We start from the raw sequence: 110,221 nt of genomic DNA, 5'->3' as shown, positions 1-110,221 counted from the left end.
CAGAAAGAAGAAAGAAAGAAAGAAAAAGAAAGAAAGAGAAAGAAAGAAAAGAAAGAGAAAGAAAAGGAAAGAGAGAGAAAGGAGCTGGGCTTTGCTGGTGAAAAGGAGTAGCTGTATGAGGTTACTTCATCTTTCTTTATTCATCACCTCTACATGGGGAGTAATAGTCCCTCTTCATAAAGATTATGAAATGAAACCATGTGCTTATAGTGCCTGATACAGGCATTCAATAAATAGCAATACAAATCATAATAGCTAACCCTTATCTGGAATGTATAATGAGCCAGGTACTACATTATGGGCTTTCCATTTGCCAACTCCTGTAGTCCCCCCAGCAACCCTGGAGGGAGCCATTGTTATCACCCTGTTTTAAGATGATGGCAGGAGGTACAGAGAGTTGAAGTGGTTATTGTTCCAAGCCAGCTTCTACATTCCCCCTAAGGGCCAACTTTAAGTTCCTTGAGTCTCTTAAAGTCTGAAGACAGGAGTAAGGGTGTGAGGGGTATCTGGGATCCTCCTCCCAGGAAAGGGGCTCACCTTCACAATGACATCCATGGCATTCTGGTCTTCCTGCTTGCTTTCCCCAAACGACCTGACGTTGAAGGAGCAGATCCTCAGGGCCAGGGCGCTGTGGATGGAGAGGAGGAGAAGCAGCAGTGGGGCCAGCTCCCGTGACATCCTGGCGCTGCTCTGGCTTCAAGACTCCGTGAAAAGACAGCAGTGCTTGGAGTGCCGGATTCTGGCCACCTCCACAGGCTCCACTGACTTATAAAGCCTGCAGATAACAGGAATTACTGGATTTCTCGTTGCAACTTTCAGTTCTCTGAGGAACTGAAGATCATGGGTTTTAATCCCCAAGGAAATACAGATACATTGGACTAGCCTTTTAGGAGCCCCTATGTTCGTCACCCTGGTGCGGAAATTGGCATGCCTCATTTAGGCGCCGTCCTCCACAAAGTCACTCATATCCCAACCGGGAGCCAGCTCTGACATCTAGTCATCGGTCCTGTGGTTGCATGCCATGTGCCTTTTCCTGACAGTGGATGAACTCGGAAGTGGTCCACCCTAGAGGGCACCTGGGGTGACGGAACTTTCTGCTGGGGGACAATGAGGCAGGAGGCATGGGAAATTCTGCTCGGTTTTCTCTAAATCACTGGGATTTGGCGGCCTGCTGTCCTCAGACACACCCAGACTGTGACTCTAATTGCCCTGGTGGTGTAAAGTAAGGTCAAGAGCAGTTTGAATTACTTAATTTTTTTAGGCAGTTTTACTGTACAAATACTAGCAGTGTGTTGCCAGAGAAAGCAATTGGGGATCTGATGGAATGGATGAGGAAAATGTCCCTGGACTCTGCGAGCAAATAGCCGGTGAAACCCATGGAGGGACCCGTGATTGAAGCTGATATTAATTTAATATTGGTGAGAGTTGTGTGACCCTGGGAAAGAAAGGTCTTGTAAGAACTGTAGGATATCAATTCAAGCAAAATGACTTTTAGAGATATGGGCAGGAAACTATGAAGATCTGTAAAGCAAAAAAAAAAAAAAAAAGCAAAATCCAATCAAGGTATATTAATGGACTTTGGCAAAGACAATTCTGTGAAAAGGGTAGGGAATAAGAATAACTCCAAGCCAGCATCGGGATCTGCGGACCAACCCCTCTTATGGTGATGGGTCTGTGGCCACAGCCACAGGGAAAATTATACATATATGCCCAACATACATCCAGGCAGCATACTGGCCAAGCATGCCAGGAATTCTATAAAATAACCCCAAATAGTACATGGAAGGAAATGGTTTCCTAAGTTCGTGCTGCAATGAATCTCCCTGTTGTCTGCAACCTAAGACCTCAGGCCTGGTTGAATCTCTGGTAAAAGGTGGCTCTGGGCCGGACGCAGTGGCTCACTCCTGTAGCCCCAGCACTTTGGGAGGCTGAGGTGGGTGGATCACTTGAGGTCAGGAGTTCAAGGCCAGCCTGGCCAATATGGTGAAAGCCCGTCTCTATTAAAAATACAAAAATTAGCCGGGCATGGTGGCGGGCGCCTATAATCCCAGCTACTTGGGAGGCTGAGGCAGGAGAATAGCTTGAACTTGGGAGGCAGAGGCTGCAGTGAGCCAAGATTGCACCACTGCACTCTAGCCTGGGCGACAGAGTGAGATTCCATCTCAATAAAAAACAAAAACAAAAAAAAAGGAGCTCTAGGGAATGGTTAATTGTCTTTCTTGGTGAATGGGCATCTTCCAACCAGAAAAAAGATTTAGAATTAAAGTGTAGAAATGTTTAAGAGACTCAGAGCCATGGTATAATCTTTTTGTGTGTTTTAAGATGGAATATGCGGTATTTCATGGACTTAATGAGAGCTGCTTGGCCAACTATATAGAAAATCTTGTAACTCTCTTATAAAATGTGCACTTGGTAGGGTTTGATTCAGATTCATGACTTTACGTTGAAACCTTTGTCTGAATACAGTTCTGGAACATTTATAAACACTTTAGGTTATCATCAATGTTTTGTTTGTTTACTTTATTAGAATTCAAATGATTTAGTATTTTTTAAAAGTAGCTTTTTTGTTAGTTCAGACAATTGAAGAACTTTTAAAAGAAAATAGGGCATATTAAATAAAGTATGAAATGTTTATAAATCGGCCACAAACCCCTTATAAGTAATTATTTAGGTTTGTTGGGTTTAGGATTGGCAGATTTAACAAATAAAAATATAGAACAGTAGGTAGATTTGAATTTGGGGTAGTTCGTATTTAATTGGGCAACTTGTATTTTATCTGGAAATCCTAGCTGGATTTATAAAAAGAATGAGAACTTTTGTAAGCTGAACTTAACAGCATGGCATTTTCTTTTAACAAAGTTTTTATTTTTAATTTTTGCAGGTACATAGTAGGCACATATATTTATGGAGGCATGGCATTTTCTAAGATAGTAATCATTCCATCGAAGTCCTAGAAAAGTTCTTAGTTCCTAGCAATAAAAACAAGCTAATGTGTAGAATAAAAAAAGTCAAGTAATCTGCTTTTTTTTTTAATTTCCAGCTTTGACAATTTGAGTATGAACTTGAAAAAATAAAGTAAACCTCTAAATAGTGGTTGCTGCATAGAAACTGCCCTTGAGGACTTAAAAAAGAGTCACATGAACAGATTAAGAGATGGACCCCATTCTCGAATTAGCACATCCATTGAATGAAATTGGACCTTTTAAAAAATGCCTGGATTCTGGAAGGAAAATTCTAACAGCCAAATTTAACTGAATCCAACTAGGTGCAGGTGCTGCATTAGGGCTTTCTGTGTTTCATCTCACCCCATACCCCCCAAGCCCTTCCTATGGCTACTTTATCTTAGAGATGAGCAAACTGAGGCTTGTGCCCAAGGAAACAGAGCTAGCATGTGGCAAAGCTGAGATTCAATCTCAGAGTGCTGACTCCAGATTAACCTTCTCACCCACTGAACCAGGCATACCAAAACCTTAATATGGAACACTGCGGGGTGCAGGGAGGGATGCAGGGCAGGAGATGAAAGGAGGACTTCGCTTTTTACTCTATATACTTGTGTATTGTTTGATTTTTTTTTTTTTTTTGCAAAAACATGTACTTCTTTAGTAATTACAGAAAAAGAAGAAAGTGCTAAAAGCTTTTCATTCTTTTAAGCAGGTTAAACAATGCCCATGCAAACACGTTTTCTGTCTTTGTGTGCAACTGAGTCAAAGGAAGCTTTCCCCACCTCCAAGAGTCATTGACCCCACCTCCAGAAGGTTCACTCCAACCCCTCCATGTAGTACTGGAGGACCCAGGGAAGGCAGAAACCCTGTCTCATCCTTCAGTTGGCTTCTGTTGCTGGGAACTGGGAATTCTGAGGCACTTGCCTAACACCTGCTGACAGCCCCGGGGTCTCCATCTTCGGGATGAAGTTTCCTGCTCCATACACTTGCAAACACCAGTCTCTAAGATGCACCTGGAAGAAAAGATAAATATGCATCGTTCTTTCTTGGAGATTTAGAATGCACATTAGCATATTAAATGTTCTGAAAAGTCCTGTAATTATAAAAAGCCTCTTAACTGTGTTGAAACAGGGTGTCCAAAATTTATTGTCTGTGGAGTCCTTTTCTTCATAGAATTCCTTGGACTATCTTGAGCAACATCCACTCTTGGGAATACTGTCCTTGATTGTGCAGTGACAATCAGATCCCCTCAAAGTCTCAAGCTCTTGTCCTGGTCAGTAAGTCCCTGCTGAAGAGCTCCATGCATGTCACATGAATGGGCTGAAATGAGGATCAGGAGTTCAATCACATGGCCCCCATACAGCCATCCACTATGGGCCCTGATGAGACAGGAGTCAGTGGAGACTGATATGTTGCGCAAAGGCTACCTTGGAATTTGAGAAAGGCAAGATATGGAGATTTCAGGAGGAGCAAAAGTGTCATAGGCTGAGTCACCCAAAAGCAGCAAGAAGAAACAAGAAGCCTGTGGGAAAGTCCCCACTTCTGGCAGAAGACAAGCCTCGTGATCCAAACAGGTGTTTCCAGTGACTGATGCTGGTCTTTGTCCAAAAATGAATAAGCATTAACAATAATTTTGTAACATATGCAAAATGCTCCATCGTCATGTTTCACAACCAGCTTAGAGTTTGCGAGGAGGAAGGTGTGTTAGTTAAGGTTGTGTAACTGTGACAAACCTCTCACCTTTGCAGAGTTGTTTCCAGATGATGACACACTCTGGGTTTCAGCCTCACACACTATCTTCCACACGGGGCTGTGCCTGGACCTCAAGAGTCACTTTCTGAAGGGCAGGCCTGCTCTGATTAAAATCCTTTCAGGGCTTTTATTGGTCAAAGACCAAACTTCTTAATGTGGCCTCTACCTGCTCACATTTCCCAGGTCATAACACTCTACTCCCCTCTTCCTCCCACACTGGTCTGCCCTTGCACTGCCTGACTTTCGGTTCCTCGCTCAGGGCCTTGGCACAGCTGTTCTCTCTGCCTACAGTGCTCTTCCTTCCTCCGGCCTCAGGGCTCAGCTTAAATGTCACACCCTCACAGAAGCCCTCTTGGCCTCCTGAGCCCATCAGGGTCTTCTCTCTTCTTCTCTCTCATGGCGCCCAGGTTTTTCACTTCATGGCATGCATTATAACGTCTTATTATCTCTGAGCTTGTGTGTTTCCTTGTCTAAAGTTGTCTCTCCACCAGGCTGCCACACAGGGGAAGGGGGCACCTCCATGTGTCTGTGCTGCCTGGAACAGGATTGTCATGTAGCAGCAGATGCTCAATAAATCATTGCTGAATGCGATGTATGATGCTCTAATGGACTCCAGAGACCAAGTTGTTTTTTTTTTTTTTTTTGAGACAGGGTCTCGTTCTGTCACCCAGGCTGGAGTGCAGTGGCGCAATTTCAGCTCACTGCAGCCTCAATCTCCCAGGCTCAAGTAATCTAATCTTCCTACCTCCGCTTCCCAAGTAGCTGGGACCACAGGTGCATGTCACCATGCCTTGCTAATTTTTGTGTTTTTTTGTAGAGACAGGATTCCACCATGTTGCTCCAGCTGGTCTTGAATTCCAGGGCCCAAGCGATCCTCCCACCTTGGCCTCCCAAAGTGTTGGGATTACAGGTGTGAGCCACCATGTTTGACCTAGAGACGGGGTTCTTGATCACAGTGTGGGTGTGGTGCCAAGGGAACTCAGCTTCCCTGGAAGCCACGGGAACCCCCAGCCATAGAGACAAAAGGTAATAATAACAACCACCACAACAGTATGTACCTTTCATGGAGCACTAAGTGCTAAGTCCTCATGTAACTTTCTGACTCGGGAGCATAGCATAGAGCAGGCTTCTCAGCCTTGGCACTATTGACTTTTGGGGCCAGATAGTACTTTGTTGTGGGGACCGTCCTGTGCATTACTGGACACTTAGCAGCATCCCCTGCCTCTACCCACTAGATGCCAATCGCATCCCCCAGTTGTTCGACAAATGTTGCCAAATATCTCCGGGGGCGTGGGGATCATCTCATGTCGGGAATGCTGATGATGTTAAAGCATATATACTTTTACTTACTGGCTGTTCAGCCCTGGACAAATAACCAAACTTCTCTGTGCCCTTTTCCTCACCTTTAACATGGGGATAACAGTATCTCGTACATGGTAGGGCTGTGAAAATTTAGAGAGGTTATACCTAAAGGGCAGACTCAGCACGGTGCCTGGCCCTTAGGGGTACTCAGTTGGGATGATACTCTGTTTTCAGAATAAACTGCAAAGGAGCAATTGCTATCCTCATTTTACAGATGAAGAAATTGAGACTTGGAGATAAAGAAGTTGGTCTCCAGTTGCTGGCTGTGAAGTGGCATCAAAAGCAGGCGTTTGACTGGGTGCAGTGGCTCACATCTGTAACCCGAGCACCTTGGGAGGCCGAGGCAGGAGCCCAGGAGTTCAAGACCAGCCTGAGCAACATAGCGAGAACTTGTCTCTACTAAAAATAAAAAAGTTAGCCAGGCATGGTGGTGTATACCTCTGGCCCCAGCTACCCTGGAGGCTGAGGTGGGAGGATGGGAGGATCACTTAAGCCCAGGATTTAGAGGCTGCAGTGAGTTATGATTGCACCACTGCATTCCAGTCTTCTAGGCTGGGTGACAGAGTAAAACTCTGCCTCAAAAAAAAAAAAAAAAAAAGCAGGTATTTACGTTCTCAGGATTAATTCCTTTTGCCAGTCCTTTCTTTATAGGTACAAAAGGGTCTAATTGCAAACTCTGAGCTGGTGGTGATACGACTAATGGATTAGATCTGTCAAGACAGGACTAGGGCAAGGCGAATGAGACACTAGCCTTAGGCACAAAATTTAAAGAGCTGCCAAATAACTCAGTAATCAAGCTAAATAACATTCAATGCAATATTTTGAAAAATCAAAAATTAATGAAGAAAAATCCACGATGAACAAAGTAACAAAGTAAAGAAATGATCTGCCCCTTAACTTGTACTTGACCCTGTCTCATTAACCTCACCCTAATCTTGCCCTTGGAATTTGCAGATTTGTGAAACCACACTCAGTGGGCAGAGCTGGAGGCCAAAGCCTGTCGGTGCCAATTCAAAGGATGACACGGGCGAAAACAACTCCCTCTTCTGTCTGGCAATGAGCACTGCTCCTCTTCTGGGGAGCCAGGTTAATCTTTGCCCCTGAAGGCAGCATCTCAGTGCTAGAAGTCTTTTCCCAGACCACAGTGCTTTTCTCCTTGATCCCTTCATGAGACATGTGGGTAAAAAGGTTGCAGGCAGTTCAAACGATGCCATTGGAGACCCCGCCTCCTCCCTTGCCACTGGCCGCTGCACTGCCCTGGATCCATAGCCTTTTTCAGTACCACCCATGCCAACGTGCCAGGACTTGTCACCACGTGGGTGGCAGATCTGAAGCAGCCTGTAACTATCAAGTTGGCCTTTCCAGGCTGACCACAAGGGGGCATGGTGAGGGCACAGGACCGAGAGGCAAACGGCTTCTCGCAGCGCCTGACGTGGGAACCAGCAGGGAGCTGGCTGCTGGCTGAACTGCAGTTTCTTATTCTTCCTTTAACGGTTTTGTCACTTCCTAGCTTCCTCTTATTTATATATACTTTACTTTTTATTTTGAAATAATTTCAAATGTGCATAAAAGTTGCAGAAATAGCACAAAGAACTCTTAAATACCCTCAACCCACATTTACCAAAGGACGTTTTGCCACATTTGCTTTGTCACTACTTTTCAATATTTACATATTAATTTTTTTATAAGACAGAGTCTTTCTCTGTTGCCCAGGCTGGAGTGCAGTGGCGTGATCTCGGCTCACTGCAACCTCCACCTCCTGGGTTCAAGTGATTCTCCTGCCTCAGCCTCCTAAGTAGCTGGGATTACAGGTGCATGCCACCATGTCCAGCTAATTTGTGTATTTTTAGAAGAGATGGGGTTTCACCATGCTGGCCAGGTTGGTCTTGAACTCCTGACCTCAAGTGATCCACCTGCCTCGGCCTTCCAAACTACTGGGATTACAGGCGGGAGCCACTGTGCCCAGCCTACATATTATTTTTTTTCTGAAGTGTTCAAGAGTAAGTTTGAGATATTGTGACCTTGTACCCTTAAATACTTTGGGCTGTATATTTCAATGACACGTACATTTTCTTACATAACCATAGGACAGTTATCAAAACCAGAAGTTTTAGCGATCATACAATATTATTACCTAATCTAAAGACCTTATTTGAATTTTACCAAGTGTTCTAATAACATCCTTTATAGCATTTTTTTCTTTCTGGCCCAGAGTCCAATCCAAGATCGTGCATTGACTTCACAGTCTTGTCTCCTTTAATCTGAATATTTCTTCAGCCATCTCTTTGTCTTTCATGACTTTGACATTTTTGAAACATACAGACTAGTTATTTCATTTAAATCTCCCTCAATTTTGGTTTGTCTGAGGTTTCCTCATGACTAGATTCAGGTGATACATTTTGGGCAAGAATGGGACTTCTGAGATGTGCCTCATGGAATTTATTAAATGAGCTTCTGCTGGCATTCCCAGGAAAGCTAGTTGACTCTGAGACACAGGAAGCCCATTACAATTTAACAGCTTTTTTTTTTTTTTTTTTTTTTTTTTTTTGAGATGGAGTCTCACTCTGTTGCCCAGGCTGGAGTGCAGTGGTGTGATCTCAGCTGACTGCAACCTCCGCCTCCCAGGTTCAAGCAGTTCTCTTATGTCAGCCTCCTGAGTAGCTGGGATTATAGGCACACACCATCACGCCCAGATAATTTTTGTATTTTTAGTAGAGACAGGGTTTCGTTATGTTGGTCAGGCTGGCCTTGAATTCCTGACCTCAGGTGATTTGCCTCTCTTGGCCTCCCAAAGTGCTGGGATTAGAGGCATAAGCCACAATGCTTGGACTTAACAGCTCTTAATAACAGTAGCTAACATTTATTGAGAGCTTGCTATTTGACACTCCTTTCTGCATTTGATTTAGGGGGTATTTTCCCTTTGGAACATATTATGTAGGGTGCTTATGTTGGATTAAAATTGTAACGATACAGGCATGCCTCATTTTATTGTGGTTTGCTTTGTTGCACTTTGCAAATATTGCATTTTTTACAAATAGAAGGTTTGTAGCAACCCTGCATCGAGCAGGTCTACTGGCATCATTTTCTAACAGCATGGGCTTACTTCAAGTCCCTTTGTCATATTTTGGTAATTCTTGCAATATTTCAAGCTTTTTCATTATCATTATGTCTTCTGTGGTGATTAGTGATCTTTGTTGTTACTATTGTAGTCATTTGGGGGCACTGCGGAACCACGCCATATAAATAGATAAATGTGTGTTGTGATCACCAACCAGTCACTCCCCCATCTCTCTTCCTCTCCTCAGGCCTTCCTCTTCCTTGAGACATAACAATATTGAAATTAGGCCAATTAATAACCCTACAATGGCCTCTAAGTGTTTGAGTGAAAGAAAGAGTTGCACATCTCTCAATTTAAATCAAAAGCTAGAAATGACTAAGCTTAATGAGAAAGGCATTTAGAAAGCCAAGACAGGCCACAATCTAGGCCTTTTGGGCCCAACAGCCAAGTTGTGAATGCAAAGGAAAAGTTCTTGAAGGAAATTGAAAGTGCTACTCCAATGAACACATGAATGATAAGAAAGAAAAACAGTCTTATTGCTGATGTGGAGAAAGTTTGAATGGTGTGGATGGAAGATCAAACCAGCCACAACATTCCTTTAAGTCAAAGCCTATTCCAGAGCAAGATCCTCCCCAACCGTCTTCAAATCTGCAAAGGCTGAGGGAGGTGAGGAAGCTGCAGAAGAAAAGTTGGAATCAGCAGAGGTTGGTTCATGAAGTTTCAGGAAAGAAACCATCTCCATAACATAAAAGTGCAAAGTGAAGTAGCAAGTGCTGATAGAGAAGCTGCAGCAAGATATGCAGAAGATCTAGCTAAGGTAGGTAACTGATAAAGGTGGCTACACCAAACGACAGATATTCAGCGTAGACAAAAGAGCCTTCTATTGGAAGAAGATGACATCTAGGACTTTCTTAGCTAGAGAGGAGAAGTCAATGCCTGGCTTCAAAGCTTCAAAAGACAGCCTGGCTCTCTTGTTAGGGGCAAGTGCAGCTGGTGACCTTAAGTTGAAGCCAGTGCTCACTGACTTTTCTGAAAATCCTAGGGTTCTTTTTTATTTTATTATTATTTTTGAGACAGAGTCTCACTCTGTCACCCAGGCTGGAGTGCAGTGGTGCGATCTTGGCTCACTGCAATCTCTGCCTCCCAGGTTCAAGTGATTCTCGTGCCTCAGCCTCCCGAGTAGCTGGGACTACAGGCGCACGCCATCACCCTTAGCTAATTTTTGTATTTTTAGTAGAGACGGGGTTTTATCATGTTGGCCAGGCCAGGATGGTCTCGAACCCCTGACCTCAAGTGATCCATCTGCCTTGGCCTCACAAAGTGCCGAGATTACAGGCGTAAGTCACTGTACTCGGCCCAATCCTAGGGTTTTTGAGAATTATGCTAAATCTATGCTGTCTGTGCTCTACAAATGGAACAAAGCCTGGATGACAGTACATCTCTTTATAGTGCAGTTTACTGAATATTTCAAGCCCACTCTTGAGACCTGCTGCTCAGAAAAAAGGATTCCTTTCAAAATATTACTGCTCACTGGTAATGCACCTGGTCACCCAAGAGCTCTGATGGAGAGGTTCAAGGAGATGAATGTTGTTTTCATGCCTGCTAAGACAACATTCACTCTGTAGCCCACAGATCAAGAAATTATTTTGACTTTCAAGTCTTATTAAGAAATACATTTTGTAAGGCTAAAGCTGCCTTAGACAGTGGTTCCTCTGATGGATCTGAGCTGTCAATTGAAACTCTTCTAGAGAGGATTCAGCATTTCTAGATGCCATTAAGAACATATATGATTCATGGGAGGAAGTAAAACTATTTACATTAGTAGAAGTTTGGAAGGAGTTAATTCCAACCTTCATGGATTACTTTGAGGTATTCAAGACTTCAGTGGGAAAAGTCACTGCAGATGTGATGTAAATAGTAAAAGAACTAGAAGTGGAGTCTGAAGATGTGACTGAATTGCTGCAACCTCCTGATAAAATTTGAACAGATAAGGAGTTGCTTCTTGCAGATGAGCAAAGAAAGTGGTTTCTTTAGATGAAATCTACTCCTGGTAAAGACGCTGTAACATTTTTGAAATGACAACAAAGGATTTAGAATATCACATAAACTTAGTTGATAATGCAGGGTTGGAGAGGATTGACTCCAAGTTCAAAAGAAGTTCTACTGTGGGCAAGATGCCATCAAACAGCATTACATGCTGTAGAGAAATCTTTTTGAAAGAGTCAATCGATGTGGCAAACTTCGTTGTTGTCTTCTTTGAAGAAACTGCCACTGCCACTCCAACTACCATCCTGATCCATTAGCAACCATCAACGTCGAGGCAAGCCCCCTCCATCAGCAAAAAGATTATGACTCGTTGAAGCCTGAGACGATCATTAGCATTTTTTAGCAATAAAGTATTTTTAATCAAGATAGATACATTGTATTTTAGACATAATGCTCTTGCACACTTAATAAACTACAGTATAGTGTAGACATAACTTTTTTTTTTCAATATCATCTTGCTCTGTTGCCCAGGCTGGAGTGCAGTGGCATGCTCATAGCTCACTGCAGCCTTCACCCCCTGGGCTCAAGCGAGCCTCCCGCCTCAGCCTCTCTAGTAGCAGGGAGTACAAGCATGCATCACCATGCCTGACTAATTTTTGTATTTTTTGTAGAGGCGGTGTTTTGCCATGTTGCCTAGGCTGGTCTCAAACTCCTAGGCTCAAGCGATCCTCCCTCCTTGGCCTCCAAAAGGTGTGAGCCACTGTGTCTAGCCAACATAACTTTTATATGCACTCAGAAACCAAAAACCTTGTGATACTCACTTTATTGCAGTGGTATGGAGCTGAGGCTGCAATATCTCCAAGGTGTGTCTGTAATAGTGGCTGTGGGTTCTGACCTATAGTAGGCCCATATTACACATCTTTACATGGACTCGGTCCTTTAAACCTCACAACTACCTGACTACTATTATTCTCCTCATTTTACAGATGAGGAAACTGAGCCTCAGAGAGGGCAAGTCACCTCTCCAGGTCTCACATCACATCTGGTAAGAGGCACGGCCAGGACTGTTTGGCACCAGAGTGTGAGCACCTGGTCAGTCTCCTATAGCATTTCTTCTCTGGCACATAGCAGTGATAAGGCCCCACCACTATTCCAGCTCAGAACACTGAGAACAATCCATGTCCCTGACCCCAGATTTCCAGCAAATGGAAATGTTTTGTCTCCATATTCTGAAACCCTCTGTGTGTCCCATACATACGTAAGGAGGCTGAGGGCTTGGGGGACAACCTGGCTGTGAGCAGAGGGCCCCAGAAAATCATCTGGTGTTCTTTGGGAGAAGGCTTCCCTCCTGAATCATCATGCATTAGGCATGATCTATAAATTTATCTGTAAATCTATCTAAAACCACACCAGTTCTACAGACAAGGTTTGCAGTGCGGGTAGGAGCACATGTCAATCGTTAACCACACAGTGACTCATGAATGATTTTCCAGGCAGGAATTGTTGGGAGCCAAAAAGGCCAAAGGGATTGTGACCAACTCAGCATTCCGCTGGACGCTATATGATCAAACAGCAAACTGTTTATCATAAATGCAGGATGTGAGCAAACTCACACTGCACCTGCCACGGAAAGTTTTGCTGAGGGCAAACACTCCCTGGGGGCCGGGCTCCTTGAAGTTATCTACTGAGAAACCTAGTGCCTATTGTTCAAAGGATGCAGTCTTGCAAGCCTGCTATGAACCAAACAGCTGACTGACAATTACCCAACAACAACCCCCTTTTCTCATTATCTCTTTTACCAATAAATACGGAGGGCTGTGTAAAGCTCAGGGCCCTTGTCTACTAGAGGCAAGGTGCCCCCTGACTGCTTCTTCCAAATATACTCTTATGTCTTTGTCTTTTATTGCCACATTCCCCATCTTTGTTCAGTCCACCAGGTCCATGCAGGCTGTAAGGAATCCCATTCCCAGGAAGGGATCTCCCCCTCCAGCGGCAGCGCCTACTCCAATTTCATTCCAGAACCAGATTTAGATGCAGGCCAAGGTCATTCCTAGCATAAGACCTTAAAATCAGCCCTGGGCCAGGCATGGTGGCTCACGCCTGTAATCCCAGCACTTTGGGAAGCCAAGGCAGGTGGATCACTTGAGATCAGGAGTTCGAGACCAGCCTGGCCAACATAGTGAAACCCCATCTCTACTAAAAATACAAAAATCAGCCAAGCATGGTGGCACACGCCTGTAGTCCCAGCTACTTAGGAGGCTGAGGCAGGAGTATCACTTGAACCTGGGAGGCAGAGGTTGCAGTGAGCTAAGATCTCACCACTGCACTCCAGCCTGGGCAACAAGAGCGACACTTCATCTCAAAAAAAAAAATTCAGCCCAGGAGATGTTTTGAAACAGCTCTTGGCCTGGGACTTGAGATCATTCTGAGCTGTGGATGTTTTTGTTTTCATAGAGACGGTATCCCCCTATGTTACCCAGGCTGGTCTCAAATTTCTGGGCTCAAGTGATCCTTCTGCCTTGGCCTCCCAAAGTGCTCAGATTACAGGCATGAGCCATGGCACCTAACCTGCGCTGTGGGTTTTTGCATTTGTTGTTCACTCATTTAACAATTTACCCTTCTAAGTGTAGAGGGAGATACAAAGATGAACAAGACAGCTCCTGCCCTTGAGGGCCCAGAGTTGAATAATTAGTTGGACTTACCTTTGGTTTCACTGAGTTTTCTGTGCCTCTGAGCTATCATTCTATATCCAGTGGCCACAAAACTGTCATGATTTTGAATTATCAATGTAAATCTTGGACTCAAACCATCTTGAGCTCCATTGGCTGCCAGTTTATCTGGACTATTATGATGTCTCTGGCTGAAGTGTTGGGGAGGGCAACTGACCATCCTGGTTCCCTCAAACCTTAGTGCAGTTCCCAGGATGCTGAGCTTTCAATGCTAAATCAGAACAAGTCCTGAGCAAACCAGGATGAATTGGTCATCCCAGTGTTGGGAACAGGGGCAGCAGGAGGGGAACAGGTGGGTGGGGAGGAATTATAATAGCTAACACTTATTTTGCTTAATAATGTAATAATACTTAGAACAAATGTATGAGGTAAGTACTATCATAGCCCTATTTTATAGAGGAAACCGGGACCCGGAGAGAGGGAACAGCTTGTCACAAGTGTTCATTCTGTAAATGGCAGAGGCAGGCCTGACAGCCAATCCTGCGTTCCCATCCATTACTCTGCACTGCCTTAGAGGCCCATGTGTAAAAATGCAGTGCAGATCAAGTCTTGAAACTGTGTTTGATATTAATTCTCAGAGATTGGAAGCAGAAGTCTGTGGAAGCTTTGTTTCCATGGAGACCCAATCATACCCAACCACACTGTGTTCAAATGTAGTCACAACAGTGGGGAGCAGCCATCACTGAAGTGAGGTGCATTTCTCTTTTTTTTTTTTCTAGATGGAGTCTGGTGCTCTTGCCCAGGCTGGAGTGCAGAGGCACGATCTTGGCTCACTGGAACTTCCACCTCCCGGGGCTCAAGCCACCCTCCCACCTCAGCCTCCGGAGTAGATGGGATTACAGGCTCACGCCACCATGCCCGGCTAATTTTTTTTGTATTTTTAGTACAGACAGGGTTTTGCCATGCTGGCCAGGCTAGTCTCGAACTCCTGAACTCAAGTGATCTGCCCACCTCAGCCTCCCAAAGTGTTTGGATTACAGGCATAAGACACCACGCCCAGCCAAAGTGAGGCGCATTTTTTAAGGAAGAGACTTGCAGTAGAAATTTCCTAAGCTTCCCCAACATGCATTCTATCGTTCGTGACTTCAGTGGAGCCTCCATGGCCGACTGCAAAATCTAAGTCTTGGGCAAAGTCCTAGGAGATGCTCATCAAGTCCCATGTGATATACTGAATTTAGGAGATGATTCCCTACTTACCAGTTGCTAGCTATGTGACTTTGGGCAAGTTACCTAACCTCTAAACTGTTTCCTCATGGTTAAATGGTGTAAGTAATAACACACTCAGTGGCTGTGGTGAAGATGAAGACAAACAGGATAATGCAAAAAAAGCCAGGTCCAGAGCGGGGAATGAAGAAACGTATGCTAGCTGCTCACTGGCATCGGCCCAGCCTATGTCTTTAAATGAGAACAATCCCTTTGAGAACTAAGGAAGGTGTGGTCTGTTCTCCACTGTCACCTTCTCCTTCTAGCTTTGCCTGCCCCATCTCTCCCTACTCTGTTCCAACCTCCATCCCACTTCTGACTTTTGGGCCTGTTCCCAATCATTTTTGTGCCACTGGGAAGAGATAAGCAAACTTGGTTCCTCCTATCCCTGCCTCTACTGGGTACCCCATACTCCCAGTCCACAGAACCCCAACCTAGCCACTAGGACACTGCCTGACGGGTAACCAGACTTTGATCCATCCATACACATGGGTAACCCAGCTCCCCACTTGACCTCAGCAGCTCAGAGAAGAGAAGAGATGGGAACAGACGAGGATGCATTGTCCTTCTGATAGACTAGGTGAGTGAGAAAGCATCATGATTAAATGGCACAATGTGGCATGCATCTTTGAAAGTTTCATGCAGATGTTCAAGTTCAAGTGGCTAAACGATGGGGTACATAAAGGCCCCAGGAGAAACCAGGGAAAGTCAACAGGGAGAGGTCTTGGTCCAATGACATGGGTGACACAGATGCTGAAATGAAGCCTGTGAGACATTCAGCAAGAAGACTTGAAGAAATGTATGTTGTCTTAGCAAGAAAAACTTGGCCCTATGTTCCCACACATGTGCAAACACCCGCTGGCAACTGTCACCCATCGATTCCCCACCTGCTAATTTGGGGTCTTCATAATCTCTTTCACAAGTGACCTTCAATTATTCAAAGGTAGTTTTCAGGCCCTCTGAGGACTGCGTGAGCTCAAAAAATGCTTGGTGTATAAACAGCAATGATGCTGAGAGCTAGCACGATGCACAGTGCATCTGTGCCAGGTGTAGTGCTAACTTTTAAAGGCATTGTTCAGCTTGATCTTCTCTGAAGTCCTGTGAGGTTGGTATTATTATCAATTCCTCATCATCATCCTCTGTTTATAGATGAAGAAACTGAGGTTTATTTTATTTTATTTTATTTTTGAAACACAGTTTTGCTCTTGTTGCCCAGGCTGGAGTCCAATGGTACAATCTTGGCTCACTACAACCTCTGCCTCCTGGGTTCAAGTGATCCTCTTGCCTCAGCCTCCCAAGTAGCTGGGACTACAGGCACCTGCCACCACACCTGGCTAATTTTGTATTTTCAGTAGAGAAGGGGTTTCATCATGTTGGCCAGGCTGGTCTCAAATTCCTGACCTCAGGCGATCCACCTGCCTCGGCCTTCCAAAGTGCTGGGATTACAGGTGTGAGCCACCACTCCCAGCCAAAACTGAGGTTTAGGTAGTCAGATATCTAATAAGCAGCAGAACAGGACTTTACAATTTAGAGCCCACCATCTTCACCTGAGATATGTTCAAGTGACTGGAACGTGTGGAGCTAGTGTCTCTGCCTCTGTCCTTCCATTTGTTGTTTTATGGCCAGCCCAGCGGCCATTACTCCCAAGGTGGCGCTCAATCCCCATTTCCTTGGGGTGCTGTATCTCCCCTAATCTCAACCCATGTGGTTCATGTGAAGTAGGGAAGAATTTCTTAAGACATAAAAAACACCAAACATAGAGGATAATTTGACTAAGTTATCAACCTTTCCAAATTCCTATGTTTTAGGAGTGTCTCTTGAAACAGTGTCTCTTGCGTTTTTTAAATGCAATTTGACAATTACTGACTAACTGATGAGTTTAGTTAGTTTACATTCACTTTGATTATTGACATATTTGGACTTATTTTTACTATCTTTTGTCTTACTTTTTTGTACACTTCTTTGGGGTTGATTTGTATTTGTTTGTTTGTTTCTTATTGGCTTTTTTCATTTCCCCTTTCTACTGATTTGAAAGTTATATATCTTATTTATATTATTTTAGCAACTACCATTGCCTTTTTTTTTTTTTCTGAGATAGAGTCTTACTCCATTGTCCAGGCTGGAGTGCAGTGGCACAATCTCAGCTCAACTGCAACCTCTGCCTCCCGGGTTCAAGTGATTCTCCTGCCTCAGCCTCTGGAGTAACTGGGATTACAGACACGTGCCACCACACCTGGCTAATTTTGTATTTTTGGTAGAGACGGGGTTTCACCATGTAGACCAGACTGAGCTCAAGTGATCCACCCACCTCAGCTTCCCAAAGTGCTGGGATTATAAGTGTGAGCCACTGCGCCCGGCCCCCATAACGACCATTGACATTTTGCCACATATATTTGACAAAGACCAAAGTTAAATCTCCATCCCCTTCCCACACAAATGCAAAGTCGCTCAGAACACTTTAACTCCAGTCACTCTTTCCTAATTTACTTTTGCCCAGTGTTTTAATTCTGTTCTTTAATTCTGTCCTAAACTCACAAATTGTATATTACTGTTCTCATCTTTATTTTTTTGTACTGACAATTTTGTTCAGACTTATTATACTTACCAATTTTTTCACTCCTTCCATCTCTTCTTAATGGGATAATTTTTCTTTTTTCTGAAGTACATCTTAGAAGCGCAAGCCGGGTGTGGAGGTGCAGGGCTGTAGTACCAACTCCTGGAGAGGCTGAGGCAGGAGAATGGCTCCTTGAGCCCAGGAGTTCCAGGCTGCAGTGAGCTATGATGGCACCACTGCACTCTAGCTGGGAAACTATTATTGTAAGGGACCTGTCTCTTAGGAAAAAAAAAAGTTAGTCAAATTATCTTAGTTTTTATTTGTATTTCACCCTCATTATTAAAATGCTGGGTATCCAATTCTCAGGTCTTTGAAGATATTGTTTCACTATCTTTTGGTTTCTAGTGTTGCCATTGGGAAATCTGGTGACAACCTAATTTCTTCTTTCGTGAGTAATCTGCCAAAAAAAAAAAAAAAAACCTCTAGCTGCTTATAAGATTATTTCTTTGTTTTTAGTGTTCTGCAGTTTCACTACAATATTTCTTATTATTTACCCTGCTTTAGATATATTGTGCTTCCTGGCTGGGTGAAGCGGCTCACACCTGTAATTCTAGCACTTTGGGAGGCCAAGGCAGGCAGATCGCTTGAGCCCAGGAGGTGGAGACGAGCCTGGGCAACATGGCGAGACCCAGTCTTTACAAAAAAAAATAGCTGGGAGTGGTGGTGTATGCCTGTAGTCCCAGCTACTTGGGAGACTGAGATGGGAGGATTGCTTGAGCTTGGGAGGTCAAGGCTGCAGTTAGCCATGATTGCACCACTGCACTCCAGCCTGGGTGACAGAGAGAGAGACCCTGTCACAAATAAATAAATAAATAAATAAATAAATAAATAAATAAAGATATGTTGTCAGACAAAGTTCTGATATCCAGAATCTACAAGAAACTCAAACAAATTAGCAAGAAAAAACAAACAATCCCATCAAAAAGTGAGCTAAGGACATGAATACACAATTCTCAAAAGAAGATATACACATGGCCAACAAAAATGAAAAAATGCTCAACATCACTAATGATCAGGGAAATGCAAATCAAAACCACAATGTCATACCACCTTACTCCTGCAAGAATGACCATAATAAAAAAAATCAAAAAATAATAGATGTTGACGTGGATGCGGTGAAAAGGGAACACCTCTACATTGCTGGTGGGAATGTAAACTAGTACAACCACTATAGAAAACAGTGTGGAGATTCCTGAAAGAACTAAAAGTAGAACTACCATTTGACCCAGCAATCCCACTACTGGGTATCTACCCAGAGGAAAAGAAGTCATTATACAAAAAAGATACTTGCACACGCATGTTTATAGCAGCACGATTCGCAATTGCAAAAAATGTGTAACCAGCCCAAATGCCCATCAGTCAATAAGTGGATAAAGAAAATGTGATATATACACACACATACACCATGGGATACTACTCAGCCATAAAAAGGAACAAAATAATGGCATTTGCAGCAACCCGGATGGAATTGGAGACCATTATTCTAAGTGAAGTAACTCAGGAATGGAAAACCAAACATCGTATGTTCTCACTTATAAGTGGGAGCTAAGCTATGAGGATCCAAAGACATTTAAGAATGATACAATGGACTTTGGAGCCTCGGGGAAAGGGTGGGAAGGGGGTGAGGGATAAAAGACTCTACACATTGGGTGCAGTGTACACTGCTTGGGTGATGGGTGCACCAAAATCTCTGAAACCACCACTGAAGAACTTATTTATGTAACCAAACACCACCTTTTCCCCAAAAACCTATGGAAATGTAAAAAAAAAAGATATGTTGTACTTCCTAAATCTGTGGAGTCACGTTCTATTTCCTGCCCTAGAAATTCTCAGCCATTTCCACCTCAAATATGGCCTCGCCTTCCTTCTCTCCATCTTTCACACTAATTAAATAAATATTAAACCTTCTCAGTCTATCCTTCATATTCCATAACATCTTTTTCATATTTAGTCATGTCATCACTCTGTGCTGAATTCTGGAAAATGTCTTCAGATCTGGCTACCAAATCAATTGTCTCATTAGCTGTGTCTTACCTGTTGTTTCACCCATCCTTTGGGTAAGGATGGATCAAAGAAAGAATGGATATCTTTCACATTCTTTGATATCTATTCCTTCAACTTCAAAATAGATATTTTATTTTTAAAATTTCTATTTGTTCCTTTAAAAACATGTCTAATCATTTAAGAAATATACTGCTGTTTACTAATTTTTGTGATTCTACCTTTTATTTGTGCTAACATTACATACATAATTAGTTTATAATCTAATAATTCTATATGCAAATATAATTATAAAATTATATATTTACATTATAAAATTCTAAATATTTGCACGTATTTCTTTATGCAAATTAAAGAAATTAATGCAAATTAAATAAATACATAGAAATATATCTTTATATACAAAGAAACTTGGGGACTCTAAATTGGTTGTTTGCCCTTACTGCTGACCTTCTTCCTTTCTCTCTTTCTCTCTATCTGTGACTCATTTCTTTGTGTGTGATGGTGATATTGGTTTTGACTTTATTGTTAAGAATATATTTGTATTTAAGCATAACATACACATAGAAAATTGCACATAAGTATATGGTTTGAGAAATTTGCACAAGTGAATACATTAACTACCACCTCAGATAAAGATATAGAATCATTACTGGCACCTCAGATACCTGCCTCAAGCCCCCTTCCAGTCATTTCCCCTCAAAGGCAACCACTTCTAATTTTTAGCATCTTAGAATAGTTGTTCTGTTTTTGAACTTTATCGAGTGAGCTCATATAGTATCTGCTCTTTTGTGTCTGGCTTCTTTCAATAAGCTCATATGTGGTGAATTATGATCTATGAGAATCCTGGGTGGTTTACAGAGAACATCCTTCTTTGTACATGCTTGTAGTGAAGGCACACCAGCATCTGGCACTGCCATAGCTCATTTGAGGGTCCTGGCTAAACATGGAGCTTTCAGGTTCAGCTCCTCAAAGTTACAGCTGGCCAAGTTTAGTCTCCCAATATTGTTTATGGGTACGATATACACATTTGTTCTCAGGACAACACTGCATTTCACATTTATTTGTTGCTCACTGCCCCCTACTCTTATTTTGATACATGTCAGCCCAACAACATATGAAAAAATCTATTTTATCCAGAATAGAGATGAGTTGAGAAGGCTGCATCTGGTCTACCATATGCTGAGCTACAATTTGGATTTTTTTTTTTTTTTTTTTTTTTGAGATGGAGTCTTGCTCTGTCGCCAGGCTGGAGTGCAGTGGCATGATCTTGGCTTACTGCAACCTCCGACTCCCTGGTTCAAGGGATTCTCCCACCTCAGCCTCCAGAGTAGCTGGGATTTTAGGCACATGCCACCATGTCCAGCTAATTTTTTTGTATTTTTAGTAGAGACGGGGTTTTACCATGTTGGCCAGGATGGTCTCAATATCCTGACCTCGTGATCCGCCCACCTCAGCCTCCGAAAGTGCTGGGATTACAGGCGTGAACCACTGTGTCCAGCCTCCAATTTGGATTTTAAAAGCTTAAAGGTGGGATGGTTAAATTTCACCATAATGTTTTTGGCATATTCCCAATTATTGAAACAGTTTTAAATCTCAATTTTCTTCCTAGCTTTGTTTAATTTAAAATTTAATGAGAAGTCTGAATTTGTGTTCACCTCAATTAAAAAAAAAATTTCAAGGAGAGAGAACTAGAGCATTTTATTAGAAAATATCTGGCCGGGCGCGGTGGCTCATGCCTGTAATCCCAGCACTTTGGGAGGCCAAGGCGGGCGGATCACGAGGTCGGGAGATCGAGACCATCCTGGCTAAAACGGTGAAACCCCGTCTCTACTAAAAATACAAATAATTAGCCGGGCGTAGTGGCTGGCGCCTGTAGTCCCAGCTACTTGGGAGGCTGAGGTAAGAGAATGGCGTGAACCTGGGAGGCGGAGCTTGCAGTGAGCCGAGATCCCGCCACTGCACTCCTAGCTGGGCGACAGAGCAAGACTCCGTCTAAAAAAAAAAAAAAAGAAAAAGAAAATTGCTCCCAGGCAGGACATGGTGGCTCAGGCCTGTAATCCCAGTACTTAGGAAGCTGAGGGAGGAGGATGGCTTGAGGCCAGCAGCTCAAGACAAGCCTGGGCAACATAATGAGATGAAAGAAAGAGAGAAAGAGAGAAAGAGAAAGAGAGGAAGGAAGGAAAGAAGGAAGGAAAAATAATTGCTTCTAGTCTCATTTTGTCAGATTAAACAAAATTGGGCCACTGTTGTTTAACCTTCTATGACTCCACCAAACCGTGATATTTCAAAGTCTAAATTACTTCATCTTCTCCATAAACAGATTATAAAATGCTTTGTCCAAAGCCTACTACAAGTCAAGATTCTGTATGCAATTTCCTGCAACAGTCTCCAGGTCTATTTATGCTAGTAACTGTGAAACATTATTCCTTTGGTGTGATCATTCACAGTGAACCCAAATGAGCTCTTGTACTTACCTCTTTTGTTTTAGTTTAACAATCAGGTGCAGAACTTTGCTAAAAATCAACACCACACCTCTTGGTCTCGAGATCTGTGTATCAGTCTTTCTCCTTTATTTGAAATGGGACTCTCGCCCATTAAAATCTTCTAGCATAATTTCTCAAAGATCACTGAATATGTTTATTGAGATCACATCTAAATATCCTTTTAGTATCTTTGGCAGTAATTTCTCTTGATCTGGTAATTTGAACTAATTTAAATTTTTGTGTGCTCTTTCTCCATCTTTTCTTCCTATCCTGAGCTCAGTTTCCCTCTTTGTGATATTTTCACCTGATCAAATCTTTTTCCATGATCAAGATGATGTAAAATAGGAAACTGGTAGTTTGGCTTTCCCTCTGCCATCTGTTAACATTCCATATGCTCCATTCCTTTTGCATTCATCATTTTTATCCTAATTTGGTTTTACATTAACCTTTTCCTGTCTTTAGCAGTGGAGTCCCAATCATTCTGGGTGGTAGTATCCCTCACCTCTTATTAAAGGTCCAGGTTAATCTTTTGGAAAATTTCCATCACCGTCTGTCTTAGTCCATTTTATGTTGCTATAAAGGAATACCTGAGATTGAGTAATTATTAAGAAATAAGGTTAGGTCGGGCACGGTGGCTCACGCCTGTAATCCCAACACTTTGGGAGTCTGAGGCAGGAGGATCACCTGAGGTCAGGAGTTCGAGACCAGCCTGGCCAACATGGTAAAACCCTGTCTCTACTAAAAACACAAAAATTAGCTGGGTGTGGTGGCATGTGCCTGTAATCTCAGCTACTCAGGAGGCTCAGACAGGAGCATTGCTTGAACCCGGAAGGCATAGGTTGCATTGAGCCAAGATTGTGCCACTGCACTCCAGCCTGGGCAATAGAGCAAGACTCTGTCAAAAAGAAAGAAAGAAAGAAGAAAAGAAAGAAAGGAAGAAAGAAAGGTAGGTAGGTAGGTTTATTTGGCTCATAATTCTGCTGGCTGGAAGGATCAAGACTGGCCATGTGGTGAGGGCCTCAGTATGCTTCCTCTCATAGTGGACATAGAAGCACAGCATGCAAGTGTAGAGATCACACGGTAGAAGACGAAGCAAGAGAGAGTGGGGAGTTGCCAGGCTCTTTTTATATACCAACCAGCTCTCATAGGAAATAATAGCGTGAGAACTCACTTACTCACCACCCCTCCCTGTCAAAGGGCATTCATCCATTCATGAGGGATCTGTCCCCATGACCCAAGCACCTTCCATTAGGCTCCACCTCCAACATTGGGGATCAAATTTCTACATGAGATTTGGTGAGGATCAACAAACCATGTTCAAACTACAGCATCTTCCCACTTCTTTTCAGGTGCTTGGCAAGCCTGAGCTTATCAGAGTGCTGCAGGTGCAGTGACACTGCTCTCTCAAAGTCCTCCCTTTCCTTCCCATCCAGGACACTCTCTGGCCTGGTGCTATGCTCAACTGGCATTTTCAGCGAATGAATCAATATAGTAGGAATTAGTGTTAGAACTTCCTGATTAGTGAGTCCTTTCTATGATTATATACTACATATGACATGTGTTGACATATGTTGACTTGTTGTCTTGTGATATGTTCTTATTACTTAACTCTTGCATTGATGTTCTTTTTTTCAGGTGTATATAATTTAGACTGTTCTCCTTAAAGGAAGGAGTAAAATCGTATCTACCATAGCTTGGGTCCTATGCATAAGTAAATGCTTGTAAACATTTAATTCACAAATAAATGAATAAACAATATTTTAAGGCATTTGGAAAGAAGTATTTTTAGCCTAAAAAATGTTATTATTTCATAAAATGCTGGGTACAAGCTTTTTAAGGTGAGATTTTGTTGTATTCTTCTTATTTAATTCCATTACTTGTCAGGGCAGCAGGTGGCTGAATGGTTAGAATATAGATTTAGTGCTCAGACATACAAAACTTTGTTTGAATTCTGGCAGTATCATTGACTAGCTGTGTGACCTTGGTGATATGGTTTGGATGTTTGTCCCCTCCAAATCTCATGTTGAAATGTGATTCCCAGTATGGGGGTGGGCCTAATGGGGGTGTTTGGGTCATGAAGGCAGGTCCCTCGTGAATAGATTAATGCCCTTTGGTGGGGAGGGGTGGTGGGTGAGTTCTCATTCTATTATTTCCCAGAAGAGCTGGTTGTTAAAGAGTCTGGCAGGTGATTGGACCACAGGAGCAGATGCCTCATGAATGGCTTAGCATCATCCCCTTGGTGATGAGGGAGTTCTCAGTCTGGCAGTTCACATGTGATCTGATTGTTTAAAAGAGCGTGGCACCTCCTTCCTTACTCTGTTTTGCCCTCACTCTCTCTTGCTCCTGCTCCCTCTTGCTCCCACTGTCTTGCCTGGTGACACGCTGGCCCCCCTTTACCTTCCACTGTGATTGTAAGCTTCCTGAGGCCCTCATGAGAGGCAGATGCTGGCACTATGTAAAGCCTGCAGAACTGTGAGCCAATTAAACCTCTTTTCTTTATAAATTACCTAGTCTTAGTTATTTCTTTACAGCAATGCAAAAACAGACTAAGAGGCCAACATGGGGAAATCTTGTCTCTACTAAAAATACAAAAATTAGCTGGGTGTGGTGGCAAACGCCTGTAATCCCAGCTACTCAGGAGGCTAAGGCAGGATAATTGCTTGAACCTGGGGAAGTGGAGGTTGCAATAAGCCATGATCGTGCCACTGTACTCCAGCCTGGGCAACAGAGTGAGTGAGACTCTCTCAAGACACACACACACACAGACTGAGATATTTGGGTAGGTTATTCAACACATTTGGGTAGATTTGAGGCTCAGAAACTCTCTGAGCCTCAAAATGTTCCTCATTTGTAAAATAGGGCTAATAACAGAGTTGTTGGGAGGATTCAATGAGATAATGCACGTAAAGCACTGAGCACAAGGTGACGAACACAGGAAAAGCTCAACACATGGTAGCTAATTAACATTTGCCTGTTCTGTGCTACTCATCATGCTTTTCCCTGGGGAGATGGAAGTGGAAAAGGAGTTCACAACTCCGTGGAGTTGAGAGTTGCCTAAATAAATAAACATATCCTCATGTATAATGTGCTACAGGGGTGTGAACGATGGAAAAATTAATTTTGCCTGGATAGTCAGGTAAGGCTGCTGGGAGGCAGTAACACCGGAGTTCCAGATTGGGCAGAGGCCTCAGTGGTTGGCTCAGAGTTGTCACACAGCAAATGCTTGGGGAATAGATGGTACAAATGACTCATAAGCTCAGGGGTGCTGCCCAGCTGGTGTCTGTGTACACATGGTATCTTGTGTTTTTTGCTCTTCTCCTGCACACATTTCCATGTGCTGACATGGCTTTTGTGTGATTCTTCACAGCTTGTGTGTGATTCCCTGATTAAATAGCTTCTAATATTTTATTATTATAAACAGACTCTAAGTCCTTGAGGGCAAGAAGTGTGTCTCTGTTCATCCAGACAGTACCTAGTATGTAGTAGATTCTCAGTAATGTTTGCTACATATATGAATGAGTGAACTCCTTTGACTGCTGGCCCTGCCATATGCTGGCTGTGGGATCTTGAGTGAGTCCATTAACCCCTCTGTACCTCATGTGTCTGTAAAGTGGGTTAGTATATCTCACAGGTGAGCATATTTCACTATGTGTTGTGAGGACTAAGTGATTTGATGCCTGTGGCTGAAGGTAGTAAGTGCGCATTAAATAATGGCATCCTTCAGCTCTGATAGCTGTGCTGCTGCATCCAGGAGACATGTACAGCCTTCATGGCAGAGTGAATACTGGAGCGTTCTGCTGTAACTGCTGGCAGAGGAAAGGTTTCAAAACTCTTTCTTAATGCTAGGGTGAGACCTGTCCACTGATAAGGAGTTTCTATTTGGGATGACTAAAGGTGCCATCTGGAAAGTACCAGGCCCCTGGGACTGCTCCCTGGTCTCCCACCTAGGCCCTGATTCCTCAGTGACAGCAATCAGGGGCATCACCGGCTCAGGGAGGAGCCAGAGGTAAGTTCCCTTATCTCCTCTTGCCTCCTTCACTGTAAAACTGGAGCTAATAAGGTTTCTCTCCTGTCAGCCATCCGGTGGAGATAAGTCACCCAGAATGTGATTCCCACGTGGGGCTCAAAAAGGTGTTTCTAAATATAAAACTCTGAGGGAAAAAAACCCTCGGGATATAGAAATTCCAGGCCCTTGGAGACGCCCAGGGTCACAGGCTGTGAGTTAAATAAAAAAACCCACCAAACTGATGAATTACCCATTTTTAAGGTTTTGGAGAGGGAAAATTAAAAGACTAAAGAGCAATTGTTTTAAACTTTATACTAGGTGTATTGATGGCTTCTAGGCTGGGGCCTTCCAGGAAGTCATTCATCAATTTCATTGTCTATGCATTCACCCGCTGGACTCCTGTTTTGGTGAATGTTCCTGAGTCCAGGATGCTAATCCAATAGGTGGCCAGTAGTGACTGAAGGACATTTAATCCCCACATTTTGTGCTACCTCTGTGGACCTGCTCTGGGGATGTTGGTGGACTGCGGGCTTGGAAAGGTTCTGCTTCAGCCGTGAGGAGAGATAAAGCCAGAGAGGTGGGACTGAGCAACCCACTCTTTGGTAAATAAATTGCCACTGAAACTTGGGGGCCATTCCCTGAAGTGAGTCACATGCAGCCCTTGAAGCCTAAGTGATAAGGCAGCCAACAATTTAAAGGAAAATGCTCCAGCCCAAGCCAGGGGGACTGTCCCAAATTCCGGATGAATTCCAGCTGCCCTGCAGAGCAGGGTTTACAGGCATGGGGCTCACTAGTGGCTTCAGAGATGCCCCTTTGCCACTTCTCTGGGACTTCTTGACTATGTCCTATTCTTAAACCCAGGACCTGCCCCACTCAGCCAGGCTCCACCAGCGTGGAGGCCTTGGCAGGCTGAGGCCCAAAGGCTACCTTTGTAGGGGATTTAAACGGCCAAGAGAGTCCTGCTGGGCCCTGGCCCCTTGATGTTTGGAGTGGCAGGCCAAGCACTCAGTGCAGCAGGAAAACCTAGGTGCCATTAAGGCCCCTAACAGGTATAGTAAATATCTGTTAAATGAACGAATACATGTTTTGATGAAAGAAGCCCACAGTGCAGTGTGAGCCCAAAGGGGTCTTACTGAAGGCTTCCTGGAGGAAGTGGCAGCTAAACTGAGACATGGAAAACACGGAAGAGTAGCCAGGCCAAGCTGGGATTTAACTGTCCCTAAAAGAAAGAAACGACCATAGCAGGGGTTTAACCAGAGGTGGCCGAAGGCCTTTCCAGGTGCCCATTTCTCCCGTATAGCTTTGGAGTCAGATGATCCTGGATTGGAATTCCCAGTTCTGTCCTTACAGTCTGACGTCCCGCACAACTTGACGCCGGCAACTGTCTCCAAGCACCCGAAAGCCAGGGCGGGAGCACGAGCGCCTACAGTGTTCTTTGGGGTGGAGCCCTCGCAGTGTCTAGAGGATTTGGGGGCTCCTGCGCCCCCATTTCTCCCATTTCCTGGACTATCCAGGGCAAGCCCCTCACCTCCCTGAGCCTCGGTGTCTTCTGAGAAAGAAGCCGACCCCAGTGCCTACCTCATAGGATTACGTGGGACAACCGATGTCAAGCAGTGTTGCTTTGCTGCCTGAGAACCCCTGCCTGTCCCTTTCTCTCTGATGCCTTTCGGGGCAGAGATCCAGAGATCCTGCCTGAGTCATTTTGGCGGGTTTAATGCCCAGCCGCGCCAGGCACACAGTAGGTGCTCAGTAAGTGAAACAGTGCCGGGAAGAATTCGGGCCGGGGATGTGGAACTGTGTGTGGCTCTGCGGGCTCAGAGGCCCTCCCCGCGCCCCGCCACCTTGTGCGCTCCGGGGCGGGGCGGGGCGGGGGCGGGACCGGTCGCTCGGGCTCCGCCCCCGGTACCTCAGTAGGAGATCCTGCTCTCGCCCTGGCTCTGGGGTGCTAGGAGACAGTTGCCGGCGTCGGGTTGTGCGGGACGCTAACTGTACCCTCCGGGTTTAACGCTGTGAGCCTGCGCGCGGAGGAGCTGGGGATAAGCGCCCCGCAGCCCCCAAACAGAGCGCGGCCGCTGGGGGACAGCGCGCGGCGCTGAGTCGGGGCGGAGCCGGCTTTTCTGTCGGAGGACGCGAACCGGCACACTGCGCCTTTAAGGAGTCCAGCTGGGCTGGGCGCCGGAGCTGGGAGCGGCGCGGGTACGAGCGCTGCGGCAGGTCCGAGCCCAGGGCTAGGGACCGAGGGCCGGGGTCCGGGCCCGGCGGCGGGACCCAGGCGGTTGAGGCCGGTCAGGTGAGCGGAGGCGGGCGGGCGGTGGTGCGCCCCTAGGGGGATGGGGCGCCCTGATGGCCCCGTGACCTCTCCCCCAGTGCCTCCCGGCAGCGGCGCATCGAGTGGAAAGAGTCGGGGATCTGCACCTGCCTTTCCACTCTGCTCCCCGCGCGGGCGCTGCCCCCACCTCCCGATGCCTGGATAGGTTTGAGATGCCCGAAACCCGGCGCCCCATTTCCTGGGTCCAGGCTGCCAGCCTCTTGAAGCCGGGGGACAGAGTGAGGACGTGTCGGGACCTGCACCCTCTTTCTACTCCGCCTCCCCACCCCCTGCGCCCGCAGCAGCCCTTAGGCGTCTCTCGCAGTGCCGAGAGGATTTTGGGTCTCCTGCTGCCCCGTTTCCCCCATTTCCTGGAGAAGGATTGCAGCTCGCCCACCCAGATGGCATCTTGCTCCGTGTCACGCGCCGCCTCCGCGCCGTCCTCAAGATCTCTCTCCGCTACTCCCCTCCCCCAGCAGTCTTTTAGCTTCCCTTTCCCCAGACTGCCCCGGCTCCCGTGCCCTTGCGCCCCCTCCGTGTCGAAACCCTTGAATCAGGATGCTGTCCAGCCAGGTACCCGCCCGCAACCTGCGGTCCCCCGCCTACAGCGACACAGGCTTCCCGGCTGCCTTAGAAATGCGGATTGTGTAACGCCGGCTGCAGGGCAGTGCACGTGCAGGGTTTGCGCCCCGAGCCCACGGTGAGGCCAGGTGACAGAGTGAGGCATGGGGGAGTGGGCGAGGAGGAGGATGCCAGAGGGTCTAGATACTGTGCATGCAGAGAATATGTATTTTGAGCCCTTTGTATGCCCCAGGAGCTGGGTGGTTAGGAAGAGGAAATAAAGGGGGGGGTCTTACTCCAGCTGGGACCTGGAGGCCCGCATTTATCTCGCCGCCCCCCTCCCCGCTGCTCCCGCCTGCTCAGAAATCTCTAGTGGCTCCACCTGGCTAAGAGTTTAAAGTAGTTTATAATGAATAATAGCTGACATAGAATAAGCAAATCTTGTGTGCCAGGCCCTGTCCTAAGCCCCTTAAAAGAATTACCTGCCATACTTTCCCCAAGAGCCCCTTGAGGTAGCCACCACCGCCGTGCCCATTCCTGAGAGCAGGAATATGAGGCTTCCAGAGGTGGTCCCTTCCCAAGACACGAAGTGAGTCTGGCCTCAGAACCACCCCCTCTCCCCAACCCCCCCCGCCCCAAGCCGACCTCGAACCACTAGACTTTTTACCCAATTTCAACAAATTCTTATCAAGAACATTGTTATAATATAGGAAATTAGAAATAAGAGAAATTAATCACCTGTGTTTCTAGCACCAATTTGTTTTTCTAAAATTTGGTTCTCAGACCAGCAAGGGCCTCTCAGCTTCTGGTAATAGTACCCACTACCCACTTTAGAGGGTAGTGGCAATATTTAGATAAAATAATGCACAGGGCCCAGCATGTGTTAAGCACTCAGAAAGCAGCAGCTGTTATTATGAAGAGTGGTAGTTGACCACTACCTTGAATTACTGGAAAAAAATAATTAATAAATGGCTCACACTGACTCTGCAGAAATTAACCATTTTGTGTGCTCAGAAAGGCCTATGAGACTTTCTCTATTTTCATCTTTTTATTATTTTGATTATTTTGCCTTTTTCGACACATTCTGTGGCTTTCTTCAACTCCAAATTATCCATTGTCTTTGTAGTTAGAGACAGAATTGCCCTTCTGGTTTTTTTTAGCTTTTAAAATGTGTGACCTTTGAGTTCTGTGAGCATCTGCAAACCTAGAGTAAAAGATGGGAATGCAGTTTGTGCAACTGGGAAGTAATTCTGAAACTTGGTATGAGAAAAAAATTGTCCTTAGAGGTGATCCTGGTTTGCAGTATGTTTTGGGTGAGGTCTATCCCTGGGGCAAGAAGTTAGACTCAAAGATTATCTTTGGGTTTGGAGGGAAGAAAGGCAAGCATGAGTGTTTTGTCTGGGTGTGGTGGTCTCACACCTCAAAGTGGCCAGCACTTTGAGAAGCCAAGGCAAGAGGATCACTGAACTCAGGAGTTCAAGACTAGCCTGGGCAACGTGGTGAAACCCCATCTCTACCAAAAAAAAAAATTAGCTGGGAGTGGTGTTGCGCACCTGTAGTCCCAGCTACTTGGGAGGCTGAGGTGGGAGGATTGCTTGAACCTGGGAGGTCGAGGCTGCAGTGAGCTGAGATTGCTCCACAGCACTCCAGCCTAGGTGACAAAGTAAGACCCAGTCTCAAAAAATAAAAAAAATAAATAAAGAATCAGTGTTTATCCTAGTAAGCTAGCAGGCAGCTAAGAGTGGAAATCAGCTTCACTATGTCATATTCTTTAAAAAAAATTTTTTTTAGAGATGACGTCTCACTATGTTTCCTACTCAGGCTTGTCTGGAACTCTTGGGCTCAAGTGATTCTCCCACTTCAGCCTCCCAAGTAGCTGAAACTATAGGTGTGCACCACCACACCTGGCACGCTATGTCATACTTTTTATGAAACTCCTGGTTATTTTGGTGATTAGATCAATTATTACCGTGACAAATGTTCAAAAGAAAAGAGGCAAAGACATCCCCATCAAAGCTAAATATTTGGAAGATGCCAGGAAGCTAGTTCTGTAAGTTGAAAAAAAATTCATTTAAAAATTTCTCCTATTTGAGTCTTAAAAAAAATTTTTTTTTAAGAGACAGGGTCTCACTCTGTTACCCATGCTGGAGTGCAGTGGAGCAATCTTAGCTCACTGTAACTTTGAACTCCTGGGCTCAAGCAATGCTGCTACCTCAACCTCCTAAGTAACTGGGGCTACAGGTGTGCACCACCAAACCTGGGTAATTTTTTTTTTTTTTTTTTTTTTGAGATGGAGTCTTGCTCTGTCGCCCAGGCTGGAGTGCAGTGGCGCAATCTCGGCTTACCGCAACCTCTGCCTCCTGGGTTCAAGCAATTCTCCTGCCTCAGCCTCCAGAGTAGCTGGGATTACAGGTGTGCACAAGCACGCCTGGCTAATTTTGTATTTTTAGTAGAGATGAGGTTTCTCCATGTTTGTCAGGCTGGTCTCGAACTCCCGACCTCAGGTGATCCACCTGCCTCTACCTCCCAAAAGTGCTGGGATTGCAGATGTGAGCCACCGCACCCGGCCAAACCTGGATAATTTTTAAATTTTTTTGTTGTTGTTGGTTGTTACAACTTGTAGGTAACATCAAGTGGGTAGAGGCCAGGGATGCTGCTAAACGTCCTACAATGCACAGGACAGTGCCACAACAAAGAATTATATGGCCTCCAATGTCACTTGTGCCACAGTTGAGAAACTGAAACCAGACATGATTTTCACAACATTAAAGTCCTTTCTGACCTTGCGTGTAGTTGCGTCTTCCAAGAAGATCAAGGTATTCTCCTAAACCGGGCCCTCAGAAACCCTCTGGATCCTATTTGACGCTTCCCAATCCTAGAGGCCACTTAGGGTGTTGCTGCCTGTGGCTGGATGGGTTTGGGGTCTGTCATGAGCTTCTGTGCGGCTCTCTGGTGCTGTACCAAGGAAACTGCTGATTCAGGGGAGCAGGACAGCACTCAGGAGGTGTGGGCAGAGGTTCTTACACTGCTGCAGGTTGGGATCCTCTTCTTTTTAAGTAATATGTTAACAGCAGCCTTTGCTCTTAGGCATTTTTCCAGAAGCTGTGGCTGTTTGGCTGTTGGCATTGGGTGTTTGCCTTGTGATATACCCAGAAAAGTATTCAGACCTTACATATGATGAAGTCTGGGGAGGGGACTGGATTCTGAGAGTATAAAGATGTCAACGCAGACCCTGCCCAGAGACTACTCAGGCATCTCAATAAGCCTGAGCAGTGGCCATGCAGAGTGGTGGAGGTATGGCAGGGCTGCCTAACTCTGCCTGTGAAGTCAGGCAAAATCCCAGCAGTGCAGAGTGAATGCTTAGTATCTGCCTGTCACTGCTTTGAACAGTTTCCTTGCATCCCATTTTATCCCCACCCTGAGGTAGAATTCTAAGAGTTTAGGTCACTTGCTACAGTCACATGGCAAGCATGTGACCAGAACAGAGTCACAGTGCTCAATGGCAGAGCAGAGATTTGAACCCAGGTTGTTGAGCTGCAAAACTGAACTGTCAGGAGCATTTACAGAGAGGGGCGGTGCTTTAATAGCCAAGACTTTTAGGATGGGCTGGAGCTCGCCAGGCAAGAGGGAGAATAGGTGTGCCAGGGAGAGAGGAGCAGGTGTGTCAAAGTCCTGAAGGTGTGGGAGAGCACAGCATGTCTGGGGGTTGCAGATCATTATGGGAAGGGATGGAGGGCAGGCAATCGACAGGTGATAGAAGAAGATGACTTTTGAGAGATGGGCAGGCACCAAATCCTAAGTGGCCTTCAACATCATGCTGAGAGCCACTGCCAACCACTGGTGAATTAGCAGAGAGGAAGACAAAGCTGTGTGACATTGAGCAGCTTGCTTAACTTCTCTAGGACCCAGCTGCCCATCCAGACTAAAACCTCTAAAACTATACTGCTCTGATGAATGTTTCTTTCATTTGTGGCCATATGAGCAGAGTGAAGGAATGGCCTGCGTTGACACTGGTGGGGCAGCCCTGTTGATTCATGACTTCTCCCCCTAAGGCTGTGTGATGGGTGCAGGGAGTGGTTTCTTCTCAGTCAGCAGTTGGTTTTGTTTCAGCTTTCCAGCTTATCATTTGGCATTGACCAAGTGTCCGCCAAGGGCAAGGCACAGTGGATGCTAAGTATTGTGACAGAGGCAAAGATGTGGTCAGACTTGTTTTTGAGGAGCTTGCAGCCTAGTGGAGGGTCCAGCCAGTGTTCTTTTTATTATTATTATTATTATTATTATACTTTAAGTTCTAGGGTACATGTGTACCACGTGCAGGTTTGTTACATATGTATACATGTGCCATGTTGGTGTGCTGCACCCGTTAACTCGTCATTTTCATTAGGTATTTCTCCTAATGCTATCCCTCCCCCCTCCTCCTGCCCCACAACAGGCCCCAGTGTGTAATGTTCCCCACCCTGTGTCCATGTGTTCTCATTGTTCAATTCCCACCTATGAGTGAGAACGTGCGGTGTTTGGTTTTCTGTCCTTGGAATAGTTTGCTCAGAATGATGGTTTCCAACTTCATCCATGTCCCTACAAAGGACATGAACTCATCCTTTTTTATGGCTGCATAGTATTCCATGGTGTATATGTGCCACATTTTCTTAATCCAGTCTATCATTGATGGACATTTGGGTTGGTTCCAAGTCTTTGCTATTGTGAATAGTGCCGCAATAAACATATGTGTTCATGTGTCTTTATAGTCGCATGATTTATAATCCTTTGGGTATATACCCAGTAATGAGATTGCTGGGTCAAATGGTATTTCTAGTTCTCAATCCTTGAGGAATCACCACACTGTCTTCCACAATGGTTGAACTAGTTTACAGTCCCGCCCAGCCAGTGTTCTTATCACAAGATACAAATCGCAAGTGTCTTGAAAGGGAAGTGTTCATACCAAATACTCTGGGGCATGGAGGATGAAATAGAGGTTACTGGGGGATTGAGGAAAGTCTAAGTGACGGAGATAACTTCTAGCTCCACCAGCAAGATTTTTTAAAGGAGAACTGGGGGTAGACAGAGGATGTCTTACAGGTAGAGAGTGGAGAAAATAGAGAAAAAAACAGAAAGCCAGTGCAGGTATAGTCATGAGAGAGTCAGATTATTAAGTGTATCTAGTATTTGATTCTCCACAGTTTCCAGATTGTGGATGGGAAGCAGAAGTTTTCATAACAGGAAAATATTCATTAATGGACTTGCCATGTGCAAAATTAGGTCCTACTTCATCATCTCTCCCTCTGTTTTCAACCCTGGTGGTCAGCCAGGCTCCAGGAGCATCCATATTTTGGCTCTGGGTCTCTGCCTGGTCGTCAGATGTTTTGCAAATATGATATAAACAATGGAAAGTAAAGTTGCAACTCTTAAGAGAGGCAATATCTCATGAAATCAAAGCCAGTGATGTTAGAGAACTGCTTGGAAGCAATAATAGGATCTGGCAGTGTGAGATCTGCCAATTGATAAAGAGAAGGGATGAACACTCCTTTAGGGGAGAGACTTGAAAATCAAAGAATTGAGAGGCCCTTGAGAAATCAGTGAGGCCATAAGATATTTTTGCAAAAATGGCTTCTTTATGATAGCACAGCAATGACCAAATGTTAATTGGAAGGGCTTATCATACTGTAAAACAGTCTACAAAAAATGAAGTCTTTGTTCTAAGAATTCGCACAGGGCTGAGCATGGTGGCTCGTGCCTGTAATCCCACCACTTTGGGAGGGCAAGGCAGGAGGATTGCTTGAGGCCAGGGGTTTGAGAACAGCCTGGGTAACATAGAGAGACCCCATCTCTGCAAAAAATGAAAAATTAGCTGGGTGTGGTGGTGCATGCCTGTGATCCCAGCTGCTCAGGAGGCTGAGGTGGAAGGATCACTTGGGCCCAGGAGGTCGAGCCTGCAGTGCGCCACTACAGTCTAGCCTGGGCAACAGAGCAAGACCCTGTCTCAAATTTTAAAAAAAGCAGAAAAAAGCACAGAAGTGTAATTGTAACCTAAATTTTGCTTAGTATTTACTATTGCTTTTAAAATAGATAGATTTGATTTTTGTTTTATTTAGATAAGGTACTAAACAAAACTGTATTTTACTCTTAACTATGAAATTCTGAGTGTGGCTTTACCATATATCCTTTTTTCTGGTATTTATCTTCCTGGGCTACTGAGGTCTCTGGGGAGGAGATTCTGGCTAGAAAGAAGATGTGGATCAGTGCACAAGGACCCTGAATGCTAGACTTTGTGCTGGGAGTGGGAAGTCTTGTCCTGCTAAGTCCTGCCAGTGTTTATTAACAGGGCTCATTTTTTGGTTTAACATCAACTTTGTTCCTGCAGTTGGAAAGTACTGTAGACCAACTTCACCTCCTTTTTTTTTGTTTTGTTTTGAGATGGAGTCTCGCTCTGTCACCCAGGCTGGAGTGCAATGGCTCGATCTCAGCTCATTGCAACCTCCGCCTCCCAGGTTCAAGGGATTCTCCTGCCTCAGCCTCCTGAGTAGCTGAGATTACTGAGATGCCTGCCACCATACCTGGCTAATTTTGTATTTTTAGTAGAGACAGGATTTCACCATGTTGGCCAGGCTGGTCTCGAACTCCTGACCTCAGGTAATCCGCCCACCTGGGCCTCCCAAAGTGCTGGGATTACAGCCCTGAGCCACTGCATCTGGCCACTTCACCTCATTTAGAAAGGCAAAACCCCAGGCTGGGCACAGTGGCTCACGCCTGTAATCTCAGCCTTTGGAAGGCCGAGGCAGGCAGATCACTTGAGGCCAGGAGTTCAAGACCAGCCTGGCCAACATGGCAAAACCCTGTCTCTACTAAACATACAAAAATTAGCCGGGTGTGATGATGCATACCTGTAGTCCCAGCTATCTGGGGAGACTGAGGCACAAGAATTGCTTGAACCCTGGAGGCAGAGATTGCAGTGAACTGAGATCGTGCCACTGCACTCTAGCCTGGGCAACAGAGGGAGACCCTGTCTCAAAAAAAAGAAAAAGAAAGAAAGAAGGAAGGAAGGAAGGAAGTAGAGAGAAAAAGAAAGAAAGAGAGAGAGAAAGAGAAAGAAAGAAGAAAGAAAGAAAGAAAGAAAGAAAGAAAGAAAGAAAGAAAGAAAGAAAAGAAAGGCAAAACCGTCTTTGGTCTCCCTGCTTTTCCTCTTATTTAAAAGTGCAAGTTTGGCCAACAGGAGAATGTTTTGGGTGCTGAGGTTCTATTTTTGCCATCTGCTATATAGCACACCAATAGAGGGCTATTTTAATTCCTTTCAGCCATGTGGCAAATAGTCACTTACATGATGCTCTTTCTAGCACTTCACCTTTGAGGGGTGACCTGGATGATGACAGTACGTGTATTCATGCTAATTCAGTGAGAAACGTTCAAATCAAAGCCTGTTGTGGGTTCCACTAGAGCCTGAAGACTTTGGGCTCCTTAAAGGTAAAGGGTCAAGTGGCTTTTGGCTCCTGTTTTATCCAGCAGGAGACTGGCTTGTATTTCTGTAGGGTTGTCTTGTTTTAAACATGATTTCAAGCAGGCGGTTATTCCAGACTATCACCACAGCCCCCATCCTGACCAAAGAGGCTGATGTTGCCAGGTCAGTGCATGTGTGACATGTTTCTTCACCTTGCTTCTTGGCCAATGTGATTTGTTAAAAGCTGTACCACAAGATACACAACCCCCCTGCCTTCCAACTGAGCCTCGGACTGATCTGCCTGCCTGTCCCTCCTCTGCCTGTCACTTCTCTAGAGGATCAGGTAGCACGGCTTTCTGGTTCTCTCTGATCCTCCACCCACAGGACCAGCCTGGCTGGGCTGAATTCTCTTTCCCACAGTGCTGCCCAGGTGGCCAAAGCAGGGAGGGGACTGTGGGCTGGGCTGGTTCTTGAATGAGAACCCCCATGAGGAACCAGTTGTCAGAGTTTTGGTGCAAAGCAGGAGAGAGTGAACCATTTAATCAGTACCTCTCCCAGAACCACAAAGGAGATAAGAATTGGTGGTTTATGGATGGTCGTGTGTTTCCAGGATAGAACGATAAGAACATTTATCATTTGAAAAATTTAAATTCCTATCTTCTATCTTAGAGTACTGGACTTTGAGTCTTAAGGACTAAAGTTCCTGCCATGCAGGCATAACCTTTGGACAGTCATGTGGGCAGTAGTCCCCCAGTCATTGAATGTTAATAGAGTGGGCTGCTAGGCTGCATAGCGTGTGTGGAGATGGAGGGAGTTTCATCCTCCATCCTTCCAGCATTCACATTTGTATTTCTTTCCTCATAATGGGAAACAGTTAATATTTGGTTGCTGTCTCTAATGGGCCTTTTTTTTTTTTTTTTTTTGAGACAGAGTCTTACTGTGTCACCCAGGCTGGAGTGCAGTGGCCTGATCTTGGCTCACTGCAACCTCCGCCTCCTGGGTTCAAGGGATTCTAGCTGGGACTACAGGCATGTACCACCACGCCTGGCTAATTTTTGTATTTTTAGTAGAGATGGGGTCTTGCTATGTTGCCCAGGCTTGTCTCTAACTCCTGGGCTCAAAGTGATCCTCCTGCTTCAGCCTCTCAAGGTGCTGGGATTACAGGTGTGAGCCATGGTACCTGGCCTCTTGAACTAGTGTAGAGTCTGGGACTGGCCAGTAGAACTTTTGTGATAAGGGAAATGTTCTATATTTCTGCTGTCCAATATGATAACCACAAACTAGTGGCTGTTGAGCATTTGACATGTGGCTAGTGCAGCTGAGGATCCGAATTTTAAATTTTATTTAATTTCAATTTAATTTTAAGCAGCCACATGTGACTAGTGGCTACCATATTGGACAATACAGATGGACTACTTTATTTGAGGAGTTTATATTGTAGTTATTTTTTGTTTTTTTGTTTTTTGTTTGTTTGTTTTTGAGAGAGAGTCTCGCTCTGTCACCCAGGCTGGAGTACAATGGCACAGTCTTGGCTCATTGCAACCTCCACCTCCCGGTCAAGCAGTCCTTGTGCCTCAGCCTCCTGAGTTGCTGGGACTACAGGCACACGCCACCACGCCTGGCTAATTTTTATATTTTTAGTAGAGTCAGGGTTTCACCGTGTTGGCCAGGTTGGTCTTGAACTACTGGCCTCAAGTGGTCTGCCCGCCTCAGCTTCCCAAAGTCCTGGGATTACAGGTGTGAGCCACAGTGCCCAGCCTATATTGTAGTTTTTCATTAAATATGCACATAGTAGCACTTCAAAAGGGACAGAAGGTATCAGTGAAAAGTCTCCCTCTCATCTCTGTCCCCAGCCCTGCAGTTTCCCTTCACAGTGCTAACCATAATCATGGCCAATTTCTTTTGTGTCCATTCAGAAGGATTTCCCACGTACATAAGCATAACAAATATATTTTCTCTCTCACTCTCTGTTTTTCAATGTTAGGGTATTACTCTTATCCATTGTCTTCTGTTCCATGCTTTTTTGAGTTAATGTACCTTGGAGGTCATTACCCATAGGGACAAATAGGACTGTCTCATTATTTAAATGGTTTATATTTAATTTCTATTTGTATTTAGTGGCTATATGTGTTTCTTTGCAAAGCTGTATAATCATTTACTTAAGTTCACTATATGTAAGCATGTAAATTATTTCCAATCTTTTGCCATTATGAATGGTATTGTAATACTCTTACGCAAACATTTTCACACATAATCAGGCATAAACATAGATAAATTCGTAGAAGAAAAGATCATAGCCAGGCATGGTGGCTCACTCCTGTAATCCCAGCACCTTGGAAGGCCGAGGCAGGTGGATCACCTGAGGTCGGGAGTTCGAAGACCAGCCTGACCAACATGGAGAAACCCCGTCTCTACTAAAAATACAAAATTAGCCGGGCGTGGTGGCACATGCCTGTAATCCTAGCTACTCGGGAGGCTGAGGCAGGAGAATCGCTTGAACCCGGGAGGCAGAGGTTGCGGTGAGCTGAGATCGTGGCATTGCACTCCAGCCTGGGCAACAAGAGCGAAACTCTATCTCAAAAAAAAAAAACAAAAGAGAGAGAGATGATCATTAGGTCAAGGATATGTGCATTTTACATAGCCACAGATTTTGCCAAATTGCAATCTGTAGAGTTTGCTGATGAGAATGCAAATTGGTACATTATATGAGAGCATCTATTTTTCCATAGCCTTAGCAGCACAGTCTGTATTAAACTTCTTGTTCTTTGCCAGTACAATAAAGGAAGATCACCATCACCCTGTAGATTTAATTTGCATATCTCTTATTATAAATGAGATTGAGCATCTTTTTATATGTTTAAGAGTCATTTGTATTTCCCTCCTGGTAAATTATCTGTTCAGATCATTTGCTCATTTTTCTATTAGGTTTTGTTGTTGTTGGTCTTGATTTGTAGGAACCCTTTATACATTAAGGAAATTACTATGTTGTCTCTATTATGTATTTACAAATTTTAATCTTATTTATGGTGTCTCTTTCCACGTGGAGATTTAAAAACTTTTTTATGCAACTAATACTCTTTGTTATGGCCTCTGGATGTTAGACATTACTTAGAAAGCCCTTTCTTATGGAGATACTTTTAAAATAGAATTCTCATGTTTCCTCCTAGAACTTTGATGGTTTTATTTTTCATATTTAACTCTTTGATTCATCTGAAACAATTCAGGAGTTTTGCTGATTTCATTTCCTTTGCTCATCTCATTCTCTTGCTGCTGAGCAGTTTGTAGTGCCTCCCTGCTTCTGCCCAACCCAGTTTTGGAGCGGTGCAGCCCCCCTGACAGTACCAGTGCCATCACTCTGGTAACAATATTATCCTCACTTGCCCATTGGTTGCTGCCTTGCTTCCATTCCTTTCTGAACATGCTGTTTAGGTAAGTCCTAACCCCGATGGAGGAGAGCTTTAACTATCATTCCATGCTTGACTACTCACCAGATTTCTTCTTTGACCTCTGTCAATTCTTCCTAGTCCTGGCTCATTATCTGAGATGCCCTGCCCTTTGTGCACATTTGCCTTATTGCCTCACTGGGGGAGGTGACCTGAGCAAGAGGCATAGTATAAAGCCACAAGCTGTTTGTACTTTGCCTGTGCTGAGGAAGAGAGCGCTCCACCTTCACTGAAGCCAGCAATTTGGCCGGCTGTTAGCACTTCATTCATATTCCCTAGTGTGAGTTAATGCTTTGTCATTTTATTTCTTGTGATTCCAGAATCTCATTTTCAGCTTCTGCCAGAGTCAGTAGCAGTTGGGAAAGAAGGCTGTGCTCTTTGAAGAGTGAGTATGGATTTTAACCACCATAGATTTCCCCCAAAAGGCAGCCTTTAATTAGACTGGGACTGCTGTTGCAAGCCCTGCTTCCAAGCCCTCTGCAGGCCAAAGTGTGCTGCATGATTTCTCTGATCAGTAGGTCTGGTGGGAGGGGATTTGGCACCTGAAGGTTTTCAAAGCTCTGATGCACACCCTAAAAGCCCCCTGCAAATAGTTCTGAAAGACTATGCGGGGGAACCTGGCTCTGAATTTGAAGGGAGTCTGGAAGGCATGGGCTCATGGGCCCCAGTGCTTTCCTGAAAAGGGGACACTTGAACAGGCCCTGAAGGCAGGGAAGACTTCATCAGGCAGCCCAGACGTGGGAGTGCTTCACACCAAGGGGTCAGCAGGAAGGAAGACAGAATGAAGCTGTATGGGGCTTGCGAGCTGGTTATTTGGAGTGCAGGCAAAGACGTGGGAGTCAGGACTGGGAAGTTGAGCTGGGACCACATGGGGCGGTCAGAGTTCACATTTTGTTTGGTGGACATGAGACCAGCACAGCCTGATCCCTGCTGTGAATTGAGAAGATCCCTCTGGCAGCTGGGGTGGTGGGACTATGGGGCGTGAAAGAATAGCCTTTACAGAAACAGGAGGGAGAGGAAGGGAGGACCTGGACCCAGTGTGGTGGTTGAGGGGAGCTGCGGTCCGACTCATACAAAGTCCTACACCTGGTGACAATTTTTCTTTTTACCTTACATTCCTAGTAAATGTTGAACCCAACTGGGATTAGGTTTTTAGGGATTAGTTTTTAGGGGTGTAAGTCCCCTAAGGCTGTGCTGTCTAATATGGTAGTTCTTATCCACATGTAGCTGTTGAGCACTTGAAGTGTGGCTGGTGTGGCTGAAGAACTGAAGTTTGAATTTTCTTTGGCTTTAATCAATTTAAGTTTAAATTGCCATATATCAGGCAGTGTAGTTTGTTTAGATTTGGACAAGTTGACTCCAGTGCTGGTGCCTCTTCACCTTTGCCTAACAGGAGTGGTGAGCAAGTAGGAGAATGGAAGATGCATTGGCATCTAGGAGGTTAGACTGATGCAATTACTGTCAGCAGAAATCAGTAAATCGGCTAGGTGCAGTGGCTTGCGCCTGTAATCCCAGCACTTTGGGAGGCCGAGGCGGGGGGATCACCTGAGGTCAGGAGTTCAAGACCAGCCCAGCATGGTGAAACCCTGTCTCTACTAAAAAGACAAAAATTAGCTAGGCATGGTGGCAGATGCCTGTAATCCCAGCTACTCAGGAGGCTGAGACAGGAGAAGCGCTTGAACCCAGGAGGCGGAGGTTGCAGTGAGCCAAGATTGTACCACTACACTCCAGCCTGGCTGACAGAGCGAGACTCCATCTCAAAAAAAAAAGAAAGAAAAAAAGACAGAAATCAGTAAGTCAGCAGAAGCGAGGAGAGATGTGTCTATGAGATTCTATGAAAGTGTTTTACGTTGTTTATTCTTAGATTTTACTTTATACCCTGAAGACTAAGATATTGGAACTTAAGATCCCAGTTTTCAAAATCAGTGAGAACATTAAAGAAAATTGTGAGATGTGTCTTGCTCCTAACCCCAGATTAAACTTCATTTCCCTGATGCAATGTTTATCTGGATCCACTGACATGTCCCCTATCCAATTAATCTTTGCCACTGTGTTCAGACATAAGGGCCCCCAAATGCACAGCTTGGGTGTTAAGCAGTGGCAGAGGATCCTGAGCCTGGGATGTGAGAGTATGTTTTCCCTGGTGCCAGCATGGCCAACTCTCCTTCCTGGCATTGCCTGCTTCACACTGTGCTGCAGTGTCTTTAACCCTGGGGTGCCTCACTTTACACGATAAATAGATAAAATGAAGTGTTTTTCTTTTTCAGTGTATTCAGTCAGGCGATAAACATGATCAAGCACCAAGTCTTTGCCAGGTGATGTTTTAGGTTCTGGGAACTCTATTAGGAGGGAAGATTCTTGTGAGAGCAGGCCAAATCCTACTCTTTAATTGCCTGGCATAATTCCAGAAATGTTTAAGTCACCAAAGTAAGAAAGAACAGACGTGACTATTTGAATGTTCTCATTAAATAGATGAAGAAGTCAAGGTCTCCCAGCTGATGTGTGGAAGAGTCACGTTGGAGAGGGCCAGCTGCCACACTGGTGCCCCCAGCCTGGTGCCATCCATCGCACGAGTTTGCCCCTCAGTGGCAGCCATTCATGGATAACCATCACGATTTTTGCTATATTCATGTGTCACCTACTAAGCATTTTTCTTTAAATTGACTCCTTGTTTTTTTGTTGTTGTTGTTGAAACGGTCTCCCTCTGTCACCTAGGCTGGAGTGAGTGGCACACTGTCGGCTCACTGAAACCTCAGCCTCCAGGCTCAAGTAATCTTCCCACCTCAATCTGCTGAGTAGCTGAGACTACAGGCGCATGCCACCATGCCCGGCTAATTTTTGTATTTTTTGTAAAGATGGGGCCTCTCCATGTTGCCCAGGCCGGTCTCAAACTCCTCTGCTCAAGCAATCCACCCGTCTCGGCCTCCCAAAGTGCTGGGATTACAGGCATGAGCCACCACGCCCAGCTGTGGTTTAACACCACCACACTGGGAGTTTCTCTTTGACCCAAGCAGGACTGAAAAGCGATGACTTTCCTAGTATATATGTTGTTATCTAATGCTGTGTACCCCTGAAACATTCTTTAGTACTCTCCTACTCACTAACGTTATCATGCAAACTCTCAGTTGTATGGGTCCCATGCTTTGGGAAACTCAAGTTACACTTCTTGGTTGATCTCTGATTTTTGGCCATTGGCAGTTCCTGGTTCATAATGCTTCAGTTTGTTCTGCCTCCAGCCTCTCCCTGGGGTACATAGAGTATTCTAGAAATAAACACCAGCGTGGCAGGGGAGCTGTCTTTTTAAAGGAAAGCTGAAGCAAGTCCTTTGTAAAATGAAGGATGTTGTAGAGATAGGAATAAATTGCCTACCCTTTATCTGTACAGAAAACTCAAAATTGTGGTTTCTTCAACTAAGGTCTGGATTTATTTGACCTTGTCAGGGAGAGTGTGCAGGGTTTTCAGTAATAAGTCCAGACCTTACTAAATTGATCATGTTCTACAAAAGGTGCTCATGGAAGACTTTATTCTGCTGTTAAATAGAAGATGGAGCCAGATGCAACCTTCGCTGAAACTGACTGGCATTGTGGCAGGCACCGACAGAGCACGGAGGGGTTTTTTTTTTGATGATCATGCCTTCATTTCGGGGCTATCATCTACAGTGTCAGAGTCTATGATATATATGGCTTTGGGCATAAACTGTTCTAATTCCTAGTCCAAAGGACTCCCTGCTGTTCAGTAATCTGAATTTACAGTGGCCCCCAGCAGTTTTTAAGGACTTTGTATGATGTGGAAAAGTCTTCTCAAAGCTGACAGTTCCCATCTTTGTCAACTCATTCACAGCCCATGATGTTCAAACAGATCTGTACAGATTCCCTTCAGTCTGTGATTAACTTGCTTACTCCTTGAAGGTGATGCCTTTTAGCAGGGTAAATTGTAGCCAGTGTTAAATAGGTGACTCCTTCAGGGATTTTTGTAATTACTGAAAGAGGAAGGATGTCAGGTCTCTTACAGAGCCATTGGGAATGGTTGTTCCTAAAAGAAATGAAACAAATGGAACCCATTTTGTAAATTTGCTTTTCATTGATTCATTTGTGCCTTATTTGTGTCCCGTGCCGTACTTGACACTGAGAAAGAACATACGTGATTGTCCCTACCAACAAGGAGCTCTGCTTCCAGAAGGAGAAGCAGGCCAATGATTTCAGTGTGCTGGGAAAATTGTTTACAGTGACTGAGAAACTGAGAGGGCAGTTGCATCAGAGACAAAGACAGTGCTTATGCCCTGGGAAGGTGGCAGCTTTCATCACTGTAGACTCAGGACTGTACTTAGGTAGAGTATATGTATGTAATGAAAAGAACCATCTAACCCACCTATGGGTGCATCTGTCTCCTTCTCCAGGCTGTGAGGTGCTTGCTAGGCAAAACCTCTTGAAGATGGAGAGCTCATATCTTCAAGGAGAAATTAGGGATGATGAATGTAGATACCTAACAGCAAAGAGGTTACAGAGACTAAGGACAGGCCATTTGAAAAAAATAAAAAATAGACAAAGTGGAGCTTGGTGCAAAGGTAGTGGATTGGAGTTAGAAACCTGTTTTGTAATCATGACTACCAGCTGGGTGACCTTGGACAGGTTACTTAGCCTCTCAGAGCCTCAGTTTCCTCAGCCTATAAAACAGGATGAAACACTTGCCTTTCCTATGTGACAGGGTTGATGTTCTATATCAAGGGTTGGCAAATTACAGCCTACAGGTCAAATTTGGCCTACAGCCTATTTCTGTGAAGTTTTATTGGAACACAGTCATACTCATTCGTTACATGTCTTCAATGGCTGCTTTCTCATCCAGTGGCAGATTGAGTAGCTGTGATAAAGACTCTGTGTCCCACAGTGCTAAAATCGTCACCATCTGGCACTTTACAGAAAAAATGTGCTGACCCTTGTGCTCAGTGGTCGTGAGGTTATACTGTGCTGCATTGAACTTATTATCAAATTGAATTAAGTATCAGTCCATAGCGGCATATGGGAGAGATCACTCCATTTCCCAGGAAATGTAAGGAAAGCCATGATTTGCTAGATGTTAATGCTTTTTCTTGAAGAAATCTGTATTACGTTTGGTGAGTCCTGCACACTTAGCACAGATGGCGGGGAATCAAGGCAGAGGGCCACGCCTGGCTTACAAGCCCTTCCAAGGGTTTTCTGTGTTGGGGAGAATTATGGTACTTGAAATATATATTTATTGTATATTTATATTTATATACTTTATGATACGTATGTGTGTATATACATATATATGTATACACACACACAGACACACACACACACACACACACATATATATATATATATATATAAAATAGAGATGAGGTCTTGCCATGTTGCCCAGGCTGGTCTTCAATGCCTGGCCTCAAGTGATCCTTCCATCTCTGCCTCCTAAAGTATTGAGATTACAGGCATGGGCCACGGAACCCAGCCTGAAATATTTTTCATTCTATGCTAGAATGAACTGTATTATAAGCTCATAAGACAGGGCAGGGTGGGGCCTCTGATACAGCTGGAATTCTAGTGCCCCGATGATGTGTCAGGTCTTAGTGTTGGTGCTGGGGACACCCAGTCCCTACTGTCATGCATCCCACATTCTCGCCTTCAGATGTGTCAGTCTTTAGGAAGACATCAGAAAGTACACTGAAAACTACCTTTTTGGCTTATTCTCCCTTAACTTTGTATTACGTACTTATTTTTTGAATTGGTTACGTATTTACATAACAACTTAAAAGTTTTAAAAAGTGAAAAACCAAGTTTCCTGTCTATTCCTGACACTTAGCTATCTAATTCCCCACCTTAGATGCAATCACTGTTACTGGTTTCTTGTATCCATGTGTACATGTATATTTGTTCATTGATTTCTGTAAGTCTGTCTTTTTTTTTTTTAAAGGTTCTCACTCCATTGCCTAGGCTAGAGTGCAGTGGTGCAATCATAGCTTACTACAGCCTCAAACTCCTGGGCTCAAGTGATCCTCCCACCTTGGCCTCCCAAAGTGCTGGATCACAGGCATGAGCTACCATGCCCAACCTGTCCTCCTTTTTTATTTTTATTTTTTGAGATGGAGTCTTGTTGCCCAGGCTAGAGTGCAATGGCACAATCTTGGCTCACTGCAACCTCTGCCTCCTGAGTTCAAGCGATTCTCCTGCGTCAGCCTCCCGATTAGCTGGGATTACAGGCACCTGCCACCACGCTTGGCTAACTTTTGTATTTTTGGTAGAGATGGGGTTTCATCATGTGGGCTAGGCTAGTCTCAAACTCCTGACCTTAAGTGATCCGCCCACCTCAGCCTCCCAAAGTGCTGCGATTACAGGTGTGAGCCACTGCACCTGTCTCCTTTTTTATTTTTAAATACTGCAAGCCTACAGAAAGATTGAAAGGATAATATCATGTAACCTTCACCTGGATTCCCCAGTGGTTAGCATTTTACCATATTTGCTTTATTTCTCTCTCTTTTCCTCTCACCTACACACACACACACACACACACACACTTTACTTTTTCCCTCCTGAACCTTTAAAAATGAGTAGCAGATACCATTATACTTCACCCCTTACAACTTCAGAAGACATCTCCTAAGAGGGAAGATATTCTCCTACATACATACATAATCACAATTTCATCATCATACTCAAGAATTGTGTCACTGATACATTGATGTTGTCTAATACCCAGCCCTTTCTCAGATTTCCACGTTTGTCCCAACTATGTCCTTTATAATGTTTTTTACAAATCCAGGCTCCTCTGAAAAGTTCCTCGTTACTTTTAGTTGTCATATGTATTTGGTTTTTTTTAAAGCACTTGCCTGCTTTGGTTTCCTCCTGTTCTTTACCCTCACTCTGGGAACTTCACTTTTCTTGTCCCCTTTGCTTCTTCACCTTTTCCCCCTTGATACAGAGTTTTAATATCGTCATTCTCTTTGGCCCCTGCAGGAGTCAGCCAGCCTGAAAGAGCAGGATGGATCTTGATGTGGTTAACATGTTTGTGATTGCGGGCGGCACGCTGGCCATCCCAATCCTGGCATTCGTGGCTTCATTTCTTCTGTGGCCTTCAGCACTGATAAGAATCTATTATTGGTAAGCCAGTTTTATCATTGACGTTTTCAAAGAGTATCATAATATTGACATCTTCTCTGCTTGTCCTTTTTGTGGTTATTGTCCAACATTTTATCAGGAAATATTTCAGACAGAGAGAAAAGTTGAAAGGTACTCATCCTGTTTGGAATTTTGGGAATGCTCTTGAAGAATATTACTAGATCAGTTCTTTCAGGTTTGTTGGTTTGTTTGTTTGTTTGTTTGTTTTTTGGAGACAGAGTTGTGCTCTGTTGCCCAGGCTGGGGTGCAGTGGGATGATCTCGGCTCACTGCAACCTCCACCTCCTGGCTTCAATCAATTTTCCTGCTTCAACCTCCAAGTAGCTGGGATTTTACAGGTGTGTGCCACCATGCCCGACTAATTTTTTTTGTATTTTTAGTACAGATGGGGTTTCACCACGTTAGCCAGGCTGGTCTCCAATTCCTGGCTCAAGTGATCTGCCCATCTCGCCTTCTCAAAGTGCTGGGATTACAGGCATGAGCCATCATGCCCGGCCCTTTCAGGTTTCTGATAGCATCTTTCTCCACCCACATTCCCAAAGTCAGCGATTCTGTCTTCAAGCAAGAATTGTACATTTTTATGGGAACTCCTTTGGTATCTTCTTGATCATTGGTTGTTTTTGTTTGTTGGTTGGTTGGTTTTTTTTTGTTTTGTTTTGTTTTGTTTTGTTTTTCAGACAGGGTCTCCCTCTGTCACCTAGGCTGGAGTGCAGTGGTGTGATCTCAGCTCACTGCAACCTCTGCCTCCTAGGCTCAAGCGATTCTCTTGCCTCAGCCTCCCAAGTAGCTGGGACTACAAGTGCGTGCCACCATGCCTGGCTAATTTTTGTATTTTTAGTAGAGACAGGCTTTTGCCGTGTTGGCCAAGCTGGTCTCAAACTCCTGACCTCAAGTGATCCTCCCACCTCAGACTCCCAAAGTGCTGGGATTACAGGTGTGAGCCACCGCGCCTGGCCTTCATCATTGGATTCTGACCCTGTGATGTCCTGACAGGTGCAGCGATGTCACTGAAAAATGAACAAGAAAGACCAGAACCATTGAGATGGCATGTGTAGGACAGAATACTTTTAGAGTTGTTCTAGAAGTGTTCATTAGTAAAGAAGTGACAGAAAGAAAAAGAAGTTTCCAAAATATGTCATTCTTGTACCACTGTTATTATTCTTGTCCTATCTGGATACCACCTTTCCTTTTATTTTGTATTTCCTTTAGAGTGAGCCATCTTTTTAAAAAAATCCTTAAATCAAGTATTTAAAAAGTGATATGAATATCACTCCCTTAAGTGAAAAGGTTGCCATAAATAGTAAATTAATATCAAAAAGTGCCTGGAACAGTGGCTCATGCCTGTAATCCCAGCATTTTGGGAGGCCGAGGCAGGCAGATCACCTGAGGTCAGGAGTTTGAGACCAGCCTGACCAACATGGAGAAACTCAGTCTCTACTAAAAATACAAAATTAGCCAGGCGTGGTGGTGCATGCCTGTAATCCCAGCTACTCGGGAGGCTGAGGCAGGAGAATCTCTTGATCCTGGGAGGCAGAGGTTGCAGTGAGCTGAGATCACGCCATTGCACTCCAGCCTGGGCAACAAGAGCAGAACTCCATCTCAAAAAAAAACATGTGTATATATCAAAAAGTAAAAATAAACACAATGACATTAAACAGTCTTATTAAATTGTATCTCCTTTTACTTTGTTACAAAGCATGAGCAGCGTGAAAGATGTAGCAGCCCTGAGCTGAGCCTTTCTCCTTGTTGGAATCAGAAGGTTAACGTCAAAAAGAAAGTGACTTTCTCATGATGTGCTTCATTGCCTTTTCATGCCACTGTCCAATTATCAAATGAAATTGCCCTTCCCATCCCCATAGTGTACATCCCCTGATGAAGGGAGCATCGAAATAGACCTGGTTCCTCTCTGTGCTATAGGTAAGCCCATTGAGATCTAACTGGGACTTCGGGAAGTCAGAACTCACTTCTGTACGTAGAAGAGTCCAAAGAGGGTGTTATGCCCTTTATCTGCCCTCCTTTCTGGCTCCTTTTTGTTTCACTTGAGTGTGGAATTTTCCGCCTGCCAGCCAAGCTCTGATCCTTGAAAGGAAACTAATTGAATGGAAGGGAGCTTTTCATCTTTTGCTCTTGCTCTCTGGGGGCAGGAGTGGGGAGTTGTGACCCCCTCCCGAGTCACCCGGGACCCACCTTCTGCATTGAGAAAGCGAGACTCACTCTGAAGCTGAAATGCCGTTGCCCTTGCAGTGCTGGTTGCAGGAGTTCTGTGCTTTGTGGGCTAAGGCTTCTGGATGACCCCTGACATGGAGAAGGCAGAGTTGCGTGCCCCTTCTCATGGCCTCGTCAAGGCATCATGGACTGCCACACACAAAACGCCGTTTTTATTAACCACATGAAATTGAAGCAGAGAACGCAATTCACTGATGTGGCTCGTAACCATGGATATGGTCACATACAGAGGTGTGATTATGTAAAGGTTAATTCCACCCCCCTCGTGTGGAAACTAGTCTTAATGCTGCATAGTCCCCCAACAGTTCCCTGGGCTGTCTAGGAGAAGGCTTTCAGAGTAAGGGTGTCAGGGTAATTTTGATGTTTCATTTGTAATGAGAAAAATAAGTTGATAGCAAATATTTGCTTTTTTAATTAAGTTAAAATTCACATAACATAAAAGTCACCGTTTTAAAGTGTACAATTCAAGGCTGGGCACGATGGCTCACACCTGTAATCCCAGCACTTTGGGAGGCTAAGGCGGGCGGATCACTTGAGGCCAGGAGTTCGAGATCAGCCTGGCCAACATGGTGAAACCCCATCTCTACTAAAAATACAAAAAATTAGCCAGGCGTGGTGGTGCGTGCCTGTAATTCCAGCTACCTGGGAGGCTGAGGCAGAAGAATCGCTTGAACCCGGGAAGCAGAGGTTGCAGTGAGCCGAGATCGTGCCACTACACTCCAGCCTGGGTGACAGAGTGAGACTCTGTCTACATAAATAAATAAATGAAACATAAATATAAATATAAATAAATAAAGTGTACAGTTCAGTGGTTTTAATATATTCAGAGTGTTGTACAACCATTACCACTATCTAATTTCAAATATTTCCACCTCCCCAAAGGAGTCCCCATACCTAGTAGCCGTCACTCCCAGTTTCTCCCTCACTTCATCTTCTGGCAACCACTCATCTACTTCCTGTCTTTTTAGATGTGCCCATTACGGACATTTCACATAAATGGGGTTATACAATGTGTGACCTTTGTGTCTGGTTTCTCTCACTTAGCATAATGTTTTCAAGGTTCGTCCATGTTGTAGCATGCATCACTCCTTCACTTTCTGTTGTGGTTAAATAATATTCCATTGTGTGTATATACAGTTTGTTCATCCATTCATCTGTTGATGGACACTTGGGTTGTTTCCACCTTTTGGCTATTATGAATAATGCTGCATAGCAAATAATTCACTTTTATTAACAAATAATACCACAAAAAAAAACAGAGAGGCCCCGCAGTGCAGAGCATTCAGAGCCTCTTTAATTGGCAGTATGGATGCATGGGGTCTTAAAGCCTGCCCATGCCTGTCACCCAGCTCAGTGCCGTGGCTGAAAGACAAACACAATGCTCTTTATTTTGTGAACTCAGGCACACAGGCCAAGAAGAAAACCCAGCTGGTTGGGCAAGATGAAAATCCTAGAAAACCTTTCAGATCATGCCAGGTGGCATTGTGACACGGGGGATTATGATTTTAGTAATAAAACCCATGATGCCATTGCAGAGAGCTGTCAGCAATCCTGTGAGGCACTTCCTCCGCATCACCAAAATGCACAGACTGCTTCCTCCAAATAGCCTCACTGCAAGTGACATTTACACAGTGGTTATCATAGAATGAGCAGCATCACCATGAGTCACTTATATCCCTTAACCACAGCGACTCCTCCAAAGGCCTCCATTTGCTCGGCTGCCAGTGATGACCACAAGTGGGTTCACCTCGCAGACCTAGGTGGGTCAGGTTAATTTTCAGGATTGTTACACAAACAGGATCAGCAGGCAGTAGAGGTAGCTTGGCACCCAGTCTCCGTTCCCCGCTGCCCTGCCATATGAGCATAAGGGTTTGGTGAAGTCATCACATCGTGCAAGCTCCTGGAGTTCCCTCTGGGATCGTCTCAGCTCCTCAGGGAACAAGAACAGGTGTCCCCAGTAGGCCACAGCGAGTCTTCAGAGCAGCTCTCTCTGGGTCTAAGTGTCCCTGGAGCATGGCCAGCACACTTCCACAGCACTGTGACTATGGCTGCTCCTGCAGGAGGTACCAAATCCTTCAACGTGAGTCAACAGAGAGCCACACCGGGGATGCTGTGGCCACTGCGGATGACATCAGGTCTGATTTTCATTGTGTAATGAAAATATCAGGACTGTTCACAAGATGAAAAAGACTGAGATTTTCTAAGATTTTTGTTTTCCCAAAGAAACTCAGTTGTGAAATCAAGGTAAGAAATCATAGTGAACAGTTCATTTATATAAATATAAGAAAGAAAAGGGGATAAGAATTGGAAAAGAAGAAATAAAGCTGACATTGCTTGCAGATGACACAATTGTGTACATAGAAAGTCCAAAAAAAATCTATAAATAATTTGTTGGAATTAATAAGTGAATTTGGAGCTAGGTGCTGCAGCTCATGCCTGTAATTTCAGCACTTTGGAAGGCAGAGGTTTGCGATTGCTTGAGCCCAGGAGTTTAAGACCAGCCTAGGCTGCTCACTGCAACCTCTGCCTCCCAGGCTCAAGTGATCCTCCCACCTCAGCTTCCAGAGTAACTGGGGCTACAGGTGTGTGCCACCTTGCCAGCTAATTTTTGCAGGTTTTTGTAGAGACAGGCTCAAACTCCTGGGCTCAAGCGATCCACCCACCTCGCCCTCCCAAAGTGCTGGGATTACAGTTGTGAGCCACCATGCCCAGCCTGGTTCTTTCTTTTTATTGTGGTATATACATAACTTTAAAAAAAATGGAAAATAAGCGTTGGTGAGGATGTGGAGAGATTGGAACCCCCTATGCATTGCTGTTGGGAATGTAAAGTAGTATAGTTGCTATGCACAAATTTGTTGGCTCCCCAGAAAGTTATACATTTAACATAACATCCAGCAATTCCACTTATGAGTGTAAATCCCAAAGAATTGCAAGCAGGGTCTCAATGTGTGTACCAATGTCCATAGCAGCATTCTTTGCAATAGCGAAAAGATAGAAATAACCTAAATGTCCAACAGACAAATGGATAAACAAAATGTGGTATATACACAATAGAATGTTATTCAGCCTTAAAAAGGAATGACACTCTGATTCATGCTATTGATACAACATGGATGAACCTTGAGAACAACTGTGCTAAGTGAAACTAACCAGATACAAAAGGACAAATTTTGTATGATTCCACTTTTACCCAGAATAGACAAACTCATAGAGAAAGTAGAATAGAGGTTGCTAGGGGACTGGGGGAAATGAGGAGTTAATGTTTAATGGGTACAGAGTTTCTATTTGGGATGATGAAAAGTTCTAGAAATGGATAGTGGTGGTAGTTTTACAATGTTTTGTAATGTCATTGATTGTATACTTGTTAAAATGGTAAATGTTTATGTTATGTCTGTTTTACCACATTATAAAAAAATCTGTAAGTACTTTTCTTCAGAGGTTCCTGTTAACTAGACAGAGACTTATAGGATGAGGACTCTGGACTCCGGGAGACTTTATTAAAGAGGAACCCCGAAGAGGTCTTCTTTGGGTCTTTTCTATTTAGGTCAATAGAGCCTTCAATGTCTTCTGTCCCTGAAACAGGAGCAGTTTGGCTGTTGTACTGAGATTGTAAAAGATCTTGCTCCTGAGACATTCATTCATCCCACCTTAATTCTTCTCTTTGTTTCTATTCTGTAAGGTTCTGCTTTTGTGAATTAGAGGTAATCTATTCTCTATTATCTATTATCATTAAACCAAAGAAGATTTTTTCCATCTGGGCCATGGGTCTTTCAGAATTTTTCAGCTGGCCTGGTATCTTAGAGTCATCTTCCTACTCTTTCGTTGAGGGGATCATTTGAAAATATTAGTTCTCTGGGCTGGGCATGGTGGCTCATGCCTGTAATCCCAGCACTTTGGGAGGCTGAGGGAGGCAGATAATCTGAGGTCAGGAGTTCGAGACCAGCCTAGCCAACATGGTGAAACCCTGTCTCTACTAAAAAAATACAAAAATTAGAGGCTAGACGTTGTGGCCCACGCCTGTAATCCCAGCACTTTGGAAGGCTGAGGTGGGTAGACCACGAGGTCAGGAGTTTGAGACCAGCCTGGCCAACATGGTGAAACCCCGTCTCTACTACAAATATGAAAATTAGCCAGGCGTGGTGGCACGTGCCTGTAGTCCCAGCTACTTGGGAGGCTGAAGTGGGAGAATCGCTTGAAAGCAGAAGGTGGAGGTTGCAGTGAGCCGAGATCATGCCACTGCATTGCAGCCTGGGCAACAGAGCAAGACTCCATCTAAAAAAAAAAAAAAAAAAAAATTAGCCGGGTGTGGTGGTGCACGCCTGTAATCCCAGCTACTCAGGAGGCTGAGGCAGGAGAATCACTTGAACTCGGGAGGTGGAGGTTGCAGTGAACTGAGATCGCGCCACTGCACTCCAGCCTGGCAACAAGAGTGAAACTCCATCTCAAAAAAAAAAAAAAAAGAAAGAAAAAATATTACTTTTCCAGCTCCTTGTTTCTGGAGCCTAGGTAAACTTGTCCAGTGTATGTACCAATTAAATGAAAAATATCGAGTAGTACCAAAGAGCTCTGTCTGGTAATGAAGAAGCCCTCAATTCCTGAGTCCAGCAGTCTGGCCGCCTTCCAACCCTGTGTCTCTTCATTCTGGTTCAAGTCATACTTGGCTCTCCCCCAGGCCCTTGCCTCTGCCATCTCTACCTCCTGGCACACCTTCTCCAGCTTCCAGCTGATATATGTTGAGTATCCAGTAGTCTGCTGAAGTTTCACCTTTTCCACAAGGTCCTTCCAGCTCTTCCGTGATCTCACACTGTACTTTGTATGAGAGTTATAGAGAATTTGATGATTATAAAAACGTAACCCATTCGAGCCCCAGTCCCGGTACCAAAAATAAAAAATAATAAATAATTTAAAGATAAAAAGGTAACACAAAGAAAATGTAAATTACCCTTAACCCCTGGAATAATTCATTTTCTTCAGTGCTTCTTTTGTTCTTCCCACCTCTCTCTGCCACCTCTTCATCTGTGTATACTTAACAGTTTTTTTTAACAGAATTGGAATCAATAGTATTTTAAAAAATTGGGTCCTGTTTTTTCACTTGACATCATGTCTTAAATATTTTTCCATGTTATTGAATATTCTTTGAAAACTCCATTTTAAATAATAGCAAAATAAGACATCACCTAGCTATATGGTAGTTTATCTAATATATTTCCTATTCATGGACACTAAAGTTAGTATTGATTTTTTCTAATTTAAACAACACATAACACTGGCTGGAACACTTTAAAAATATTATTTTTCAAAGTTTCTACTTATTTCCTTGAGACAGATTATTCTTGGAATTATACTTACTATGTCAACAAGGGGCATGAGGTTTCAAAGATTCTTGATATTTTATGCCAGATTGCTTTCTAGAAAGGCTGAACTTTATAACTGGTTATATAAACGCACACACACACGCACACACACATGCACACACACACACACACACACAAACGCCAGGTGCAGTGGCTCAGTGGCAGGATCACTTGAGTTCGAGACCAGCCCAGGCAATACAGGGAGACCCAGGCTCTACCAAAAAAATTTAAAAATTAAAAAATTAGCCAGGCATGGTATATGCACCTGTAATTTCAGCTATTCAGGAGGCTGAGGTGGGAGGATCAGTTGGGCTTAGGAGGACAGGGCTGCAGTGAACCGTGATTGTGTCACTGCACTCCAGCCTGGGTGACAGAGTAAGACCCCGTCTCAACAAAAAACCCCACCACTTTTCTAATTTAGAAGCTCATGAAGGGTATTCATATTTTTTCTTTATTAATTTTTTATTTAAAAAATTTGGGGGGTACATAGTAGGTATATATGGGGTACACGAGATGTTTTGATACAGGTATGCCATGTGAAATAAGCACATCATGGAGAATGGGGTATCCATCCCCTCAAGCATTTATCCTGTGAGTTACAAACAATCCAGTTACACTCTTCAAGTTATTTAAAAATTTACAACTAAGTTATTATTGACTATAGTCACGGTATTGTGCTATCAATTGTAGGTCTTATTCATTCTTTCTATTTTTTTTTGTACCTATTAACTATCCCCACTTCTCCCCTACCCCCAACTACTCATCTCAGCCTCTGGTAACCATCCTTCTACTCTCTATGCCCATGAGTTCCATTGTTTTGATTTTTAGATCCCATAAATAAGTGAGAACATGTGATGTTTGTCTTTCTGCGTCTGGCTTACTTCACTTAACATAATGATCTCCAGTTCTATCCATGTTGGTGCACTATTCATATTTTTAATTGCTAGTGAACTTGAACATGTTTTTTATGTTTGTTAGTCATTAATATCTTTTCTACTCTAAGGTACCTTTTCATTTATTTTGCCTAGTGTTGAATTAGGGTTTTAGCATGGTTGAGATCAATTTGTAAGCTTTTTATTTATTAAGGATATCATTCTGCAGCTGTCATATTCATTGCAAATATTTCCCCTAATTTTTCCTTTTAATTTTTGGCAAATGATATATTTGGAAGGACAAAATCATCTTTACATAATACTAACAACTATCATGTACTGAATACTTACCATGTGCTGGGCATTGAACAAAGCTGTGTACATGAATTACCTCATCATTTAATCTTTGCCATATTCTTAGTGGAATGCAGCATTTCCTCGTATTATAAGATTATACAGTTAGTGTCTTATTCCATTTTGTGTTGCTACAGCAGAATGCCACAGACTAGGTAATTTATAAAGAAAGAAATTTGTTTGGCTTATTGTTCTGGAGGTTGGGAAGCCCAAGAGAATGGCACCAATATCTGGCAAGGGCCTTCCTGCTGTGTCATCCCATGGTGGAAGGTAGAAGGACAAGAGACTGTAAGAGGGAGCCAGAGACAAGAGGGGGCCAGACTCACTTTTATCAGGAATCTACTCCCTCAATAATAGCATTAATCTATTTATGAAGGCAAAACTGTCAGGGCCTAATTACCTCTTAACAGTCCCACTTCACAATGGCAATTAAATTTCAACATGAGTTTTGGAGGGGACATTCAAAGTCAGTAAGTGAATGAGCTGGGATGTGAATGGATGAACAAAGTCATGTTATGATTTAGAATTTTGAAATATGCTTGCCTTGCTGTAAGAAGAGCTTTTAAGCTAGCCAATGTTATTATGTTCTTTACGTTTTGAGTAGGCAATGTAGTCATTAAAAAAGTTTCAAAAGAAACCAACCAGGTGCGGTTTAACCAGCTGGACGTCTGTAACCCCAGCACTTTGGGAGGCAAAGGTGAATGGATCACTTGAGGCCGGGAGTTTGAGACTGGCCTGGCCAACATGGTGAAACCCTGTCTCTACTAAAAATACAAAAATTAGGCAGGTGTGGTGGTGTGCACCTGTAACCCTAGATACAGGCTGAGGCACAAGAATTGCTTGAACCCGGGAGGTGGAGGTTGCAGTGAGCTGAGATTGCCCCAGCGTGGGTGACAGAGTGAGACTCTATCTAAAAAAACAAAACAAAACAAAAAAAACCTGACCAAACAAACAATGAAAAAAAAACCTTATGTATGCTCCCACATTTTTTGTATGCAGATAAAAGTAAATGAATATATATCTTCTCTCCCTCTCTGCTTATTTTACACAAAGAGTTAAGACCAGTCAGTTTAGGTTATTTGCTTTTGCAAGACTTGGCTACTTCTTTAGTGTGAAGTATCTTACAAAGTGCATCTCTGATTGAATTAATTATCTCTCAACTTGGAGGGATTCACCATGCAGAGAGTTCAATTTGTTTAGATGGTAATTTCATATTGAAATTGATTTTGGGCCAAAGTCCAGCACTGCCAAGTCTTATGTAACCAGCAGAAGCTGAGCTTTCAACCAGCTGCCATATGTTATGAGGAACAAAGCCAGAGGACCAGTGCAGATGGTTCTCAAGAAATAAGTTATCACTCTCAAAGTCTCTAGAAAGACATATTATCAAAAGGTTATCATGTGTGGCATGCTTCTTAAGAAAACATCGCATTTCCCTTCCTAGAGTGATTAGTAAAATATATATCAAAATAGTTCATTTAAGGTGTTCTCTGGAATGGTTTGGCTCCGTGTTCCTTGAGGGTAAAGCTCAGGAGGACTCTAGAGACTGATGGAGGACAAGGGCTGGAGTAGTGTTTGTGATGTCACTAAGTAAGACTTATAGAGACGACCTGTGCCCATCTTGAAGCCACTCATCTTAAGCCTACTGGTTTTGTTTTGTCTTTATTTCCCACCCGCTCCAGGTACTGGCGGAGGACATTGGGCATGCAAGTCCGCTATGTTCACCATGAAGACTATCAGTTCTGTTATTCCTTCCGGGGCAGGCCTGGGTACAAACCCTCCATCCTCATGCTCCATGGATTCTCTGCCCACAAGGATATGTGGCTCAGTGTGGTCAAGGTGCAATTCTCGATTCTTCTCTCTTATAAGAAAAGGGAGTTGGGTGCTGTGGCTCATGCCTATAATCCCAGCACATTGGGAACCTGAGGCAGGAGGATTGCTTGAGTCCAGGAGTTCAAAACCAGCCTGGACAACATAAAGAAACCCTGTCTCTACAAAAAATAAAAAATTAGCCAGGTGTGGTGGTGCATGCCTGTAGTCCCAGCTACTCAGGAGACTGAGGTGGGAAGATTGCTTGAGCCTGGGGGTTCAAGGCTTCAGTGAGCCATGATCATGCCACTGCACTTAGCCTGGGCAACAGAATAAGACTCTGTCTCAAAAAGATAAAAATAAAAAAAGGAAGAAGAAGAAAAGGGTTTCCACTAGGACATGATGTCATCAACAATGGTAGAAAGCAAAGGGAACTCAGAACTGTGGTGGTTCAAGTCATATTAGAACTAATGCAGTGTGGCCTGGCACAGTGGCTCACACCTGTAATCCCAGCACTTTGGGGAGGCCAAGGCAGACAGATCACTTGAGCGCAGGAGTTTGAGACCAGCCTGGGCAACATAGGGAGACTCCGTCTCTACAAAAAAATACAAAAACATAGCCAGGCATGGTGGCATGCACCTGTAGTCCCAGCTACTTTGGAGGCTGAGATGGGAGAATCACCTGAGCCTAGGAAGTCAAGGCTGCAGTGAACCAAGATCGTGCTATACCACACTCCAGCCTGGGCGACAGGAGTGAGACCCTGTCTCAAAACAAACAAACAAACTAATGCAATATGTTACTCATTCTTTTGTCAGAAAAAAATTATTGAGTTGAATATTATATATAAAACGTATGGCTTAGAAATCTTTTCACCTCATGGATATTTCTTTGGGGAGGCTTCTGACACAGCTGCATCTCAGAACTGCTGTGAGATCAGAGATGGGCTTTTAAAAGTCATTTTTTTTGTCCTCCCAAGTTTCTTCTCTTCCTTGCCCTCCATATTCTTCCTTCATTCCTTCTTTTCCTTTCCTTCCCACTCCCTCTTCTACGTCTGCTTTTTTCTTTTCCTTTGCCATTTAGAGAAACAGTCTTGATCTAGCAGCTTTCTGGAAGAGTTTTCCAAGTCACTTTTTGTCTTGGTTTACTTGGGTGTGGCAACTTGCTGCCCTTGTTAAGAGTGATCAGGTGTGAAGGTTGGGGCTGGCAGAAGTCTTGGGCAGGAAGCATCCCTGGCTCCCACCTCAGGCAAGACCATACCTGAGGGATCCCAAGTATCATCTACACCAGTAGGTGGAGACTCACACACCCTCTACTTAGTTGTATTCTTATTTCCAAATTCCACTATGAGGACAGTCATTTTCATGCCTTGATGAACTTCCTGTCCCCTCCTCAGATAAGCATCTTTCTTATAACTAGATGTTTGTTTGTTGGTAACTTATGTTTCTCAGTTTCCTGGTTAAAAGTGGTACATATCTAAATGGAAGAAGGTGTTTTAGGATAATAATAATTTGGAAAATTAGAACTTAATGTAAAAAAAAACTAAACAAACCAGAATCGGGGTGATCAGATGTGGTTCTTGGGGAAAACATCGCTCCTGTTGGCTCTGGAGCTGGTTAGAATATGAGAGAACAGAACCATCCCTTCCAGTTCCAAGTCAGCAGCTGCATGGCTGGAGTAAGTGTGGAAGGGGTGAGGGAAAGGACGAGGCAGTACATGTCAACCGGTGTGAAGAAAAAGCAAGAGACTTAAGCCTGCTGCCCCGACTTTGTCCCCTTTTTACAGGCATCTCCTGAGCCTGCTTCCATCTATGTATTAGTCTTTGTGGGCCTCTGCTCCCGATGAGGCTACTGGCAATGCTTATTCAATTAGTGGGGTAAAACACTGAGTGGCCAAGACCCATACATCCCCAGGGTTGGCTGTCTGGGTCACTGTACATGGGGCAACCTCCCAAGAAAATGGGCAGACATGTTTTGCACACCACGTACTGACTCTCTGGGTCTGTGTGTCCTCAGTTCCTTCCAAAGAACCTGCACTTGGTCTGCGTGGACATGCCAGGACATGAGGGCACCACCCGCTCCTCCCTGGATGACCTGTCCATAGATGGGCAAGTTAAGAGGATACACCAGGTAAGCAGGAGGCTCTACCAAAGATTGCCCAGACTGTCTCAGCCACCATTGCATGTCCAAGTCTGGAGAGCAGGGAAGGGAGTCCTGTGCTACCTCATGACCAGTCTCCCGTACGTTCTGTCTACAAGTGATGGCAAGCCAAATGGCAACCTGATGATATCTCCAGTTGGCAATGGAGGGCCAGGGCTTATTACAGACTCTAAGCCTATTGCAGTTGTTTGTAACAAAATACAATCTGAGCATTTTCTCAACTCTTTGAAAAGGGGTTTAGAATTTCTTAAAACCAATTCCCTTCCTAGGGATCTCTTTTTCTGCTCACCAGTTATATGATAACAGTAATAGCCCCTCTGCCTAGCTGGGGAGGGTGTTCTTCACATTATAACGTACTTTAGCATCTATTGCTAGCACCTATTTTAGAATCTATCTCTAGCCTTCTGTGGCTAAGCTTTCAAGATCATAGGCGTTTAAGAGCCATTTCAGAATGGGGTAGCCCGTAAGTTTCAGGTTGACCTTTAGTATTTTCCCCCAAATGAGGATATTTAATATCAGCCTCCTCCATTAAACTGTTTTTTAAATTAGGTCAGGAACCTTGTCTTTTTAGCTCTTTGCTGTGTTTTCAGCATCTAATCATAGTTTCCTGTACCTAATAGATATCCAATAAATATTTTTTAGAATGCTGGATAGTTGGGTGGATGGCTGATTGGATGATTGGATGGATAGGTGGATGGATGGTTGGATGGATGGATGGTTGAATAGACAAATGGATGGGTAGTTATATGAATGGATGGTCAGATGGACCAGAAGAGCTTTAAATTAGTGCAGGAGCCCTCAAACTACAGCCCATGAGCTATGTTTAGCTTGTACCTATTTTTGTAAACTAAATTTTATTGGAACACAGCCATACTCACTCATTTATTTAATACATATTGCCTTTGACTGCTTTTGTCTGCAACAGCAGAGTTGAATAGTTGCAACAGATCATATGGCTCTCAAAGCAGAAAATATTTACTCTCTGGACCTTTATAGAAAACTTCATCAGCCTGGACAATATGGTGAAACCTCATCTCTACAAAAAAAAAAAAATTAGCCAGATGTGGTGGTGCATGCCTGTAGTTCTAGCTACTCGGGAGGCTGAGATGGGAGGATCACCTGAGCCCCAGAGGTCAAGGCTGCATTGAGCCATGATCACGCCACTGCACTGCAGCCTGGGTGACAGAGTGAGACCCTGTCTCAGAAAAAAAGAAAAGAAAGAAAAGTTTGCTGACTCTAGTTAGCAGAATCCCTGTTGATTTATATTGATAAATGACCTCTCAATCTCTTGTGCCAGATAAAGAGAAGTCCATGCATGCCACAGGGCTCATCTTATAATGGATCCAGTAGAGTTTCGGACTCTGTAAACAGTAGTCATTTTCAGTTGTCCATAGGAAATCCAGGGGGCTTCTATGCTGTAATCACCATTGCCATTGTCTACAGCTGTATAACCAAGCCGCTTTCTCATTTCCCTTCCTAGTTTGTAGAATGCCTGAAGCTGAACAAAAAACCTTTCCACCTGGTAGGCACCTCCATGGGTGGCCAGGTGGCTGGGGTGTATGCTGCTTACTACCCATCGGATGTCTCCAGCCTGTGTCTTGTGTGTCCTGCTGGTAAGTTATTAGGCTGAAACATCCCTCGGCAGGGGTGAATCCCTGAAGAAACAAGTAGCTAGTGTCTGCTATGACCGTTTTTTGGAATGATCTTTTTGATGTATGCTTGAGAGATATGCAGTGTTTTACTGATAACTCTAACCAACCAATAGTTATATAATCATAATCATAACCAGACTGATTTTGAAAATATAGAGCCAGACTTGTTACACCAAGAATTTGAGGTGGGGCCAGGCACAGTGGCTCATGCCTGTAAACATCTAAAATTAAAAAAAAAAAAAAAAAGGAATGTTTGAGGTGGTTGATTAAAATGTATATAGTGCTTTGCAGCACATACTTTGAAATATAATGTTAATATCAACATCCAACATTTATCAGGCTCTTACGAGCTAAGCTCTTTATATGAATTTAATTCTTGCAGTAGCCCTGTGAGGTAAAGGTACTATAATTATGCCCCTCTCCTTTTTCGGTAAAAACTGAGAGATCTTTATTTATTATAGTAAGATCTTAAAAAAAATCAAACTTTAGTTTGTCTACTGTTATATGTACATATGTCAACGTGAAGTGTAACATGTTCTCAGATATTACCATTTGAAGTTGGATTTTTAAATTTGTTTTTCTTCCATAAGTCTTTAGACTTGTGTTTATAATATATAATAGATAAAAATCATATTTTCTCTCTTTCTCCTCTATCTCCCCCTCTCTGTTTTTTTTTTTTTCTTTTTGAGACAGAGTCTGTTGCTCAGACTGGAGTGCAGTGGTACAATCATGACTCACTGCAGCCTTGACCTCCCAGGTTCAAGCAATTCTTGTGCCTCAGCCACCCAAGTAGCTGAGATTACAGGTGTGTGCCACCATGCCCAGCTAATTTTTTGTATTTTCAGTAGAGGTGGAGTTTCGCAATGTTGGCTAGGCAAACTAGAATCCTGTTGGCCAGGATCCTGTTGGCCTGAGTCACTTGAACTCCTGGCCTCAAGTGATCTGCCCGCCTCCACCTCCCAAAGTGCTGGGAATAGGTGTGAGCCACCGCGCCTGGCCTCTCTCTCTCTCTCCCTTTGGTGCTTTATTAGGGTATTATTTACACATAGTAAATTGTCCAAATTTAAATGTGCATCTCAATGACTTTTTACATATGCAGTTACCATGCAGGTCAATATATTATGCCCATTTTATAAATGGGAACATTGAGGCACAAAGAAATTTCATTAGTGCCAGAATCACAATAGGAACAGAGCCCAGGCTGCCTGACTCCAGAACCCAAGCTGTGATGTTTGGAAGTCCTTGCATATTTACTGCCTCCTTTTTGTGACTCATATCTTCTACTTCCTCTGTATGATTCAACTAGAATCCAGCCATGAATTGAACATTTAATGACTTTTACTGAAACTTAACTAAATTGACCTTTAAAATCCTTCTGCCACTCTGAAAGCTAATCATTTTCAATATGTTAAAGACATTGAAATTGAAGAGAACACACCTAAGGGTCTTCTCCTCTCTTTTTTTCAAGTATCATATCTGAAATAATTTGATCTTATAATAATAAGTTTGAGAATTGAAGGAACAGCATCTATGGAAGGTTTTTAGATTTTAAATCACTTACAGGAAGTAAAATCTAACTGGCTTTTTCAAGTATAGGTTCATTTGTTCAGAGAAAAAATTGACATCCGAATTTCAACTGGAAATTTAAAATTAAGTTTGTATGTGAAAATTGAAAAGTAGAAATAAATTCAGGATTATATTCTACCAAGAGTTTTAAAATAAACTTTCTAAAAATTTTGAAATAATTTTAAATTTACAAAAAAATTGCAGAGATATTCTAGAGAGCCCCATATAACCTTTACTCAGTTTCCCCATTAATAGCTCACATTACCACAGTAAATTTGTCACAACTAAGAAACCAACATTAGTATATTACTGTTAACTAAATTCCAGGCTTTATTTGGATTTCATTTAGTTTTTCAACTCATGTCCTTTTTCTGTTCTGGGATCCAGTCCAGGATATACCACATGACATCTAACCTAGGTTTAGTTTTAAAGAGAGAGGAAATAGATAATGTCATCTGCTTCATGGCATCATGAAAGCCATACATCATATCCATGTTAGATTTAAAGGGTTTGCTGGACATAGATTTGTAAAGTGTGGGTTTCTGCATCACGACCAATATTATTGGTGCTATTGCCTTTCTTTGTAAAATCTAGCTCTTTTCTAGATTTTGCTGGGTGAGGTAGCTCACACCTGTAATCCCAACGCTTTGGGAGGCTGAGAGGGGAGGATTGCTTGAGGCCAGGAGTTCAAGACCAGCCTAGGGGAGACCCCATCTCTACAAAAATATAAAATTTTAAAAAAATCTAACATGCACACATATGTTTATTGCAGCACTATTTACAATAGCGAAGACTTGGAACTAACCCAAATGCCCATCAATGATAAACTGGATAAAGAAAATGTGGCACATATACACCATGGAATACTATGCAGTCATATAAAAGAATGATTTCATGTCCTTTGCAAGGACATGGATGAAGCTGGAAGCATCATTCTCAGCAAACTAACACAGGAACAGAAAACCAAACACCGCATGTTCTTACTCATAAGTGGGAGTTGAACAATGAGAACACATGGACACAGAAAGGGGAACATCACACACTGGGACTTGTCAGAGGGTGGAGGTCACGGGGAGGGAGAGCATTAGGACAAATGCTGAATGCATGAGGGGCTTAAAACCTAGATGACGGGTTGATAGGTGCAGCAAACCACCATGGCACATGTATACCTATGTAACAAATACCTGCACGTTCTGCACATGTATCCCAGAACTTAAAGTAAAAAAAAAAAAAAAAAAAAAAATCTAATTATTTGGCTAAGCTAAATGCCTAGAAATTTGCTCCATGCTGTAAGTGAAAATTAGTTTTGCCCTCTTGCATACATAGCATCGGCTTCTGTGGACTCTCGTGTCATGCCCTGAGGTGATGGGAGATAATGAGCAATCTCAATTTTGCTCTCCTAGAGGAAGAGCAACTGTGGAGAAGGCAGCAGGGTTGCTGCCCTAAAGCAAGGGACAGCTGGGAAGACTCCCAGTCCCCCTGTGTTTTGTCATTGACCCCAAATAAGAGAGTACCACGTGGGTCGAGGCCAAAGGAAGGTCATTCATGCCAGCCCTATGTTTTCTTCCGGTCATGTATTTCCTCATGTTTCCCGTCAACACTCAGATGTGCTTAGGCAAATTGTCTTAGGCTAACCCTCCTTAAATTCTATCATACATATGAGTCCCCTGGCAACTTGTGAGAATGCAAATTCTGGTTCAAGAGGCTCAGGGAGGGGCAGCGTCTGCATTTCTTGTGGGCTTTTGATGCTCCTGGTCCATGGACTACAGTGTGAGTGACCAGTCCCTGAAATATGTGGAAGGATTTTTTTGTGTGTTTCTCATTGTGGTTTTGATTTGAGCAAGGATGGCAGTACCAACAAAAAAGAAATCTACTCATGAAATAAACCTGAAATATATTAACTCTGGGCTGCTATCAGAAGTTCCCTATATAAAATGGGATTGGTAAGAAGGCAGATGTATCATCAAGCCATTTGGGTTTGAATCCCACAGGCCTGCAGTACTCAACTGACAATCAATTCGTACAACGGCTCAAAGAACTGCAGGACTCTGCCGCCGTGGAGAAGATTCCCTTGATCCCGTCTACCCCAGAAGAGATGAGTGAAATGCTTCAGCTCTGCTCCTATGTCCGCTTCAAGGTGCCCCAACAGGTAACGTGGTTGCAGCAGCGACACAACTACCCTCCCCAGAGGCCCGGGGGCGAGTACCAGCTTCCTGCACGTATTCCCTCCTTCATCTACTCATTGACTCCTTCTTGTCCTCTTCTGTATATATTCAACAAGTGTCTCTGCAGTGCCTGCAACACGCTGGGCACTGTGCTGGCATGGTGATCAGTAAAGACAAGAAGGTCCCTGGGCAGACACGGTCCAGTGGGGGAGGCAGACAATAACAAGTAAACAATGAATTACCAGTGGTCATGAGTTTTATAGCAGAAATGAAGATTGTGTAGTGATTGAATACAGGGAGGAAGGGGTGGCTTTGATAAGCCTCTTCTAGGGACAGCATATGCAGAGGTGGAAAAACATACATATTCAAGACAAAGGAGGCTGGGGTAGCTGGAGCCCCAAGAATAAGAGAATGGTGAAGATAAAGTTAGAAAGGGAGGCAGGGGCTAAATCAGAGATACTCAATTGAAAAAAAAAATCTTAGGACCCCTTATACTTTTTTTTTTTTTTTTTTTTTTCTCCAGACAGAGTCTCGCTCTGTCACCCAGGCTGGAGTGCAGTGGCATGATCTCGGCTCACTGCAACCTCCGCCTCCCAGGTTCAAGCGATTCTTCTGCCTCAGCCTCCTGAGTAGCTGGGATTATAGGTGTGCGCCACCACGCCTGGCTAATTTTTCATTTTTAGTAGAGCTGGGGTTTCACCATGTTGGTCAGGCTGGTCTCGAACTCCTGACCTCGTGATCCGTCCACCTCAGCCTCCCAAAGTGCTGGGATTACAGGCGTGAGCCACCGTGCCTGGCTAGGACCCCTTATCCTCCTTTTTTTTTTTTTAATATACTTTAAGTTCTAGGGTGCATGTGCACAGTGTGCCGGTTTGATACATAAGTATGCATGTGCCATGTTGGTTTGCTGCACCCATCAACTCATCATTTACATTAGGTATTTCTCCTAATGCTATCCTTCCCCCAGCCCCCTACCCCCCACCCTGTGTCCAAGTGTTCTAATTGTTCAGTTCCCACCTATGAGTAAGAACATGTGGTGTTTGGTTTTCTTTCCTTGTGATAGTTTGCTGAGAATGATGGTTTCCAGCTTCATCCATGTCCCTGTAAAGGACAGGAACTCATCCTTTTTATGGCTGCATAATATTCCGTGGTGTATATGTGCCACATTTTCTTAATCCAGTCTACCGTTGATAGACTTTTGGGTTGGTTCCAAGTCTTTCCTGTTGTGAATAGTGCTGCAATAAACATACGTGTGCATGTGTCTTTATAGTAGCATGATTTATAATCCTTAGGGTATATACCTAGTAATGGGATTGCTGGGTCAAATGGTATTTCTAGTTCTAGATCCTTGAGGAATCGCCACACTGTCTTCCACAATGGTTGAACGAATTTACACTCCCACCAACAGTGTAAAAGCATTCCTATTTCTCCACATCCTCTCCAGCATCTGTTGTTTCCTGACTTTTTAATGATTGCCATTCTAACTGGTGTGAGATGGTATCTCATTGTGGTTTTGATTTGCATTTCTCTGATGACCAGTGATGATGAGCAGTTTTTCATGTGTCTGTTGGCTGCATAGATGTCTTCTTTTGAGAAGTGTCTGTTCATATCCTTTGCCCACTTTTTGATGGGTTTTTTTTTTTCTGATAAATTTGTTTGAGTTCTTTGTAGATTTTGGATATTAGCCCTTTGTCAGATGGGTAGATTGCAAAAATTTTCTCCCATTCTGTAGGTTGCCTGTTCACTCTGATGGCAGTTTCTTTTGCTGTGCAGAAGCTCTTGAGTTTAATTAGATCCCATTCGTCTATTTTGGCTTTTGTTGCCATTGCTTTTGGTGTTTTAGTCATGAAGTCCTTGCCCATGCCTATGTCCTGAATGGTATTGCCTAGGTTTTCTTCTAGGGTTTTTATGGTTTTAGGTCTAATATTTAAGTCTTTAATCCATTTTGAATTAATTTTTGTATAAGGTGTAAGGAAAGGATCCAGTTTCAACTTTCTACATATGGCTAGCCAGTTTTCCCAGCACCATTTGTTAAATAGGGAATCCTTTCCCCATTTCTTGTTTTTGTCAGGTTTGTCAAAGATCAGATGGTTGTAGATGTGTGGTGTTATTTCTGAGGCCTCTGTTCTGTTCCATTTGTCTATATATCTGTTTTTGTACCAGTACCGTGCTGTTTTGGTTACTGTAGCCTTGTAGTATAGTTTGAAGTCAGGTAGCTTGGTACTTCCAGCTTTGTTCTTTTTGCTTAGAATTGTCTTGGCAATGCAGGCTCTTTTTTGGTTCCATATGAACTTTAAAGTAGTTTTTTTCCAATTCTGTGAAGAAAGTCATTGGTAGCTTGATGGGGATGGCATTGAATCTATAAATTACCTTGGGCAGTATGGCCATTTTCATGATATTGATTCTTACTATCCATGAGCATGGAATGTTGTTCCATTTGTTTGTGTCCTCTTTTATTTCGTTGAGCAGTGGTTTGTAGTTCTCCTTGAAGAGGTCCTTCACATCCCTTGTAAGTTGGATTCCTAGGTATTATGTTCTCTTTGCAGCAATTGTGAATGGGAGTTCACTCATGATCTGGCTCTCTGTTTGTCTGTTATTGGTGTATAGGAATGCTTGTGATTTTTGCACATTGATTTTGTATCCTGAAACTTTGCTGAAGTTGCTTATCAGCTTAAGGAGATTTGGGGCTGAGACGATGGGGTTTTCTAAATATACAATCATGTCATCTGCAAATGGACAATTTGACTTCCTCTTTTCCTAACTGAATATCTTTTATTTATTTCTCTTGCCTGATTGCCCTGGGCAGAACTTCCAACACTATATTGAATAGGAGTGGTGAGAGAGGGCATCCTTGTCTTGTGCCGATTTTCAAAGGGAATGCTTCCAGTTTTTGCCCATTCAGTATGATATTGGCTGTGGGTTTGTCATAAATAGCTCTTATTATTTTGAGATATGTTCCATCAATACCTAGTTTATTGAGAGTTTTTAGCATGAAGGGGTGTTGAATTTTGTCAAAGGCCTTTTCTGCAACTATTGAGATAATCATGTGGTTTTTGTCATTGGTTCTATTTATGTGATGGATTACATTTATTGATTTGTGTATGTTGAACTAGCCTTGCATCGCAGGGATGAAGCCGACTTGATCGTGGTGGATAAGCTTTTTGATGTGCTGCTGGATTCGGTTTGCCAGTATTTTACTGAGGATTTTCACATCGATGTTCATCAGGGATATTGGTCTAAAATTCTCTTTTTTTGTTGTGTCTCTGCCAGGCTTTGGCATCAGGATGATGCAGGCTTCATAAAATGAGTTAGGGAGGATTCCCTCTTTATTGATTGAAATAGTTTCAGAAGGAATGGTACCAGCTCCTTTTTGTACCTCTGGTAGAATTCGGCTGTAAATCTGTCTGGTCCTGGACTTTTTTTGGTTGGTAAGCTATTAATTATTGCCTCAATTTCAGAGCCTGTTATTGGTCTATTCAGAGATTCAGCTTCTTCCTGGTTTAGTCTTGGGAGGGTGTATGTGTCCAGGAATTTATCCATTTCTTCTAGATTTTCTAGTTTATTTGCGTAGAGGTGTTTATAGTATTCTCTGATGGTAGTTTGTATTTCTGTGGGATCGGTGGTGATATCCCCTTTATCATTTTTTATTGTATCTATTTGATTCTTCTCTCTTTTCTTCTTTATTAGTCTTGCTAGCGGTCTGTCAATTTTGTTGATCTTTTCAAAAAACCAGCTCCTGGATTCATTGATTTTTTGAAGGGTTTTTTGTGTCTCTATCTCTTTCAGTTCTGCTCTTATCTTAGTTATTTCTTGCCTTCTGCTAGCTTTTGAATGTGTTTGCCCTTGCTTCTCTAGTTCTTTTAATTGTGATGTTAGGGTGTTGCTTTTAGATCTTTCTTGCTTTCTCTTGTGGGCATTTAGTGCTATAAATTTCCCTCTACACACTGCTTTAAATGTGTCCCAGAGATCCTGGTACGTTGTGTCTTTGTTCTCATTGGTTTCAAAGAACATCTTTATCTCTGCCTTCATTTTGATATTTACCCAGTAGTCATTAAGGAGCAGGTTGTTCAGTTTCCATGTAGTTGTGCAGTTTTGAGTGAGTTTCTTAATCCTGAGCTCTAATTTGATTGCACTGTGGTCTGAGAGACAGTTTGTTGTTATTTCTGTTCTTTTACATTTGCTGAGGAGTGCTTTACTTCCAATTATGTGGTCAATTTTAGAATAAGTGCGATGTGGTGCTAAGAAGAATGTATATTCTGTTGATTTGGGGTGGAGACTTCTGTAGATGTCTATTAGGTCTGCTTGGTGCAGAACTGAGTTGAAGTCCTGGATATCTTTGTTAACCTTCTGTCTCATTGATCTGTCTAATATTGACAGTGGGGTGTTAAAGTCTCCCATTATTATTGTGTGGGAGTCTAAGTCTCTTTGTAGGTCTCTAAGAACTTGCTTTATGAATCTGGGTGCTCTTGTATTGGGTGCATATATATTTAGGATAGTTAGCTCTTCTTGTTGAATTGATCCCTTTACCATTATGTAATGGCCTTCTTTGTCTCTTTTGATCTTTGTTGGTTTAAAGTCTGTTTTATCAGAGACTAGGATTGCAACCCTGCTCTTTTTTTGCTTTCTGTTTGCTTGGTAGATCTTCCTCCATCCCTTTATTTTGAGCCTATGTGTGTCTCTGCATGTGAGATGGGTCTCCTGAATACAGCACACTGATGGGTCTTGTCCAATTTGCCAGTCTGTGTCTTTATCCAATTTGCCAGTCTGTGTCTTTTAATTGGGGCATTTAGCCCATTTACATTTAAGGTTAATATTGTTATGTGTGAATTTGATCCTGTCATTATGATGTTAGCTGGTTATTTTGCCCATTAATTGATGCAGTTTCTTCATAGTGTCGATGATCTTTACAATTCGGCATGTTTTTGCAGTGGCTCGTACCGGTTGTTCCTTTCCATGTTTAGTGCTTCCTTCAGGAGCTCTTGTAAGGCAGGACTGGTGATGACAGAATCTCTCAGCGTTTGCTTGTCTGTAAAGGATTTTATTTCTCCTTCACTTATGAAGCTTAGTTTGGCTGGATATGAAATTCTGGATTGAAAATTCTTTTCTTTAAGAATGTCAAATATTGGCCCCCACTCTCTTCTGGCTTGTAAGGTTTCTGCCAAGAGATCCGCTGTTAGTCTGATAGGCTTCCCTTTGTGGGTAACCCAACCTTTCTCTCTGGCTGCCCTTAACATTTTTTCCTTCATTTCAACCTTGGTGAATCTGACAATTATGTGTCTTGGGGTTGCTATTCTTGAGGAGTATCTTTATGGTGTTCTCTGTATTTCCTGAATTTGAATGTTGGCCTGCCTTGCTAGGTTGGGGAAGTTCTCCTGGATAATATCCTGAAGAGTGTTTTCCAACTTGGTTCCATTCTTCCCATCACTTCCAGGTACATCAATCAAACATAGGTTTGGTCTTTTCACATAGTCCCATATTTCTTGGAAGCTTTGTTCATTTCTTTTTACTCTTTTTTCTGTAACCTTGTCTTCTCACTTTATTTTATTAATTTGATCTTCAATCACGGATACGCTTTCTTTCACTTCATCAAATTGGCTACTGAAACTTGTGCATACATCACGAAGTTCTCGTGCCATGGTTTTCAGCTCCATCAGGTCATGTAAGGTCTTCTCTACACTGTTTATTCTAGTTAGCCATTCGTCTAACCTTTTTTCAAGGTTTTTAGCTTCCTTGTAATGGGTTCAAACATGCTACTTTAGCACAGAGAAGTTTGTTATTACTGACCTTCTGAAGCCTACTTCTGTCAATTCATCAAAGTCATTCTCCATCCAGCTTTGTTCCGTTGCTGGTGAGGAGCTGCAATCCTTTGGAGGAGAAGAGGCGCTCTGGTTTTTAGAATTTTCAGCTTTTCTGCTCTGGTTTCTGCCCATCTTTGTGGTTGTATCTACCTTTGGTCTTTTATGTTGGTGACCTACAGATGGGATTTTGGTGTAGATGTCCTTTTTGTTAATGTAGTTGCTATTCCTTTTTGTTTGTTAGTTTTCCTTCTAACAGTCAGGTCCCTCAGCTGCAGGTCTGTTGGAGTTTGCTGGAGGTCCGCTCCAGACCCTGTTTGCCTGGGTATCACCAGAACAGCAATATTGCAGAAGAGCAAATATTGCTGCCTGATCCTTCCTCTGGAAGCTTTCTCTCAGAGGGGCACCCGGCTGTAAGAGGTGTCAGTCAGCCCCTACTGGGAGGTGTCCCCCAGTTAGGCTACACAAGGGTCAGGGACCCACTTGAGGAGGCAGTCTGTCTCAGAGCTCAAATGCCGTGCTGGGAGAACAACTGCTGTCTTCAGCGCTGTCAGGCAGGGACATTTAAGTCTGCAGAAATTGCCTGGGGCCTTTTGTTCAGCTAAGCCCTGCCCACACAGGTGGAGTCTAGAGGCAGCTGGCCTTGCTGAGCCACGGTGGGCTTTGCTGAGTTCGAGTTTCCAGGCCACTTTGTTTACCTCCTTAAGCCTCAGCAATGGCAGACACCCCTCCCCCAGCCAGGCTGCCGCCTTGCAGTTCAATCTCAGACTGCTGCGCTAGCAGGGAGCAAGGCTCCGTGGGCCTGGGACCCACCGAGCCAGGCACGGGAGAGAATCTCCTTGTCTGCCAGTTGCTAAGACCTTGGGAAAAGTGCAGTATTTGGGCAGGAGTGTCCCATTTTTCCAGGTACAGTCTGTCATGGCTTCCCTGGCTAGGCAAGGGAAACCCCCGACCCCTTGAGCTTCCCAGGTGAGGCGATGCCTGCCCTGCTTCAGCTCGCCCTCTGTGGGCTGCACCCACTGTCCAACCAATCCCAGTGAGATGAACCAGGTACGTTAGTTGGAAATGCAGAAATTACCCGTCTTCTGCCTCAATCACGCTGGATGCTGCAGACCGGAGCTGTTCCTATTCGGCCATCTTGGAACCTATCCTCCTTATACTCTTAAAAATTATTGAGGAACCCAAAGGGTTTTTATTTATAGGGGTTATATTTATTATTAATGTTTACCATATTAGAAATTAAAACTCAGGCTGGGTTCATGCCTGTAATCCCAGCACTTTGGGAGGCCAAGATGGGAGGATTGCTTGAGACTAGGAGTTCAAGACCAGCCTGGTCAATGTAGCGAGACCCCATCTCTATTTAAATACAAATAAAAGAAAATAAATGGAAACTCAGAAGATTCCAAAATGCAATGAATGTACAAGCACTCATTCCAGTAGCCAAGAGCAAGGACATCATCCCACATTTTATAGGCTCTGAAAAACAGTGTACTTTTGAGAGAATGTAAGTGAAGAGGGAAGTAACATTGAACATTAGGAAAGTAGTTTGACCTCCTGGACTCCCAAGAACCACTTTGAAAAATGCTGGACTAGATCCTGTAGGACCTTATAGGTTACGGAAAGGAGCCAGGGGTTTTTCTAAATATAATAGGACCACGGAGGGATTGTAGGAGAGCACAAATGGAACAGAGGAACCCATTTGGGAACTATTGTGCCTTTGAGATGTTGGTGGTGTAGACTAGGATGGTAGCAATGGAGACGAGATTTGAGAAAGAATGGACAGGATGTACAGGCAAATTGGAAATGGGGGCTGGGGAAAGGGGAGGAGTCACAGGTGACTTCCAGCACTTGAGGTCCTGGATGGATAAAGGTAGTATTTTCCCGGCTGGGCATGCTGGCTTGCACCTGTATTCTCAGCACTTTGGGAGGCCAAGGCGGGTGGATTGCCCGCCCCAGCCTGGGCAACATGGTAAAACCGCATCGCTACAAAAAAAATTTTTTTAAATTAGCCAAGTGTGGTGGCGCATGCCTGTAGTTCCAGCTACTCAGGAGGCTGAGGTGAGAGGATCACCTGAGCCCAGGAGGCAGAGGCTGCAGTGAGCCAAGATCATGCCACTGCACTCCATCCTGGGCAACAGAGTGAGACCCTGTCTCAAAAAAACAAAAACAAAAACAAAAACAGAGGTAGTATATTCTGAAGAGTATAAGGGCAGGTTTGGGGAATATGCCAAGGGCTCCATTTTTCATGTGTTAAGTTCAGGTTGCCTGTGAGGCCTCCAAGTGCAGAGGTTAAGGTGTAGCTGAGGGAAGTCTGGCCTGAAGCTGTACCACTGGAGCCATCAGCAGACACTAATATTGAAGGTTATGGGCCTGAATGAGGTCATCTAGGGAAATGGTGTGAAGAACCAAGAGAGGAGAGTCCATGGCTGAGGCTTCGTAACCCCAAATTATCTCCCTCTGTTGTAGGAGCTGGACCCTGCCTGGGGGTGGGCGGGTCCTCCTAAGACTTGAGAGAATAGGTCCCATTCAGAAGTTGTGAACATGGCTCAGTTAATAGATATGGCCTGTCCCTCAGGAAACACCCAGAATCTGATGCTGTGGCATGTTCCACCCCTGAAATCCCTTTTTAGCCATGAAGTAGCATTCCTTTCTCCCAGCACTGATCTCTTCCCAGAATAGAGTGGCCAAATGGTGTTTTGGAAAACTCCATGTTTTGGGTCGTTAGGGATATGAAAACACCGAGAGAAAAATAAATGGCAGCTCCAAAAGTCTTTCCTTCCTAGGAGAGAAGGAGCACCTGCACACTCAGCCCACCATGTCATATTGTGTTGTGATTGCACGTGTGTGTCTTCCACTAGGGACTTTGTCTTAATTGGCTGTTCTATCCCCAGACTTTAGCACAGTGCTTGCATGAAGTAGGTCCTAGGTATAGATTGGATGGATTGATGGATGACAGGATGTCTGGATAATGCAGGGATGGAAAATGGATGGGTGGGTAGATGCAGGACAGATTTTTGCATGAATTGCTTGATGTGCCAGTGCACAGATGATTTAGGTCTGCAGGATGGATAGATGGCTGAATGGTTGGATGGATGGATGGATGGATGGGAGGATATCTGGTTGATGCAGAGATGGAGGTTGGATGGATTGGTGAATGCAGGATAGATAGGTAGACACATGCATATGTGGTTCAGGATGGATGGCTGAATTGAGCAGAGATGGAGGATGGATGGATACAAGATGAATAGATATGTGGGTACAGGGTGGACAGCTGAACAAAGAAAATGTCTGATGCTGAGCACAATGTTGTTATTCAACAAATTGTCATTGTCCTCATGTCCAGGCTGAATGAGTTAGAGTCTAGTGATGCTCCAGAGGGTTGGTTTAGTCCACAGCAGCCATGGCTGGGTCTTCCCCACTTTCAGTCAGTGCACAGGACTCCTGAGAGAGTGCATTTAAAGGGTTCAGACCTGTTTGCAGGTAGAGGAGAGGAGTAGAGGAGTACAGCCACTAATGTGAACCCTGTACTCTACCTCAGGAGTCCTGAGGCAGGAGGAAGAGAAGGACTGTGTTCCTTCCAGCCACCACTACCTCTTTGGGTCAGTAGCCCAGATCCAGGAGATGTGGCCTGTCCACATTGGCTGCAGCCCTCACCAGCCCTCAGCAGGGAAGGCAAAGACAGTGTCAAATGATAAACAAAGGGCTGTTGAACCCTCCCAGTGGGACTGTGGAACCCTCCCCAGAATCTTCTCAATAGTTTATTTCTTTGTTGTTTAATAGACCTATCATCCCCCAGTGGCTTAATTTTTTTTAATGGAACTTGTTCTGCATTTGGATATTACTGGCGAATTACTTGATATTATGGTCATCCTCATTATGTCTTTTTTTTTTTTTTTTTTGAGATGGAGTCTCACTGTTGCCCAGGCTGGAGTGCAGTGGCGCAATCTCAGCTCACTGCAACCTCCGCCTCCTAGGTTCAAGTGATTCTCCTGCCTCAGCCTCCCGAGTAGATGGGATTACAGGCCTGCACTACCACATCCGGCTAGTTTTTGTCTTTTTAGTAGAGATGGGGGTTTCACCATTTGGCCAGGCTGGTCTTGAACTCCTGGCCTCAAGTGATCTGCCCACCTTGGCCTCCTGAAGTGCTGGGATTACAGGCATGAGCCACCATGCCCGGCCCGGCCTGATTATGTCTTAAGTGAAGCAGAGAATCTCTCAAGCTAAAGTTGCTGTCAGGCCATCTCAGGTGTCTTTAACATGCTGTAGGGCACCTCCGGTTTCACGATATTACCCAAGTTCCTTTATAATAATAATAATAACAATAAAAAGCTTCTTGGAAGCCTAACTCCCCATTAGACTGTATGCTGCATCATGAGAATTCAGAGGACCAGGCTCTAAAGACCTTGACAGTGCAATAAATTGCTGGACCTCATTCCCATTCATTGTCCCAGAGCTGAGAGAGGCCTGAGGAAATGAATCTTCTCTTGCTCTCTAACTTTGGGTTATTTATCCTTAGATCCTGCAAGGCCTTGTCGATGTCCGCATCCCTCATAACAACTTCTACCGAAAGCGTAAGTAGCCCTACTTTCAGCTTGGAGTTTGTTACAAGTGAAGCTCTGTGGATGGATGGCTTTTATTTCTTAAATCTCTGACACTTTGAATGTCTCCTTGGGCCCCTGAAGAGAGGAAGTGGTGGCCTGGACCTGGTGACTATCCCTTGATTCTGCGGTGGTGCCACAGGCACAGTCCAGCACATGCTCACTTTGTTTTCCTTTTCTGACAAGTGTTTTTGGAAATCGTCAGTGAGAAGTCCAGATACTCTCTCCATCAGAACATGGACAAGATCAAGGTTCCGACGCAGATCATCTGGGGGAAACAAGACCAGGTATGTAACACATCCCCGCGGCAGTCTGTGCTGGTCACCAGGGCCTCTGAGGAAAAACGTCCTTGAGGAAGAACAAGTGGTTATTTATGGAGTGAGCTGATCGCTGCTGTCAGGAAGAGGGGGAAGGCACCTGTGTTGGGTGCCGGTGTTGACAGTGGGCAGAGTTCTGGGAGTTGAGAGAAACAACATTTGGTCGGTAAAAGGAAAGGCAATTTGAAATCATTTTCAAAAATTGTTTTTATCAAAGCCATGTAGTCACATGGTATAAAAAAATCTTCAAAGAATACCAAAAGGTTTATAATGAAAACTTTTATTTTTCACATCCCAAATTCCAGTCTCCATTACCATGAGGCAACTCTTATCTTACTATCTTGAATATATTTTTCCTTTTTTTTTTTGAGACGGAGTCTTGCTCTGTCACCCAGGCTGGAGTGCAGTGGCCCAATCTTGGCTCACTGCAACCTCTGCCTCCCAGGTTCAAGCGATTCTCCTGCCTTAGCCTCCCAAGTAGCTGGGATTACAGGTGCCCTCCACTGTGATCACCTAATTTTTTTGTTTTTTTGTTTTTTTTTAGACGGAGTCTCGCTCTGTCACCCAGGCTGGAGTGCAGTGGCACAATCTTGGCTCACTGCAAGCTCTGCCTCCTGGGTTCACGCCATTCTCCTGCCTCAGCTTCTCAAGTAGCTGGGACTACAGGCACCCGCCACCATGCCCAGCTAATTTTTTGTATTTTTAGTAGAGACGGGGTTTCACCATGTTAGCCAGGATGGTCTCGGTCTCCTGACCTCGTGATCTGCCGGCCTCAGCCTCCCAAAGTGTTGGGATTACAGGCGTGAGCCACCACACCTGGCAATTTTTGTATTTTTTTTTAGTAGAGGCGGGGTTTCACCATGTTGGCTAGGCTGGTCTTGAGCTCCTGACTTCAAGCAGTCCACCTTCCTTAGCCTCCCAAAGTGCTGGGATTACAGGCATGAGCCACCATGCCTGGCCTAAATTTTTTAAGCCAGAAGTTAGCAAATGTTTTCTGTAAAGGGCCAGATGGTAAACATTTTCAGCCTTGTGGTCCAGTCTCTGTCACACCTGGACAAAGTTGAGTAACTGTGACCTTATAGTATAAAAGCAGCCATAGGCAATATGTAAACAAATGGCATGGCTTTTTCCAGTGAACCTTTATTTATAAAAACAGGCAGCAAGCCATTGTTTGCCTACTCCTATTCTAAGCACACATATAGGGTATGTATATGCATACCTATACATATCTAAGCTTTCAAACATGCTAGATACACTGGCATCTAAGATGCATGTTTGAAAGCTTAGATATATATAGGTGTGCACGTAAGATATATAAGATTATATATGTGTATGTACATATATATATAAGAAGTACGTATCTTGGAAATCATTTCATATCAGCCCAAACAGATCTATTCCTTCTATTCCTAAAAAATTTTATCTTGAAATAATTTCAAACTTACAGAAAATTTGAAAGAAGGCCAGGCATGGTGGCTTACGCCTATAATGCCAGCACTTTGGGAGGCTAAGGCAGGAGGATTGCTTGAGCCCAGGAGTTTGAGACCAACCTGGGCAACATAGTGAGATCCCATCTCTGTAAAAAATAAATTTTTAAAAAAGTAGCCAAGCATGGTGGTATGCACCTGTAGTCCCAGCTACTCTGGAGGGTGAGGCAGGAGGATCACTTGAGTCCAGGACATGGAGGTGGCAGTGAGCCGTGATTGCTTCACTGCACACCAGCCTGGGCCACAGGGCAGGATCCTATCTCAAAAAAATAAAAATAAAAAAGAATACAGAGTATACCTGCATACCCTTTACCTAAATGCATCAATTTTTAACTGGCAGGATGTCACACTGTGGCCACAAAGACCCACAAGTGCATGAATGGCCCAGGCAGGAGAGAGTGGGGAGGAGCAGCCAGGCTGTGCCCATGGCATGTACGCAGAATAAGAGGCAATGGTGTCTTAGATGAGCCAGGCATGGTGAGGATTCACAGCATGGTTTTGTGGATGTGGAGAGAAGGGGCTCTCATGTGCTCTCTTCTGCAGCGCCAAGGGACTGAAAGAAGCTTTGTTTGTGCCCTGGGCTATGCCAGCAGAGAGTCATTTGATCAGGAATCAGAGCCAGAGCAGCGAAGGCCTTCTGTTGTTCTAAAAACCCCAAAGGTGATTTGGGGCTCTCAGGATCCAACAGGGAGAGGCTGTAACCCATCTTCCTGTGGAGACAGTGCAGAATCAAGGGCACTGGCCTTGGATTCTGAAAGTCTATGTTCCAGCCCTACTTTTGTCCTTGGTCAGCCCATGACCTTGAGCAAGTAACTCAGCCCCTCTAAATTAAGGGTTTCTGAAACTTCTAGTACCGGGGTTATTTTGAGGCTCAAATGAAATAATATGTATGAAAGTGATCTTCCAGTTTCAAAAAAGTAAATGATTAGGTTAGCTGGTATTAGATTAGATTGCTCATGTCCTTTGCCTCTGTTGGTGGCTTCAATGCATGGTCCAGAATTTTTCCCCAGACTCAGAAGTCCATTTCATTCCAGAAAAAGAGCCTAACATTCTATGGGCTTGCTATAAATACGATCAGATCCTTCATGTGTTTTGTGGACTGTCCCCGGGACAGAGGCCAAATAGCAGAGGCTTCAGGGAGTCTTTTATTTCACAGCCTTTTGCCTCCCAGGCTCGCTGGCTCTTTTCCTGCTCTGTCATCAACATTTGGTGTCACAGCACCTGCCCCTACCAGGCCAAATTCAGCCTCCTTCTTCTTTGGACCCCTGTAGGCTGACTGCTATACTGCACAGCTGCAAGGGGAGCCATGTGCATTGTCATTTTTGTGAATGATGGATTTGGGCAGTATACAACCTGTACACCCAAACATGGCAGCCCTTCCTGAGAGGGTTTCTGCATGCTTCATTTCAAGCATCGCTCCTCTATGTTCAGTCCACCAAAATGGGAGGGCCATCTAGAGACAGACAGGCTATTATTCTTTATGTCCCTTCTCCCTGCCAGCACCATGCCTGGTATGCAGGAGACCCAGAGTACATAGTGAGTGAGCAAACAAGTGAGAAATTGAGTGAACAAACCAACTAGTGAAGGGATAAACCCACTAACTGACTGACTACACATTTAGGCCAGTTAACAGGCATTTATTGAGCACCTAGTATGTGCCTAACACTGTATTAGGCCCTGAGGATACAGTAGGGACCAAGACAGCCAGGATCCCTGCCCTCCAGCAGCTTATCATCTACCTACCCCTATAATGCATAACAGGCCCGAGATAAGGGTGAGATGAGAGAGATGTGTCATGCAGGTGCAGGGTCAGATCGTGTCTGTATTTATGATTTTGATATTTTGTTCATCATGTGTCTTTTTCCATTAATTTTTTTAACATACCGCACTAAAATATTTTCTTTTAATTTATGAGTTTTTTGGCACTCAAATTTTGTGCCTTAGGTGAATGCCTCACTTGCCTCACCATAGTTTTAGCCCTAGTGTGAAGCAATGCAGGAAAAGGTTTTGATTTTTGTTTTTTGTTGGGGGGGATTTATTTGTTTGTTTGTTCTGAGACTGGTTCTTGCTCTGTCACCCAGGCTAGAATGCAGTGGTGCAATCATAGCTCACTGCAGCCTCAACCTCCTGAGCTCAAGCAATGCTCCCACCTCAGCCTCCCAGGCAGCTGGGACTACAGGCATGCGCCACCACACCCGGGTAATTTTTTATTTTTTATAGAGATGAGGTCTTACTATGTTGCCCAGGCTGGTCTCGAACTCCTGGGTTCAAGAGATCTTCCCACCTCGGCCTCCCAGAGTGCTGGTATTATACGTGTGAGCCACCACGCCCAGCCCAGGAAAAGTTTTTGACCATTTATATGAATATTCTATCTAGGAAATAGCTGAAACGGTTCCCACAGATGTGCATATCTCATCAGGGGGCCATTCAGAAGTTGCACATACCTCTGGGTGACCAGGGAGAATGATGGATTTGTAACGCTGACCAGCAAACAGTGCCAAAGCCAGCAGCTCATATGGGTATTTTTGCCTGTGAGTTGTGGTTTCTGATCTCTCTGCAGGATAGACACTCAGTTTTGGCTGGGCATGATGGTGCATACCTGTCATCCCAGCTACCTGGGGGGCGCTGAGGTGGGAGGATCACTTGAGCCCGGGAGGTCAAGGCTGCAGTGAGCCATGATCGTGCCACTGCACTCCCAGCCTGTGCAACAGAGCGAGACCCTGTCTCAAAAAAACAAAAAAAGACACTCAGTTGGGAGTTTCTACTTTTTTGTGCTTTTTTCACCTATTGACTGCATCTGTGTTTCTTCTGGGTGTTTCCACAGTAGCTGGATGTTATTCTTGCTCAGTGGGCTGCCGTGGCAGCCTTAGCTGTGAGTGAGTGACAAGGCAGAGGTTTCCATTTCCTTGGCTGGAATTAGCTGTTAAGCTCCCCATTAGCTGTTCCTTTTCCTGGTCCAGGGATGCCCTGCAGGACTCTTTTCCTTGACTGAGGCATCCTCTTACCTTAACTCCCCAGTGGGCAGAAAATCTTGGTTTTAATCATTTGAGTTGGTGAGAATAGAGCAAAGACACAGAAGGCGCTTGAGTTTGTTGGGGCTTTTGCTTTTGCCGTTAAGGATGGGGAGGAAGGGCCCTCTTGTCTGGGATGAATTGAAGGTAAAGGCAGCTAAGAGAGGGGGAGTGAATGCGGATCCACTTCTGAGGGAGGATATTGGGGGAAAAGATGGAGGTGGATTGGCACAGTAGCTGGGAACCCACAGGAAAAGGAGAGGAAATGAGTTGTTTGAAAAGGGTCAGCCCTGGAAAAGTTCTGGCTTTCATGCTGGAAAAGTATTCCCCATATCTGCAGAGGTTAGAGCCAGGAAACACACAGCTCCGGGGATCCCCAGAGGACCTTCAAAGAGACCTCCAGCTGGGTGCTGTGGCTCAGGCCTGTAATCCTAGCACTTTGGGAGGCTGAGGCAGGTGGATCACCTGAGGTCAGGAGTTCGAGACCAGCCTGGCCAACGTGGCGAAACCCCATCTCTACTAGAAATACAAAAATTAGCCAGGCACGGTGGCGGGCACCTATAATCCCAGCTACTGGGGAGGCTGAGGCAGAAGATCACTTGAACCTGGGAGGCGGAGGTTGCAGTGAGCTGAGATCGCGCCACTTCGTTCCAGCCTGGGCGAAAGAGTGAAACTCTGTTTCAAAAAATAATGAGATACGCCCAGCTTGTGATAATTAGCCTTCCCCTCTTGCATCCTTCCTACAGCTTGCGCTGCCCTAACCAGCCACAGGGCCAGCCTGATCAAGTCACTCACCTTAACACAGCCTGTGGTTCCCCATGGTCCGTGCGGCTATAGGAGCAGCGCCCTCCTCTCTGCCCCTTCTCCCCACCATGCCACCCCCACTGCCCATGTGCTTGGTGTCTCAGCCGCCGTGCTCCTTGGTGGCCCCTGCACTCGCCATGATCTCCCACCCTGTGCCATTCCCACATCCGTGAATGCTCCTCCCCGGTCCCCTTTCTGCTGTCCCGGGACTCAGGAACAAGGTCTTCCCTCGACCCTGCTCATCCCCTGTGCTCTCTGGCTTCCCCACAATACCATAACCTCCTCAAGGGCAAGGAACGTTTGTTTTCTACCTCAGTATTGCTGACATCAGCCCAGCTCCTGGCACAGAGTTGCAGAATAAAACAGGAGGCATCATGGTTACTTCCATTCAGACAGCCACAAGCCCCAACACCAAAGGGACTTGGTCCTAAAATTCATATCCTCCTGCCCCACTGACCCCTGCCAGGCCTTGGTGGAAGTTCTATCCACGGAGTGCACACGTGGGTGTCTGAATCTTTGTGTATCATCCAGCTCCCTTTCTTGCCCAGCAGGTGCTGGATGTGTCTGGGGCAGACATGTTGGCCAAGTCAATTGCCAACTGCCAGGTGGAGCTTCTGGAAAACTGTGGGCACTCGGTAGTGATGGAGAGACCCAGGAAGACAGCCAAGCTCATAATCGACTTTTTAGCTTCTGTGCACAACATAGACAACAACAAGAAGCTGGACTGAGGCCCTGACTGCAGCCTGCATTCTGCACACAGCATCTGCTCCCATCCCCCAAGTCTGACGCGGCCACCACTCTCAGGGATCCTGCCCCAAATGCGGTCGGAGCGCCAATGACCCTGAGGAAGCCAGTCCCTTATCCCTGGTATCCACGGTTCCCCAGAGCTTTGGGGACCACGCGAAAACCTCCAAGATATTTTTCACAAAATAGAAACTCATATGGAACAAAATAAGAAACCCCAGCCATGAAATCTACCATGAAGTCTTCAAGTTCATGTCACTGACAAGCTTGTGCAAAGCAGCCACCTTGGACCATAATTAAATCAAGGACATTTTCTTTGAGACATTCCTTATAGTTGGAGACTCAAGATATTTTTGTTGCTTCAGGTGTATTCCCTTGCATGGGCAGTAGCTTTTATAGGAGCATTAGTCCTCATTCGCCGAACCCTGTCGTTTAGGTCTAATTTAAGTTTTACATAGAGACCCATGTATGACTGCAGCCCATTGGCTGCAAGACCAGGGAGGAAAGTGGCAAGCTGTAGAAAATGTTTACATGCATGGAGGGGCATTGCTCCAGCCCTCGGAGCAGCCGGAGCAGCAGGGTACATGGGTGGGAGGTTCATTCAGCACCCACCAGTCAGGTATGTTCTGAGTGAACCCACAGCAGTTGCAGAATGAGCACCTGGCAGGGTGGGTTTCCTAGGAATAATTTATTATTTTAAAAAATAGGCCTAATAAAGCAATAATGTTCTAGACATCTGTCTAAGTAATCAGACTCAGGTTCCACACACAAGCAACAACTCGTGGGCCTCTTTTCTATTTCGGTGTGCTACTAAGAACCCTTGGATGTAACATACTAGTTTGTTAATGAATTCTGTGAATTCTGTGAAGAGTAATGTGATTGAAAATAAGTCTAAACAGCTGTAAAAGTGACCACAATGACATGAAATAAATTTAATAAGTCCTAGATCAGCAACATGCAGGTGGTTTCTATTTCTGAACTCCTAATTAGGTGCAATGTTGGCAGATTTTCTGTTAACTTTAAAATGTGTTTTTTAAAATAAGGTTTGTTTGACAGGGTTTGGAAGTCTTTGCATGGATGATTTATGAGTTTTAAGGAATCATGTTTGCAATTTTTATCCAGCTGAAATTGTATATCAAAGGCCAAGTGCAGTGGCTCATGCCTGTAATCCCAGCACTTGAGGAGGCCGAGGTGGGTGGATTGCTTGAGGCCAGGAGTTCAAGACCAGCCTGGCCAACATGGCAAAACCTTATCTCTACTAAAAATACAAAAATTATCCGGGTGTGGTTCGACACACCTGTAATCCCAGCTACCTGGGAGCCTGAGGCATAAGAATCTCTTGAACCCGGGAGGTGGAGGTTACAGTGAGCCGAGATTGTGCCATTGCACTCCAGCCTGGGCAACAAGCGCAAAACTCCATCTCAAAATAATATAATAATAATTCACTGGAAATTGTATATCAAAAACAAAAGGCAAGAGTCATCAAACTATTCTTTTTGACTCTCTTCTGTAGGATTTAGGAGCCCTAAACTCCCCAGGAGCTTCACTCTTTCCAATTTTTTTTTTACAGAAAATCTACAGCCAAGTCATTCTGGGAATAAAGTGAGATAAACTTTATAGTTTAAATCTGAATTCAGGACTGTGTTTGAATATTTTAGTTTACCAGAGAAGAATGGAACTTAGAGCTTAAAAGCAAGAAGAAGATATGAAAATATGACATCAAGCTGGGATGCAGCTAAAGCAGTGCTCAGAGGGAAATTTATAGGCTTCAATACGTATATTAGAAGGGAAGAGGCTAGGTGGAGTAGCTCACACCTGTAGTTCCAACACCTTGGGTGGCCAAGGCGGGAGGACTGCTTGAGCCCAGGAGTTTGAGATCAGCCTGGGCAACATGGCAAGACCCCATCTCTTATAAAAAAAGAAAAAAGGAAAGAAAAATCAGTAAATTAAGCTTCTAGCTCAAGAAACGAAAAAAGAAATAGTATCAAAGCCAGAGCAAAATAGAGGGAAGAAACAAAAACAAAAATCAATGAAGTAGAAAAGAAAGTAGATATTAGACATTTTATTTGTTCCAATTTCCTATATTCACCAAGAATTCTGAGCATAGTGGGAGAGGGGTTCAGTGTTGGTGGGCCTAGGTGATGAGAGATGGTTTCCTCAGGATCACTGAGGAAGCCCCAGACCTGGGATAAGTACCTTAGATCAGAAACCGTACAGGATACAGGAATTCTTATGCTCTGGGTTGAATACCAGCTAAAGATGACATCAAAAGCAGTCCCTGAACTGTGCCCACCATGGGGTCATTCAGGCAGGGTGTGTGCCATCCATCCGAGCCCGGAAGGACAGTGGGCAGGTTCTGCAGCTGGACACAGCTTCCATCTCCTCTGCTGTCATCAGAAAGTACTGAATACAAGTTGTGAGCAGAGAGTATGAAAGAGTCATTTTTAACTATAAGGTGGGTTTTCAGGTTCTCTCTTGGTGCTGCAATTCTGGCTGCACTCGGAAGACCCTTGTGCCTCACTTCCTGCCTCTGTGACTATAGCAAGCCTGCTGGTAACTGCCAGCTCTGAGTCCCCCTTGCCACACATCCCCTGGGCTCTATGGTGTGTGCCTTTGATGGTGGTCGGGAAGAAGAAAGTACTCATTCATCACAGCACCGCCTGAAAGACTGCCAGGAACTTCTGAAATAACAATGGGTAGCCCCAGGAATCACAGCTGCAGCTGGGCTCTCGATCCCACTGCCTGGAGTTGGGGCCTTCAGGGCTGCTGTAGGCAGACCCTCCTGGTCAGGTGTTGAAGAGGGACAAGCAGTGGTGAGAACTCAGTTTGCAGTCAGTCTGGTCTCCTTGTCTTGGACAGAGGTAACACTAGGAGTGAGTGATGTAACAAATGCATCAAACTGATGAGACTGCCTTTGTAAGCCTGTATCTTCCATTTGAGCCCCAGTGAGTATTCTTGTTGCTTTGCCCAGAGGAAATTCTCAGAACGTATGTCAGGCCAGGCTGGAGGACTAAACTATGTGCCAGGGGCTATTCTAAGTGTTTTCACACAGCCCTGTACGTATGACACCATGCCAGTTTTACAGCAGAGGTACTGAGGCATGGAGCGGTAAAGTATTGTGTCCAAGCTCACACAGCTTATGAGGAGAGGGAAGCCTCTCGGTATATAACTCAAGGTAACGGTAACGTGTACAAACAATGCTTTTACCTGTTCAGGCAGGAGCTGTCCCACATACCTTACCAATCCACCTGGGGCCCCATTGGCTCACCCAGACCAGGCCAGTGTGTGGCAGCTTCAGCCGTAGATTGCTGGGGCCACACCTCCTGGCTTGAGCTCCTGTTGAAGAAGGTCATCCGGTTGTTCATTCATCATAGTTAAGGACTTCCAACTGCCCAGCCTCCTGCTGGACAGGAAACAGAACCCACCTGGATTCCGACATCATTCTGCTAAGGACATATCCAGGGACAGCTTGCCCTCTCCACTCCAGCCTCCTTAACAACCAGGACTGGTGTCTCATCTACTTTGGAAGGGCTTATTCACCTTGCTGATATCCTCTCCCTGCCCCCATACTCTGGAGATGAGTGTTGTTTGTTCCTAACAATATTCTCCTTTGGGAGGAGTCTCGGCTCAGTCTCATTGCCTCTCTGGGGTCTGGCATGGAAAGCAGTCAAGAGATGTGTCCTGGCCAGGCGCAGTGGCTCACGCCTGTAATCCCAGAACTTTGGGAGGCTGAGGCGGCTGGATCACCTGCGGTCAGGAGTTTAAGACCAGCCTGGCCAACATGGCAAAACCCCTTCTTCACTAAAAATACAAAAAATTTTCCAGGCATGTTGGTGCACACCTGTAGTCCCAGCTACTCAGGACGCTGAGGCACGAGAATTGCTTGAACCCGGGAGGCGGAGGTTGCAGTGAGCCAAGATTGCACCACTGCGCTCCAGCCTGGGCAGCACAGCAAGACTCTGTCTCAAAAAAAAAAAAAAAAAGTGGCTGCTCCTAGCTGCTGCTTCAGAAGCCAGCCCTGAGGCTCTGCTGGGGTCTGCCCAGGCATCTTTTAAAGTGATTGCTTACCGGCCAGGGGCTATACCTGCCTTCAAACACATTTTGGATCTAATATTTATACATAAATGCTGAATGTAGGCCCCCTTATTTACTTTCCAAGCCCTGGATATTGTTCTTAGGACCATGGGTTGCTTAGGTAATTAACATCGTTCTAAAATGGTGGCTGCAGATTTTAACACGTGCAGGCCCCAGCCTTCTGCTTTGGAGGAGCCATCACCTTTCAGCTCTTCCAGCATCACCCTTCAACCACAGATTGGACCTTCTCATCAGCCTTTTCTCCCTCCCCAACCCCAAATTGGGTGCTGTTCTTGCAATTTCTCCATTTCCTGAAAGGAGACAAAAAAGTAGAGGGGTTTTTTTAGAGGGACGGGGCTGGTCACAGATAGGGCAGTGGAGATATCCTCAAATTACCTGCCAGGTGACAGTCCTGGGGCTGGCTCTTCTGGTGTCCCCAGCTGCCCCAGGGCTCTGGGGCCCAGTATTTGCTCCCTGGGACTGGTACCAACCAGGGTGTGGACTTGGGGTTGCCTGTGCTGGCAGTGGGAGGAGTCTTGTGACCATCATCAGCCTAGTCTGGCAGAGGGACAGAGGGAGAGGACAGGTGACTGCTTGGGTCTCCTTTCAGCAACAGGACAGTCCCTCTCTCTTGGCTCCTGGAGGAACCTTCCCTTCATTGGTTTCTGGATCTTAGGTCTTTAAATCCTCAAGGCAATGAACAGGCATCTGAGGCCACAGCAGGAGCTGCAGCAGGGGGTGGAAGAAAGAAGAGTTCATAGGGGCAGTAAGGGGGTAACAATTCCAATGACCAAAGGCCAAAGCTGGCTGGGTTGGGGGCAGGTGACTTCCTGAAGGACAACTGGAAAGGTGGCTGCCAAGACAACCCTTCCCCAAAGCTCTCAGGCCAGACGTGATTTGAATTCAGAAGCGTTCCGACCTGGAAAGGTATCACAGTGCGTATACCATGTATCATGTGATGCCCTCTGCAGGGTCTGGGGCCACCACACGTGGTCAAATAAATGCATTCGTATTTCTGCCATGCAATGTATGTCTAGCCACAGTAAGTGGGACAAAAGCTTTAAGTCTCACCTTAGTTCAGATTAAGCATTGGCGCTGGATGAAGATATTTGGTTTCCAGTTTTTTTTTTTTTTTTTTAGGATTTCAGATAAGGGATGGGAGACTGCTTTTCAGGTCCGGCTCTCCTGCCTTAGGGGTGGGCTGAGGAAGCATTTTTTTCTTCCAGCGTGGAAGGTGCAGCATACAGATAGGTCCATAGCTCCCTCTTGTGCCTAACTATGTAAGTAGCAGGTCCTGATTTTTATTTAATAATTATTAGTGTTACCAAAATGATGCTGTCGCTTTAAAAGAAATCAAACAAAAAGATTGCTTAAAAAAGGAGAGTCTCCTACGCCCTCTGCACAGCCCCACCCTTCCCCCATCAGTCAGTCCATTAGGGTTTCTGTGCATTTGCACACATACATACGGGTAAGCAGTGTAAAACTGGTTGGCTTTGTGGATTTTTTTTTTTATAACACAATTGGGGCTATGCTAGACATTACTGTTGCCCACTCCTCCTGCTCTTTTCCCTGGAGCTCTTCTAGGTCCAAACCCACAGAGCCCCCAGATTCCTATAACAGGGATGCAGAGTCCTCCAGAGAAAACAGGGTGCAAATCTCTTTGTAAGGACATCTTTGAACCCCCAGGAGAAGGTCTCTGAATTTTGAAGAAAGGATTTAAGGCCCCTCCAGAAACAGGCTGCTTTATTACAGGGTGGTTATCCCCTCCCCAAAATCTCCCTTCCTGGGGCCCTGGAGCCATTTTTTTAGGAGGGAGGTTTCTAAGATCACTTCCAAGGAAAGTTTCCTCCGTCATTTAAATACAGTTCAGAAATGCTGGGTGACACAAAGTTAAACAGCATGGCTCCAGCTATAACCCCCAGACAAGCAGGGGAATGACTGAAGGGGAAAAGATGTCCTCCAGCAGCTGCTGGCAGAGGGGTGGGTGCTGGGGCAGGGGACCAGGCTGTCTCGCTGTTCCCTGGGTGATGGGGGTGGTTTTGATGGTCTAGGAAAGGGCTTTTAGTCTTTTTTACCATTGTCTGGTGCCCTGCCCCCAGAGTTCCTGCCCGAAAGGGGTGTGCTTATGTCCTTCCCAGGTCCACTTTGCTGACTGCTGCATCCACCCCCCACCTGCTGGGTTGGCTGCCGTGTTGAGCTACCCTCAGATAACTGGAGATACCTGCAAAGCTATGCCTTTTCTCCTCTCATGTCCGAGTGTTGCCAGATAAAATACGGGATGCCCAGTTAAATGTTAATTTCAGATAAACAACAAATACATTTTTAGTATAAAGATGTCCCACTCATTGTTTATCTGAAACTCAAATTTAACTGGGAATTCTGTATTTTTGCTTGTTTTTGCAGAGAAAAAAAAACAGATAGGTGTGGTCCACAGCTCCCTCTTGTGCCTAACTATGTAAGTAGCAGGTCCTGATTTTTTATTTAATAATTAGTGTTACCAAAATGATGCTGTCACTTTAAAAGAAATCAAACAGCCGGGCACAGTGGCTCACGCCTGATCCCAGCACTTTGGGAGGCCGAGGCAGGCAGTTCATCTGAGGTTGGGAGTTAAAGACCAGCCTGACCAACATGGAGAAACCCTGTCTCTACTAAAAATGCAAAATTAGCCAGGCTTGGTGGCGCATGCCTGTAATCCCAGCTACTCTGGAGGCTGAGGCAGGAGAATTGCTTGAACCCAGGAGGTGGAGGTGAGCAGAGATCGGGCCATTGCACTCCAGTCTGGGCAACAAGAGCGAAACTCCGACTCAAAAAAAAAAAAAAACAAAAAACAAATTAGCCCTGTGTGATGGTGCATGCCTGTAATCCCAGTTACTTGGGAGGCTGAGGCAGGAGAATCGCTTGAACCTGGGAGGCAGAGGTTGCAGTGAGCTGAGATTGTGCCATTGCACTCCAGCCTGAGCAACAAGAACAAAACTGTCTCAAAAAAAAAAATCAAACAAAAAGATTGCTGAAAAAATGAAAGTCTCTTACACCCTCTGCACAGCCCCACCCTTCCCCCATCAGTCAGTCCACTGGGATTTCTGTGCATTTGCACACATACATACGGGTAAGAACTCCTGGGCTCAAGCAGTCCTCCTGCCTCAGCCTCCAAAAGCACTGTGATTACAGACATGAGCCACTGTGCCTGGCCTATCCTGTATTTTTATTTGCTAAATCTGGCAACCCTATAGGTAGCAGCCAATGACACCAATAGAAGGCTTGGCCCCCTTGCCTCAAAGCCTAGAAGCTTCCTTAGTATCATTTATGCTCCAGGACTCCCCATGGGATCCAGCTGAGGCTAGACTCAGCTGAATCTGTTACTGAAACACCAAGTGTTGCTTCTAGGTCCTGCTGCTCACCAAAGAGAAAACTAATCACTGAAACAATGAATATTGCCAGGGAAGAAGGCTTTCTTTGGGAGCTGCTGCTGTGGACATGGGAGATCAGTCTCAAATCCATCTCCCTGACTGACTAAAATTAGGAGTTTACACAGCAGAAATATAACTAAATGCAGGAAAACAGGAATCAGGGAAGGATAAGGAAGGGGAGTTGGTCAACAGAAAGCAGGTCGTGGGAGATAGGCAGTCATGAAGGGTGAAGGGTCTCGACTGTCATTGTCCAAATGCAGTCATCTGGTGAGTTTCAGCTCCTTGATACTACCTGGGAAGCCTCATGGTTGGTTTACTGAGAAAGGAACTCAGATAAGACAAATGTAACTTTCTCAGATTTTAAGATGAGAAGGTCAATTCTACATATACTCAAAAGAAACCATAAGCATCAGTTCTGTGGGATGATTGGACCGGTTTCAAATCCACATCTTTGCTTGGTTTCTTCTCCTGCCCTATCTTGCTTCCCTCCTCCCTTACAGATTTCACTTGGGGGCCATCTCCCAGTAAATCACTTCCGTGAGGGTCTCTCTCTCAGGCTTGGCTTCTAGGGATTCTAAAGCACTGCCTGCTTTTCAGAGTTTCTTGTTTGGAGATGACGCTTGAGTTGCCTCAAAGGAGCAGCTCCCAGCCTGGTCTTCCACATGGGAGGGATGGAATGCAGCTTCTTAGGCCCTGGAACCTCTCACCACCTTAGATAAATGACTTAGCTTCATTTTCTTCATCTGTGAAAAGTGGTAATAGTGACATTGCATGGTTGATGGAATAATGTGAGCAAGTTATCTGGTACTTGGCAAATCTCCCTAAACTACGTGATCTTGTTCTCTAAACAGAAACAATGGCTACAGTTCCATAGGTTTTAACTTCTGATCATTTTCACTTCCTTTGTCCTATCTCCACAATCTGCTGACATAAGGGGGTATGTTTTCCATTAAATCAATGGAGAACAGGGGGACTGAAATCTCACTTGGACCCCTCTCTCTTGCTTTTTCTTCCCCAAGTTGAGAAAGCTCCTCAGCTTTAGAAAAATCCATTTGGCACCAATAAGTAAGGCAGTGAGGGGAGCCACACAGCAGAGGGGAAGTGTGGACTTAACTCATTCTTGGCTGCCGTACCTTTCAGGAACATAAAATAGAGACCGACCCCAACAACTTTGCTCTGAAACACAGAGGGTGCCTGAAATGGTCCTCTTAAGAACTAACTGGCTCCACCCAATGCAGTACAGGGTAACTTTCATAAAGACTGAGGCAGCTAACCTGGGCAACATAGCAAGATCCCCTCTCTAAAAATAAAAATAAAAAAAATTAGCCATGTGTGGTGACACATGCCTGTAGTCCCAGCTCCTCTGGAGGCTGAGGTAGGAGGATCACTTGAGCCCAGGAGTTTGAGGCTGCAGTGACCTATGTTTGCACCACTGTACTCCAGCCTGGACCACAGAGTGAGACCCTGTCTCCAAAAACAAAGAAAGAAAGACTGAGGCAGCCTTGTGTGTTTTGATTTAGAGCAATTTTAGATACATCATCAAGAGGTAAAAGCCCCCATATCATATTTTTCAGGGGACACTTAAAAAACTCATACTAGTTGTTGTTCCTGGAGAGGGGAGAGGCTGACAGGGGAAGAGGTGGAAGGGAGAATCACTTTTTAATATTTATCCCTTTATGTCATTTGAAATGTATGCTGTAAGCCTACAGTACCTATTCAGAAGATAAAATTTAGGCATGGTGCGGTGCCTCACACCTGTAATCCCAGCATTTTGGGAGGCCAACGCAGAAGGATCGCTTGAGCCTAGGAGTTCAAGACCAGCCTGAGCAACATGGTGAGACCCTGTTTCTACAAAAACATTAAAAATTAGCTGGCCATGGTGGCATGCACCTGTAGTCCCAGCTACTTGGGAGGCCGGGGTGGGAGGATCGGTTGAGCCTGGGAGGTTGAGGCTGCAGTGACCCATGATCACATTGTTGTACTACAGTCTGGGTGACAGTGAGACACTGTCCAAAAACAATTTTTTTATATAAAATTTAGTTGAAAAACAAAAGTTTTTTTTTTGTTTTTTGTTTTGTTTTGTTTTTTGGCAGAGTCTCGCTCTGTCATCTCAGCTAGAGTGCAGTGGCGTGATCTCAGCTTACTGCAACCTCTGCCTCCTGGGCTCAGGCAATTCTCCTGCCTCAGCCGTCCGAGTAGCTGGGATTACGGGTGCGCACCATCACACCCAGCTAATTTTTGTATTTTTAGTAGAGACAAGGTTTCGCCATGTTGGCCACGCTGGTCTTGAACTTCTGATCTCAGGTGTTCTGCCCACCTCGGCCTCCTAAAGTGCTGGATTACAGGCCTGAGCCACCACACCCAGCCAAAAAACAAAAGTTTTTTATCTTTATCATTCAAAGGCATCTCTTTTATCCTCCGCTCTGAATTAATAAGACAGCATGAGAGAATTCAGGCAACTGGGAAGACACTTCATTTTCGGGGTTTGTTGCAGCAGGGTGAAAATTATCTATTGTTCCTTGAAGTTCAAAATGCAGGAATTGCTCTGGTTTTCCTGGGCCACCTGGCAGGATACATTTGCCAGGCAGCTGGCTTACAGGAACCCTCTCCTACTACTGAGGGTTTCCTGGGGTGCCAGACACTTTATACCATCAACTCTTTTTCCCTCAACTCTGTGAGGTAGATGCTAATAATCTCTCCATGTGACAGATGAGGGAGGTAGGAAAGTGGCAGAGGATGCATTTGAAGCAAGTTCTGGCAGCTTCTGAAATCAAGCTGCTTTGAGAAAGATAATACCGGGGTCTGTGGGGTCTGTGTTTGCTTTCTCCACCTCTTCCCACATCTGGAACAAGCTCTGTCTCCTCTGAAGGAAGAAGAAAGTAGGAACCACAGAACTGGAGAGCATGGCCAAGGTTGAGGACTGAAGCTTCTGGAAACAACACAGTGGGATTTTGAGAAAATAGTTGAGGAAGGAGATCCCCGCTGACTCAACTGTCCTGTGCAAGGCAACCCTTTGCCCCTCAACCCAAGCAAAACCAGCACATCCATTTATGAACAAATGCCTTCAGTAAATAGATGTTGGGTCACCATTGGGTACCAGGAACTGGGATGCAGTGGTGAGAAACACAGACAAGGCCCCATCCTCATGGGGGTTACACTAAAGGTTCCCTTCCCACTGCAGCCCCTCAATTGGTGGTAATACAGTGCAGTATGGAGAGCACTGGCTAGAATCAGACAGCCCATGCCACTGCTTATAACTGTGATCTTGAGCAAATAACTTAGTCTCTCTGTGCCTCAGTTTCTTTTTCTGTTGCCAGGCTGGAGTGCAGTGGTGTGATCTCGGCCTACTGCAACCTCTACCTCCCAGGTTCAAGCAATTCTCCTGCTTCAGCCTCCCGAGTAACTGGGATTACAGGTGTGTGCCACTGTGCCCAGCTAATTTTTGTATTTTTAGTAGAGATGGGGGTCTCACCATGCTGGCCAGGCTGGTCTTGAATTTCTGGCCTCAAGTGATCTGCCCTCCTCGGCCTCCCAAAGTGCTGGAATTACAGGCATGAGCCACTGCGGCTGGCCTGTGCCTCAGTTTCTACCTCTAAAATGGCAATGATCATAGTAATAGCCATCTCAGCATTGTGTGAGGGTTCCATGAGATAACATATGTAAAATATTTTGCACAGTGCCTAGCACAAAGTAAGTCTTTACTTTGTGGGTCTTTTCAGGACGGCCTAGATAGAACACCTACTATGTGCTGGGAGTCACAAGGGACACTGAGAGTGGGTCCTATCTTTGGGGAGTGCTTGACATAGATCTTGAGGAGAGGAGATGCTAGATATAAATTTGTAGGCTGGGCGCGGTGGCTCACGTCTGTAATCCCAGCACTTTGGGAGGCGAGGTGGGTGGATTGCCTGAAGTCAGGAGTTTGAGACCTACTTGTCCAACATGGCGAAACCCCGTCTCTACTAAAAATACAAAAATTAGGCCAGGCGCGGTGGCTCACGCCTGTAATCCCAACACTTTGGGAGGCTGAGGTGGGCAGATCACGAGGTCAAGAGATCGAGACCATCATGGCCAACATGGTGAAACCTTGTCTCTACTAAAAATACAAAAATTAGCTGGGCATGGTGGTGCATGCCTGTAGTCCCAGCTACTTGGGAGGCTGAGGCAGAAGAATCACTTGAAGGGAGGCAGAGGTTGCAGTGAGCCGAGATCGCATCACTGCACTCCAGCCTGGGTGACAGAGCGAGACTCCATCTCAATAAATAAATTATAATATAATTTAAAAAATGTGTAGAATGACTCGGGCGCAGTTGCTCACATCTGTAATCCCAGCACTTTGGGAGGCCAAGGTAGGCAGATCACTTGAGGCCAGGAGTTCGAGACCAGCCTGGCCAACATGGTGAAACCCTGTCTGTACTAAAAATACAAAAATTAGCCAGCCATGGTGGAGCATACCTGTAGTCCTAGCTACTCAGGAGGCTGAGGTGGGAGAATCGCTTGAGCCCTGGAGGCAGAGGTAGCAGTGAGCCAGATCGCGCCAATGCATTTCAGCCTGGGCGACAGAGTGAAACTGTCTCAAAAAAACAACAAAGAAATTGTTGAATGAATGAATGAATGAATGCATGAAGAAATGGATAACTATGAAGCACCGTCCAGGGCGGAATAAACACGCCCTAAATCGCACCCCAAGCAAATTGCACACACGGCTTTCCCGGAGTGGACACCAGACGGCGCTGAGCTCGGCCGCTCTCAGCTCCGGATCAGGATTCGCGCCTGGGTCCTTAGGAAGACGCCGCGCGTTGACGTCATATCCGCCTGGGCGTCACGCTTCGTGGGGCGGGACGAGGAGAAGCCAAACGTAAAGACACCAGGAGTTTCTCGGGCCCAGCTCTGGCTGCTGCCGGGGAGCCCCAAGCCTTGGCGGGTCCTTGCAGCGAATAGGAGTCTGGGCAGGCGACAGGCTAGTCCGACGAAGAGTGGGTAGGTGGAAGCCCTCCAAAGAGCGGCGGTTGTTCGGAAGCCGTCTCAGTTGGCCGCGCCCCGGGCGCATGCGCGGGGCGGGCGGTGCGCCTTGGGCAGCTTGTCCTCTCCGGCCCTGGGCGCTGATGGCTTCCGTACGGCGCCGCGTAGGGTCTCGGCTGCAGAACGCGGCCGAGAGGCCCGGGCGAGACTTCGGAACCGTCTGCTGAGCGCGCTCCATGCGCCCGGCGCGAGGTGAACGCTAAATAGTGGTTGTTGAAAAATATTGAAAGCCACCCAAGTGCTCAACAGTAGGGAAATTGAGCTTTTTAAAGTGATTGATTTAGTCCAAAAACTGTACGTTGCACGCCCGCTGTGCACGACCCAGTGTTTTAGGGCCTTGGGAAACAGCAGTGAACAAGATAGCAAGATTCTTGGAGTGAACTTTTGTTGGGATGGGGAGGGGAAGTACAGATAAAGATAAACGGGTTACATAATTGTCATAGAAAAAGGCAAATGCTACGAAGAAAAAAGCAGGGACGGGGCATGGGGGTGGGGTGCGGTGTTAGCCGAGAAGGGCACTGGGCCAAACCGATTGAGATTTGAGCTAAGCCAGGAAGGAGGCAAGGGTGTGAGCCCGGTGGCTGCCTGGAGGAACGTCTTTCCCAGCATGGGGAAAAGCTAGAGCCGAGGCCCAGGGGTGGGAGCGAGACTGGCGCGTGAGAAAGAGCTAGGCTGGGCCTGTGTGGTGGTGGGGATTGAGCGGAGGGAGAATGGCAGGACATGAAGTCAGAGGTGTAGAGGGAGCAACCCTGCAGATGAGGCAGAGCCTTGCAGGCTGCTCTAAGGACTTTGGCCTTACTCTGGATAAAACGGGAACCACAGCAAGATTTTGAGCAGAGGAATGATGTAGCTTGAGTAGGTGTTAATAGACTCTCTGGCCGCCGTGGGGATGGAGAAGCGGGGGAGTAGGGGGAATCAAAGATTTATTACTAATAGGTCAGATTAGGAGCATCCCTGCGCCGCCACTAAAAAAGACTTGACTTTAGGCCAGGCGCGGTGGCTCATGCCTGTAATCCCAGCACTTTGAGGGGGCCGAGGTCGGCGGATCACTTGACGCCAGGAGTTCGAGACCAGCCTGGGCCAACATGGCGAAACCCCATTTGTACTAAAAATACAAAAGTTAGCCGGGCGTTATGACGTACGCCTGTAATCCCAGCTACTTAGGAGGCTAAGGAACGAGAATTGCTTCGACCCGAAGCACTCCAGCCTGGGCGACAGAGTGAGACTCTATCTCAAAACAAACAACAAGACTGACTTTAAAGATGCCGATGACAGTGACTTAGTGAGCCCACATCTGTGGAGAGCCTGGTGAACATATTTAATACCAGTCTGTACAAAATAATTTCCCAGGCATCCTCTCCTTTAATCTCAGAACAGCCTGCAGAGGGCAGTGCTGTCATTTGTAAGTCTTTTTTTTTTTTTTTTTTTTAATTGCAAAAAATACGTGACATAAAATTTATCGTAAGTGGCATTGAGTACATTCACAACGCTGTGCAGCCATCACCGCTGTCCATCTCGTGAATGTTGTGTAAGTCTTCGTTTTACTGGCATCTAAGCCCTGGGCCTAATTTCACTCCCCTACTTTAGGCAGCCAGCTCCATCAAGGCAGTAACACTAAAAAACATATATGTGCCAAGCAATGAAAGAAACAGATGAGGTTTCTTGTTCTCCCTGCCCTTCTAGTTAGGGGAGACTCTAGTGACTGGGAAAGAAGCATCAGGTAACTGTTGCCGCTGTCCTGAAACCAAGGATTCTTTTGAATATATAGGCCTACCACTATCACTTTTCCCTCATTTGAATACCTACTTTGTGTCATAGTATTACAGTATTTTTTGTTTGTTTGTTTTGGAGACAGGGTCATGCTCTGTCACCCAGGCTGGAGTGCAGTGGTACAATCACAGTGCGCTGTATCCTTAACCTCCCAGACTCAAGCTATCCTCCCACCTCAGCACCTGGAGTAGCTGGGACTACAGGCACACACTACCATGCCTGGCTAATTTAAGTTTTTTTTTTTTAGTGACAGGGTCTCACTGTTTCCCAGGCTGGTCTCAAACTCCTGGCCTCCCAAACTGTTGAGATTACAGGCATGAGCACCACGCCAGGCCCCAAAGTATTAATGTTTGTTGAATGGATTGGTAGATGTAGCTCCTTGACCCTGACTTCTTTTCTCCAGAGGTCATCATCTGGGAGTGGTTAGAACTGGGTCTAACCCAGAGTGGTTTTGAAATGCTGGTCCATAGCTCTGTGACCTTGGATAAGTCCCTTTCCTTGATTGGGCCTCAGCTTCCTGGTCCCTGTAGTGGGTAAACAAATAGACAATGTTAAGAGATTGCATAACATGGGGGCTTAACTTAGAGCAGGGTGTCAGAGAAGACCTTCATGAAGAGGTGGTATTTAAACTGAAAATTGAAGGATGAATAGGACCTATCCAGAGGGAGAGCAAGGTTGGCATGGAGCCAAAGAAAGGAACTGTCTACAGAGAGATGAGCATGTTCTACGTTCTTAAAAGTTCAGTCCTTTTAGAAGCTGCATGGAGTGCCCCTTCCAGGAATCCCTCTTCTCAACCCCTGTGCTGTTTAAGCTCAGTCGTTCACAGATAGTCTTGCACAGACCTAGCTTTGGGACTGAGAGCAGGCAGACCCGGGATGGGAGGAGATGGCAGAACGACCATCCCCCATTCTTCTCTTTGTGTTCTGTGTTGACTGAGAGTAAACAAGAAGAGGACCTTCAAATCTTAGATTTTACTCCTTTATGCCTTTTCTTTTTCTTTGGATAAAGAGGCATCATAACTGGTCTTGAGCGGGCTCAGAGTGGTTGGAATCTCTGGGCACCCTTGGACAGATGTTACCTACGTTTACTAAACCTCTGTGTCATCTTCTCGAAAATGGGAATAATAATATCTCTTACCTCAGGAGCATTTTGAAGACAAGCTAAGGGATGTGAAATGTTTAGCAAAGAGCTGTGTGCTCATAAGGAAAATTGTTAGCCAAAATTATGTTGTTATGTTTTAAGTAAGAGTACAGTGATTTGGCATATACAGAATATAGAAACTTATTTTGTATTCGTAGGGGTAACCTTAGTTTGATCAGAATTAGATGAGTTACTGTGCTCAGAAGTCTTAAAAACCAAACAGGAGGCTGGGCACGGTGGCTCACGCCTGTAATACCGGCACTTTGGGAGGCCGAGGCGGGCGTATCACAAGGTCAGGAGTTCGAGACCAGCCTGACCAATATGGTGAAACCCTGTGTCTACTAAAAATACAAAAAAGTTAGCCGGGCGTGGTAGCACATGCCTATAATCCCAGCTACTCAGGAGGCTGAGGCGGGAGAATTGCTTGAATCCGGGAGGCGGAGGTTGCAGTGAGCCAAGATTGCACCACTGCACTCCAGCCTGGGCGACAGAGCAAGACTCCTTCTCCAAAAAAAATAAATAACAGGAAGGCAGGGCCTGGTGGCTCACACTTGTAATCCCAGCACTTTGGGAGGCTGAGATGGGCAAATAGCTTGAGCCCAGGAGTTTGAAACCAGCCTGGGCAACATGGTGAAACCCTGTCTCTACAAAAAATACAAAAATTTGCTGGATGTGGTGGCACGTGCCTATACTCCCAGCTACTCAGGAGTCTGAGGCAGGAGGATCACCTGAGCCTGGAGAGCCTGAGGTGGAGGCTGCAGTGAACTCTGATTGCACCACTGCACTTCAGCCTAGGTGACAGGGTGAGACCCTGCCTTAAAACAAACAAACAAAAACAAATAGGCCAAATTCTCATCAAAATTGTGAAAAATAGCATGTGCATTGGTCATTTCTAGCCCTCTCGACTTACTTGTAGGTGTGATCAGCACTGGAAAAGATGCCTGCCCCTGCTGCCACATATGAAAGAGTAGTTTACAAAAACCCTTCCGAGTACCACTACATGAAAGTCTGCCTGTAAGTTTAGTTTCCTAAGTTCTATTTTAGATTACTTTTCTAACATGAATCTGAATAGAATGAAATTTAATATGTTTTTTTTCCACTTTTTTTAGAGAATTTCAAGATTGTGGAGTTGGACTGAATGCTGCACAGTTCAAACAGCTGCTTATTTCTGCTGTGAAGGACCTGTTTGGGGAGGTATGGAATCACTTGGTAGATTGAACATTCCAAAGATCTTTGTAAGAAATACAGAAAGAGGCCGGGCGCGGTGGCTCACGCCTGTAATCCCAGCACTTTGGAGGCCGAGGTGGGCAGATCATGAGGTCAAGAGATCGAGACCATCCTGGCCAACATGGTGAAACCCCATCTCTACTAAAAATGCAAAAATAAACCGGGTGTGGTGGCAGGCACCTATAATCCCAGCTACTCTGGAGGCTGAGGCAGGATAATTGCTTGAACCCGGGAGGCAGAGGTTGCAGTGAGCCGAGATGGCGCCACTGCACTCCAGCCTGGCAACAGAGCGAGACTCTGTCTCAAAAAAAAAAAAAAAAAAAAATCCAGAAAGAATGCTTTTCAAACATAAAAAAATTTAAATTATACAACTCTGTATTTTAAAATTTTTATTCATTTATTGTAATAAACACATTTGTATTCCATTTTTTCCCCCTTCATCCTCTCTACCCTCCTATCCTTCCCATCCTCTGGTAATCACCAATCTACTTTCTATCCTCATGAAATCTACTTTATTTTTGAGATGGAGTCTTGCTTTATTGCCCAGGCTGGAGTGCAATGGCACATTTTCGGCTCACTGCAGCCTCTGCCTCCCAGATTTAAGGGATCTCCTGCCTTAGCCCCCCTGGTAGCTGAGATTACAGGCACATGCTACCATGCCCAGCTAATTTTTGTGTTTTTACTAGAGACAGGGTTTCATCATGTTGGCCAGGCTGGTCTTGAACTCCTGACCTCAGGTGATCCACGCGCCTTGGGCTCCCAGAGTGCTGGGATTACAGGCGTGAGCCACGGTGCCTGGCGAGATCTGCTTTTTTAGCTCTCACATATGAGTGAGAACATGCAACAGTTGTCTTTCTGTGCCTGGCTGGCTTCACTTAACAAAATGGCCTTCAGTTCTATTCATGGTGCTGCAAATGACAGAATTTCATTCTTTTTTATGGCTGAATAATATTCCATTGTAATGTATACCACTTTTTTTTTTTTTAATCCATTGATGGGCACTTAAGTTCTATATTTTGGCTATTGGGAATAGTACTGCAATAAATATGAGAGTGCATATGTCTTTTTTTTTTTTTTTCCCGCCTTGGCCTCCCAAAGTGCTGGGATGACAGCATGAGCCACTACGCCCAGCTGCACATGTCTTTTGAATTGATTTCCTTTCTCTTGGATTTATGCTCAGTAGTAGACTTGCTGGATTAAATGGTATTCTATTTTTAGTTTAGTTTCTTTTGTTTTTTGTTTTTGAGATGAAGTCTTGCCATGATGCCCAGGGTGGAGTGCAGTGGCATGGTCATGGCTCACTACAGCCTCAACCGCCCAAGCTCAAGTGATTCTCCCACCTCAGTATCCCAAGTAGCTGGGACCACAGGCGTGTGCCACCACGCCGATTTTTTTTACTTGTAGAGACGAAGTCTCACTTTGTTGCCCAGGCTCCTGGACTCAAGCAGTCCTCCTGCTTTGGCTTCCCAAAGCACTGGGATTACAGACATGAGCCACTGCACCTGACCTATTTTTAGTTTTTTGGGAAACCTCCATACTGCTCTCCACAGTGGTTGTACATTTACATTCCTCCCAGTAGTGTATGAGGGTTCCCCTAGAGATTATTTTATTTTATTTTTATTTATTTATTTTTTGAGACAGAGTCTCACTCTGTCACCCAGGCTGGAGTGCAGTGGCACAGCCTCCGCCCCCCCTGCCCCTCCCGGATTCAAGTGATTCTCCTGCCTCAGCCTCCCGAGTAGCTGGGATTACAGGTGCCTGCCACCATGCCCAGCTAATTTTTGTATTCCCCTCGAGATTATTTTAAAACTGTCTTTGAAATTGCAGAAGTAAACTTTCAGAAGTGATGAATTTTGTTGGGTTTATTCTAATATGCCTTCTGTTTGACAAGGAACACATTAGACAAATGTTTGTTGTAGCACAGTGCTACTCAAAGTGTGGCCTAGACTGGCAACCTGCAAACTCTTTGACCATCTTGAAGAGATAAGGAATTTGCAGCAGAACCACTTTTAATGAGAAAGTCTCCTTATGGGCCAGGCGCAGTGGCTCACTCCTGTAATCCCAGCTCTTCGGGAGGCTGAGACGAGCAGATCACTTACGGTCAGGAGTTTGAGACTAGCTTGGCCAACATGGTGAAACCCTTTCTCTACTGAAAATACAAAAATTAGCTGGGCGTGGTGGCGCACGCCTGTAGTCCCAGCTACTTGGAAGGCTGAGGCAGGAGAATTGCTTGAACCTGGGAGGCAGAGGTTGCAGTGAGCAGAGATCACGCCACTGCATTCCAGCCTGGGTAACAGAGCAAGACTTCGTCTCAAAAAAAAAAAAAAGGGCTGGGCGCGGTAGCTCACGCCTGTAATCCCAGCACTTTGGGAGGCCGAGGCGAGCAGATCCCAAGGTCAGGAGATCGAGACCATCCTGGCTAACACGGTGAAACCCCGTCTCTACTAAAAACACAAAAAATTAGCTGGGCGCAGTGGCGGGCACCTGTAGTCCCAGCTACTCGGGAGGCTGAGGCAGGGGAATGGCATGAACCCGGGAGGTGGAGCTTGCAGTGAGCTGAGATTGTGCGACTGCACTCCAGCCTGGGTGACAGAGCGAGACTCCGTCTCAAAAAAAAAGGCTCCTCATGAAAAAAAGATGAACTGAACTAAACATGGTGATTAATGATACTATTGGTTTATATTCTGATTCAACTCATTATTTTGTCATAGACCAGCATTTTAAGCAACTTTGAGAACGGAAGTAGAGAAGTAGAGTTTCAGAAGTTGAGAGAAGACAGGATGCTCAGGAAATTATTTTGTGATTTATATAGTCTGTCAAATCAAAATATGCTAAGTACCTCATCAAAATTTAAAACTTTTACTCTGCAAAAGACTCTTAAGAGGATGAAAGGGCCAGGTGCAGTGGCTCACAGCTGTAATCCCACCACTTTGAGAGGCCAAGCGGGTGGATCACTTGAGCCCAGGAGTTCCAGACCAGCCTGGGTATCTGGTGAAACCCCATCTCTACAAAACAATTTGAAAAATTGAGCTGGGCGTGGTGGTGTGCACTGATAGTCCCAACTAGTCAGGAGGCTGAGGTGGGAGGATTGCTTGAGCCCAAGAGCTCAAGGTTGCAATGAGTGGTAATCACACCACCATGGCTGGGGTTAGGGGTGGGAAAGGATGAAAAGATGAATTACACACTGGGGGAAAATATTTGTAAACCACGTATCCAACAAAGGACTATAGTGTCTAGAACATATAAATGACATTTGGCCTGGTGCAGTGGCTCACGCCCGTAATCCCAACCCTTTGGGAAGCCAGGGCAGGAAGATTGCTTGAGGCCAGGAGTTTGAGGCTGGCTGTGGTGAACTATAATTGCACCACTGCACTGCAGCCTGGTCAACAGAACAAGACCGTCTCAAAAATAATAACACATGGGGCGTGGTGGTTCATGCCTGTAATCCCAGCACTTTGGGAGGCCGAGGTGGGTTGATTGCCTGAGGTCAGGAGTTCGAGACCATCCTGGCCAACATGGCAAAACCCTGTCTCTGCTAAAACTATAAAAACTAGCCGGGCATGGTGGCACATGCCTGTAACCCCAGCTACTCGGGAGGTTAAGGCAGGGGAACCACTTGAACCTGGGAGGCGGAGGTTGCAGTGAGCCGAGATCACGCCACTGCACTCCAGCCAGGGTGACAGAGCGAGACTCTGTCTCAAAAAAATAATAGTAATAATAAAAAAGAAGTATCAAAACTCAGCCAAACAATTCAATTAGAAAATGGGTAAAAACATTAACAGACATTTTACTAAAGAGAATGTATGGTTGGCAAAGAAGCACATGGAAAGATGTTTAACATCAGCCATTAGGGAAATGCACATTAATGACACGAGATACCACTGTGTACCTAGCAGAATGACTGAAATAAAAAATGACAACACTAAGCGCTAGCAAGAATGCGAAGAAACTGGATCACTCATACACTACAGTGAGTATGTAAAATGGTGCAGCCACTCTGGAACATAGTTTGGCAGTATCTTTTTTTTTTTTTTTTTTTTGAGATCTGCTCTGTCACCAGGCTGGAGTGCAGTGGCGCAATCTTGGCTCACTGCAACCTCAGCCTCCCGGGTTCAGGCGATTCTCCTGCCTCAGCCTCCCAAGTAGCTAGGACTACAGGCGCACACCACCACACCCAGCTAATTTTTTTGTATTTTTAGTGGAGACGGGGTTTCACCATGTTGACCAGGATGGTCTTGATTTCTTGACCTTGTGATCCACCTGCCTCGGCCTCCCAAAGTGTGTGATTACAGGTGTGAACCACCACGCCCGGCCAGCAGTATCTTTAACAAACTAAACGTGCATCTGCCATAGAACCCAGCATTAGCACTCCTGGGCATCTGTTCCAGAAGACTGAAAACTTAAGTTCGTACAAAAGCCTGTACATGAATATTCATAGCAGCTTTATTTTTAGTGACAATGAAACTGAAAATACCCTATATATCCTTCAATGGGTGAATAAACTATGGTACATTCCTAATATGGAATATACTTGACAATGAAAAGGAATGACCTATTAGACACAATATGGATGAATCTCCAGAGAATTATGCTGAGCAAAAAAAAGCCAATCCCAAAACATGACATACTGGGTGTTTCCATTTATAGAAGACCTCTTGAAATACTATATATAATCTGGAGAAAGGTTAGTGGTTGCTGGGGTGAGGAGTAGGGGAGGAGGGGTGGGTGTGGCTGTAAAGGGTAGAATAAGGGAGTCTTATGATGGTACAGTTCTTTATCATTGATTGTGGTGGTAGTTATATGAAGCTACCTATGTGGGAAAATTACATAGAGCCACACACAGGTATAAATATGAGTAGACATACAATTGGTAAAATCTGAATAACCTCTGGATGGTACCAATACCAGTTTTCTAGTTTTGCTACTGTACTGTAGTTATGCAAGACATTGACATTGTGGGAGGCTGGATGAAGAGTGCATGGAACCTCCCTGTACATTTCTTTTTTATTTATTTATTTATTTTTGAAACAGAGTTTCGCTCTTCTTGCCCAGGCTGGAGTGCAATGCCACGATCTTGGCTCACCGCACCCTGCGCCTCCCAGGTTCAAGCGATTCTCCTGCCTCAGCCTTGCAAGTAGCTGGGATTACAGGCATGCACCACCACACCCGGCTAATTTTGTATTTTTAGTAAAAATGGGGTTTCTCCGTGTTGATCAGGCTGGTCTCAAACTCCCGACCTCAGGTGATCCGCCCTCCTTGGCTTCCCAAAGTGCTGGGATTACAGGCGTGAGCCACTGTGCCCGGCCAATCCCTGTACATTTCTTTATGATCTCTTGTGAGTCTATAATTTTTTTAAATACAAAATTTTTTTAAAAAATATCCCTGTGTGTCAGGTAGAAAACCTCGTTCCTGGGGTTCATATAGCTGCAAACAAACAGACATGGCCTCTGCCACATGGACTAATGTCTTGGTTCTTGTAGTAGGAAAACATGTTAGACAATTAGTGACAAGAATAAAGGGAATTATGAAAGAGAAAGTATGGTGTCCTGTACAAGAAAGAACATAGCAAGCTGACTTTGTCTCATCTTGAAGATCAGTCAAGGAACAATTTAAATGAAGGCTCAAAGGATGAGGGACATCACCCAAAAGAAGAGGTGTAGGCAGAACATTTTAGGCAGGGGGAGCTGTAAGTAGGCAACTAAAGCGCCAGCACCATTAAATAAAATACTGCTTTTGTGGAGGAGAAAAGCTCAAAACTCATTTGTTGTCAAAAGTTGACAAGCATTCAAGAATAATGGTGAGAATAGCCTGCTAATAGCATTATTCCATATGCAGGTTGATGCCGCCTTACCTTTGGACATCCTAACCTATGAAGAGAAGACCTTGTCAGCTATCTTGAGAATATGTAGCAGGTATGACAGAGAGTGGGAAATTTCTAGTATAACAGGGCAGAGAGACCGATGGAGCAAAAATGCTCTCTTCTGAGAATGAGAATAATTTTTTTGTTGTGAACTCTGAGCAGCTTTTGGGAATTTAAACTGGGATGAATATGAACATTCATCCACCAGAAACTTGTACTCTAGAGAGGGCAAAACTTACAATTTGGTTGCAGCTGTAGTTTTCCCATTGATGGTTATAGTTGCAAAGTCAGAAGTGAATATTTTAGAAACCTTAGTTGAGGTTCATTTTGTTCTCTGCCTATGACACACTGTGTATTTTCTTGATCTTTCTGCAGTGGTCTTGTCAAATTGTGGAGCTCTTTGACCCTGTTAGGATCCTATAAAGGCAAAAAATGTGCTTTCCGGGTGATTCAGGTAAAGACTATTCCCTCACATATTCCAAACAAGACTGAATGATGGGTCAACTGCTTCTTAACATACACAACTCATTTTTGTGCTTGCATAAATGTAATATGGTTAAAATGATCTAAGTAGAGGAAAATAAAGGACTTGATTGTTTCCAAAAATGTGAGACAGAGCACTTAGATTTTAAATTCTGTGGGAGATGTTTTGGGATAAAACTTGCAACCCTGTGGTTAAGGCTTACTTTTTTTTATTTAACGCTTAATGCCTTGTGTGTTATATGTTGGTATGCTCTTTTTGAGATATGACCACTTGTTATCAAAGGCTTCCTCTCGGGATGCTCTGTAAAATGCTCCTGCATCAGCTTTGTTTATCCTATAAAACTGGGCATGTTTCCCCATTGCCCTGTGCTTCAGTGTGGTTTCTCCCGATGCCTTAACCTTTTTCTTTCTCTTGTAGGTTTCTCCATTTCTCCTTGCGTTATCTGGTAATAGTAGGGAACTAGTATTGGATTGAATGAATAGTCTTCCATTTTGGAAACATTCGTCCACTCTCAGATTTATTTTTTGGTGCCTGCATGTTTGAAGACTGAAGCAGGCTAAAAGCTCTTGATGAAATTTGAGGGTGCTGAAGATGTTCCCATTAATTTCCAGCCATCATCTTTGGTGGGGTGGGCTTCGGAGGACAGTCTGCCTGAACCTGCCAGTGCTGACCCTGCAGCACTTTCAGCATATGCACATCAAAGTTGGAGACCGCGCTGAACTTAGGAGGGCCTTCACACAGACGGATGTGGCTACCTTCTCAGAATTAACAGGGGATGTCAATCCTTTGCATTTGAATGAAGACTTTGCAAAACACACCAAGTTTGGAAATACAATTGTACATGGAGTTTTGATCAACGGACTTATCTCAGCTCTCCTGGGAACTAAAATGCCAGGGCCAGGCTGTGTATTTCTTTCCCAGGAAATTAGCTTTCCAGCCCCTTTGTATATTGGAGAAGTTGTTTTAGCTTCTGCAGAAGTGAAAAAGCTGAAGCGGTTCATTGCTATTATTGCAGTGTCATGTTCTGTAATAGAAAGTAAAAAGACTGTTATGGAAGGCTGGGTTAAAGTTATGGTTCCAGAAGCTCCCAAATCCTGAAATACATGTTTTAAAGATGCAGCCTTAAACACCAATGCTGTTGTTAAAGAGCCTCTGGGGAATTGCTGCTCTTCACCAAAGAATGGTTGATAGGCCCAGAAGCCCATCTTAGTTAGGGGAAGGGAGCAGGAAGAGGGTTGTTCAAATGCCCACTTTCCAGTTTGGCCTTATGCTTCATGCAGACTTGAGTGTATGCAGGATTTCATTATCTGCCTGGGTTTTTTGTTCGTTTGTTTTTTGTTTTTTAATTCAAGAAGTAGGCTGGACCCGGTGGCTCATGCCTGTAATCCTGACACTTTGGGAGGCTGCGGCAGGTGAATCACTTGAGGTCAGGAGTCCAAGACCAGCCTGGCCAACATGGTGAAACCCCATCTCTACCAAAAAAAAAAAAAAATGCAGCTAGCTGTGCTTGGTGACTTGGCCCTGTAGTCCCAGTTGCTCGGGAGGCTGAGGTGGGAGAATTGCTTGGGCCCCAGAGCTGGAGGTTATGGTGAGAAGCTGAGATCGCACCACTGCACTGTAGCCTGGGTGACAGAGCGAGACCCTGTCTCAAAAAAGAAAAAAGTATTGGGAAGTTTATTTATCTAAAGACTCTACTTTTAAATCAGGCATGGCAGCTCACGCCTGTAATCCCAGCATTTTGGGAGGCTGAAGCAGGCGAATCACTTGAGGTCAGGAGTTCAAGACCAGCTTGGCCAACATGTGAAACCCCATCTCTACTAAAAATACAAAAACTAACCGGGCATGGTGGCGGGCACCTGTAATTCCAGCTACTTGGGAAGCTGAGGCAAGAGAATCACTTGAACCTGGGAGGTTGCAGTGAACCGAAATCACACCACTGCACTTCAGTCTGGGCGACAGAGCAAAACTCCACCTCAAAAAAAAAAAAAGATTCTACTTTTAGAAATTCAGACCTAGATAGATTTGCATTTGGATAACAGAGCCCTACCTATAGCCGTGTGGAAGCAGCTTCTCACTGTATTTTAACTGTGTAACAATTATTGAAGGCGAAAATAGAAGTTGGGTCATCTTTGAACACCTGCCTTTTATCAATGAATATTTTTAGACCCTGTTCTTCAGTATCTGAGTCAGAGTTTATTGTAATTTGTTATTTACACCAAGGTGGCATCTTGGTCTACCTTCAGTGAGACTTGCATTTCAGGGGAGGGGCGTATGTGCATCCTTGGTCTCAGTTATGTAAACGGTCTGATCTGTAAAATAGTGGTAGCACATGCCACGTGGGATAGTTGGTGGAGATGATAGATGGAGTTAAGCACAGGGCCCAGCCTGTCAGCAGTAGCTACTATTATTGTTGCCCGTTTCCCCTGCAACTGAGGTGAGAGGTTTTCCTGAGTTTGAAGCTGACTGGCCCACAGTTAAACGTAACAGACCAGTCTTTCAGGGTGTCGGCCAACCTCTATTAGTGTTCTTAAGTACAGTTTCTGTTTTAAAAGTTCAGATTATTCCTTGAAAATTTGGATTTACCTCCCATTATATGAGTAATACATGCTTATAGTAAAAAACAAAACAAAAAAACAAAAAAAAACTTGTAAGAAATAAATATTAAGAAGACTATGGAGGCCAAATTCTTAAGACTTTGGGGGCTGGGGTCATTGAAGGGGAGATGTGCCTAACATGTTAGTACTAAATGGCCATCCCAACACAGCCAACACTTTTGTTTCCCATTTTTTTTTTGTTTCCCATTTTTTAATAACATTGAGATATAATTCACATACCATAAAATTCACGTTTTAAAAGTGTACAGTTCAGTGGTTTTCAGAATATCCACAAAGTTGTACAACCATCACCAAATCAATTTTTTATAGCATTTTTCATCACCCCCAAAAGAACCTCCCATTAGCAGTCAATCCATTTCTTTCCAGTCCTCAGGAATCACCAGTCTACTTTCTGTCTCTATGGATTTCTCTGTTCTGGACATTTCATGTAAGTTCATACAATATATGGTCCTTTGGAACTGGCTCCTTTGATATAGTGTGTTTTCAGGGTTCATCCATGTTAACAGCATGTATCAGTACATCATTTTATTTTATGGCTGAATAATATACCATTGTATTTACCCATCCATCAGTTGATATTTGGATTATTTTCGCTTTTGGGCTGTTAAAAATAATGTTATGAACATTATAGAAGAGGTTTTTATGTGCACAGGTTTTAAATTCTTTTTTTTTTTTTTTCTTTTTTGAGACGGAGTCTTGCTCTGTTGCCCAGGCTGGAGTGCTATGGCGCGATCTCAGCTCACTGCAAGCTCCTCCTCCTGGGTTCAGGCCATTCTCCTGCCTCAGCCTCCTGAGTAGCTGGGACTACAGGCGCCTGCAACCACGCCCGGCTAATTTTTTGTATTTTTAGTAGAGGCGGGGTTTTGATCTCCTGACCTCGTGATCTGCCCACCTCAGCCTCCCAAAGTGCTGGGATTACAGGCATGAGCCACCACGCCTGGCCGACAGGTTTTAAATTCTAGGAGTGGAATTGCTGGATCATGTAACTTTGATATTATAAAGAATTGTCAAATTGTTGTTCAAATTACTATTGGGCATGAGGTGGTATCTCATTGTAGTTATGATTTCCATTTCTCTAATGTCAGCCAACACATTCAAGACAATCTATGACAGAATTTTTAATTTTTACCCAGAGAGCAGGTGAACAGACAACTAGAAAGAATTATTCTAGGCCAGGCGTGGTGGCTCATGCCTGTAATCTCAGCACTTTGGGAGGCCAAGGCAGGCGGATCATGAGGTCAAGGTCAAGAGATTGAGACCATCCTGGCCATCATGATGAAACCCCATCTCTACTAAGAATACGAAAAAATTAGCTGGGTGTGGTGGTGCGCACCTGTAATCCCAGCTACTCGGAGGCTGAGGCAGGAGAATTGGCTTGAACTGGGAAGCGGAGGTTGCATTGAGCTGAGATCATGCCCCTGCACCCTGGGCAACAGGGCGAGACTCCGTCTCAAAAAACAAAAAAAAAAAAACGGATTATTCTAGTCGCTAGAGGGCAGTGCTGTGTATAAAGTTAGTACTTTAAAACTAATACTGTATTATACATACTCTAGTTTTCGAAGGTGGAAGACAAGACCAAAATCAGTGTGAGGAGCAGGGGTGCTGTTCTCGTGAGTTTCAGAATGTGCAGCATGTGCAGGCTGAGATCCACCTGAAGAAGACATAGGTGAATCACTAGACATGCTGAAAATGTGTTCAAATGGCAAAACAAAATGGGGAACATGAGGCACAAATATATGGACTTGAGGCCAAGACTGCTTGCTCCTGCAGAACTCATTCCCTGGGATTTAGCAGCAGTCTTAAAGTTAGGTCCATAACTGGATTGGGATGTGATCATTGATACTGATAGCCACCATTTTTTCAATGCCTGATGAGTTGATTTACTACATTAACGCTAATCCTTGAAACAACTGTGTGAAGTTAACATCCTGTTTTTAAGTAGGATAACTGACTTGCCCAAGGTTGTTCAGCGAATAAGCAGTACAGCTGGGATTCAAACCTGGGCCTGCCTGGCTCCAAAGCCTTTCCTTTTTCCTTCACTCTGTGGGTCTTAGGTTCCTGTAGGGACCAAGGGGAAACTTCCCCTTTGCCCTCTGAAGGTTCACTGAAAAATCAACTGAGAAAAGGCAAATTAATTGGAGAAAAGGCATACCAATATATTAGCTTGAATGAAGGGGAGAGCCCCAGAGTGATTACCCTCCAAACCCCCACCCAATAGGGTTTAGAAGCTTAAATACCACCTTAAGGTTACAGAAAGAGTGTGGGCTCTGATCAGTGGCATAACAGGTTCGGGGAGATGGAGAAGAGGAAGCCTGGCTAGCAAAGGTGGTCTTCTTACGTAAATGAAGCCCCACAGGTGGCAGCCCTCAAAAGAATAGATGGTAAATGTTTTAGACCTTTTTTGTTGCTGTTTGAGACAGAGTCTTATTGCCCAGGCTGGATTGCAATGGCGCCATCTCGGCTCACTGCAGCCTCCGCCTCCTGGGTTCAAGTGATTCTCTTGCCTCAGCCTTCCAAGTAGCTGGGATTACAGGCATGCGCCACCATGCCCAACTAAATTTTGTATTTTTAGTGGAGATGGGGTTTCACCATGTTGGCCTGGCTGGTCTTGAACTGCTGACCTCAGGTGATCCGGCTTCCTCAGCCTCCCAAAGTGCTGGGATTACAGGTGTGAGCCACCATGTCCAGCATGTTTCAGACCTTAAAAGT

The 110,221-nt window shown here is 44.6% G+C and overlaps 4 protein-coding genes across 10 annotated transcripts in view; 3 read left to right on the top strand and 1 right to left on the bottom strand.

Moving 5' to 3' along the window:
- Positions 1-987, bottom strand: part of DNASE1L3 (deoxyribonuclease 1 like 3) — a 22,903-nt gene extending 21,916 nt beyond the window's left edge. Inside the window, exon 1 of the mRNA XM_054479641.2 lies at positions 538-987. Coding sequence (XP_054335616.1) covers positions 538-678 — 141 coding nt within the window. The 5' untranslated portion in view covers positions 679-987. The remainder of the gene's footprint in view (positions 1-537) is intronic.
- Positions 988-28,007: 27,020 nt separating this feature from the next.
- On the top strand, positions 28,008-82,872 carry ABHD6 (abhydrolase domain containing 6, acylglycerol lipase). 6 transcript variants are annotated; one of them, XM_054479639.2, is made up of 10 exons: positions 28,037-28,429; positions 40,201-40,265; positions 46,849-46,992; positions 57,495-57,651; positions 59,634-59,747; positions 61,258-61,390; positions 64,987-65,144; positions 75,472-75,526; positions 75,740-75,840; positions 81,724-82,872. In XM_054479639.2, exons 3-10 carry the CDS (start codon positions 46,874-46,876, stop codon positions 81,898-81,900), a joined length of 1,014 nt encoding a protein of 337 aa, XP_054335614.1. In that variant the 5' UTR covers positions 28,037-28,429; positions 40,201-40,265; positions 46,849-46,873; the 3' UTR covers positions 81,901-82,872. The 6 variants fall into 6 exon arrangements, with proteins under 6 accessions (XP_054335609.1, XP_054335613.1, XP_054335614.1 ...); XM_054479635.2 differs by having other exon boundaries at positions 28,047-28,429; positions 81,721-82,872; XM_054479634.2 differs by lacking the exon at positions 40,201-40,265 and having other exon boundaries at positions 28,008-28,429; positions 81,721-82,872.
- An 11,317-nt stretch (positions 82,873-94,189) lies between these two features.
- Positions 94,190-108,078, top strand: RPP14 (ribonuclease P/MRP subunit p14). 2 transcript variants are annotated; one of them, XM_054479633.2, is made up of 6 exons: positions 94,190-94,374; positions 98,243-98,340; positions 98,436-98,520; positions 104,389-104,465; positions 104,789-104,867; positions 105,315-108,078. In XM_054479633.2, the coding sequence occupies exons 2-6, from the start codon at positions 98,264-98,266 to the stop codon at positions 105,369-105,371; spliced, it is 375 nt and encodes a 124-aa protein (XP_054335608.1). In that variant the 5' UTR covers positions 94,190-94,374; positions 98,243-98,263; the 3' UTR covers positions 105,372-108,078. The 2 variants fall into 2 exon arrangements, with proteins under 2 accessions (XP_054335608.1, XP_054335607.1); XM_054479632.2 differs by having other exon boundaries at positions 94,205-94,608.
- On the top strand, positions 105,489-108,078 carry HTD2 (hydroxyacyl-thioester dehydratase type 2). Its single transcript, XM_054479631.2, has one exon. It carries the CDS (start codon positions 105,489-105,491, stop codon positions 105,993-105,995), a length of 507 nt encoding a protein of 168 aa, XP_054335606.1. The 3' UTR covers positions 105,996-108,078.
- Positions 108,079-110,221: the final 2,143 nt, after the last annotated feature.

The sequence above is a fragment of the Pongo pygmaeus genome, chromosome 2 (genome assembly GCF_028885625.2).
Source record: "Pongo pygmaeus isolate AG05252 chromosome 2, NHGRI_mPonPyg2-v2.0_pri, whole genome shotgun sequence".
Classification (NCBI taxonomy): domain Eukaryota; kingdom Metazoa; phylum Chordata; class Mammalia; order Primates; family Hominidae; genus Pongo; species Pongo pygmaeus.
The sequence above is the reverse complement of the archived record's forward strand: the minus strand, read 5'-3'. Positions and strand labels throughout refer to the sequence as shown.

What these genes read in the sequence shown, in the direction of transcription:
- ABHD6 (XM_054479634.2), top strand. Translation starts at nt 46,874, where the DNA reads ATGGATCTTGATGTGGTTAACATGTTTGTGATTGCGGGCGGCACGCTG. An exon ending in CTGATAAGAATCTATTATTG is followed by an intron (nt 46,993 to 57,494) that starts GTAAGCCAGTTT and finishes CACCCGCTCCAG; the next exon opens with GTACTGGCGGAGGACATTGG. An exon ending in GCTTCAAGGTGCCCCAACAG is followed by an intron (nt 65,145 to 75,471) that starts GTAACGTGGTTG and finishes ATTTATCCTTAG; the next exon opens with ATCCTGCAAGGCCTTGTCGA.
- RPP14 (XM_054479633.2), top strand. Translation starts at nt 98,264, where the DNA reads ATGCCTGCCCCTGCTGCCACATATGAAAGAGTAGTTTACAAAAACCCT. An exon ending in CACTACATGAAAGTCTGCCT is followed by an intron (nt 98,341 to 98,435) that starts GTAAGTTTAGTT and finishes CACTTTTTTTAG; the next exon opens with AGAATTTCAAGATTGTGGAG. An exon ending in GTGCTTTCCGGGTGATTCAG is followed by an intron (nt 104,868 to 105,314) that starts GTAAAGACTATT and finishes TTTCTCTTGTAG; the next exon opens with GTTTCTCCATTTCTCCTTGC.
- HTD2 (XM_054479631.2), top strand. Translation starts at nt 105,489, where the DNA reads ATGTTCCCATTAATTTCCAGCCATCATCTTTGGTGGGGTGGGCTTCGG.